Below are 144,179 nucleotides of genomic sequence, written 5' to 3' on the forward strand. Positions count from 1 at the left end.
AACTCAAAAAGGTGAACATCATGACATCAATATGGATGAAAGGATGCCTATCATGTCATCTTTTTAAAGGCTAATGATCAATATAATGGACACATTTGCTGACAATCAGAGGAACCTACACGAGTTGTGCGAGTCAAGGTTCAACAACATGGATACACGTTTTCAACTTTGGATGAACAAATTGAAGAAATCCAGAGACAGATTCTAGAACTACAGTTTGAAAGGGAGGACAATCCTTCATTTTAAATTTCTGGTTTATTATCTTAAACATTTGGCTTTATTTTAAGTTGTTTTTAATCCTACCTTTTCTCTTTTTGATGAGACAAATAGGGGGAGAAGTATTGTTGGGAGTTGTAATGTTCTTAATTGTGTTTTACTGCTTTTGAACATTGCTATTATTGACTGCGTTAACTACTTTAAACTTGAAGTTTTTAACTGCTGTTATTTCTGGTTTACAGAATTTTAACCGGTTATCTCTGTGAACTAACTGACTGTTCTTATGCATTTTTGTATAAGTGCTGGTTTTTCATTTGATTGTGGCTAATGTTCCTTCTGGAAATCACCTACTGAGAACTAATGTATGGTGTACATCTGTTTTGGATTGGATTACCCTGTGTTTGTTCAATGAATGCAGGAGTCAACAGATTCTAAACAAAGAACATTCCTAAAAGCATCCCAAGGATTTGTCTCCATCAAATAGGGGGAGATTGTTGAAGATGGGAAGCTTTGATGTATCAAATCCTCATGGAACCTGAAGTTGTGTTGTGTTTTAAGTTTGGGTTTAGTTATGGGGTTTAGAATCTTTGTAAGATCAGTCTTGATTCCTACCAAAAGCTTGTTTCAATCTGTTTTAAATAACTAAGTATTTTTTCCATGCAAAGGGAAAAACAACTGATTAAAGTTTTGAGACAATCGGTTGTTTGTCACTTATCTGGCAAAGGAGTTTTGAAACTATTTTTTGAATCAGTTGTGTAACTGCTGAAACCATTCAACCGGTTACATCGTGGTTTCAACCGATTAAAAGTAAGTTTTCATACAAATATTTTGAAAACTTGTTTTAACTGATCCAATTGTTCAAATCTGCCTTAAACAGTAGCTTTTCAAAGGTTATAAATATAGTCTTCTTTCAAATGCTTCATTAGAGAGAAAATATAGAAGTTTTACACTCTGATTTTAGATAAAAAAGGAGATTACAATCTGTTTGTGAAAAGGAGTTTTCCAAGTTTAGCAAGATTGCTTTTGAGCTTTGTTGTGATTCAAGAACTGATCATAGGGCTTCTGGTTTACTGTTATTCCTGGTGTTTTCTACCCTGTCTTAGTTTCTTGTAATTGTTCATATTACATTTTGTAAACATGTTTGTAAAATCCTGTAAAGTCAGTGTGATTCTGGCTTGAGGTGTGTGTTGTGTGCAAAGAGGGTGAGTAGGTCTTGTGGTTTCAAGATCACCTTTTTTATGGTGTTTGTAATTTGTGTTTGGTTACATAGTGGAATACTCAGTGGTTTGACTAAGGATTGGATGTAGCTCAGGGATTGAGTGAACCAGTATAAACCTTGTGTGTAAATCTCTCTCTTTCTCTCAACTCTCTAACTGATAGATATTTTCGATGCCATAAATAACCAATTAAATCGTGTTTTAACCGATTGAAATTTTGTTATCTGTTTTTGTTAGACTGTTTGATTAACTTTCTGATATGCTTATCTGAGTTGTTTGCTAAAGATTCATTCTAAAGTAAAGTAATTGCGAAAATCTTTTAGAAACAATTCACTCCTTTCTTGTTTAAGCCATCAATTCTAACAACTATTACTGTGAAACTCTGAAAGTAGTGACGAAGTCTTCCGGCTGAAAACACCACTGCCAGGGCTGCCTTCTCTATGGCCAGGTATCTCACCTCAGGCCCCTGCAAGACTTTGCTTACAAAATATATCGGCTTTTGCGCCTGATCTTGCTCTTGGACGAGGATCGAACTAATCGCCTGATTTGTGACTGTGAAGTACAAGCAAAGCGGGGTACCTAATTTTGCCTTGCATAGTACTGGTGGGGTGGCCAAGTACTCCTTCAACTTGAGGAATGATTCCTCGCACACCTTGGTCCATACGAACTTGTTTTTTTCTCTTCAAACACTGGAAATAGGGGTACCCCTTGTCCCCTCCTGCTAACACGAATCTGGACAAGGCGGCCATCCGCCCTGTCAACTGTTGTACTTCCTTCACTGAGATTGGACTCCGCGTAGCTATAATTGCAGCGCACTTCTCAAGGTTCGCATACGCTCAATGAATAGGAACCCTAAGTACTTGCCTGCCTCTACCCCAAACACACACTTTTCGGGGTTCAACTTCAATTTGTACTTGACTATCGTGGTAAACAGCTCCTCCAAATCAACGACGTGTTGATCCTTCACCTAGGGGGTGACCACCATGTCGTCCACGTACGCTTGGACGTTTCGCCCTATCATGGGCGCGAGCACTCTATCCATTAATCTCTGGTAGGTTGCCCCGACATTCTTGAGCCCAAAAGGCATCACCTTGTAACAATAACAGGAGAGCTCCGTCATGAACGTCGTCTTGCATTTGTCGCTGGGATGCATTCGAATCAAGTTATACCAAGAGAAAACATCAAGGAAGCTAAGAAGTCTGCATCCTGACGTGCTGTCTACCAGGGCGTCAATACTAGGCAACATATAAGAGTCTTTTGGGCAGGCATTGTTAAGATCCGTGAAGTCGACGCACATCCTCCACTTCCCACTAGCCTTCTTCACCAACACCACGTTTGCTAACCACTCAGGGTATTGGATCTCCTTGATGTGCCTGCACTCAGTAATTTCTAGGTCTCCTCCCTGATGACCTAACACCTATCTTCATTGAATTTTCTCCTTCTCTGGCGGACAGGTCGGACCTGCAGGTCCATGGTGAGGTGATGACACAAGAAATCAGGGTCAATGCCATGCATCTCTGAGGCAGACCATGCGAAGGCATCTAGGTGTCATGCTATGACCTCAACAATCTGGTTCTGTGCTTCTTGGCCTAAGGACTTTCCAAGTTTGAACATCTTTCCACTGATCTCTCTCTCCGTCACTTCTTCTGCGGGGTCGAGTCGTCTCTCCCGGGCGACCTCAACACGGGTGACCCCTTCTTCCCTTGAAGGTTGGGCGATGAAAGTGTACACTCCTCTCCTTGTTTTGAGGTTGTTCTCATGACACTTTTTGGCATCCTTCTGATCAGACTTGATGGTGATCACTGTTCCTTCAAGGGAAGACAACTTCATCTTCATGTGCCTCGAAGAGGATAATGCTCCTATCCTGTTCAAAGCGGGTCTGCCCAAAAGCATGTTATAGGCTAGGGGAGCATTAAAAACAAGATATCTAATGTTGACTGATAGTTGTCGTTTTGCTGTCAAATTAATATGAATCTAACGTAGACTTGTCTAACACTAGAGAGATGATAGTATAATTATGGCCAGATGACCCCAAGTCATCTCCCAACGAATCCAATAGTGATTCAGTTAACCAAATTCAAAATCTATCTACAAGCAATGAAAAGTTAGTAATAATAATAATAATAATAAAAAGGGGGTCAAGATAGTTATGCAGAAAATATAAAAGAGATTGAAATAGAAAATAAAAAGCGGTTGATCCCAAGTTCTTCCACCATTGAATTCTTCACAAGTTCTCTAAAGATTAATATTTTCTTAATCCTCCAACAGAGCTAAACCAGATTGAACATGCGCCAATCTGATTCAACTGAAACTCACCAGTAAAGCATGCGTCTACTGGTTTAATCAATACCCACTTTGATCCATGTATATACTCCATGGGAAAGCTTACCTCATCTCTCTCGAATCATGCGCCCAAGAAATTAATTAGAACAATGTGAACTTACTAAGAAACCAAAGTTTAAGATAAGGAAGACTCTCAATCATGCGTTCAAGTACAACCTCTCACAAAAACCAGTTTTCTAGGATATTAGACTATTAAAACAACTGCTATAGAGAATTAAAAATCGAAACTTTTATTGAACAAAACCTCAGAACTCAATGAGGAATTACAAAAGAATCAACCAAAAAGGTTTAGCCTTCCATGCGGAGGCAAAACAAAAGAATTATAAAGAAGAAAAAGAAACTAAGAAAACCCTATCAAGCTCCCCCCTTTCTTGTTGATGCTTGTGTCCTTTTATAGGCATTTCTACTCCAAGGATCTTGGGAAAATATTGTAGTTTATATTTTGTTAACAATTTCCAACTTTCCAACTTTCCAGAATTCTTGTATTTTACAGAAGATCTGCTTCCAAATTCTGTTTCTGAGATATTGTAAATTTTATTTTCTCTTCTCCTCAAAATTTGTTTCCCGTTTTGGTTCAAGAAGCAACTTAGACTTTTGCATATTTGGCCCATTCACAAAGGTAGATGCTTCCTTCATATAATTTACTCTAAAAACACAAAATTCCTTCAGACTGGTCAGACGCTTTCACGCTTCCCTGTGACCTCTTCCTCTGCAACGATGTGGGCTACAACTCTGTGGCAGATCTCGCTGAACGTCTTTGGGTGGCACCTTATCAGAGAATCACTGAAAGGTCCTGGTAATACCCATCGTTTGAAGGTGTGTACCATCATGTCTTCGTTTTTTGTGTGCAACTTCACCACCAGTGCCCCGAACTTGTTCAAGAAATCCTTCAAAGGCTCTCCCTGATATTGCTTTACGTCAAAAAGATCGTAAGAAACAGGAGGGGGAACCTGGTTGACGATGTATTGTTCTCTGAACAATGTTGAGAATTGGTCGAAGAAGGTAATGTGTCCATCAGAGAGGCTGATGAACCAGTCCAACGTTGTTCTTGAGAACGTACTTATGAACAGCTTACAGTGCATGGCGTCGGTGCCTCCTGAAATCATCATCTAGGTGTGGAAAGTTGTGATGTGGGTTTCTAGGTCCTCTACGCATGTGAAGGCGATCTTTGGACCCATGAAGCTAGCTGGTATCACAGTGTCCATGATCGCTTGTGAAAACAGCATGGGGCGAGCCCTAATTGGTATGAGCGGAGTTCTCTCATCAGTCGTACGCTCACCCATGCGTTCCAAATCTCTGCGCAGTTCTTCGTTGGCTCTGCGCAGTTCCTCATTGTTCGCACGTGACGCAACCAAATCGACATGGAATCGGTCCTGGTTGGTTGCTTGCTCGACTTGGACCTCAGCCAAAGTCCTATCCTGGTCAGCTTTGGACGCCGCCACCGCTTGCTGAAAAGTGTGAATGGTCTCCATGAGTTTTTGCATGGAGACGATGTCTCCTCCTTCTAGTGCAGATGCACCTTGTCTCGTATTCCTCATGTCGATGGATGGCTCTCAACACGATTGTGAATGGGACCTAGTTTCATCGTTCCCCACGGTGGACGCCAAATGTTCTCGTCGGTTGACTCAGCCGCCGTTGACTCCAAAGGCAGATGGTGGCTCCTCCTATTTCCTGGTGGTTTCTGCTCTCACTAAGGTGGTCGAGAGTGGCTCCGTTGAAACAGAGGGGACCCTACTTGTTGATTGCACTCCGACGATCAAGTCAATACTGGGCTAAGAAATAGTAAAGTATGTAAAGCAGTTTCAGTGTTAAAAACGGTGTACCTTTTCTAGGGTTCTTACCACCCTTTATATAGGTTGTATCTAGGTCCACTCTCTGTCCCACGATGATCTTTCCTTTAGTGGAATTAGGGTTACTGGTGAGGCATCCTGTGGCGCGTTGCACAAGCTTAGCACAGCCGCAACACAAGACTGCCCTCTTCTGGAGTGTAAAATCTTTAACAATATGGCTGCCAGGGTACCAACTCATGTACCAGCGCTGTGGGGCCATCTGTTCTATGGGTGCCCTAAGTATTCACGTGCCATGCATGCAATCTATCCTTGGAAAACCCTAACCTTAACGGGCCTTAAAGTCTCCAAGGATTATTTACTTGTGCTAGACCTAAGCGTACTATACACACCACATGCATTAATCCTCTCGTGACTTAGGTTCTTCTAATATATGGGTGTTAACTCATATTATTTATGGGGCCCAACTTACGTGGCATATTAATGCGTTTGAACCACCGAGGTCCGATGTTACCGGCTGATGTCGACCTCTTCGATGTCGATGTCTGAGGTTTGGCCAATACAGTATTTAACTATAACTAGAATTTTATCTTCCTACAATTTTAGGTACACATTTTTGGTCATGCATTAGCTGGTTGCATTTTTGTACATCTGAGACAGTGTTTGGTTTCTAGAATTTTGATGTTTTATTTGCAGTAATTAGTTTTTAATGTATGAACTAAATACATGTGCAAATTGGATTACGATGACATTTAATCTTTCATATTAAAAGGATGCATAACTAATTCTAACATAATTTCAATTCAAACATATTAAGAGAATTGATCTACCTAACAAGATTTTGACCTTAAAAAACTCAAATTTATTGAAATTAAATTTAGATGAAATCAATGTATTCATTAGACAATAGAAGTTACAGACTTAGACATTTTGGATTTTGAGATTTCAATAAATACATGTAATCAAAACTAAAATAAGTTATTTGTCTTGGAATATTTAATAGCCAAATGTGTTTCTTCAATTATAGTTATCTAAACCCTAAACCCTAAACCCTAATGAGAATTAAGAATAATTATATGCAGTATCTTATATGGTGTTCTTTTATTTTAACTCTTAATAAGAATAGTTGTTTTAATTTTATGTAATATTCATGTAATATAAACGTTTTGATGCTAATATATGTTTCTATTCTATAGAATAAAATCATACCCATTAAAAAAACACAACCTATTTTAAAAACACAAAAAATGAATTTAACAGATGTTTTAAAAACCCTTAAAAGCGGCGAAGGTTTAGAAAAGTCCTTGAAGTAACGGGGTTGGAAAACCCTTGAAAGTGATGAGGGTTTACAGAGTCGCCGAAAAATAATTGTCTTTTCAGGGGTTACTAAAAATTGTCGGTAATTCGTTATGAAGCTAGAACTTACAGGGGAAAAACAAACTTCGAGTAACACACTTAACGGGGGGTTAAAACTGCTGAAAACGCTAAAAATAATCCCCGTTAAAAATAGTTTTTCTTGTACTGAATTGTAATGATTTAGCTTAAATTAATTTAAATCTTAATTCTAATGACATTCTAATCATAATCTATTATTTTTCTAATTTTAATAAATATTCCAACTTTATAGATAAAAAATATTACAACAACTAATGATAATAAAAACACATTGGCTTGACAAAAACTAACAAGGTGGAGTGTGGTGGTGTTGCAATGAACTCAAGATGTAGGTGGATAGTGTCACAACAAACTTGTGACATAAAGTATGAGGAGCAATGACGCCAACAAAGAAAAATTTTAGAGAGGAAGAATGTTAGAAGAGAGGTGCGTAAGAGTGAAATCAATAAATGAGCGTTATAAAGCGACAAAAATAGAAAAGAAAACATATAAATGTGGGTTTTGAACTTTAAGGATATATTATATCGATTCTTCTAAACAACCAATGTAAAATATAGTTAAGAAAACAATTCATCAATTTGAAAAAAGAATTGATATAATATTTTAAGGGTGTACAATGTAGATAGATTAAGTGAACAACCACTTAATATCCATTATCACTTACTAGCGGAAACATAGCCTATGTGTCTGCATATTTTATTTTTATCATTAACATTTCCAAAGTTATTAACCGCGGTTGTCATTCATTCATATTTTTTTTGAAAAAAAAGAATAAAAAACTAAATAATAAGAAGAAATAATAACTATGATTTTTAAGAGAGATAAAAATATGAAAAAAAATATTATTCCACGTCGTACAAATTAATAAACTGCTCCACCTTTAAAATTTAAAATTGGTAACTTTTAAAAAAAATGATAGAATATTAGTTTTAAAAATAAATAAAAAATAGTTTCCAATTAATTATAAGAATATTTGGTTATTTATTAAATATTTAAAAAATAATGAAATGATGTCTAAAATAAAATAATAAAATAAATATTAATATAAGAGTAAAATTAAAAAGTATAAAAAAATAGTTTAAGAGAACCATCTCTTTATATATATAAATAAATAAATAATATAGGTATAGATATCATATCTATCACCCTCTTTTTTTTTTATGTTTAGAGTGATTACACTTAAACCATTTTTATATATGGATACATTTTATACTAATAACTAATAATTTATAAGAATTGCCGTATGTTAAAATTTCCTTTATAAAAGCAAAATTATTATTACAATAATATTATTTTTAATTATTAAATGGGATTGAAATACACCTCAATTCAATTTGGTTAAAAATTAGACTAAATTAAATATAATATATAGGCATTTTAGATGAAACCCAAAGTACATGACACTATTGTTTGCGTTCACCATTAGAAAATCACCGAAAGACGCATATATCCCAAGGAAGTACACAGTGTGGTGTTGAAACAGAATCAGCCGAAGAAGAGGGTGGAAAAATGGGAGAAGAGAGAGAAGATCCACAGAGGCTGAAGCGAATAGCGGCGGATTCATACGACTACGACAACGACTCTCGATGGCCTGATTACTGGAGCAACGTTCTCATCCCTCCCCACATGGCCTCTCGCAACGACGTCGTTTCCCACTTCAAGCGCAAGTTCTACCAGCGCTACGTTGTGCGTTTTTTCTTTCTTTCTACTTTTATTCTTCTTTCTCTCCGAACCCCGTATCTTTGATTCCCTAATTTCCCATAAAGTTTCGATTTTTAAGTTCTTTGGCCAATTGGGTCTTTCTCCTTTCTTCCAATGGGGGTTTTGGGGTTTCTGCAAAATAAAATACTTAGTTTTTTTTAAATTACGTTATCACTGATGAGGGGTGACCATTTATCTGGCTGTTACTGAACTATTTGTAGTTGTGATGGGTGGTTGAAGATCTCATTGACTAGTAATATGACCAAAATAGTTTATATAACTCGGCTGCCCTCATCCATGAGTTAGTTTTTGGAGTTTTAAAACCGAACTGTAATGTGTATGTCTGTGTGGGGCTGGATTGGAAGAATTTGTGTTGTTTTCGTTGACTTAGTAAGTCGGTTGTAATTGTAGGATTTTGAAGTGTGATGGAGATCTCATATTGAATATTATTCCTAATATGGGGAAAATAGTCCATATAAGGGAGGGACAATCCTTTTTGTGAGCTAATTTTGGTGATTAAGTTATATATAAATCCTCATTTTAATGTATATATATGTGTGTTCGTGCCTGCGCACGCTCATGCTGTTGTATCGGTGGAATTTTTGGTATTTTCATTAAGTAAATTGTTGTAACTGTTGGATTTTGAACAGGATTCTGATCTTGTGGTGGAACCAATGTCTCTCGGTGGCAGTTCATCCCAGCCTGCACGTTCATCTACAACCCCATCAGTGACGCCCCCAACAAATAATCAACCTCGTGCAAGAAGTTCTGGTGAATATTAGAATACCTAACAAAGTGATGCTTGTCTTGGTTTTGTATTTCATAGTTCTTTGTTGCATGCCTGCCCGAGTCTTATTGTATGTGTTGGTTTTTGTGCAGCATCAACTGATAGAACATCAGGGACGACATCTGCAACTGCAGGTGCTGCACCTTTGCGCTGGGATCGCCAGACCATTATGTTTTCTGTCAATGCTTGGGTATGCTCTCTTCATCAGTCAAGGCACTAATCCATCTTCTGGTTAACATATGCCCCCACTGCCCCCATTTTTGTATGACTGTTGACCATTGTGATACCACCTTTGACTGTTTGATTTACTTAGTTCTCTTTCTTATGTCTCTGAATAGTTTATGTTGTACTACTTCTAGACTCAAATATAAACAAAAATACCTAATTTTACACTGATTAAATTAGTTCATTTCATTAAATTTTCTTGATTTCATAAAAAGAAGTACATTTCCTAAATTACCCTTAATTATATTATTGGAGATTGACGTGATCCTAAGCATAAGTATTGTGTATTTTTCTTTTTGTTTTTTAGCCTAGCTTGAATATCCCTATTCTTAGTTTATTTCTATGCTTTGTTTGGGGGTTAGGGAAGGGAAGTGTTTGCATAATCCCTTCCCACCACACTCTCTATATAAGGAGAGCTCATGTATTCATTTTAATAACTTTGATTGAATACAAATATGTGTGAATTCTTATCTTGAGTGCGTCATATCTCAAGCGACGAGCCATTCCCTCCTTTGCATATGCTAGAGTAGTGCTTCTTGGTTTATATCTTGTGTGCTGCATTGGTGGTTAATCAAATTTCGTGAAGTAAAGTTTCCTCTTTTGTTTTTTTTTTATCTTGTGAGCTAGGTCATAAGTAATGATTCTTCATACTTATCTGGTTCTTCCTAATTCCTAGTTCTATCTTAATTTTCGTATATTCTTGAATTTTTTTTTCTTGTTTTATGGCATCCGCAAAATTCAAGATCACTTTTCATCCAAGAATCTTTCAAAGATTTGTTCTGCTTCATGGAGCGTTTTTGGGTACTCGCGTGGAGTATCATGAATCTCTTTCGATATGTATGCGTGAACTAGGTACAAATGAGTTAGGATTTTTCGATCCCCTTTTAATTAAATATTTTTTCTATTTATAGGTCTAGATTTCCCAAGTAAAACAAAATGATAAAAAATGATTTCCAAAAAGTTCGGATGATAAACTGCTAGAGGCACAAATCCAGGGAGGTGATCTCCAAAGAACCGACCTGAGGTTATCGGTAAATATTCCCCCAAATCCAACCTAGTGATATCATTCGAGATTGCCGTTTGAGCTCCACTCCATGTCGTGAGTCTCTCATTGAACCCGACTAGGGCTAGGACAACACAAGATCCAACCCAAGCAAGCCTCCCTTGGGTTCTCATCATTTGGTATTAGATCTTAGATTTGACATCTCTAACAAATCCTGATTTTTTGCAACACTGGAAATTTTCCGCAAAGCATCAAATTGGTGGTGTAAGTAGTTTTTGAGTCACATTTTTTTGATCTGTTCCATTCAATGCTACTGTGATGATTTAATTTCAGTTTTTGGTGCAATCAAACGTGATTCAACTTCTGCAAGCTGTTTTGATTGGAGTGAGGAAGCAACATACAAACTTGATGAAATCCAATTCAGTGCAAAGTTGTTGGAGCATTTGTGAAGCAAAGCAAATTGTGCTTTTGTTTGGATTGATTCAATCCAAGTGGTTCAATCAAATCATGATTCATAGATAACTGGTTCACATCATCTATGAAACATTTTCTTATAGTTGAAATGGAAAAGCAAATCCACAAATAGCTACGAGTATTGATCCAAGCAGTGGTGAAATTTGAATTTGGTTCTACGTAGAACTATATTTTAATTACAAAGCACAAGGTGTACAATTGTGGCAAGTAGTGATTCAATTTTTACCTAATTGGTGGAGTTTCTTTGGAGAATCAACTGAAGGCGTTAGCTGCTATTGAATCAAGTGTCATTTTCATTGAATCAATGCAATGTGAATCCTTGAAGGGGTTGAGAATTTAACCTGATTTGTTGTATGGTTCCTTGAAGCTTTGAATTGGATAGGAGAATCAACACCGTGTGTTTGATTCAAAGCAGCTAACTAGCACACCATTTATTTTGTTGTTCAATTCAACGTGAATTTAGTAAGGGATTTTGAATTTGGCATTGGCAATGGAAACTAATTGAAAGGTTTCATCAAACAAATTTAGGTGCCTTCTTTGAATTCACGTGAATAAAGCATAGGGGTGCAGGTTTTATTGATTGAATTTGGAGAATCCATGACGGCCTTTGAATTATAAATTGAAAGCAGATTTTATTTCCTAGCAGCTCACACTAGTGTGATAAAATTGGAGAGTTGGAAATGAGTTTTAGATGTGCAAAATTGACATGATTTAAAATCTTGTGGCAAGTTAGTGCTTGTAAGGATTTAGTAATGGATTTAATCATAAGCAACATGGTTGGTTGAAGAATTATTTTAGTTTGGTGAAACATCATTTGGCGTAATTCAAGAAGGCAAGTGAGAATGGGCGAGTAGAATTATTTTTCTGTGAAGACTTGAGGCAAGTAGCTGATTCAAAAATTGGGACAAGTTTTCTTGAGCAACATTGATGGCCTTCCTCTTCTTGATTGATGTTGTTTCTTGAGTTTTGGATGGAGTAGAATTGACGATTGATGCGGAAGCTTGGAGGAAAGTAAACAATGATCGAGAGTTTGAAGTGGAATAGGTGGAAATGCCTAGTGAAAGGTGAGGCCTATTAACTAAGAAAAAGTCTAGGGAGGCTATTAAGGAGACTACCCTAGAGAGTGAGCTTAAGCAAGTGTTTATGCTGAAAATTGGCAGCATAACACTATTATTCAAAATCTAATTTTACAAGAAGATATCACACTTATTTATAGTGCTAGGGTTAGCCTAAAAGAGAGACAAATTTAGAAAATTCTAATTCAAAATGAAAAACCCTAGATCTAGAAGAGCCAATGACAGTATGCCATGTGGCTATTCACACTCTCCATGCCTTCTCCCACGTGAAGCACATGTTAAATGAATTTTGTGTGCAACTATAGCCCTTGAACGTCTAGCCTCTCCTTTTGGACGTTTTAGGGTTTACATTGGACTTAAGGAAGCCCAAATGGAAACTATATGGTTTATGCCATCATATTCTAACTCTATTCTATAGGCCCAAATACAAGGTCCAACATCCTATGCTACTTGGTCGAAATACATGGACCAATTATTCTATGCTACTAGACCCAATATAGGGCCCATGAAATCCTAAACTACTTTATACAATTATTTAAACTAAAGCTTGGCCTTAAAATGATGTTAACTCGTCTATTCTGAAGTCAGCTAAAACTCAATCTTCTTTTGTTCTTCTGAAGTTTTGATGACTTGGAGGTCTTCTTGGATACTTTGTACTTTCCTTCATCCTAGAATTGTCCTCTTGATTGGACCTATAAAAGATAAACAAAAGCCCACTTAGGTCCATATGTGTTAGTAAACAAGGTAGTCAAAATTGTGATACAAGTTGTAAGATGATATGACTCTACAATGTGTGTCACCGTCTTCGATCACTTGAAAAGTGCGATTTCAATGGATTGCATGGATCGACGTTGCAAATCGCAACTCGCGTGGGAGCGGCAAGTTTCACAATGTTGGTAACCTCCTCTCACGTTCTCGTGGCAACAATTCTATATTGGCACCTCTCGTGGCAATTTTCGCGGCAACGCACCTCCTCTTTTCGCTGTCCTTGTAGTGGCTCCTCCTTTTGCGCGGTGGTTCTCGCGCGCTTCATGACAATGGTCACACAAGCGAAGCTTCTTATAATGTTGCGATGGCGCGACGACACTTCTTACAGCGTTGCGATGACATGACGATTCATCGTACATGTGGCATGGCAACTTTAGGCAATTCTCTCACGGCGACTCTAATTGATAGCTACTTGATTTTAGGGTTTCCAAACGTGGTTCAAGATGAGACAACACATCGGCCCAACTAAATAAAGCCCAAATTGCCACAATTATTTTTTGAAGCCACAATTTGCATGTGATGGTTACTGTTTTGAAACCAAATCAGTGACTTTTGAAACCAAATCACTCACTGGATAGAGCTATGGCAAACCTTTTCTATTTTTAAAATCAATTAGCATGTCATGTAATTGTTTTGAAACCTAATGACTCAGTCTCTTCCAACTTCACCCACGGTAGTCACTATTTAGTTGCTACCCCATAATTAATTTTTTTTGTATATAAGTTTTCATTAAATTTGTAGGATCTTATGATCCTTGTTATGATCTCCCGATTTACTATTCATATTTATCTTTTCAATCCAGAGTAAGATCTCGATTTTGACTACCTTGCTAGTAAATGCTTAAACAAACTTTAGGTCTTCATCCTCCTAATTCTGTGGTTGATTGTGGCTAGACCATTTTCATCAAACATAAAATAATGTGTATTTTTGTTTTTTTTAGCCTAATTTGAATAAGATAGTTATACCTTGTAGTAGTCTATGTTTATGCTTTGTTTCAACATAGGGCTAGGGAGGGAAGTGTTTGAGGGTTGAGGGAAGTGTTTTCTTAATTCCTACTCACCATTGTCTCTATGTAAGGAAAACTTGTGTACTCCTTTTGATAACGTTGATTGAATACTAGCATGTGAGTTCTTTTCTTGAGTGTGTCATAACTGAAGTCCCTCCTTTACTCATCCTATAGTGACATTTCTTAGCTTATCTCTCGTGTGACATTGGTGCTTAATCAAAGTTTGGGAAGTAGAGAATTTTTTCTTAGGATTTCTTATCTAGTGAGCTAGGTCACAAGTCATGATTCTCCATACTTCCTTATCTCATAGGATTGATTGGTTCAAGGTTTTTCCCAATCCCTAGCACTATCTTGATTTTTTTGTATTCCCAAATCATTTCTTTTTTTCTTTTTTATGTTTCCGCAAAATTGTAGATCACTTTCCATCCACAAGTCCTTCAAAGATTTGATTCAAGATCCAGCCAAGAGTTTCTTCCTTGAAGTGAAAATTTCCTTCAACCCAAGCAAGCCTCCCTTGGCTTCCATGTGAGATGGTGCTCAAATTTGATTATAAGGGTGTTTTTGAAGTAACAGTATTAAATAAGATTGAGTTAGTTGGAATATGCTTATATGTAAGTCCACTTAACATGAGCAGCAGTTGTTTTGCTTATATTTGATTATAGAGGAAGTGGTTATATTCTAATGGATTTTTCTTTTTAATAATTATACACAATTGTGAATTAAATTCGAATATACTAATGCTGATCAGAATTACTTTAATCACTATTTCAAATTTTGTTCTTGAGCATTTGTGAAGAAAAGACAGAAGGATATTGAATTAGGAATAGATGCATGGGAGTAGTGAACTTGCCAAGTTATACAATGGCTAACTCTTTATACCCTGAACTGCGTACTTGCGGATCTGAATCAGTTCTGTTGCTGATCCTTTAATTTATATATTTTCTCTAGGTGTTTGTGGTGGGTTTCCTTGCAGCCATTCCACTGGTACCGAAGCATCTTTCTCATAGGGCTTATCGACTTTCTTTTTTGGGCACTACATGCTCTTCTCTGTACTCATTGTATTCACAATATGGAGTAAGTTTTTGCTGTGATGTTACAGTTAACATTATCTTCTGAGTGTTCTGATTCTTCTATCTCTACTATGTTGTGACTTTGTAATCTTGCCATTGCAGAAGCCAAGAGCATGGAATATGCAGGCCTTGCAAGTTTACTTTCAGTCGATAATTGCTTCAAGCGATTTTATATACTTCATCTTCTGCCTTACGTTTGTTACATCTCATCTTTGCCTTAAATGTGTGTATTCCTTTGTCAGTTAATCCCATTTTGCACTTCTTTGCTTCTTCTTGAAGAAATTGATGTTACCATTCCTTTATGCCGCCTTCATGTCCTGCGCTTTATAATCTGCTTTTATTACGCTGCAGTTGCTTTGATACCTATCCTATGTTGGTCACTTGAACATGTTGCCAAGTTCCTTAGACGGAATTTCAGTCGCTCCACGCTGTACAGGTAAATTATCTTTGAAAAGATTTTAGTAGTAACATAGAAAGAAAATAGTGTTCCTAAATGGGACAGCATTGCTCAGTAAGCAAGGAACTGATCCTGTTCTCTATCTTGTATTTTCATTAAATTACTGTCAGAACCTAGAGCTTAAATATTTTGCCTTCTCTAGCGTGCATTGTTTAAATGAACAGTTTGGCCTTTTGCACGAAGAACCTAATTGTTACTCTTTATTGTTGTGAAACCAAGCATGAAATTTCTAATATAATTTCAATGTTATTCTACCAAGCATGGAATTTCTAATATAATTTCAATGTTATTCTGTGATATTTCTCTTGAACTGTCTTCATCATTTTTCTAGAATTAGATTTGATCTATGAAAGGCCTAAACGAGTACTTTCTTTATACCACTGTCTGAATAATTATCTTAACATCTGTATGCATAATTGTTTATTCTGTGATATTTCTCTTGAACTGTCTTCATCATTTTTCTAGAATTAGATTTGATCTATGAAAGGCCTAAACGAGTACTTTCTTTATACCACTGTCTGAATAATTATCTTAACATCTGTATGCATAATTGTTTATTGTTGATTTGCCCAAATTCCCCCGAGTCCAACACCATATAATGAATTGCTGAATTCTCACTTAAGGACTATTTTTTAATGTACTTTGACATCTAAGATATATTTTTCTCTCCCTATTTGGTTAAATAGGAAGTATTTGGAAGAGGCTTGTGTTTGGGTGGAGTCAAACAACTCTACCCTCCATATACTGACATCGCATGCTGAGATTGGACTTGGATTCCTGTTGATCATTTCATTGTTCTCGTCAGTTTCTGAAGCTTTTTCTTTCTTCCCCCAAATATTTCTGTGGCACATATTCCTTATATTATTTGACTCACTCCACTGTATTTCTTACCCACACATGCAGGTGGCAGCGGAACATAATACAAGCATTCATGTACTGGCAGGTTTGTTTTCTGTCACAGCACTGGTTCAGAATAAATGGAAAAATTGTTAAATATATTTAAGACAACACTCAAGACTCCAGCACAAATGCACAATCTCCTTTCCAATCCAAATTTGAATTACCTCACCTATTAAGTCCTGCCACACACTGTCTTAATTAATTATTTAATTAATTCTTCACCGGATCACTGTTATTAATAACTCCATGTTGCTATAATATTCTGTTACAACTTTTCCTCTTCTCGCTGTAAACTTCCGGGGCTTTCTGAAACATTGCTAGCTACACATATGGTCTTAAACATTTTTGGGGAAAATGTTAGTTTGAGCCAATGTTTTAAATCCTGGATAGTAGCTTGTAATGGAATGGAAGACTCCGTAACCCTGCAACCGCCATAGCATAACCTTTATTTTTATTTTCTTGTGTATGCTGTGCATATTAATTCTAAGAAGTGACTAAATTTTACTCCAAATTATTAACATTCATACATAACTAACAATTTAAAGTAATAGCTGTCATAAATGAAATATACAAGTACATTCCAAAAAAAATAAAATCAAATACAAGTTTGCTAAATAGGAATTATCAATCATCATCTTCTAAATCCAAGTCTTGCCAATCATTTTATCTATTTTCAATCTTAGAAATTAAAACCCTGAAAATAGCACTCCATAAAAGCCCTAATGTCTCTATTCAATGGTGTTTTTTGGAATCATGTCATAGCTCTTTTATACTGGCTGCTATTCAGCCCACCATGTAGTCCACTACAGCTGCTACCCTAAATTGCACTGCCACCAGCCTTTAGCCGGTAGGGCCCCCTCTATATCAAGGAAGGGAACTGTGTATAACCAAACACTGTTTAATGTGTTAATGATCTCAGTCAAAGGATATCTGTGATCTGATTAATGCCTAATTTACTAAAAGATAAACATAAGTTGCACAGTTAGCATTCTTTCGTCAACAGAAAAGGATTGAAAAAAGAAGAAATGGGGTTGTGGTACTTTTGAATCAATCCTCTTCTTTCTCCTGTTTTTTGTAACAATTATTGTATTGAAAGAAATCTGCAACAAGCAAATGAATGAAATAAAATGTTATTGCTGGCATGTATTAATTCTCATGTTTTTCCTTTCCTTCCGCAGCTTTTGAAACTCATGTATCATGTTCCTGTAACGGCCCCTTACCATCAGAGTGTTTGGGCTCAAATTGGGAGAACGGTAAATCCTGTCATTCAACGCCACCTGCCATTCTTGAGGACTCCTGTAACTGCAATTCAAAGATGGTGGCTAAGGTAGAAAGCTTGGCTGAAATGGTTTCATATGAAGACCAAGTAAACATTTTTTGTTCCTTTTTCTTAAAATACAGTTTGATTTCACATCAAGTGACCTGTTGGTCATATTACAAAGGACTGAAGTAGATTGAGATTGAGTTGAATAATTCATCTAATCCTGAATGTTAGCTTGATTGAGCAGTGTGTTTATTTACATTTTAGCATTTATGCCAATGTTTTAAATTCCAAATAGCGGTGTGCAGAAAATTAATGACACCCATAAACTAACAAAAGTCATAATTTAAGTGTAATAAATTGAAGTGTTCATTTTTACTATTCTTACAACTATAGATTTAAGTTTTCGAAATTAAAATTTTAAAATAGACTCTAAAGGAATCGCCTAGTGTCTGTGCAGAGGCATTTTTTGGAATCCACACAGCTATTTGGTCTGCAATGGCCCCAAAAACCTTACGAAGAAAATATATTTTTTCTGAATCAAGTTAGGATTTTTACTGATGAACTTTCTCATAAGAATTTTTAGTAGAGAAAATATGAACAAAAAGTGAAATGAATATTTTATTAAGTTCATATTAGTATAATCTATAAATTAAAGAAATTATGAGTTATTATAAGTTTATTTATGCATTAACTATAGGGAGAAGTTTATTTCATTTTAGGATGGAGATATTGGATAAACAGTTTACGACGTTGTCTTTCAATCTTCTTTGCCGGAAAAAAGATTATTTTAGATCTCCTTAAAGGAGACTTGGTAGAATTGAAAAAAGAAATTGCGACAATTAGGATAGATATTTTGCGTACTATTTAAAGGTGATCTTTCACGGGTTTTGTAATTATTTGGTATTGGTTTTTTGTTTTGTTGGAGAACCAGGAATATGGCTAAGTCTTAATATATCCTCACAAGTTAAATTTGTAATGTTGAGTTATCAAGTTAGATTTATGATGTTGTTAGACATAAATTCACTTATTAAAATGATTTTAGAGTTATTTGAAGTCTATTCCAGTCAAGTTTATTGGGAATTATAATGTAATCATTATTCAATTTCTGTTGAATCACTCACAAATATTTAATCATACGATTGAGATGTTCATTTTTCAATTAATGGGTATGTTAGAAATCTCACATTATTAGGAATGAAGTCAAGTTATAATATATAAGTGAGTGCAAACTTCATATTACAAGTGAATTTTGTAAGATTGACCGGAGCAGAACCATGTTAGAGAGAGAGGGGGAGTGGCATGTGGGATGAAGAACTCAAGCATTAATTTTTTCTTCACAAATTTTCCTCCTGAATACCAAGAGGAGGATATGTGGAGAGTGTTTCAGAGATGGGGAAGAGTGGTTGACGTGTTTATTTCTAGAAGAATGAATAACAAAAATCAGAGGTTTGGGTTTGTCAAATTTCAAGGTGTGGTGGATGTGGTAGACCTGGAAAGGAGATTGGATTCAGTTTGGATTGGTTATTGGAAAGTAAGGGCAAACCGACCAAAATTCGGCAGAGACAGGGAGCCAAGGTACGTTAGGAAGGTAGTTCCCAAACCAATAGTCAGACGCATCAAGGAAGAAATGGAACGTAGAGTCTAATGGTACTCGAAGTCTTAACGTTTGAAGGAAAAGGAAAAGTTAACGTACCCTTTTGCTGTGGAGAAAGGTGGTAAGGGGGAAAAAAGGACGAAGAATCACATAGCGTTCAAGGCAGAGGTGCATCATTCAGAGTGGTTAGACAACTGCTTCATTGGGAAAACTGTCGAACCAAATTTGGCTAGGGATATGAAGGAAAGTTTTATCTTGGGTGGTTTTAAATTTATTCAAGTGCGGTTCATGGGAGGCAATTGCGTATTGTTGTCGGGAGAAGATGTGAATTTGATTAAAAAGACCATAGAGGAAAATAAAGAGTGGTTTGAATCAATTTTCGAATCAATTACCCCTTGGGAGAAAGAATTTACGGTGTCGGAAAAATTTGTTTGGGCTAGAATTAGAGGGTTGCCCTTGAATCTGTGGAGTAGACATAGTTTGGAAAGTATTGTGGCTATGGTAGGAACTCTTGTAGAAATTGATAAGGATACATTGGAGATGGAAGAACTAGAATTTGCAAGAGTCTTAATTAAATTGCCTGTAGCAAGAGATGTTCGTTGGTCAAATTGCATGAAGATTAATGAGACTATTTGTCAAATAGCTATTGAAGAAGAACCTGTCAATAAAATTAGAAGAAGCCAATTTGGTGAACGGGGAATTAATTCTGATGACGAACTAGGTAGTTTCGCAGGGAGAGAGGGTGGTGAATCAGAAGAGTCAAAGTTCGGTAGTAATTTATTTTTCCATGGTGGTGTAGGGGAGGACACGACGGTGGAGGAAGCGGAGCTCCGCCGTAGGGAGGTACAGAACCAGTATGCGACTACAACAGCTAGGTGTGATGACGTGGAAGCTTAGGAATTAAGTGGGAAACAATATGATAAACACCTTAATGAGGTAATTAATGGGTTAGGTGGCCAAGATGGTTGCATTAATGAGGTAGAGAGGCTGTCTATAGATTATAACGTTGCACTTAATGAGGTAGGTGGGCAGAGGCAAACCCTAATTGAGATTAAAAGTCTTTTAGTTGATATTGGGCCTCTTGAGTGCGATTGGGCCCAATTTCAATCTTTAGAGAGGGGGGTGTGCCTAGCTGGATCTGGCCCAAAACTTACTGAATCAGAACTATCTGGTGTGGGAAGTAGGGCTGACGTGGCCCTAGGTCAACCTTGCAGCGTCCATCACTCACCACTGGTTGCGGCCGCCTTCGACGATGGAGCTTCGGTAGCGGCAGCGTACGCACGGTGGGGCTCGTCTACACTCACGGCAACCATGGCAATGGCTCCGTTGGTCGTGCGACGTGGTCCACGTACGGAGGACGCCTCCGCCGACCACGACGACGCGGGTTTGGCCTCCGCCAGCCACGACGACGAGGGCCTGGCCTCCGTTTGCGGTCTCAGGCGCGACACTGTTACGGAGGCTCCCCTTGCCGTTGACGCGTCTTCCTCTACCCGTGGTTCTCCAATGGCCGCTGCATGTGTTTCGAAGGTCACTCCGGATTGCTTAGCCACGCCTACTCCACATGCTGGAGACATTGATTTGGTGGTGGCGGAAACGTCATCGGAGTCTGGTAGCAACCCTGCGTATTCTTTGGTGGTCCGTAGACCGTTGTGCATGGCTGCAAATTTTTTTGGGGGCACCTCCGTGAGCCCTGTGGGGAACATGCTTCTTCACCATCAAGGTATTGTGTTACCCAATCCCAGGCAAAGGGTGATGGAAGTTGGGGAATGTAGCAACAGTAAGTTACAAGAGGTGGGACCTACACGTTCCGATGGATTCATTTCTCACAAAACGAATGTAAGGTTAGTATCTAGTTCTACTGTTTTTACTAATAATGATACTAATAACTGTTTGGTCTCGTTAAATAACGAGAAGGTAGAAGCAGATAGAATATGGAATTCAGGAAAGAAGGTAGGATACTCTCGGTTTGGAAATGAGGTTGATATTTTAAACAAGTTAAAAAGTTTGGAAGAAAGGGACAACGGGAATGAGGGTTTAGGTTGGGTTGGGCAAAATGTCGTTAATGATGAAGCTGATTAGTATGAATATTAGGGGTTTGGGTGGAATGATAAAAAGGAAGTATATTAGTAAGCTCATTAAAGAACAACAAGTTGGTTTTATCTGCTTGCAGGAAACAAAATGCGAACATTTTAGTAAGGAAAAGTGTTATCAAATGTGGGGATCAAATGAAATCGACTGGATTGAGGTTGGAGCAGTTAATAATGGTGGAGGAATAATCACAATGTGGAAGAAAAATTGTTTTGAATTAAAAGGGTTCAGATGTGGGAACAACTATTCAATTATTGAAGGAATATGAAAGGTAGGAAAGCCATTGGAAGTAATAATAGTTAATATTTACTGTGGAGGCTCTTTAAGAGAAAAGAGAAGTATTTGGGATGAGATATGTGAGATAAGGAAAAACCACCGAATAAAAATATGGTGTGTAGCTGGAGATTTTAATTCTATTAGATGTGCTGGGGAGAGAAGAGGTCAAAATTATAATGCAAATTATGGAAGTGAAATACAAAGCTTTAATAAGTTCATTGAGGAGTCTAGTCTGGTTGATATTCCTTTGGTGGGTAGAAAGTTTACCTGGTACAAACCTAATGGGACAATGAAGAGCAGAATAGACAGAGTTCTAGTCTCCCTTGAATGGTTAGAGAAGTGGTCGGGAAGTAAATTGTATGCGGAAGGGAGATCGGTTTCAAACCATTGTGCTTTAGTGTTAAAGGAGATAAATATCGACTGGGGTCCAAAACCGTTTAGATGTCTTGACGTGTGGCAAAAAGACAGCCGGTTTAAGGAATTTGTAAGGTTTAAGTGGGCAAGCTACGATATCAGGGGAAACGGTTTGTACGTTTTAAAGGAGAAATTGAAAAGGTTAAAGTTTGATATAAGGAACTAGAACAAACACGTCTTTGGAGATGTGAATAAACAAAGAGTGGAATTAGAAAAGAGAGTCCAAGATCTGGATGGAAAAGACGAGGGGGAGTTGAGTGTGGAAGATAGAGAAGAGAGGAGACAACTGTTAGCTGACCTGGGGCAAGTCCGAGTGAAACAATAGGCGATTTTACAGCAAAAAGCAAGATTCAGTTGGTTAAGTCAGGGGGATTTGAATACAAAATTTTATCATTCAAGCATTAAGTGGAGGAGGATGTTTAACGGGATTAATGGTCTTAAGGTCGGAGATCAGTGGTGCGAAGACCCAACCGAAGTAAAGGTTAGAGTGAAGGAACTTTTTGAGGGCAGATTTAGTGGGGGGGGGGGGGGGGGGAAGTCCTCTGGTTAGATTGGATAATGTTCGGTTTAAGGGGATATCTAGGGAGGACAATGTAATGTTGGTTGGAAGTATTTCTGAAGAGGAAGTTAAGGAGGCAGTATGGAATTGTGATAGCTCCAAAAGTCCTGGACCGGATGGTTTTAATTTTGGCTTTATAAAATTCTGTTGGGATTTTTTAAAAGAAGATGTTGTGAGTGCGGTACAAAGGTTTGCAGAGGGTGGAAGTTGGCCGAAAGGTTCTAATGCCTCATTTATTACCCTGGTTCCAAAGGTTGCAAATCCACAACAACTGAATGAGTTTAGACCGATCTCTTTGGTGGGTTGTGTGTATAAAATTATCTCTAAAATCCTTTCTTCAAGGTTAAAAAGGGTACTAAACAAAGTTATTGATCCCAGACAGTCTGCTTTCTTGGAAGGAAGAGGTTTGTTGGACAGTGTGTTAGTGGCTAACGAGACACTGGAGGAGGTAAAAAGGAAAAAGAAAGAATGTGTGGTGTTTAAGGTGGACTATGAAAAGGCATACGACTCAGTTAGTTGGGAGTTTCTTTACTACATGATGGGAAGATTGGGTTTTTGTGGTAAGTGGATTGATTGGATAAAAAGTTGTTTAGAATCATCCTCAATATCTGTGTTAGTAAATGGAAGCCCTACAACTGAGTTTAAACCTTTGAAGGGCCTAAGACAAGGGGATCCTTTAGCACCGTTCCTTTTTCTAATTGCGGCTGAAGGTCTTGCAGGGGTAGTTAGGCAGGCGGAAGAAAAGAAGCTAGTAGAAGGTATTGAAGTCGGGGAAAAGCGAGTAAAAGTGTGCATGTTGCAATACGCAGACGACACTCTTTTCTTCTGTAAAGCCTCAATCCAAAATGTTCTGACACTAAAGGCTATTCTGAAATGCTTTGAACTTGCTTCTGGTCTTAAGGTTAACTACTCCAAGAGTAAGGTTGGGGGAGTGGGTGTGAATATAAATCAGACAATGACTTTCGCCTCAATCCTTAATTGTGACATTATGAAGGCACCTTTCAATTACTTGGGGGTGTTGGTAGGTGGGAATCATAAGAGGTGTGTCTTTTGGGAAGGTGTGATCACTAAGTTACGAAATAGGCTGAGCGCATGGAAAGGGAAAACCCTCTCTTTGGCAGGCAGAGTATGTCTTATCAAATCGGTGCTTACGTCCCTACCGCTTTTCTATGTCTCCATTTTTTATATGCCGGTAACTGTGATGAGGGAAGTGAAAAGGTTACAAAAAAACTTTTTGTGGGAATGGGGGTCAGAGAACCGGAAAATTGCTTGGGTGGCGTGGGATAAGATTTGTCAATCGAAAGATAATGGCGGATTAGGGGTCATTGACATAGAAAAGTTTAACTTAGATCTTCTAGGGAAATGGATATGGAGACTTAAGTCTGAAGAGAGTGGGTTTTGGAAGGATATTATAGAGTCTAAGTACGGTGGGTGGAGGGGCTTAAGATCTCAAGATCAGTCTTGTAAGGAATCGATGTGGTGGAGGGACCTCAGGAAAGTTTGGCACTTAGAGGGGTGGGGATTTGATTTTGAAGATAGAGGTCGGTGGGAAGTAGGAGATGGGAAAGAAATCAGATTATGGGAGGATAAGTGGTTGGAAAACATCCCTCTAATGCATAAATTCCCTAGATTATATTTAATCTCCTTGGATACTGGTTGTACTCTGTCACAAGTTGGGAGTTGGAGTAATAATGGTTGGTCCTGGAAACTGCGGTGGAGAAGAAATCTTTTTGTGTGGGAATCCAGTCTACTTGATCTTCTAATGCGGAAGTTGGATACCAAAAGGTTAACAAGAGAAGGTGGAGTTAAACCTGATAAATGGCTATGGAGGGATGTGGATCATACGGATTTCTTTGTGAAGGTAGCATATAAGTGCCTCATGGGGGAGGAGTCAGTAGTGGGGGAGGATCTGTTCGCGAATTTCTGGACTTTAAAGACCTTACCTTCGACACATTTTTTGGCTTGGAGGGTGTTACATAATGCTATTCCTACTAAGGACAATCTTTCGAGACGCGGTATACCTTTGATGTGCGATCGGTGCCCTCTGTGTGGTGTGGAAGAAGAGTCGGTAAGACATTTATTTTTTGAGTGTAAGATTTCTTGGAGAATTTGGGGTATGTGTCTCACGTGGTTGGGTTTCCCGTTGGTGCTACATTGTGATGCACAAATGCACTTTAGGATGTTCAAACCTTTTGGTCTGAACCACGCAGTTACCAAGTGTTGGGGGGGTATTTGGGTAGGTTTTGTGAGTGAAATTTGGAATCACAGGAATAAGGTTGTGTTTGAGAATGGGCGGGTGGATCTAGTGGAGGTTTTTACCGTGGCACAAAGGAAGACTTGGTCTTGGGTCACAGTAAAAGAAAAATCGGCTGCATTCTTACTCAGACTGGTGTTTGGATCCTATTTGTTGTATGAGGTATTTGAAAGTCTGATTTTTTGTGTTTTTAACTAACGTTCTTTCCTAGTTTTGGTAGTTGTGGTGTGGTTTGTGCAGGTTCCTTCGGTAACTCCTATATGAATGGCTAGACTGAGGCTTGGAAAGCTTTAAGTGGTTGTGCAGGTTGTTTTGGTATTTCCTATCTGGCAGGGTCAGACTGATGATTCTGCTCTGTATTGCGGTTGTCTTGGACATTTTGTTTGGCAGGGCCGGACTGAGTTCTTTGCTCAGAACTGCGATTGGAAGCTGTTACGTTTTTCTTGCAAGCAATATCTGGTCTATGTACTATCCTCGAAGGATCGGTTTGTTGATGTTAGTTTTTGGATTTTTGGTACAGTTTGCTTGTTACAAAGATTTTGCTTAGTTGTTGGGTGATGTGTCTTTTATTATCGAGTTTGACACTTGGTTATGGTAATTCAGCCTGATGGCAAAAACCTCTTGTATATCTTTGTTTGAGGGTGTAACCTTTTTGGTGGGTTGATGTAACTGTGTTTGTTGGGTTCTTATATTTTGTACTGGGATTGTGTATTGTTGGATCATTAGTTGGTAGGGTACTGGATTACTTGTATTTGGGGTTTTGTATAAGGGTTGAGACACCCGTGAAGTGTCTCTTTTTTATTTTATTTATTCTTTGCTGATAAAAAAAAAAGAATTGTGCAAATCAAGATAGATATTTGATTTTAGATCCTTAGCGTTATTTATCAAATGGTAGGAAGCCTCTGAATTAGGAAACTAAGTTGAATATCAAGATATTCTCATAATGCTATTTTTAAGGCTTTCTCAAAATCTTTCTAAAAGTAAAATCTAAATTATTTACTAATTTGAATACCTCGATAGATGGAGGTTGGACCTTGAGAATTTAAATAAGTAAATATAAGATGAAATTATCTTGTAATTAACATTGTTGAAACTCATTTATCTTGACTATTCAATACTTTAGAGATCCAAGTTTTTCTAAAAACAAAAAATGTGATATATATATATATATAATGTTTTGATCATTGTAGTTTTTCTCTAAGGTGTTCTGGAAAATAGAAATCTATTCCAATTATTGTTTTGATACAATGTTTCATCCAAAATATTCAAAAAAAATGAAAAATATGATTTATTTATTTATTTATTTTATACAATTTTATTTATCTAATATATATATATATATATATATATCACTTTTGTATCTTCTTCTTTTTACATATATGAAACAAATATCAATTTAAAATATTATCAATTTAAAACAGATTGGAAGCTCCACACCTTTTCAACTCATTTACAATAGATATTCTAGCTTATTTCTCGGGAAATAGTTTGGCCACTAATGTAGCTGAAATCTTTGTCATTTTTAAAGGTATAAGACATTACCCCATTGCTCAAAATTTGGATGTTCCACTAGTGTTGGACGGTCCAATTGCGGTGCCATTTTACTTTCCACTTGCATTACACATGAATTCTTTAATTAGTTTATTAATTCATTAGTTTATTTAGTAGTATTATTATTATGTAAGGATAATGTAGTAATAGAAAAAAAAAAACTAAATGTATTTTTTTTTGTAAATATATGTATATATATATATAATTATCTTATGTAATATAAATGACTCATGATATGAAGATGTGTGCGTAGGAGGATATAGTTATTTGGTTTTATTTTAGTTAAAACATGAAAAATTTGATTAGACGTTGCAATATGTGTGTAGTAAAATATGCTATGATTTTGATTTATCTAACCACATAGTTGTTTTTAATCAAAGAATTGTCTAACTAAAGTCCGTGTAAAGTTTATTAGACGTTGTATAATAGACATTATACGCTTTCGACATGCTAAAATGTAGAATAACATTAGAACTATTTTATAGTTAATGAAAAAAATAAATGTTTACAATAAAAAGGGAGTGTCTAATGATATTATTCATGAAGTGCCTAATGATAAAAAAGAAAGGGATGTCACACTACTCATTAGGTACATGGAAATTAACACAATTTCTTCTTAATAGGTTTTACAAATAAATATCTAGAAAAGTAGGGCTTTAGGTATTTCTAGCAGATGATAAATTTTCCTTTCTACCACCTATTTTTATTATTGAGTATTTACACATGTTAGTTCTACCACCTATTTTTATTATTGAGTATTTACACATGTTAGTTCATGAATAATACTATTATGAGTTAAAATTTTGGGAAATTTATGATTCACATATTTAGTAGTATTACCATACCCATTTCATTTTATGTTTTTTTGAAATTGACTTTGGACAAGACGAAAGATATTAATAAAGATTTAAGAGACTATGTGCATGTTCATGTGCAACGAGTACTATCATTAATAAAAAGTGACATTCCATTTTAGTTTGTTGATTTTTTTATTAAATGGTTCGTTTTGTGTTTTTTCTTTAATGTATGTTATGAAATACTATATAAGAAAAACTTAGATTGTTTGAGAATAATGATTGAATCAATGAGTAATTCTTTCGGATCATATACTAATGATTGTATGGATAGAGGAAATTTTTATTAGTTTTAACAAAATAATTGTTTGTAAAATGAAATTTATTTTGGTTGTAATTAGGATTTACTCAACTTTTTCATTCCTTTTTCAAATAACAGATGTAAATAGTAATTTTTGTATTTGGACATATTAAGTCTAATAAGGCCAGAGGTGTGGATAGTAGTGTTAAGTTCACATCGTACTTCATAAATATCTATATGCTTATTCTATGTTGTTAGGAATGTTCATCTTTTACATATGACAAGAAGATTTTCTCAAGCTTATATCGCATCATAGGTTTCTTGGGAAATGAGCTACAATTATTTTGATTCAACACCTCCTTTGCACTACCATTGTCAAACTTGGAAAAACCTACCTGCTTTGTATGACTTAATGCTTTACAATATTCAAGAAAAAACACGTCCTATAAGAGATAAGTCATCTAACTATTGGGATGTTGCTTAAACACGAGAAGAACATTTAATACATGCAGGGAGCATATTGAATGCATTTTTTTACGTCAATGCTCATGAAATGCAAGGAAGAAGTTCAAGTGAGTTTAAAGCTGACTCAATTGCTAGAAAAGGATTTACATAAACTCTTTTTCTTTTGTGCCTATATAAAGTTATCCTTCAAGATAAAAAAAAGCAGAATTCGAATTGCATATTAAGACGATAATTTAGTCCAACAACAGATCACGTAAAAAGCAAGTGTTCTGTTTTAGGTCTAATAAAGCATGAACATGCTCAAATGATATGCACACACACATATATGTGTGTGTGTATCTATGTTTAATTTGTGTTATAGGAAATGTCTATTACTTTTGTTTGCCGAGAGTATTCGCTTGCAAACACAAGTCATATCAAATGATCTCTTGAATGGAAAGCTAAAGTATTTTTTTTCTTCAACAAATCCTTGATACTAGCATTGTCAACTATGGAAAAACTATCTGCTTCGTACGACTCTACACTTTAGACAAACTCAAGAAAAGTCACATTTCTCAAGAACAAATAAGTATAACCAACTATTGGGATGTTACCTATAAGAAGAAAAATGCACTTAATGCTAAAATGATTGCCTTTAATGCATATCTCATAATCAAGCTCATCGAATGAAAGAAAGACATTCAAAAGAGTTGAAACTGCTCAAATGCCAGAAATAAATTGTAATAACCACCTTTTTAGAGTTTATATAAAGTCATTCAAGAAGAAGAAGAAAGTGAGAGATTATGTTGGATAGTGCAAAAACTCAACTTAATTTTCTCCGCGCATCAAAAGCTTCAGAAAAGAACACTACTCGTGTTCATTTAGCAAACTAAAGCATAATGCATATATCTTGTATACGTCAACATACCATAATTCTCTCTAGTGACCAACCTTGTGATCTGTTGATCACTTATCAAATAAATTGTTCTATCTTAGCTAAGAGTGGAAATTAAGAAAAGAATACTTGGTTAAGTAAAAAGTGGTTTGTTGAAAGAATACTTGATTAAATCAAAAGTGACTTATTGAAAGAATAATTGATTGAGCTAAGAGTGGTTTGTGGAAATAATACTTAGTTGAGCAAAGAGTGACTTGTTGAAAGAATATTTAAAAGGGGTTAGTCATTGTGTACATCACAATATTAGTATTCTTAGTGGAACTCAACCAGTTCATTGAGAACTGGATGTACTCTGCATGTTAGATGAATTGCTATAAAAGTACCTTGTGTATTTCTCTTTTTCCTTTTCTCTTTACATTGAATTTTATTCTTATCTACACTAACTTGGAAGAAAATTTATTGTGAGAATATATATGTAAACACTATTTAAACAAGTAAATCAACTAAGCTATAAAGTTATGTTTGTTGAACTCCATCACAACTCATCACTTGTAACACAAAACATCATCTGAGTATTCATCATCCAACAATATATGTGAAAAGATTAAAAGTGAAATTAAAACACAATTCAAGCCTCTTTTCTTGTTTTTTCTTCTTCTTGTTTTCCACCCCATAAGTGTCTAAACCCTTAAATAACTTTGTAAGAACATTATTGTGTTATTTTGGCGAACTAGGAGATAGTTCTTAATCTTGTAAATGTAGAAAGATGTAATCCATCTCTAGTAAGCAACCCTTACAATCTTTGTGATCACATTGTAGGTAGTTTCTTATGTGAGTTGATTTTAGGATTTCACATTTTATGGGTTGCACTTTGTTTAAGATTTTTTTGAATTAGCAATTATGGTGAGTAACCCAAAGAAGATTCCCATTGGACACAAACTTAACCAAGTGGTTAAGTAAGTGTGAAAGTTCACTTCTAGAGGGCAAAGAGAAAAACACAATATAGGGTGATGATGATGATGAGGTGTGAGAATTAAAGAGCATAAATGGAAAGGAAAACAATATAGAAACCGAAAAGGGAAAAAGAAGAACACAAATTCATAAGAGGGAATGGAAATGGCGCATGGTGAAGAAAAGAAAAGATAAAAAGATAAGAAAAATCTTATGGATGGTGAGAAGTTGTCACGCCACTTGGAGGGGGAGGAGATTCCAAGATGAGTGGTGAAGAGTCCCTACTACACTCAAGATAAGACCCAAAGATAATAGGAGACTTAGCTCACTAAACACTTTGACATAGTTTCTTTACTTTCAAAATTCAATGTATGAAATACACGAGGTAAGAGTGTCTTGGAGCAAGATAGAGGGGTAGGGGTTTCATTTGTGAGAAACCTTCTAGAAGGTAGGTCAAAGTGGAGTGCGTTCCAAGCTAGCCTACATCTTCTAGAAACTAGGTTAAAATTCCTAATCTTAGGTACATTGTCATATAAAGTGGCTTTGGCACAAGCCCAAAACATACTAAGTGCACCTTATTCTAGCTTGTTCTTCTATTTGGACCCAAATTTATTTACATAAACTTGTCTTTTAAAAATACTAGAAAAAAAAACATTTGATGCTTTGGCCTACATCTAGTTCTTTTTCTGCTGAGGTGCCTCTAAATTTTGGTGAGGTCTTGTCTTGGATGCTGAGATGACTGACTTAATTGTGAAGTGTTTATTGTGTCATTTGTTATCTCCTTATTTAATTGGGTTGTATCATGCCCCCCGAGTTGGAAAGAATTCAACCTCGAATATAGAACTCTTGAAAATAACATAGTTAGTTTATTCACAGGATAGATAGAAACATTTCTAGTGGTGGATAGTGAATCAAACTTATGTTCATGAAGCTTTGGGAGTTCGCATGGATGAGTTATAGATACAGGCCATGTTTGTAAAGAATGTTTTGGGAGGAAATGATTTGTTTGTGAAAATCCTCTTAGAAGGTGAGAACCCCTAGGAGGTTTATAAATATCATCCCTAAACTTCTTTATCAAAGATGACAAGTATTTAGAAGGATTTGGTAATGAAAAAGATAAGAAAGAAGAATAGCTTTGAGGTGTAGTTTGTATTATTGTATGGGTCAAGATTATTGTTTTTCCTGCGTGGGGTGAGGTGATGATACCCGTTTTATCTTTTCTTTCTTCATCTTTTTCATTTTCTCTTTTGGTTTTCATTTTGACTTGGTCCTTATTAACTTCTTTGGGAGAGAGGGGTTTTAATATAATTTTATGCCCTTGGAAATTGAAAGAAATCTTATTGGTATGACCATCATGTCAAATTTTTCTATCATATTCCCAAGGCCTTCCCAATAGAATATGTGTTGCTTTCATTGGCACAACATCACATAAAACTTCATCTTTATATTTTCCTATGGCAAAAGTTATGAGAACTCGTTTATTAACCATAATTTCACTCTCTTCACTAAGCCATTGTAATTTAAAGGGCTTTGTGTGAGATATAGTGGGTAATCAAAGCTTCTCCACTACTCTTGTACTTGCCACATTTTTGCAACTACCCCCATCTACAATTAGTGAACATAATTTGTCATTAATAAGACATCTTGTATGAAAAATATTTTCCATTTGACTTTCAACAAAAGGTTTTTTAAGTTGGCCAAGCATGCGCCTTACTACTAACAAATCACCTTCACAAGGCATCTCATATTCTTCCTCACTTTGGCTTATTGAAGAGGTAGGGGAGCTAGATCTTGAAGATTGGGAACTATGTACAACCCCCCCCCCCCCCCCCCCCTCCCCCCTCCCCGCCTTTTGACCATCATTGTTCTTTTGGTGGACAATTGGAAGCTATGCGCCCAAAACCTAAACATTTGAAACATTTTCTACTTGAGGTTTTGTGACTTAGGAGTAAAGGTGGAAGGTTTTTCTTTAGAAACAAACCTAGCTATCTTTGACTCCTCATGCATATTAATCTTACTCAAAGTAGTTTCCAAGTTCCTTCATATAATGAGGAGAACAAACCGCGCGTACATGCATTCTTTCAAATCATACCAAGAGACCACGATTGGTCTCTTGTTCAAACCGATGTCCATTACAACTTGATGCAACCACTGCATGGCATAGTCTTAAAATTCTAGGGAAGCTAACTTAACTTTTTGGTCCTTTTTGACCTCATACACATTAAAAATTTGTTCTACCTTAGCTTCCCATCCTAGATACACAATAGGGTCACTTTCCCCACTAAAACTAGGTAACTTTACAAAAGTAAAAGAAGGCTTTGGTGGTTGGTGTTGGTGGCGCCTAGTTCCCATATTTTGCATTCTCCAATCTTCTTTTCTTGACTCCCATAGTGCATGTAATGTCTTGTAGCTCTTCTAGGCTCTCATCTCCGCTCTTAGTTTTGTCTCTCTTGTGTATCCTCTAGCCTTTGCTTCCTTGCGACTAATTGCCTCTTGTCTTCTTTCTTTGGTATCAAGCTCCTTTTGGCCTCCTCAAGTTCCACCAAAAGTTTTTCCTTTTGAGGAGATAGTGGTCTGGAAGATCCCTCTAAAGATAAGTGATGCATAATTGTGAAAAAAAAACAAACAATTAGTTGAAACCACAACTAATGCACTCACTCACGTGTATCACTCGACTATTTAGTAAAGGATGGAAAAAAGGGTAGAATCACTGAAGAAAGGTTTTCAAAAACACCGAAGGGTCGACACTTGGTAGCAACACTTCAAGTGAAAGAGGTCAAAGCTCTTATCACTTGCTCATACAAAGAATTCCCAACAAAACTTTAAGAAAAATTTAAAGACAAACAAGAAAAGTTTAAAGAAGAAAGCTAAACCAAAAAAAGGAATTTAGATGATGACAAAACTTAGCAAGACAAATAAGAAAAGACACGTTTAAGACTAAAAAAAACTTACTTAACTTTTAACTATGAAGTTTGATTTTCTTAGAAATTGTAAAAGTAAGAAGGATAAAATCCACAAATATGAAAAAAATTTGTCACATAAAAAGAATCCCTTTTTTAGCAATTTTGAACTTGAAAAGTGAATTGCACTAACTTTGTTTTTGTCTTTATTTTTGTTTAATGGATTCAAAATGTCTATAATCTTGGCATGCATATTTTCAATTCACGTTCAATTTTCACAAATAGATTGAGATTCAATTCATATAATTACTTGAATTCTTTGTTTGGATTTAAATCAGCTACCACTTAAACAATTTCTAATTGCTTTTAGATCTTCACAATTAAAGTTAAAATAAGTATAATGGATTTAAAGACTTCTAGAACACTAAGAACATAAGACTCAAGCAAATGAGGTAAGGTAAAAAAAATTTGACACAAAATAATTAAAAAGCAGAATTTAAAGTGCTTAATGAATAAAAAGGCGGAATTGTAAATAACAAGAATTTAAAGACTGAATTGAAAGGTTCTAAATTGAAAGCGGAATTTAAATTGCTTGAAGATGAAAGCAAAATTAAAATGTGCTAGAATTTAAAGGCAAATATCAACTCAGAAAAGATAAGCAAAATTTAAAACCATGCTCTGAATACCACGTGATGTAAGTTGATTTTAGGATTGCACATTTTATGGGTTGCACTTTGTTTATGATTTTTTTGAATTATCAATTATGGTAAGAAACCCAAAAAAGATTCCCACTGGACACGAACTTAACCAAGTGGTTAAGTAAGTGTGAAGGTTCACTTCTAGAGGGCAAAGAGAAAAACACAATATAGGGTGATGATGATGATGATGAGGTGCGAGAATTAAATAGCATAAATGGAAAGGAAAACAATATAGAAACCGAAAAGGGAAACAGAAGAACACAAATTCATAAGAGGGAATGGAAATAGTGCATGGTGAAGAAAAGAAAAGATGAAGAGAAAACTTATGGATGGTGAGAAGTTGACACACCACTTGGACTGGGAGGAGACTCCAAGATGAGTGGTGAAGAGCCGCCACTTGAGGTGCACTACACTCAAGATAAGACCCAAAGATAATAGGAGAAAGCATGAACTTAATTTAGTACCTACAAAAATTATCAAGATAAATGATAGAGAGAAAAGTATACACATAATTTATAATAGTTCATCCACAATAGACTACATCCAGTCCTCTTAAGCAACCCACTTTAGAACATTTATCAACTCAAGTATTCTCCACCTCTCCATGAACATAAGTATTCTCTACCTCTCTAGGCAAAATATTAAATATCTCTCTAGGTAGCAAGTATTGAACACCTCTATAGGAAATAAGTCTTAATATCCCTTAAGACTAACACCTCTTAATAAGTGAGCAAAACACTATCGAACAAAGAGAAAACAATGAAAACTCATAGTGTTTGATATGATTCTAAATAGAACTAACAATAGAATTAGGAATTTAGGGTTACGAAATGGAATCAATTAAAAACAGTAACAAGGAAAACCTGGATAGTGAGAGGCGCCACAAACAAGGTTTGATAAGCTTAAGGATGATCGCCACAAAAATTGGTGAATTCTTAATAAGTGTATAAATAAGGCGCCACAAGCAAGATGCAGGGAAGAACTCTAATAGAAATATATTCTCTTTATTAAATTGTCAAAACATTCATCCTCATTATGAATTCCAAAAGTGTATAAATACAAATTTAGTTATAGGTCTTGTCTCTTTTGTAAGTAAATAAAATAAAAAATACAATCCCTATATTTCAAGAAAGGATCATTTGGCCCAGTGGTTAAATTAATACTTTATAATTGGTTCTAGGTTCAAATCCTAACTCCAAGCAAAATAATAATATTATTTTATTCTAATACTCCAAGCATGTTGTGCATGTAATCAACTTAGTCTTTTTAAATTGTGGGTCATTCAACAATTGGGCCTCCAAAAGATTAGCCACCTTGTGCTGCAATGTCTCTTGGGCCTTTTTAAGCCTTCCTCTTGTTGTGGGTCCACCTATGTCTTGAATTATGTCCTCATCAGGGTTATCTTTACATAGTGAAGGATTTACAATATAGCTCACTCCTCAAACTATGAGTACTCTGTGTCTTGGACTTTAATTGTATTTAAATGGTTTCTCTTTTTAATCGAAATGTGGATGCTGATTATTTAAAATTGTAATCTCTGGGTATCCTTCATTCTCATGCATTGTTCATCATCTTCTTCATGTCAGACACTGAATATGACAACTTTTGCTTTGATTATATTCTCTGCGTCTTTGATCATATAAAACAATTTGAATTATTTCCTTTATGATCTCTAATGTGAATGTTAACCCTTTAAGGCATGTGATTGATTCTGCAATCATATCTCTGTCATAATTGCTTCACTGTAATTGCCTTGGACGCTGGATATGGAAATGATTGCTTGGTCATTTATTGTGCGTTTCTGCCATCTGTAATTGGCTTCAATGCTCTCTTAAATTATTTCAAGCTTTGTTATGGATTGGAACGTTGGATATAATTTTGAATCTCGTACTCCACTTTAGTTCCATTACATTTGATGTTGATCAAGGAAGGTTTTGACTTATGTCTTTAATGCTCTTTCTCACTTCAATTCTTCTTAATTGAGTTTCTAAGATATTCTCTTTCTCTTTGTTATTTGCAACAACTTTGAATGTCATCAATGACTTCACATGAATTTCGTTCTGCAATAACTTCATTATGCTCGTTGGACGCTTAATAAGAAAACGAAAACTTGTGCATGTCTGCATCTTGATTGTTTCTAAAATCACATTTAGAAACCTTTGTAGTGATATTAATATTTTTAATGTGTTAGAGCAAATATATCACTGAATAATAATATCTTAATATCTTAGAATTATCAATACATTCCATTATCAGATATTAATCCAAACAATATCAATATATTTAAGTTTAGAATAAATCATTCATAGTTTAATTTTTCTTGAATATATTTCAAAAAAATACGTTTCGAAAAACTTTTAAATGAATAGGACACATGTGTGCTCTGTTTTTCAAAATCCTTTTCAAACAAAAATTTGAATATTTAATTTAAAACAACTATGTTTTTGCAAAATATCTTCCATTAAAACATATCAACTTTGCTCACTATGTTTCAGATCATGTTTTCAATATGTAACCACATAATATATTTGAAGTTCACTTGAAACATTTTAAAACTTAATTAACACTGTGTTTGGTTAACCTTCTAACATTTTGTTAACCTTCTACTATGTTTAATTGTATAGTTTAAAATTGACTTTCTAAATTTAACCGTCTAATTAAAATCTGAGTGTCTAATCCATGTTAAAATCAACTTTAAGGATTGGTCTTTATTCTTTTATTTTATGATTGGAATTTATTAAATGGTCTATTGTTTTTTCAGAATGATTTAAGTTTATAACAAAAGCAAATAAAATGTTCATATATTCTCAATAGAAATTTGTACGGTCGTAAAGCATATTAAACTATCAAAACATCTAAAATCCTATTATTATTTTTAAAAATATTATTGGATGACCATCTACATGTGTTTTCTAATTTTTTTTATAAAACATTATTAAGTACTCTTTTTAGGACTAATATATTATTTTAAAAACATCATTATATAAATTACAATCTCAACCAATTTAACACCCAAAACTACATCAATAATTTGTAAATGCAAAAATGACATATAATAAATACAGAAAAAATGCGAAACAGTGAGCAGTACAATAAAATCCACTTAGCTAACAAATATTTAAAAAAAAAACATTTATATAAAATTTATATGCTTTTAAGAAAAATAAACTATTTATAAAATAGTTAGTGAAGACGAATATTTAAAACAAAAGTTGAATTTTAGTATCTTTTCTAAATATGTGGTTTTAATAAATTTAATAAATTTATGACTGCTATGCAAAATCATTTTTGGATTTCATAAATACTTTTTAGTTACATATTTTTTTTTTTGTCTTTTTATAGCCAATAATCATTTTAGCTACTTTTTAATAAATTATTTTTTTTAAGTTGGCCAAGCATGCGCCTTACTACTAACAAATCACCTTCACAAGGCATCTCATATTCTTCCTCACTTTGGCTTATTGAAGAGGTAGGGGAGCTAGATCTTGAAGATTGGGAACTATGTACAACACCCCCCCCCCCCCCCCCCCCTCCCCCCTCCCCGCCTTTTGACCATCATTGTTCTTTTGGTGGACAATTGGAAGCTATGCGCCCAAAACCTAAACATTTGAAACATTTTCTACTTGAGGTTTTGTGACTTAGGAGTAAAGGTGGAAGGTTTTTCTTTAGAAACAAACCTAGCTATCTTTGACTCCTCATGCATATTAATCTTACTCAAAGTAGTTTCCAAGTTCCTTCATATAATGAGGAGAACAAACCGCGCGTACATGCATTCTTTCAAATCATACCAAGAGACCACGATTGGTCTCTTGTTCAAACCGATGTCCATTACAACTTGATGCAACCACTGCATGGCATAGTCTTAAAATTCTAGGGAAGCTAACTTAACTTTTTGGTCCTTTTTGACCTCATACACATTAAAAATTTGTTCTACCTTAGCTTCCCATCCTAGATACACAATAGGGTCACTTTCCCCACTAAAACTAGGTAACTTTACAAAAGTAAAAGAAGGCTTTGGTGGTTGGTGTTGGTGGCGCCTAGTTCCCATATTTTGCATTCTCCAATCTTCTTTTCTTGACTCCCATAGTGCATGTAATGTCTTGTAGCTCTTCTAGGCTCTCATCTCCGCTCTTAGTTTTGTCTCTCTTGTGTATCCTCTAGCCTTTGCTTCCTTGCGACTAATTGCCTCTTGTCTTCTTTCTTTGGTATCAAGCTCCTTTTGGCCTCCTCAAGTTCCACCAAAAGTTTTTCCTTTTGAGGAGATAGTGGTCTGGAAGATCCCTCTAAAGATAAGTGATGCATAATTGTGAAAAAAAAACAAACAATTAGTTGAAACCACAACTAATGCACTCACTCACGTGTATCACTCGACTATTTAGTAAAGGATGGAAAAAAGGGTAGAATCACTGAAGAAAGGTTTTCAAAAACACCGAAGGGTCGACACTTGGTAGCAACACTTCAAGTGAAAGAGGTCAAAGCTCTTATCACTTGCTCATACAAAGAATTCCCAACAAAACTTTAAGAAAAATTTAAAGACAAACAAGAAAAGTTTAAAGAAGAAAGCTAAACCAAAAAAAGGAATTTAGATGATGACAAAACTTAGCAAGACAAATAAGAAAAGACACGTTTAAGACTAAAAAAAACTTACTTAACTTTTAACTATGAAGTTTGATTTTCTTAGAAATTGTAAAAGTAAGAAGGATAAAATCCACAAATATGAAAAAAATTTGTCACATAAAAAGAATCCCTTTTTTAGCAATTTTGAACTTGAAAAGTGAATTGCACTAACTTTGTTTTTGTCTTTATTTTTGTTTAATGGATTCAAAATGTCTATAATCTTGGCATGCATATTTTCAATTCACGTTCAATTTTCACAAATAGATTGAGATTCAATTCATATAATTACTTGAATTCTTTGTTTGGATTTAAATCAGCTACCACTTAAACAATTTCTAATTGCTTTTAGATCTTCACAATTAAAGTTAAAATAAGTATAATGGATTTAAAGACTTCTAGAACACTAAGAACATAAGACTCAAGCAAATGAGGTAAGGTAAAAAAAATTTGACACAAAATAATTAAAAAGCAGAATTTAAAGTGCTTAATGAATAAAAAGGCGGAATTGTAAATAACAAGAATTTAAAGACTGAATTGAAAGGTTCTAAATTGAAAGCGGAATTTAAATTGCTTGAAGATGAAAGCAAAATTAAAATGTGCTAGAATTTAAAGGCAAATATCAACTCAGAAAAGATAAGCAAAATTTAAAACCATGCTCTGAATACCACGTGATGTAAGTTGATTTTAGGATTGCACATTTTATGGGTTGCACTTTGTTTATGATTTTTTTGAATTATCAATTATGGTAAGAAACCCAAAAAAGATTCCCACTGGACACGAACTTAACCAAGTGGTTAAGTAAGTGTGAAGGTTCACTTCTAGAGGGCAAAGAGAAAAACACAATATAGGGTGATGATGATGATGATGAGGTGCGAGAATTAAATAGCATAAATGGAAAGGAAAACAATATAGAAACCGAAAAGGGAAACAGAAGAACACAAATTCATAAGAGGGAATGGAAATAGTGCATGGTGAAGAAAAGAAAAGATGAAGAGAAAACTTATGGATGGTGAGAAGTTGACACACCACTTGGACTGGGAGGAGACTCCAAGATGAGTGGTGAAGAGCCGCCACTTGAGGTGCACTACACTCAAGATAAGACCCAAAGATAATAGGAGAAAGCATGAACTTAATTTAGTACCTACAAAAATTATCAAGATAAATGATAGAGAGAAAAGTATACACATAATTTATAATAGTTCATCCACAATAGACTACATCCAGTCCTCTTAAGCAACCCACTTTAGAACATTTATCAACTCAAGTATTCTCCACCTCTCCATGAACATAAGTATTCTCTACCTCTCTAGGCAAAATATTAAATATCTCTCTAGGTAGCAAGTATTGAACACCTCTATAGGAAATAAGTCTTAATATCCCTTAAGACTAACACCTCTTAATAAGTGAGCAAAACACTATCGAACAAAGAGAAAACAATGAAAACTCATAGTGTTTGATATGATTCTAAATAGAACTAACAATAGAATTAGGAATTTAGGGTTACGAAATGGAATCAATTAAAAACAGTAACAAGGAAAACCTGGATAGTGAGAGGCGCCACAAACAAGGTTTGATAAGCTTAAGGATGATCGCCACAAAAATTGGTGAATTCTTAATAAGTGTATAAATAAGGCGCCACAAGCAAGATGCAGGGAAGAACTCTAATAGAAATATATTCTCTTTATTAAATTGTCAAAACATTCATCCTCATTATGAATTCCAAAAGTGTATAAATACAAATTTAGTTATAGGTCTTGTCTCTTTTGTAAGTAAATAAAATAAAAAATACAATCCCTATATTTCAAGAAAGGATCATTTGGCCCAGTGGTTAAATTAATACTTTATAATTGGTTCTAGGTTCAAATCCTAACTCCAAGCAAAATAATAATATTATTTTATTCTAATACTCCAAGCATGTTGTGCATGTAATCAACTTAGTCTTTTTAAATTGTGGGTCATTCAACAATTGGGCCTCCAAAAGATTAGCCACCTTGTGCTGCAATGTCTCTTGGGCCTTTTTAAGCCTTCCTCTTGTTGTGGGTCCACCTATGTCTTGAATTATGTCCTCATCAGGGTTATCTTTACATAGTGAAGGATTTACAATATAGCTCACTCCTCAAACTATGAGTACTCTGTGTCTTGGACTTTAATTGTATTTAAATGGTTTCTCTTTTTAATCGAAATGTGGATGCTGATTATTTAAAATTGTAATCTCTGGGTATCCTTCATTCTCATGCATTGTTCATCATCTTCTTCATGTCAGACACTGAATATGACAACTTTTGCTTTGATTATATTCTCTGCGTCTTTGATCATATAAAACAATTTGAATTATTTCCTTTATGATCTCTAATGTGAATGTTAACCCTTTAAGGCATGTGATTGATTCTGCAATCATATCTCTGTCATAATTGCTTCACTGTAATTGCCTTGGACGCTGGATATGGAAATGATTGCTTGGTCATTTATTGTGCGTTTCTGCCATCTGTAATTGGCTTCAATGCTCTCTTAAATTATTTCAAGCTTTGTTATGGATTGGAACGTTGGATATAATTTTGAATCTCGTACTCCACTTTAGTTCCATTACATTTGATGTTGATCAAGGAAGGTTTTGACTTATGTCTTTAATGCTCTTTCTCACTTCAATTCTTCTTAATTGAGTTTCTAAGATATTCTCTTTCTCTTTGTTATTTGCAACAACTTTGAATGTCATCAATGACTTCACATGAATTTCGTTCTGCAATAACTTCATTATGCTCGTTGGACGCTTAATAAGAAAACGAAAACTTGTGCATGTCTGCGTCTTGATTGTTTCTAAAATCACATTTAGAAACCTTTGTAGTGATATTAATATTTTTAATGTGTTAGAGCAAATATATCACTGAATAATAATATCTTAATATCTTAGAATTATCAATACATTCCATTATCAGATATTAATCCAAACAATATCAATATATTTAAGTTTAGAATAAATCATTCATAGTTTAATTTTTCTTGAATATATTTCAAAAAAATACGTTTCGAAAAACTTTTAAATGAATAGGACACATGTGTGCTCTGTTTTTCAAAATCCTTTTCAAACAAAAATTTGAATATTTAATTTAAAACAACTATGTTTTTGCAAAATATCTTCCATTAAAACATATCAACTTTGCTCACTATGTTTCAGATCATGTTTTCAATATGTAACCACATAATATATTTGAAGTTCACTTGAAACATTTTAAAACTTAATTAACACTGTGTTTGGTTAACCTTCTAACATTTTGTTAACCTTCTACTATGTTTAATTGTATAGTTTAAAATTGACTTTCTAAATTTAACCGTCTAATTAAAATCTGAGTGTCTAATCCATGTTAAAATCAACTTTAAGGATTGGTCTTTATTCTTTTATTTTATGATTGGAATTTATTAAATGGTCTATTGTTTTTTCAGAATGATTTAAGTTTATAACAAAAGCAAATAAAATGTTCATATATTCTCAATAGAAATTTGTACGGTCGTAAAGCATATTAAACTATCAAAACATCTAAAATCCTATTATTATTTTTAAAAATATTATTGGATGACCATCTACATGTGTTTTCTAATTTTTTTTATAAAACATTATTAAGTACTCTTTTTAGGACTAATATATTATTTTAAAAACATCATTATATAAATTACAATCTCAACCAATTTAACACCCAAAACTACATCAATAATTTGTAAATGCAAAAATGACATATAATAAATACAGAAAAAATGCGAAACAGTGAGCAGTACAATAAAATCCACTTAGCTAACAAATATTTAAAAAAAAAACATTTATATAAAATTTATATGCTTTTAAGAAAAATAAACTATTTATAAAATAGTTAGTGAAGACGAATATTTAAAACAAAAGTTGAATTTTAGTATCTTTTCTAAATATGTGGTTTTAATAAATTTAATAAATTTATGACTGCTATGCAAAATCATTTTTGGATTTCATAAATACTTTTTAGTTACATATTTTTTTTTTTGTCTTTTTATAGCCAATAATCATTTTAGGCCAAATTAATTTCAATAATTTATATTATAATCAATTATATAATTAGATATCAATGTAATACTTAAATATTTCTTTATTTAACCCGTATAAAATTTTAAACATTAATTTTGATGTATAAAATATTTTCTTTATTTTTTTCTAATATTAAAAAATCACTGATTTTATTCATAATATTATAAGAAACTCATAATTTTATTTCATTCCTAATCTAATATTATAAGTTCTAGGGTAATTGGTTTTGATTTCTCCTATTACTTTACGTTCATTAACAAAATGTTAAGTGAAAATTTTTAGTGGTTTCGTTAGTATTAGTATTGGCTTTTCGTTAGTGGTTTCGTTAGTGCTTTCCTTAGTGGTTTGGTTAGTAATGCCAACAATTATAAAATGTATAATTAGATTATTTATTTATTTTAAAATAAAATAAAAAAAATTCAAATATCAAAGAAATGAATGTAAGAAAATATTTTACATAAATTTAAATTTTCTCATTTTGTAAAAGTTTAAGTTATAAAATTAAAAGATTTTGAAAACTAAAATATAAAACAAACTAGTTTGAAAATAATATATTAAAGTCTTAAAATAGAATAATGTTTTCTGAAGTTTCACGACAGCATGGAAGAGGAGAGTACATAAAATCTGGTTCGTAGGATTTTAATCAAACTATCACAAAACAAAGTGCAAATCCAATTGCTTTGAATCCATTTCCGTATACATCATCTCCGCCTCCCGCTATAACTATATTTGCGTATGTAACTAAATCAGTATTGGCGCTTCATAACAAACAAAACGAATGCAATAATTTACTCTTTTCCGATCCGATACACTCTCCGATTCCTCAGCCTACGCCAGCAATGGCCGCCCTCACCAATCGCCGCCGCACGCTTCCGCCGGATGACGTTGGCTCCCAGGCGATAACTGCAGACTCCGTTTCCGCCAACTACCTCACGACGCACCACCTTGCTAACGGAAAAACCGGCCTCCGGCCTCCGCTCGCTCGGCAAGAATCTCTCCGCCGAAACATTGAGCACGTCGCCGCAGAAACCTACTTGATTACTCGCCTCGCCTTCACGCTTCTTCGCTACCTCGGGTAAGTGCGTCAAATTTCAGTAATCTCTTTAGTTATTTGTTTTTTCCTTCAATCTCTGATTATTATTTTGCATATAATATGACTTTTCGTTTTTTTACTGTAATTTCGCTTCCAGCTACTGTCTGTTTCACGCAATTAAAAATTGTCGTTCCTTGCAAACAACAAACATGTTTGAATTAGTTCATGAAATTATTAAGAGTTATATTTACATGCATTATTCTTAATGTAAAATATCGTGGATCAGTTAAAAATTATTTATATGCGACTTTTGAAGAAATTACTTCTTATTATAAAATTAAAGCTTCCACACAAGTATTAAAAAATATAATTAATATTTTGAATTTTATACAAAATATTATATAGTAACTTGTTTTTTTTCAGAAATTCTTAATCATTATTTTTTGTATTTTTCTTTTCTAGATGTGTTTATAAACAAGTTTGTGTAAACATATTCTAATTCTAAATGAACTCAATTGTGTACATAGATTCATATTTAGTTTGGAGTTGCTAATTTTGTCTTAGAAGTAATTAATAATATTGTTACTTCTGTTACTATGATTTACCTCAAATAATTAAGAATGAATAGATGAGATGTTAGGAATTCAAGTATGAGTTTGAGTTTCACATTCAATAAAAATGATAAAGTTGAGCAATATATAAGAAAGAAGACTCAAACTCATTGTCTTAAAATTTTGGATTAGAAGTGGTGTTGTGATTTTTTATATGGGTTGGTCATGACTCGTTGGTGTTGTAATCTCTTATATGGGTTGGTCATGACTTCTTGGTGTTGAATCTCTTGGTGAATTCCTCTTGAAGGAATCTATTAGTGGTATCAAAGCTAATGGTTCATCTCGATGACTGGCTCAAATGAGTATGTGGGTAAAAAATCTTAGGTTGTGGATTCCTTGTATCAAAAGTCTTTGTAATAAGGGTTTTAGTCAAGCGTGTCTCATTATGATAAACGAAATACATGAACGGGTCACCAAATGGTTAAAGATGCTTCTGCTTGAGGGGGAATGTGTAGAAGGAACTCTGACTTAAAGGGGTGATTGTTAGGTATCCAAGTGTTAATTTGAGTTTCACATTGAATAGAAATGAGAAAGTTGAGTGATTGTTAAGTATCCAAGTGTTAGTTTGAGTTCCACATTGAATAGAAATGAGAAAGTTTAGCAACAAGATCCATAAACTCATTGTCTTAAGGTTTTGAGTTAGAAGTGATGTCATAATGTCTTATATGAGTTTGCTTATGCCTCATTGGTGCTGAATCTCTCTTGATTCTCCCTCGAAAGACACAACATGTGATGCCTAACAAATAATTAAGAATAAATGGTTGTGATTTTATATAATTGTCTATATTGATCACTTGTCTTTGTGACAAATGACGTGGCTATTCTCGAGATGCTTGATTTGGTTGCGTTGTGTTCTGATACGACCTACGTTGTTGTTTGAAGAGCTTGTTTCCCTTTTATAGAGTTATTTCAGCAAGTAGTTTGCAGTCACTGTTATAGTAAATGCTTGCATGAATAGTTGCGATTATCTGTTGGAGAACATTCGTTGATTTTTTGTTTTTCAAAAATCTCTCGAGGTGTAGTAAAGAGTATTTTCTAAATATATAAGCTAACGGAACCAGTTTATTATCAGATAAAAAGATTTTGATCAGAATTTATTAAAAAAAGTTTTGAAAAAAATATTTATGTCTATCAATTTAATTGTTTTCAAACTTGCGTGGACACTTCGTGCTTATGCCCGAATGAAATTTTGGAGTTTATCATAATTTAGTAAAAAATAATCATAAAATCTGTTAGTGCTTAAGCTGTTTCTAAGACATTATTTTCATAAGCTTTAGCTTTTACTTATAAAAAATGATGGAAAAATAACTCGGTTTCTGAAAATGCGTTATTAGTGCTTATTATTCCAGTATAGAAGCTCATGCATAGTTACAGAGTTCTCAACCTGCTTCTAAAATGTCATGTGATAATAATATTAAAAGCCATACAACTAAGAACGTACATAATCTAAATATAAGTTCAGTCTAAATGTACTTTAAGTGCTTTGTTCACTTTGTTTTAAAGGAATAATTACTTATTTTTATTAAGTCTTTTTAAAGAACTGAAAATAATCTGTTCTCACCCACTATTGTGCTTTGTGCCTCGTGGCATGCCTGATTTTCTGTTGATACATTGTTCAGGATTGGTTACCTTTGGATTTCACAATTACTTGCCCTTGGATGTTATGCCGTGCTACTTATGCCCGGTTTTTTACAAGGTTTGCTTAATATAGTTGTGATTTTCTCTTTTCTTATCACCAATAATGAAAATGTTAAGGTCTGAATTTACTTTGGAAGCTTCCAATCATGAATAGATCATCATATATTTTCTTACGCATTCTGTTTACTTAATGCTCAATGACAATCTGATGGCCATTCCTGACACTTGGCTCTTCTACATTACATGTTGCTGTTTCTCCTTCCACTTGGGGAGGTGTGGAAAATTTCACACAAATTATGTATCCAACAATATTAATTGAAAACGGATCTTTTGATTGTTCTCTCTCTTACTGTTGACTTCTTGCAGTTGCATATGAATATTTCTCCTCAACCAAGGTAAGGCGAAGCCTTGTTTATGGAGATCAGCCCAGAAACAGGTAAATTAAAACACTGGTAATCTATCTTGTGATGTTGGTCATTTCATGTATTCGTGCCTGATAGTCATGTAAATTGTGGTTTTTCAGGTTTGATCTGTATCTACCAGCCGATATTGGTGAACCTAAGCCAGTTTTGATATTTGTAACAGGGGGAGCATGGATTATTGGGTGAGAAGTTTGAAATGTCTACATGGCTTTGCTTTCATGTTTTAATTTACTCTGTATGTATAGTGTTGATTCTTATTCAGTACATGCAACGGTAATTCCTTTTCAAGTTACAAGTAGTTTTGTCTATGGCTGAAGTCTGAACTACAAATAACTGCCTGTTGTAGATGTTGCTTTGAAAACACAACAAATCTTGGGTGTATGGGGGTATTATGATATATTGGAGTAAAGAATATAAAATATGTTCTTTTCTCTCTTTGTATTATTCCTTTACACTAGCACAATATCCCCCTTTAGTTTGCTATTTCCAGCTGTCCCTTTTAGTGATTCTGTTTTGGCGTTTTGCTCTTTTTGCTTTCAAGGGTAGCTACTATAAAGGCTCCCTTTGTATTATGCTTTACCTGTTCGAGAAATAATAAAACATTACATCCTTCATTACGGTTTTAACTTTTCTTTAAGATGGTATCTTGAGCATTCCATCCTCACGGCAACCTTTAATTGTTTTTAACCTTGGTTATTTCCTTTTGGTCATGGCTACTGCTAATCCCGCTGCTTCTGCACCTTATTCCTTTCCCATTTCCCTTGCTGAAAACCTTGATGACTCCAACTATCTTCATTGGCGTCCACGAGTTGAACCTGTTATTAAATCACATTTACTTCACTTATTCGTTGCTAGTCTACGATTCCTCCATAATATCTCTCTTATCAAGATCATGATGTTGATCGTGTGAATCCCCCATATGAAGTTTGGGAAGTTTAGGATCACAAGCTTTTTGCACGGCTTCAATACAACATTATTGAAGTCGATTCTTTTTTTTTTTTTTGCATAATCAGGAGAATTATGTTATAATAAAGTGCAGATTCCATTTTATATTTATTAGGACAGATTTGTTAGTGATTTGATTTTATTTGATTTGTACAGCTTTAAACTCTCATTATTTCTGGCTTTCATTGCCTATTATTTCTTTCTTTAATTAGGTTGTAAAAAAGTATATAAATAGAGACTGTAATCACATTTGTAAGATATCTCAGAAATATATTTCATTTATTTCTTTCCACTTGGTATAGAGCTCCTGATCTAGGAGACTCTGCTTCCGCAATTTTTTTTTCTTTTTAGCCTTCATTGCTGTAATCATTTTCCTTGACAGCCTTCATTGCTGCAATTTTTTTTTTTTTTTTGGACAGCCTTCATTGCTGCAACTTTCTATTTTCCTTATCCTTTCTCCATTGACCACCACCACCGCCTTGCACCATTGACCAATACTGCCACTGCCGTCGCTCTCCGGAAACTGCACCGCTCGCCGGAACTGCCACTGCTCGCCGGAAACCTCCGTCGGCCGCCGGAAACCGCTACCGGAAAATTTTTCCGGCGAATTTTTTTTTTTGTGTGTGAACAGGATCAAATTTTGCCAATCTGAAAAACTCAGTTGGTTTTTCATGGACTCCCTTAGTAAGCCATCTAGCTATTGTTCCTTTACTATGAGTGGTAAGAGTTCTAGTTTTTTATCCTTTAATGCTTCTAGTACTGAAAATAGACTCTGGTGCTACTGATCATATGACACCTCATTCCTCTTCTTTTTCATCCTACACTACTTTATCCGGTAAGCCATATATTACTATTGCTAATGGTTCCACTACCCCCATTAATGGTCGTGGTAACATTCACCTTCAACCTTCATTTCCTTTAAAAAATGTGTTTCATGTTCCCAAACTATCCAATAACCTCTTGTCTATTCAAAAGATTACCCAAGATTTAAATTGTGCAGTGGTATTTTTCCCTTCCCATTGTGTTTTTCAGGATCTTGCCACGGGGAAGACTATTGGAATTGCTAAAGAGCAGGGCGGGTTATATTATTTACAGCATGAAGAAAGTAAAAAGGGTGCTAGACTACAGGCACACAATTCTAATCTTCAGCAAGGTCGTGAATCTTGGTCATCCTCTCAGATATGGCTTCAACACAGATGTCTTGGTCATCCTCCATTTAGTACCCTAAAGTCCTTATTTCCTGTTTTATTTACAACAGTGTCTGCTGAGTCATTTCATTGTGATGTTTGTCAGTTTGCTAAACACCATCGGACAACTTTTCCTCCCAATGGTAATAAAAGTTCTAAACCTTTTGATCTTATTCATTCAGATGTATGGGGACCTTCACCTATTCCTAATATCTCGGGTGCAAAATGGTTTGTTTCATTTATTGATGATTGTACTCGGGTTACTTGGATATTCCTCATGAAAGATAAGTCTGAAGTTTTTCACTTGTTTGTAAAGTTTTACAGAATGATTCAAACACAATTTAAAAGTCCAATTAAGAGATTGCGTTCTGATAATGGAAGAGAATATGTGAACCAAAACCTTTCCAAGTTCCTTGAGGAAAATGGAGTTCATGAATTAACCTGTGTGGACACTCCTCAACAAAATGGGGTTTCTGAAAGGAAAAATCATCTCCTTGACGTTACTCGAGCTTTACTTTTCCAAACATCTGTTTCTAGATCTTACTGGGGGGAAGCAGTCCTAACTGCCACTTATTTGATTAATAGATTACCCTCTCGGGTTCTAGAGGGTGTTACTCCTATTCAGGTTATGACCACATTCTATCCTTCTATTCCCATGTTGAATAGTCTTCAGAATCGTGTCTTTGGTTGTCCTGCTTTTGTCCATGTTCATAGTCCTAATTGGGGTAAGTTAGATCCTCGTGCCATCAAATGTGTCTTCATCGGTTATGCCCCCAACAAAAAGGGGTACAAATGTTATCATCCTCAAAGTCGTAAAGTTTATATTTCCAAAGATGTCACCTTCCATGAAACAGAGTCTTTCTTTCCTAGTTCTCAGCTTCAGGGGGAGAGTATTCAAGAAGCTGAGGACCTTGAGTTGCCACCTTTTCCTTTGTTGCAGCATTTCGTTCTTAGGGAGGATGACAAAGACCCTGCACCAACATCATTACCAGAGAAGAATAATGAAGACAAATATTTTGGAAAACAATATCAGCGAAGGCAACAAGAACCCGTCCTGGTCGAACATCAACTTCAATTGTCTGAACCGGAGGTAAGAACTCATACCAGTGAGACTCTTGAGGACACCTTAAATACTGCTTTTGAACCTAACCTAAATGATTTACCTATTGCCTTGAGAAAAGAAAAAAGATCTTGTGCCAAATATCCTATATCCCAATTTGTGTCTACAGAAAAACTTTCTATGCAGCACCAGAGTTTTCTTTCAGCTATTGATTCTATCAAAATCCCTACATCGGTACAAGAAGCCTTAAAATATGAGAACTGGATTCGAGCCATGAATGAAGAAATGAGCGCGTTAGAAAGGAATGAGACTTGGGAGATTGTAGGGAGACCAAAAGATAAGAAAGCAGTGGGTTGTAGGTGGATATACACAGTTAAGTATAAGTCTGATGGCACACTGGATCGGTATAAAGCAAGGTTGGTTGCAAAAGGGTACACTCAAACCTATGGGATCGATTATGAGGAGACTTTTGCTCCAGTGGCAAAAATGAATACCGTCAGGATTATTCTCTCCCTGGCAGCACACTTTGGTTGGGCAATGCATCAATTTGATGTTAAAAATGCCTTCTTGCATGGAAGCTTGGAGGAAGAAGTATACATGGAGATTCCACCTGGGTATGGTATTGTTAATGAAGGGAATAAGGCGTGCAGACTTAAGAAGGCCCTATATGGTCTTAAACAATCACCTCGTGCTTGGTTTGGAAGGTTTACTCAAGCTATGGTATCTTTGGGGTACCGACAAAGCCAAGGTGACCATACTCTGTTTATAAAACATTCTCAGAATGGTAAACTCACTCTACTTTTGGTCTATGTAGATGATATGATTATTACAGGTGATGATGAGATTGAAAAACAAAATTTGAGGGAGAGACTAGCTGCTCAATTTGAAATGAAGGATCTTGGGAAGCTGAAGTACTTCCTCTGGATAGAGGTTGCTTACTCGAGACAGAGCATCTTTATTTCTCAAAGGAAATACATTCTTGATCTTCTCAAAGAGATTGGCAAGTTGGGTTGTAAGCCCACTGGAGTGCCAATAGAGCAAAATCATAGGATTGGGAATGATGAGGAAAACCCAAAAGTGGAGAAGACACAATATCAAAGACTTGTGGGAAAACTCATTTATCTTTCACACACTAGGCCAGATATAGCCTATGCAGTTAGTGTGGTTAGTCAATTTATGCATGATCCAAGAGAAAGACACTTGCAGGCAGTAGATAAAATTATTCAGTACTTAAAAGCCTCTCCAGGAAAAGGATTGCTATTCAAAAAGGGGGAAAACTTATCCATGAAAGTATATACTGATGCTGACTATGCAGGATCGATTGTTGATAGGAGATCCACCACAGGCTACTGTATGTTCTTGGGTGGAAATCTGGTGACATGGAGGCGCAAGAAGCAAAATGTAGTTGCAAGATCAAGTGCAGAGGCAGAATTTAGAGCCATGGCTCAAGGGGTGTGTGAACTCTTATGGATGAAGATCATACTTGATGACCTAAAAATAAAATATGAAGCTCCTATGGGTTTGGCATGTGATAATAAGTCCGCTATCAGTATTGCACACAATCCGGTTCAACATGATCGAACAAAGCATGTAGAGATAGACCGACACTTTATTAAAGAGAAGTTGGATGATGGTCTTATAGCCACTGAGTACATCCCTTCAAGACTCCAATTGGCAGATATGTTTACTAAGGGACTTCCCACAAAACAATTCGAAGATCTTACTTGCAAGTTAGGAATGATAGATATACATTCACCAACTTGAGGGGGAGTGTTGCATAATCAGGAGAATTATGTTATAATTAAGTGCAAATTCCATTTTATATTTATTAGGACAGATTTGTTAGTGATTTGATTTTATTTGATTTGTACAGCTTTAAACACTCATTATTTCTGGCTTTCATTGCCTATTATTTCTTTCTTTAATTAGGTTGTAAAACAGTCTATAAATAGAGACTGTAATCACATTTGTAAGATATCTCAGAAATATATTTCATTTATTTCTTTCCACTCTTTTGCGTTATTAGTTCAACACAATCCTACTAGGTTTACATGATTCATGAGTATTTTCATCTTTAGACAAAAACATGTGCTGAACTACTTCATCTTGATACTACGTATCTCTCGATGGCAAGAAGATGCGAGATTTTCACATCAAAACCATTGTAATGAACTTGCGGGTGTAGGTAACCCTATTCCGCTTGAAGAGAATGTTGATAACATCCTTGGAGATTTACCACCACCCCTCATTTCTATTACTAAAAGCAAGTTCTTCTTTGGTATCAAAAGCATCGGGTTAGGTTTCAATTTTTTTGGTGAACCCACTGTTCACTAGTATTTTCCAACCGCCGCCCCCACCGCCTCCTTGAGGTCGGAGCTGCCGTTAGAGTCTCGTTAGAGCCGTCGTCGTCGCTGCTACCACCAATTGGTTGGTGACTGGATTTGTCCTTGTCATCTATGGATTCTTACACTGCCACTATGCCTAAATTGTCTATTTATACTAATTATGTCAATATTTATCTCTCTCTTGACAAATTGGATGGAACCAATTATGTCACTTGGGCCTTAGATATTAAATTTTGGCTTAAGAGTCAAGGTTACGTTGATCATCTTACTCGTCCCAGTGTTGCTGAAAATGAGGTTTCCCGTTGGTTGAAAATTGATGTTCAATTATTCATTGTTATCAAATCTACCATTCACTCATCTTTAAAACAAATTTTTCGTACCTATGAGACATGTTTAGAAATTTGGGAACATGAAAAATTATTATACACCCATGATACTCAACGTCTTTATGGTGTGTGTCAAAATCTTCTCACAGTTGTTGCTCCCAAACGTTTTGATGGTATAATGGCGGAATAACTGGGTAAACTTCATGCTCTTCTTCATGATTTTAATGAGTTATTGCCTCCTTCCTCCGCTCCTTCTCAAGAACTAGAGCAAAGATCCCTGTTCTTCATGTCATTGGGCTTACATGGCCTTCCTGATGATTATTCTCATGTCCGTGATCAAATTTTGTGATCTCCTATCATGCCCAAATTTACTTCCACTTGTTCTACTCTTCTGCGTGTGGTAGGTAAACACACCACTGATATAACGCCTTCGGTTCGTGATCAAATGTTGATCTTTTGTTGGCCTCACTCACTCTACTTCCTTTGGTCCTTGGGTTCTAGATTCAGGTGCAACCAATTATATTACATGTAGATTTGATAACAATACATAATTGAGCATCAATTTTCAACCAACGGGGAACCTCATATTCTGCAGATGTCACCTTTAGTGAGTCTTCCCTTTACTTTAAATCTTCTCTTTCTCCTTATGTGTCTTCATCTAATATTCTTGTTGTTTGTAATCATCTTGTTCTGCATAATGCACCAAAAGATTCACCACCTCCACCTACTCGTCGGGTGTATAGTTGCCGTCAGACTGTCCATCGTCCATCAGATGACTCTCTTCTAGTACCAACACCTCCACCCCTTCGGCTTCGACAATTGAACTTGATCTTCCCATTGCCATGTGTAAGGTATACGTTCTACCTGTAATACCTCTCCACATTATACTGTTTTGAGTTACCATAGACTATCTAACCTTTTTATACCTGCCTTTCATCTATTTCTTCTATATCCATTCCAAAATCTGTAGGTGATGCCTTAGCCCATCCTGGTTGGCGTCAGGCCATGCTTGATGAAATGAATACACTTCAGAATAATGGAACTTGTTCCTTTACCTTCTAGGAAATTTGTTGTTGGTTGCAGGTGGATTTTTGCTATCAAAGTTGGTTCTGATGGTACTATTGATCGTCTCAAAGCTCGCTTTGTGGCTAGGGGTGATTCCCAAATTTTTGGTTTAGACTTACATTTCTCCAATGGCAAAGATGACTTATGTTCGTTTATTCATAGCCATGATTGCTCTTCAATGATGACCAGTGTTATCACTTATCGGCCATGGCGTCGCTATGGCGAATTTTGGTGGTGGTTTTCCTGACCACCGCCTCAACAAGGCGGTGGCAAATCGGATTTTGCATGGCGGCCGCTATGGCCATGTCGGAGTGCTAACAGATTGTGTTCACTCCTATGTTTTACAAACACAAGGTTTGGGTCATTAACAAATCACAAGGTTAGCTCATTAGAAAGGGTAGCATCTTTTGATGTGTACAAGGTTAGACTCTCTCACTAGTATGCTGAAAATGAACACAATAGTGTTCTTTACAAAACTTTTAGGGTGCATAATATTTTGGCAGAGTTTCAGCACTTGCAAAATTATGACTAACTTCCTTGTTCTTCTCTTTGAAGCATGCCTTCTTATGGGCTTGAAAAAAGTAGTCGTTGCATTCCCTTTTTTTGTCATTGAGTAGCTTTGAACTCTCTTCATTGTCTTCTTTCTTCTTTTGTTATCGTCTGATGAGTGCTTATGTTGAGAAGCATTAAATTCATGATATGTAGCATTAATTTCTCTTTTTTTTTTTCATGCAAACTATCTAATAGCTGACAGTACTTCCTCGATAACAGATCCTTTTACTCTAAACAATGGTTAAAAGTGTACACCATACAGGATAGACAACTGAGCCAAATTTGAAAATAGCTATGTCAGAGGAGTTGGTGGTAATTGCACCTTTAGCTCATATCCTAAGAGGTTTTTTAATATTGTTGTTTGATTCAGATCTTGGGACAAACTTAGAAGACATTCTCTGTTTCTTCAAACTCAAGTTTGGTAATACTCTTCATTTGTTAACTTGTAGTCTTGGTTTGTACTTATCATCTAATTGATCTTCAATTAACTTATCAGACAAAGTTGAACGTGGCATAGTTCTCTATTGTCTATCATGTGAAACATATGCATTTGTGATCTAATCAGTGTTTTTCAGAAGCAATTGCTTTATGTCTTTCAAGCTCTCAACTTGTTGTGTTTAAGCACACAATCAAAACATTTAAGATGTTGTATTTTTTCTCTAACAATCCCTGATTATAACTTCTTAAAAACTTTTGGGTGTGTGTGCTTGTTTTCTTTCTTTAAAGAAATCTTATAATACTCACAAACTTAATTTCAGGTCACAAGCTGTCATTTTCATTGAACAACAGTTTCCCTAATGTGATATTTCTCAGCAAAGTCCTTCAAGAATAGTTCTTAATCTGACTATTTTCATTATACTCCAAATTTATCATCTCTTGTTCCTCCTGTTGCACCTTCACAACAGCCTTTTTTTTCTTATGTTAGTCACCATCTTGATGAGCATCCTCCTCCTCTCCTTCTTGACTTGTTAATGTTCATCCCATGCAAACCAAGTCCAAGTTTGGACTACATAATCCATGTCTTCATCCCTCATTGTTTCTAGCTCACAGTGAACAAAAGGAGTTAAACTAGGTCTAGCTGATCCAAATTGGTTATATGCCATGCATCATGAATATTTGCACTTATGAAGAATCAAACCAGGGATTTAGTTCCCCTGTCTTGTAATAGAAAGTCAGTCTGCTGTAAAGGGCTTTTCACATAAAAGAAAATGCAGATGGGTCAATCAATAAGTATAAGATACGTCTTGAGGCTAAGGGTTTTCATCAAAGCTCTTGGTTTTGATTTTCATGACACATTTACTCTTGTTGTTAAAACCATCACTATTCGTCTTATTACTACAATTGCGCTTACCTCTAACTGGGAATTATTTCAGCTGGATGTCAATATTGCTTTCCTTAATGGTCTTTTGGAAGAGACAATTTAAATGCTGCAGTCCCAAGGTTTTGAAAATCCAGACAAGTCTCTTGTCTACAAGGTGAACAAGGTTATTTATGGTCTCTGACAGGCACCCAGGCAGTGGTTTGATTAACTCAAATCTACCTTTCTTCAGTTTGGGTTTGCAACAAGTAAATGTGATCCTTCTTTGTTTATCTAGAGGCATCAATCTCACTATTTTTATTCTAGTGTATGTGGATGTTTATCTACACCTCACCTTAATTCTGTATGTGGGATGCTTTCTCTCTCAAATAGCTTGGCCACTTGGACTATTTCTTGGGCATTGAAATCAAACATTTACGCAATAAATCTCTTCTCATGAATCAAAGCAAGTACATTCATGATCTGCTTCACAAAACCAATGTTGTTGAAGCTCACTCTTATTCTTCTCCTTTGGCTTCTTCCTACAAATTGTCTAAAACATGTGGTGATTTATTTTCAGATCCTACACTTTATGGATCTGTAATTTGTGCCTTATAGTATGCTCCTCCTACTCAAGCTGAAATTAGCTTTGTAGTCAACAAAGTGTGCCAATTCATGGAAACTCCTATTGATACTCACTAGGTGGAAGTTAAGACAATTCTACGGCATCTTAAAAGGAACTGTCTCTCATGGTCTTCTCATGAAATCTGCTGCAGTAGGAAGACCTCTTTCTGTCACTGCACCGTGTGATGCTGATTGGGCCTCTAACATTGATGACCGTAGATCCACCACTGCTTCTGCAACATCTACTTTAATCTCTTGGTGATCCTGTACACAACAAGTTGTAGCCAGTTCTAGCATGGAGGCTGAATATGGCGGCATTGCTCAAACCATAGCTGAATTAACTTGGATTCAAGCTTTGCTACAAGAAACTGCATGTTCCCTTTTCTACTCCTATCTTACTCTGTGACAATCAAAGTACAGCGGTAATGATCACAACCATGTTTTTCACAGTCACGCTAAGCATATGAATGTTGATGTCCTCCTTGTTCTTGATAAAGTTCTCACCAAACAACTTCAGATTTATCATATTCTAGTTAGATCATTGGGCAGATTTTCTGATGAAGCTTCTTTCTCCAATCAGATTTACTTTGCTCAAAGACAAACTCAATCTGATGGATATTTCTCATGCAATTGCACCTTGAGTTTGAGGGGGGCTATTAAGAGTAAAAAATATAAAAGATATTATTTTCTCTCTCCGTATCTTTCCATTACACTGGCACAATATTTTAGTTTCTTATTTCCTGTCCCTTTTAGTGATTCTTTTTTGGCTTTTTGGTCCTTTTGCTTTCAAGGGTACTAGCTACTATAAATGCTCCCTCCTCTGTATTCTGCTTTACGTGTTACATAAATAATAAAATATTACATCCTTTTATTATGGTTTTATCCTTTCTCTAAGAGGGTGGACAACAAAATACTACAAGTGCTTATGATGAATTGTTGGTTCAATTAAAGAGTATAGCAGATATTCAAAATTGAATTTAAAAAATTTCTGACTTGAAGGATTTGGTTCGTGTCACACTTTGTGATGCCAAAATATTGCTGGTCTCCTGCACCATGGCATGGCTAGAATTTTAGTTTATGTGTGTATATAGACCTATTCATCAATCTTTTATCTTTCAAAACTTGAAATAATTGCAGTTGGGTTTTGTTTTAGGTATAAAGCATGGGGTTCCCTTTTAGGACTACAGTTGGCAGAAAGAGGCATTATAGTGGCATGCTTAGATTACAGGTACCTGGTCTCAGTTCAAGCAGTGCAAGATTGAGTCTTCAATTTACATTTGGTCTGACTTGCTCTATGTTTGAGGTATTTTGATGGACGAATTGGGTTCTTTTTATGTCTATTTCTAGGACATTTAGTCCGGGAAATTCACAATCATAAATAACTACCAGGATGCTTGCATCACACTATCTCCCGAACATAACAGTTTCCAATCGTGCATATTTTAATTCAGAATTTGTTTCTAAGCTAGAAATATAGTACATCACATTTAGTATTAACATTTCTGTAATTGAAATCTTAATCTTAAAGTTGTTCCAAATTACGAGATTTCTTTTATGAAATGTTATAACTTAGTTATATACTAAAGGGTACAGACAACATATTTTATTACATCTAGTTTCCAAATAAAATGCTATGTTTAGCATTTAATAAATTTGTGTTTATTTGTGAGTGTAGAAATTTTCCTCAAGGGACTATCAGTGACATGGTAAATGATACTTCTCAGGGAATTTCCTTTATCATCAACAACATAGCTAACTACGGAGGTGACCCTAACAGGTGGCGTGCTACTAAGATACAAGATTCCTTTTCATCATATATTTAGAAATTCAACTATGAGATTGATCTATTCATTTTTTTTGTAAATAACTATATAGCAGGGTTTATCTAATGGGACAATCTGCCGGTGCTCATATTTCCTCTTGCGCTTTACTGGAGCAAGCAGCCAGAGAATCAGAAAAAGGAGAGAATGTTTCTTGGAGCATTTCCCAGATCAAAGCTTATTTTGGTTTATCTGGAGGGTAAGACACTGGTTAGAGTTTCATATATGTCTTGAATTTTGTGGAAATGGTGAGTTTCAATAATATATAAGTGTAACCATGTTCATTCTAGATTGTCTAGAAAACATCGATGCAGTTCCTTCATAGAATTTTTTTGTCCTTTACGTTTGAAGTTATTTGTTGTACAAAGATGCGCCTTAAGCTAAATGGAAAACTTAACTTCTCTTTCACATGATCACTGTTGCTTCATGGTGCTGAATATTAGGCAACAAAGGGCTAAGAAGAGCAGACATGTTGCACGATGAAAATGTTGCATGCATTGGATGAGTGGTCAGACCAGAAAAGATAAGAACACCCCTATGTAATTCTTACTATTTACATATGTTCTTCAGTTCTGGTAATTGAAAAACAACAGGATTATATCACATAAATCTATACCATTTCTCTCTTCATGGTATCTAGAGCCTAATAGTCTGAATCCATACCATTTTGGAAATCATGTCTCTTTCCGAATTCCCGGTACCCCTTTTCACATGCATTTTTTCCGCCTGTTTTCCTCTGCTACCGCTGTTGTCACCGCCATTTGCCACTGTCACCATTTCCGATCACGACACCACCACCGCTGCCATGTCACCAAGATGCACACAATGTTGTCAGTTGCGCGTCAATTAGAGCAGTGACACACCCCGATACAAACCACCTTGACAAGCAGATGACTAAGGACACAACAGACACTACCAGGTCCCACCAAACCTCAATAGAGCCTCAGCAGAAGAAGAACCAAACATAAATGTTGTGGCGAAATCTAGTGCAGAAGCATAACGTAGAATTATGGCTTCAACTACTTGTGAACTTATTTGGCTTGAAACAACTATTTAAAAAGACACAATTTGCAAAGGTCACTCAAATGACACTTATATGTAACAATCAGGTTGCTCTTCATATTAGCTCTAATCCCTTCTTTTATGAAAGGATCAAGCATATTGAGATTGATTTTCATTTTATTTGCGAAAAAATGGTATCTAAAGACATCAAGATTGAGTTTGTTAATTCAAATGATCAATTATACTATTGAAATATTGAATTAGTATGTTACTTGTATAAATTATTTTTTTCCTTATGGTGACGTGAAATTTGTGGTTTTCTTGGTGTAATGTTTGATCCCTTCCATGTTTCGATGGTATATTTTCATTTTAGTTATGTGAAAATAGTGAATAAGATTTCTGGTTATTTTTGTGTGAAAAGATCATTTATGACTGCGTCTGAATTATGCACCCCGATAAATTGGTTTAGACTGGTTAAGGATAGCCTATTAACCGTTTCAACACATGCAGATACAACTTATTGGATTTAGTGGATCACTTCCACAAACGTGGGTTGTATCGTCGGATCTTTTTAAGGTATGTCCTGAAAAACCGAGTTTCGTTAAAACTAAGGCTATGTTTTTCCCGTGTTATAACTGATTACCATTTCAGCATAATGGAAGGCGAAGAGTCTTTGAAGGTATTTTCACCTGAAATTAAAATTCAAGAACCATGTCTCAAAAGTGTCATTCCTCACTTCCCACCTGTATATCTGGTCCATGGAACTGCAGATTATTCCATACCATCAGTAGCCAGGTTAGACTCTCGAATTGAAATTCACTGGTTATTATATTATGTTCATAAACAAAATTGGTTATTATATTTATTTTATTCTGTTGAAGGAAACTTCTGAAGGTTTCAATTATAAATACGACCTGATCACTGTTATACCGTAAAGATTGAAAGGGTTATGTTGACTGTCATCTACCTAACTCAACTCTCTTTAAATCTGGGCATGTACTAAGTACAGCATAGGAAGAGTTGGATGATCTCTGGTTATCATGAAGTTAAATAACATCTATGACTTTGTGGGTTGTTCTTTCTTTTCTACAGTACTTGTGTTATCCGTATGTATTATTAAAGATAAAGATGACATGGTAAAAGTATTGTTTACTCTAATAAATGAAAAATCCACTGTTGTAATTTTCTTTGCTAGACTTACAAATATTTGTCAAAAAGGCGGTTGCGTGTGTTACACTTTTAGATATTAATAAGTGATTTTTGCAGTGAACGGTTTGCTGATGCTCTTCAGAAGGCAGGGGCAAGAGCTGAGTTGATTTTGTGTGAGGGGAAGACTCATACAGATTTGTTTCTACAAGTAAGTTAAACGTGAAGCGATTTCAAATTTTTGGACACTTGATAAAATATAAAAAACTTTATATTATGCAACAGTTTTTAATTTATCATTTTGACTATCTCTGTAAGCAATAGAGCTGAAAAAGGAAATCATATGCCATATACGTAGCGGTATAAAAGTTTTGTCTGGTAAACTTTAATCGATTCCCTTTCAACCTCTCAGAGGCAGATTCAGTTTCTTAACGCTTAAACATGAACTCCCAACTTCTCCTTTGCTGATGATCTCTTCTAGTTTTGGCTTCACGGCACAATTAACTATTTTGTCAGAGCTCATAAAATTAAAATGAGGGCTGGTTGATAAATCATTTTTGGTGCTTAGCCCTTGGAGAGACATTAGAAACATGTGTTGATTAGTTTATGTCCCTTTTGTTTTTATTGTATTGCGTAAAACATGTTATTTTCTTTCTTCTCCTTAGTGTAGGTTTTTTTTATATTAGAATAAAAAAAAATCAATGAACTGCTAAGGGGGTAATTGTTTCTAATTCTGAACAAAGTAAGTCATACACTATTCATCCTTTTTCTTACGAAAAAAAGTAATACACTATTCATACCCTTTATCTCTTATAATTCAATCAAACCAATCAATTCTCTGAAGATAAAAACACTATAGAGCTACGTATGTGTTTGCAAATTAGTTGAGTTCTCTTATGATAATAAAATAAAGATTTGATCTATGAATTCAACAATAACTAATTATATATGTATCATTAAGAATATTTTTATTTATTTTCGTATCATATCTTTATCATGATATCAAATCTCCTGTATTTATTGTATTTACTCATTCTTCTCCATATAAATAATGTATTTGTGTTTTCTTAGAAACACACATATTCAATTCATGTTTCTCTCTTCCATAGAGTATAACATGATATCTAAACCATTTTCCAAAACTGTGTTGACTTGGTATACCCACTGACTCGGTAAACACACGGTTTGCTTTCACTGTTCTAAGACCACCTTCGAAGAGGTTTTTGGCGACATTCTAGCAACCACCATTTTCTTCAACTATCCCTTTCCCCCTCTCCTTAGTTTTTTTATTATGTTTTTCTTACAACTTCAAAAAAAATGTCTTCGATGTAAACCAACAAAACATATTCTCCCATCTTTTCTAACCACATGGTTAGTATTGAAAAGATGGACAAGTCTAAGAATTTCGCTTGGGCATTTAAAATCAAGTCATGGTTAAGTGGTTTAGACTACAAATCCCATCTCTTTACAACTGTTAAATCCATTCCTACAGAAAATCGAGAACAATGGATAAAGATTGATGTTTAACTCTGTACTGTTCTCAAATCCACTATTCACACTTAACTCAAACCTATTTATCGTCTCAGCTTAAAATGCGCACTAGCTTTGAGATGTGTTCACCAACTTTGAGTGGGCTCACGTCTTTTATACCATTGACACATGCAAGATCCTTATGGTCTGTGCAAAGACCTCTTTATACTAGTGACCCACAACATCTCCACTACATTTTGGGCAGTTTCATTCTGTCTTACATGATTTTAATGGGCTCCTTCCACCTGCAAATGTGAAGAAAGAACTTGAGAATCACAACACGTTCTTTATGACCTTGGGTTTGTACAGCTAGCCCAAATTGTCCAAAATGCAAACATTGTTACCGCATTGGACATATAATTAATAGGTCTTAGAAGCTGCATGGAAAACTCCATCATCCACACCCATCTTTATGACATCTATTGTTAAGTCACCTGTTTCTCCTACATTATTGACTGATTCATCTTCAAGACTTTATCAAATGGTGTGTATTAAGAAATAGACTGTGAGGTTTACACTTACTTATATACTATGATATGGGATATCCAACAATGTACAACACACTAATACATAAGTAAACACACTAATACATAAGTAACACTATCAAACACACTAATACATAAGTAACACTATCTTGTTGGTTGGCATGCGCCGTTGATACTATCCAACCCCTCTCATCCCTTATAGTTCATTATGTTCTTTATATCCTTAATTTCCCATTAAATTTATTGTCTGTTACCCGATTGACCCAATCCCGAGATATTATCCTTACCTTCACTGAAAGAGTTGATGCAGTCACATGATGTTAAGTTGTTAAGATCCACAACTTTCCATCCATAAACTAATAACCAGACTGAGAACCTCGACAAGTTTGTAGAGGCTTACTTGTGATGTGATATAGGGAGTATGCCCAAATGGTGGACAGATCACTTAGCTATGACAGAACTATGGTATAATACAAAGTTTCATACAACCCAAATGACACCTTTTGAGGATTTATATGGATATGTCCCTACAGTGGAGAAACTTTAATTGAGGTAGTTGATTACACGGTGCGGACTACAGAGCAGATTGGAAGACTGCTGCAGGAAAATCTATGTGAAGCAGAATGAGGATATATGCAGAAAGGAAGTGGGGAGACAGAGAATTTAACTGTGGTGATTTTGTGCTTGAAGATTCAACCATAGAAGCAACATTCTTTGGCAAACACATCCCTTCCATAAGCTATCAGGGAGGTGTTATGGTCCCTACAAGATTATTGAAAAAATTGGGACAGTAGCATACAGATTGCACCTTCCTGAAGACCACAGAATTCACAATGTATTCTGTGTCACTATTAAAAAAGCATCATGGCAGCCATGCCGTTTCAGAACAATTACCCAGATTCATTGAAGGAGACATAGTGATCAGACCTAAGGCCATATTGGATAGAAGAGTGAAAAAGAAGAACAACAAAATCATTACTGAAGTATTAGTGCAATGGGAACAAATCAACCCCGTGGATGCAACATGGGAGGAATTACAGGAGTTGCAAATCCAATATCTAGATTTTTAGTGGAGAGCAGTATAAAGGACTTGGGGACATGTCCTCCTTTGAAGGGGGGAATTTGTAGTAACAGTTAGTGAACAAAATTAAAAAATAGGTTTAATTCTGTTATTAGTTGCTTAGAAAATAAGTAATTCTAATTCTGGCTTAAGAAAATAGTTATTTCTGTTGGAAGCTAGAATTATATATAGAGCTTTTGTACAGAATTTTGGCAGTTAATAAGAATTTTCACGTTTCAGTTTCCTCCTCTTCAAATTTTGAGAATTGTGAGTGAGTGCAATCAAAGTTGGAACTGGACAACTTTGAAGAGTAACAGAGCGTCAATATTTGATAGACACCTCGCATTTAGATCATTACTTTTCTGTTGTGATTTCCAAGTTGCATGTTATTCTGAAGTCAATCGTATCATAATGTGATTTGCTATTCCTTAGTAATTTTTGGAAGGCGCTCTTTCGCTTTACCTACTCAAATTTAGTATTCGCATACCATCTCCAAACGAACGACCAATCACATCACAGGTGATTAACAGAAGTTTAGAGGTTTACCTAAGTTGTTTTGCAAGACAACCTTTCACAAATGTTAAAGTTCCTTCATCTGGCCAAGTTTGGGTATAACTCTTCTTACCATTTTGTCATCAACATCACCCTGTTCCAAGCTTTCTATGTCAACGATACCACTAAGTCCCGTCCTTGGCCACCTCCCTCCAAGAACGAACCCAAATGCTCTAACAACGACGACAAAACTTGAACTCCACTCGTCAACGAATGACCATTGTGACCTCCAAAACATGCCACCATCATGTGTTTCACCCTGGGGACAACGCCATTCGTCTCAGCAGTCATATCACCAAGGCTCTGTTTCTCCATGTCCCTCCAACAAGCTTGCCAGAAAATTTTATGGACCTTTCGTGGTGACCCACCGGATCGACAAAGTTGCCTACGAACTAGCTCTGCCTCCTTCCTCACGAATCCACCCCCATCTTTTACATCTCTCTTCTTCGATCCTATCACGCATTCTCTTCCCCTACCTTCATACATACATCAGCCATCTGAGCTAACCTCTCAAACCAACCAACCCACTAAACTTGAACCTCACTCTCTTCCCCAACTCCACACTCATTTCCTCTCTACTTTCCCAAACCACTTTAATTAAGAGAACACGAGGTATTCACCAACTTTGTCCTCATCTAATCAACCCACACCACCCTTAATTGTGCCAACATTATCCCCTCAGGTAACACCGAACCCTTTAACCAATGCCACTCGCACCACATGTTCTCCTTGAACTCAACAACCTCCCAACATTAACACCTCCAACTGGCATCTATTCATCAATGCACGTGGGAACCTTTTCTAACATTCTGCTTATACCATTTCAACAGCACCTAACCCACCGCCAGATACGACCCAATTCGTAAACCCAAACCTTTTCCCCTCGCTCACAATGCACACCAATCCAACTTTTCCAGCCTTGATATCAGGGCTCTTTTTTCATGCACCTCCTTCATTTCTTCCTGCACCTTCATAAGGTGTTCGAAATGTCAATACAGTTTCGTCCGCCTGAAATTATTAAGGACTCATTGTTTCTGAAAGTTTTTAAATTATATAATCTGGTTGAGTTTTGTATTTCAAATTTATTAACTTAAAATTATTTTTATTAATATTATTTAACATTTTGAATTTTGTATTCTAAAATATTTTTTCAAATTGCAAAATCTTAAAATATATATTGTAAAATTTGGACATACCTTTCAAAATATAGAATCTAAGATTAATATTTTTTACTTTTAGATTACGTAATGTAAATTAATTTTGTCACTTTTAAATTAGCGAGTCCTTTTTATTTTTGGCTTTTAGATTGGCCAATTTGGAAGTGTGTTTTTTATCACTAGAACAAGACCATGCATAAAGACAGTGGATGAATCATTTGCCACCCGTTGGATCATTTGATGATTTGATAAAACAACTTTCTAATAATACAATGTCTTTTGAACGATGACATATCAATTAGAGCTGAAGGGAGTGACTTTGGACCTGTTATGCAAACGTGTTCCAAAACATGATCGTAGTGAAAAGTACGTCCTCTCCACTGCACCATGTATGTCGTACTGGAAAGAGAATATTTTACATTTACATTTCCATCCATTTTTTTCTATATTTTTTATTACATCATTTGTTTTTCTTTCATTGTCTCTTTTTTTCTCTTATTCTAAATTTAATTGTTTTTTAAAAACCATACTTAACCCGCTTTTCTATATACCCACCCACATCCCAACTCACTTCCACTATTCAAGCCCTTGCCTCTTTTATAGTAAAATGTTCCAGACTTCCGTTCTGTGGAAAGATAGAAAACCGTGACAATTGCAATTGTAGTTTCAAGAACGCTATTGAATGAACGAAGAATGGTGATGTCCCAATTAATTTTGTTTGGTTCAATTCGAACCCGAAGTGTTCTAGAATTGTTATTTGCCCTGGTTAGATTTAGATTTGGTGAAGCTCTGATTCGTTGAAGTTGGTAGTTGTGTAGGAATCCATTGTTTGTAGTTGAACTGCATGAGGTGATGAAACGTCAAAAGTACTTTGGATTCAGATTTATAAAACAACCTTATTCTTTTTCTTGGATGATGACTGGATTCTGAAATTTTGTGTTTATTTGGAATCATTTTAGAATGTATTTCTAACATTTAGAAATGCATTTTAAAATGTGTATCTCAAATACGTTTGGATTATATATTTCAGAATGTTTGGAAATACATATTTTTGAAAGATAACATATAAATTTATTGAATGCAACATCAATACGCAGAATACAGTGGCCTATTTTTTTTCTTTTTTTAGAATAAGAATCTCTCTGGTTGAAAATTAGTAGTCTTTTTGTTAGAATACGTAGAAATGGGATGTTTGGATTAAACTTCTAATATACCTAGATCTTTGTACCATTATGGTAATGAAATAAAGAGAAAAGTTGGTTTTGTTGTAATTTTGTGTTTTCTTTCTTTTTTCCTCTGATCTGAACTTCTGAACTAGGATCACGCATGAGAGTTCCAGTATGTGCTGCCTTTTGTTTTTCCTGTGGAACTTCTAATTCTGAACCATGCTGTGCAGGATCCACTCCGAGGAGGTAATGATTACCTATTCGATCATGCTGTTGCCATTATACATTCCAATGATAGTGATGCTCTTACAAAGGACGTCTTTGCACCCCGAAGAAAACGGTTTGTTCCTGAGATTTTATTAAAGTTGGCTAGCAAGATAAGTCCTTTCTAAGTATAAGCTTGTGATCATAGTGATTACAAACTCACTGTTTGCTATTCCATGCCACAATTCCATAGTATTAGGCTACCTACTGATTCATATTTTAAGATGAATCTCATGATACATAAATGAACGGCTCTGTAAAATTTCATACCATCAATACAAATCACGTAATTTCCTACATATAATCTCTTTTTATTTTGGTAAATATAATTCGATACACTGTTCAAAAAAATATCTTTTTTTTAATAAAATAATAATTTGTAAGCTGAAAAGTGAATGTAGAAACTGAAAGAGGAGTGTCAATCATATAATCACTCTTTTTATTTTCACCGATACTCATGAAAAGAATTTAAATAAGATTAAATGATCAATGAAAGAATAATTAGAAGAACTTTTTTAAACTTTTCCTATTTGGTTATTACACTATTTCATTTGTTAGTAGCTTATTGACATGCATTTTTTTATATATACTATATCTTGCTATTTCATTGTTTCTCATTTTTTTTAAATTAAAGGCTTCAGTGATATATAGCTAATTATTTTATTTTATAAGACTTACGGTTGGATTGTTTTATCTATTTTTAGTTTAAAATTATTATATTTATATATCATGATATATTTGATGTATTATTGTCAATGAATTTTATGATTCAGATTCCAAATTTAGTTCGGTTATTTACAATTTGATTTTTTTATTGGATATCTGTAGTAATCACAAACTTCTGGTTATAATTTATGACATTATCCATGCATGAAATCGGAGTAATTCATTAAAAATGCATAACTTAACATTTTTATTTTAAAATTGGGTTAATAGAAGGAAAATGGTGTGACGGTAACTTGAGATGATCCAAGCTTTTTTTAAAAAAAGTGCATCAATTCACCCATATTTCTTCCGAAAAATAAGCTGATATTCCTCATAAATGTAGACTCTTTTAGGACTTGGATGTGAGGAGTTGTTTATTAATTTATCTTATTATTTTTATTTGAATACGGTGTATTCATTTTTCTTGACACTGTTTTCCTTTCCTGACGATCTAATATTTTAATTTATTTTCAGTTTTATTTTTATCCACTTCATATTTTTAAAGATAATGTTAAATTTACAATCCAAATTTTTTATATAATCACATTACAACTCTTAATATTATTATTTTAATATTTTTATATTATTTAATTATAAATTTATCCTTTATATTATATATATTTATTTTTAAATACATCAGTTTAAGAGTTGTATACAACTTTAAAGGTCGTCAAGTATCATTTTCATATTTTTAACATCGAACTCTTTAAGGATTGTCAAAAGTATCAATTTTTTTATTTTTAAAATGAATTGTATTGCTAATAAATTGCAAAAGTTAAATTTATCAATATTACCTACTGTTTATAGAGAAAGAATTTAGCATTCGCATAAACCCAACGATATAGATTACTAACCAATTTTGTGTGTTTTAGGAAAAAACAAAATAAAATGGTGTGGAATTAAATTTATTCCGATATATAAATTAGTATCGACATTCTTCAAAAGAAAAAAAAAATAGAAACATGTCACTTTTAAAATAATAATATGCATACTAGTCAACAAAATCAGAAAATAAGAACCTTTCCTAACTCTTTTCCGTCTTAAATCGTGATTTTTTTAGTAGTGAAAGAGTTTGGTTAAGTCATTTTAATTATTATTTTATTGGTTAAGAAGTCATTTTAAACTTAGTGTGATTATTTTATACAATAAAAATAGTTGTTTAATTTATTTTAGGCAAATATTCATTCAGTATTATAAGTATTGACATATTTTATTTTTACGATAACAAAAAGAAAATAATATTTTAGTAAAAAAAAAAAATTCTACCTTAAATCGTGCTTTTGTATTATTTTTCTTTAATTGGTGTGAACAATCTTAATGGTGAAAGAGTTTGGATAACATATGTTAAGTCATTCTAATCTTAATGTGGTTATTTTACACAATGAAAATAGTGGTGTAATTATTTTAGAGTAAATAGTCATTCGGCTAAGTATTAACATATTTCTTTTTATTATAAGGAAAAGAAAATAACGATTTTACTACTTATTAAGAAAAAAAATTAATATTAATATGTAATTAAACTTGAAGGAAACCATTAAAAAATTTAAATTTATAAAGAAAAAAACAAAGTTGATGAGGACAGTTCTTAGTCTCAATGAATTTTAAACTTGACTAAGATGTGCATGTAACTCGTACTACCAAAACAAATTAGATAAATTAGATGAACAAAAATGAAATGTGTAAGATGATGATGAATCCTAAATTTGTAAAATTGAAAAATAGAATTTTTGGCATGTAGAATTGCAATTATACAAAAATAGGACATAAAAATAGGTGTCACAATCAACGAGATTTATAAGCCTTGAGGATCACCACAAAAATCAGGAAATTCTGGATAAAATCAAATTATTTAAAGGAGAACCCTAGTAGAGAAGTTTTCTCACCTCAAATGATAGCTAAACATTTTGTTTATTACATTCATTCCCAAATTATTTATTTGCACTTGGGAGTATATAAAGGAAAAAAAATATAATCTTGGCATTACATAAGCATAACTAATATGCCTTAGTAGTTCTAAGAAGAGTAGAAAGAGTTTTATCCATTGTCTAAGCTTTTCCTTTTATTTGGGAGTGACAAGTTGTTGAAAACAATTTAGTTCTAATCTTACTCCATAAGTTTCTCAAAAAGTGATTAAGAAATTTGGAATCTCAATCAGTTACAATACTTTTAAGCAATCCATGTAATCTTACCACTTCCTTGAAAAATAAATCAATAATATGACATGCATCATCTACTTTATTGCAAGGTATAAAATATGTCATCTTAGGAAACTTGCCAACCACCACAAAAATTGAATCCTTTCTTCCCTTGGACCGAGGCAAACCTAAGACAAAATCCATAGAAATATTAATCCAAGGATGTTTTGAAATAGGTAATGGAGTATACAAAAACACTTAGATTTAGCTTTCTTGCAAACAATACACTTATGTCATAAAATGTATGTTCATCATGTTTCATATGAGGCCAGTAAAAATGCTCATGAAAGATGTCAGATGTCTTTTGCAACCCAAAGTGACCTTCATGTGCCTTTTTAACAGGAATTTTCCTAATTGAACTCTTAGGAATGCAAAGTATCTTGTCCTTAACCATATATCAATTATGTTTAAAATACCCCTAAAATGTAGTATGAAAACATGTATGATAGATATGAGAAAAATCAGCATAATTTTAATATAATTCCTTAATGCACTCAAATCCAAGAAATTTAGTTTCAATAGTGAACCATAATGGACAATCAAAGTACAAGAATGATTGACAAGCCCATAGTAGAAGAACGTGTTAAAATGCTACATCATTTAAAGGAAATATAAGAGAAACAAGAGAAGATGTTTGAAATAATGTTTACCTCCTTATTTGCACACATTCAAGCCATCGTTAGTGAAGTCCTTGAAAAGCTTAAAAACCAGTTTGGGCCCTCAACACAAAATTAAAAGTGTTTTCTTTCTGTTTTATCTTATGTTTGACTAAATAACTATTTGTGTTTTATTTCACTCTATGTGATTGAGTGAACAAGTATAAAACTATGTGCATATTTCTCTGTATCCCTTTCATGTTTTAGTTTGTGATTGATTGTGTTTTAAATAAGTGATTTGATTTTAGGCTCCATTCAAACCCCCCTTCTAGAACCAATTGTACCTACAAAAAGAACAAAAGTGACTTTGTGGTCTTGATGAACAAATGTGGATTTGTTGGTGTGACTATCCTATTGAGTCTTTTTATCAAACTGTCATGGTCTTCCAAGCAACATATGACTAGCCTCCATAGGAACTACATCTCAAATTAAATTGTCTTTATACTTTCCAATGGAGAATACAATCTCTACTTGCATCTCCAACTCTCCTTCCTCACTTAACTATTGCAATTTATATGGTCTGGGATGAGGTATAGTCTTTAAGTTCATTTTGGTCACCAATCTAGTGCCAACCACATTTGTGCAACTCCCTCCATCTTTGATCAATGAACACACCTTTCCTCCAATACAACACTTATTCTTATGTATTTCACCTTTTTTCATAACTTTTTTATAAAACTAAAATAAAATATTATTATTTTAAATTAATGAGTTCTAACCAATAGTGATTTTTTTTTTTAATTTAGTAAGGGGTTAATTGATGGAAACTTCCTTGAATTTGAGCGGTTTGGATCGAAAGAAGGTGGCTAGTGGAAGAAGGATTGTTTGAGAAGCAGGAGTGGAAGTAGATGACGAAAGTAGCTCAAGAGAGAACTATAAGATCCTAACTCACAAGAAAGGTCATTGTGGAAGAACCTAAAGGAGAGTACTCTTTAAAGACAACTTTGGGAATAAGAGACTTGAAAACAGTTTTTGCTTAATCCTCATATATGATCAAAAGTGTTTATATGTGCCTTTTACATGGTTATTTATAGAAAGAGTTAACTCTAGTATGCTTGTACCAAAATTTGAAATTCAAGTTTCAAATTTCAAATACATCCTACCGTGTGTAATTAGATATAACATATTCAACATATGCTAAATGTGTAACTTCCCCTCCATATGTGACACATGAGTTATAAAGAGTCTATTAAGTGGGCATACAAGTACATCTAGTTCCAATTTACACATATTTTGTCTTAAGTTTTTGCTTTGTGCACCTAATGAATTTGAACCTGCACCTAATGCCTTATGTGAAATGACAAAAAGTTTTTTATTATGTTTTAAATAAAACTAGGTTTTGGTTGTTCTCCTTTTGCAGGAGTGAGGATATTGTTCCAACAATGTTTGTGTGCGAGTTGAGCTCGTTTTAACTAGTTCCTAGGAATCTTTAGTGGTTTGTGGCAATTTGTGCTCATTTTTAGTGGTTTCTGGTGCTTTTTCTTAGTGCTTTCAAGTGTTGTTTGTTGGAGAAGAGAGGTTAGTTTTATTTTCTTTTTCTTCCATATTTCACATTCTGTAATATTTGTTGAAACTAGATCCCGAAATAAACGTGGAGGGGGGCAGGGTTGTATTCCAAATTTTGGTATTTTCGGATATACTTCACGATTATGTTTTCTAGAAAAGATTTATGGAATCGCCTTTCTAGAATATGTTGTTGGATTTTGTGTTCCGAAATCATAATCTAAAAAGGTTATTCCATAAATTTGTTCCAAAAAGCATAATTCAGAAGTATTTTTCTTTAAAGAATTTTTGTATTTGGCTAGTTTATATTGTTTTGTATTAATTGTATTGATGCATATGCACGGGAAGATTATCAGAAATAGAGGAACAGGTTCCTAATAGTAATTTGTATTTTGAATTCTAGAATTTAGAAGACATGTTCTATACACAAAACAACCTTCCAAATTGTAGAATCCATAATACAAATTTGTATTATGAATTTTACAATTCAGAAGTCATGTTCTATATAGATAAAAACTTTCCGAATTTAATGTGTATAGGCAGTGTAAGGGAAAATGTACATGTTATTTGGGATTGTGTAGGAACTCAAGACAGTATTATCTCAAACACAATCTAGACTGTTTGCAAGATAGTTTACACAATCTACACACTCCCTTAAACTATCTAGACAATGTAAATAGTCCCAAACACAATCTAGACGATCCATTCTTTTATTTGAATGTGTGTTTACTTGAAGTTGGTCAAAATTTTGCACTACCAAACATAACCCTCGTATAAAAATGTAACACATTTAACTAAAAATGTAACACATTTAACTAAAAATGTAACAATGTTTACATTAAATGTCTGCAAGATTTACATTGCAAAATCATTTGTCTAAAATTACAAAAATTTGTAGATTAATTGTTTGCAAGGTTTACATGTTGTACTAACTTCTATTAAGTTTATAAATATTTGCATCATACTAATATAAAAGGATACCATATCTTAGCTTTCCGGCAACAATGAGTTAATCACAACATGTCTACTATAGGTATGAGAGACCCATCATGCAATTTCACCTACAAAATAATCATAAATTACAATGTCGGTAATTAAGGAATCAAACCTAACAAAGAAATTATTGACATACATGGAGAAAATGTGAGTCATATATATGGCCTATACATAGTAGTTGATGTATACTGACATCATGGTGAGGTTTACTTTGCAATGCGAGTATGGTGATATTTTGCTTCAATGAAAAGTACACTAATACCACATTGTACCTACTAGCAATCATGTAACCCATATCGATATAGTCATCCAGTTCTCTACACTAGCCTGCGAATACATGATATTCAATTGTAGGGGCAATGTGTTAAACTTGTAAATAACATTGTATGGGATTCTAAAATAACTTACCGCTAACAACTCATCCACAAGTAATGACCTCTTTAGTCCGTCTACCCATTCATATCCACTTAATAATGTTGCATATTCATCACGCCACTAGGATAGTTCTGTAAATAAATCCATTCACACTAGTGTACATGATTATGACGAGCCCATATTATCTTCAACATCCAACCTTGTCCATTACTAATAAGTTTACGCCACAATTTAAATGGACAATCACATTTACGTGTGCTTGTTACACCAACATTCATCTCATGTTTGTCTTTTCTATACTTATCCCCCTTTTCACAATCTAATAAGACAAAGGTTTTTCTACATTGTTTTCCATTTGCAGTGTGAGACCTGATAATCACTATCACAAAACCAATTCCAAAGGTCACCATACACACTCATTGAATGAATTCATCTAGAGTAGGGAAAATCTGCACAAATATGTTACAACATAATTACATCACTCCTCAAACTTATAACACTTTATGAATTCGATTTTCTTTACCTTGTATGTTGTAAAATGCCTAAACACATAATTCATTAACTGGTGGTCCATTTAGGACATTTTATCCACTTCATTTGATATTTTTCTCCAAAGTTCTTATTCCTTCTCCATAATTAAGGTATCACTTAGATAACAAATATAACTTTATTATAATTTTATGAACTACAAAAATAATACACATTGCAATTGGACAGAGGCAATTCAAAAGGTTTTTTTGTGTCCAAAGAATGCATTCCAAATTGTAGAATTCATAATACAAATTTGTGTTCTGAATTCTACAATTCAAAAGGTTTTTTTGTGTCTAGAGAATGACTTCCGAATTGTAGAATTTGAAATATAAATTTGTCTTCATAATTCTATAATTCAGAAGCTTTTTATGAATACGACTTTCGATTTATAGAATTCAAAATACAAACTTATATTCTAAATTCAGAAGAAGTCATTCTCTGGACATAGAAAAACCTTATGAATTGTAGAATATAGAAGAACAAATTATATTCAAAATTCTACAATTCAAAAGGTTTTCCTAGTCCATAAATTTATTTCTGAATAGTAAAATTTGAAACATAATTAAGTATTCCAAATTCTATAATTTGGAAGTCCTTTTATGACTCCAGGACATAACTTTCGAATTCTACGATTTGGAATATAACATTACAATCAGAATTCTCCAAACCTGGGCCCATTCAGCTCGTCGAGTCCAACTGTTTTCATATTTGCCTCCTATGTTTTCATATTCACACACATTTGCTAAATTGCCTTGGCCCATTCGGCTGGTTGAGAACTTTTGGAAATTTCCACCCATGTTTTCATATTTACACAACCTTTGATAGGCAATTGCTTCTTGCACCCCACCTTTTTCTTCCTGCACCCCCACACTCTTATGCAAAGACTAAATCGTCCTTAATAGTTTTTAAAAATCCAAAAATACCCTTCACCTAAAAAAACCCTAAAAGGTGCAGGCAACGATTCTCTCAGTGCACAGCCGTGAGTTTCATTTTCTAGCAGCAGCCACAGCTACAAATCACTATCCTTACAATCTCAGACATTTTATGTTGCTGATATAGAGTGCTTTTAATCAATGTAAGTTAATTTCTTTGCTTTTGGATATGCACATCCGGTTTTTTTATGGATTTTTGTTTCCGTAAGTGTTTTCTTGCATTCCAGATCATAGAATCCGGTAGAATCCCGAGTTTATGCCTGCGGTAAAATCCTGGATTTATAGTTCTGGGAAAGTTCCGAAATTTTGGATCCGGGAAAGTTTCGAAATTTTGGATCCAGGAAAGTTCTGAATTTTTGAATCCCCTGCTCATCAAATCCATATAAATTAGTTGAAATAATATGAATATTTGATGCTAACTGGCAAAACAAATTATTAGAACTCCCTATTTATAAATCTTTTTCAAACTTCACAATTATCATAATGTTTTCCAATGCTAAGTGCAGTACCAAAAACAGTCAAAGATCAAATCAGTTTCTATTTGAGCTGAAAAGGGAATGTAACAATATTTTATGCAAAACTTCTTTGCCACCCTTCTACTGTGCAAGTTCTTACTTGTTCTCTTATTTTATGCAATATGATATGATTAAACCAAAAGTTAAGTATATAGCATGCAAAGTGTGTACTTGGAACCCAACATGGGAGATCTTTATGGGACCCACTCAAACACCAAGTTCGTCTAAAGCTTGTATTTTATTTATTTTAATCCCCGGAACATACTCCATTGTCAGAATCTGCATTTGAAAAATCGTTAAATTACATAGATGAATAAGAAATACATCATAAGTAAAATGGGAAAGATGTATAACTGCAATGTTTTATCTATGATACAGTAAATCCCAGTATATTGCAGGGACTTTCACATAATCCAATTGCTTAAAGTTACTCGCAAATAATTCAGCATTAATAGCTTCCTTGGTGTAATCAATCTCCTGAAAATATTTAACTCGTGTTACATTAACAAGGATCAGACAAAGTCACATATATAATAAAAGGAAGATCCGGACCTGTGTTTTTATGATCTTAGATAACAATGTTTGTTTAGTAGAAATGATACAATGCTTTTTTTTTTATCTCTTTTGGTTTCAATAGAATTATATATTTGTTGTTTTGTGTTTGTATTGGTTCAACATCTTATTCATTAGTTTGTAATTTGGTTTAACTGGAATGGTGTAATTGAATAGAAATGGTGAAGACTAGGGGAGGAGGTTCACAAGGTGATCGTGTACGTCCCACAACCTCTTTTAGAAGAAGAAGAAGAAGAAGAAGAAGACATATTAATGGAGATGAATAACATGTTGAACTTGAAGAAGCTGAACCCCAAATGGAGGTGGAGGACGAAGACGCACCTAAAGTAGAAGGTGAAGGTTATCCTAGAGGTCCACGAGATGGGACATTATTGACAAGTTATGAAGACCATGTGGCCATACAATTATGGAATGATGTGGTAAGTAAATATGTTGTATTATGATACTTGTTCATTGTTAATTTGATATGATTTTTGTTCATTAAATTGTATATTTTATATGATTTTGGTTGGTTAAATTAGGATTGAGGAGAGTTAAAAATTGGTGTCTCATGGCCGAAAAATGAATAAGATGGGTGCTCCTCATCCTCGGATACTACCTGCAGTGGAGTTGTCAGGTTTAGTTGGACTTGTTGGGGCAAGCTATGACACAATAGACAAAGGATTGTTGTGTGCCTTTGAAGAAAGGTGGCACCCAGAGACAAATTCTTTTCATCTTCATGTAGAGTAAGAAGGAATTCGCTTCGTTGATCTACCAAATTTACTCTGACGTTCTTTTTGTGCACCTTTTGTTTTGACTTTCTCCGTTGGTGGACATAAAGATGTCTTATCTGGATAGGCAATCTCACGTAATTTGGCTTTGATGTTAATCTTACCAGCCATGTCAACCTCATTGAACCGATTCATGATGACAACCCACTCTTGTTGGATGGACAACTCTGTTAAAGTATCATCATTTGAAATATCTAAAAAGCTTAATCGTGTCCAAATGAAATGCACTTAATGCAATGGTATGCTACCAACACCAAAGGAAGTCAATTCACAAGCACAAGGAAGGCCATGAGTAGATCTAATGGTGCACCCACAACGAGATTTATCTAAACCAACATATTCAACTCGATCACTCTCTTCTGCAATATACTGCAAGGCATATTTTGAAACGAAGCCAACCAATTTCTTATATCTTGTTACATTGAAGACATGACTCACTACATGCAAACTCTTTTCAAATGAAGATTTAATTGCATTATGTTGCAAGATTATCATCTTATTAATGGAATTCCAACAAAAGCATAAGTCCCCCATTGACGTCTCAAGGATCCTTTTTAAACTCCAATGTGCAACCTTAACCCTGTTACTTGTCGTGTTGCCTAAGTGCATGACTTTATCCGTCCAAGCCTTAACAAACTTCTCTTTATGTGAATTTAACCAAGTACTAATCACATATTCAGTAAATATAGGTCATGGTGAACAAAAAACATTAAAGGCCTCCACACGATGTTCATAGGACTCTACATTTTCACAATCAACAATTGCTCCCCAAGATTCCATCACTTGATCCCATGCCTCTTTTGGATAAACAATCATTTTACATTTTGCTTTAACATTTTTATCAATGTGAAAACGACATAACAAATTAGCAGCTTCGGGAAACACAACATTTATTGCATTCATTAAAGCAATATCTCTATCACTAACCACAACCTTTGGGTATGAATCAACTCTCAAAAACAAACCTTTTAACTTCTCGAGGGCCCATACAAAGTTATGATGTTCTGATGCGAGTAACATAAATGCAGCACTGAAGGTCAATCCCGTTGAGGTTACACCAACAACTTCAAACAAGGGCATCCTATACCTATTAGTTGTATACGTACTGTCCATCATCAATACAATGTTAAAGGCATTCAATAACTTCACTGAATCAGGGTGTGCCAAAATAAATCTTGCACAACATTTGTCCCTTCTTCAAACCTAGACCAATAGATATACATATCTCGCTCAAGTAACATCATCAATTGTTGCATTTCAGTTCTATCACCTCGTACTGATCTTTTGTACATATATCATGCATTATAAACTTGTTTTATTGTGCTCACATTTTTCTCATTATGCTCTTTCATTGGTAGCAAAATATTTCTAGGCTTTACCGAACTCTTTGTCATGTCCATAAGCATTGACTTCTCACTGCATGTGAACCTACCAGCATATGGATGACCAACCAATGTATTTGTCAACTCATGATTATGAGACCCACAAATTAATTTCAATATCCATCCTTGACCACTCTTTATTGGATACCCTCGTAATCTGAAAGGACAACCACATTTCCTAGTTCCACTCTCAGTAACCTTTAAATCCTTCTTATATCGTCTGTATTTACCACCTCTCTCACAACCTAATAATACAAATGTCTTCCTTTCTCGTTGGCCAGTTGAAGTATCCGATCTCAATATCACAATAACAAAACCAAAGTGAAATGCAACTTTTCTAACCCACTTTAGGAGCTCATCCCGAGTACGAAATATCTACAAATGTTATCATAACAAATTATTTCATTTACTAATTAACAAACAACTTAAACATACTTTACAAACTTAACCTTACCTCATCTGTAGTAAACACATTTATACATTCATCATCATCCCACACATCAACCTCATCATATAATTCTTGTTCAATTTCTTGACTACTGTCCGTGCTTCTACAAAAAAAACAAAAAAACTAAATCATTTCATTTCGGATCCATGAATCCATAAGTCAAAAAAATCATTCCAGATCCATCAATCCATAATTCAAAAAAACCATTCTGGATTCAAGAATCCATAACAGAAAAAAACCATTCCGAATTCAGGAATCCATAACACAAAAAAACAATTTCGGATTCAGAAATCCATAATGCAATTTAAGCTTCCGGATCCACCAATCCGTAATACAATTCAGGCTTCCGGATTCAGCAATTCGGAAAACAACAATCTATGATAATTTTACTTCCAGAACACCCCCTCATCCGGAAAACACAATGTAATTAATTTCAGATTCTTAAATTCGGAATATATTACCGGATCCCAATATCCGGTAACCTCGAAGTCCCCATAACCACCATGCCTTTAAAAAAAACTGTAGTCTTACCTCTAACACCCAAACAATACTTCGACAACGTTCTGTATTGCTCCACCTTGGTCCGAAGAATTGCAAAGACTCCCAACAGTAGTTGATATTTCAGTGATGAAGATGAACTGCTACAATGCAAGTCCAGGAGAGTGCCCTTTCAAATTATAGGTCAAGGGTACTTTAGGAATATTTAGAATTATGGGGGTACAGGAAGAAAAACGTGGGGGTGCAGGAAGCGAAAACCCCTTTGCTAAAAAACGTAGCCCATCATGCAGACACAGTAGTTTTGCTATTAGTCACCATTGTTTTCAGTCTGCACCACCTTTGCTAAAAATCATGGGCCCATTCGGTTGGCCTAGTCGAATGAAAAATCAAAACAACTTTCATTCATTGAACAACAAAGTAAATAAAAAATTTATAATACTTCCAACTCCAAATGTAGCAAGATAAAAATGTAGTTAATTTTCAAGATAAACGATTATAAGAATGAAATGACAAATTCATTAAAGAATTTTTTCTCATGTTCTCACATATGAGTGTTTTCTCTCAATTTTTATCGAATCTTAACAAATCAAAGTTGCCTTTCATTTTGGTTTCATATCATAAACATGAATTTTAAGGGTTTTTTTTACAGGATTGTAACAAGATTGAGTTCCAACAAAATAATGGTTTTTCATTTAACAAAGTGCACATTTAATAGAAAGAGAACATACCTACCATTTAAGTACAATTTTATTTTTTCTATCCATCACCAATTTTCTGAATTTAACAATTAATCCATTTTCTTTTCTTTCTTTTTATTTTCCATATTTTTCAGCAAAATGATTCACTTAACCCCTTTTCTATTTATTTTTTCAATTAAATCAACACCAAAGATTTCCATCTCTTTTTTATGTATATTGCACCTATGTTCCTCTTCCCTAAATATGCCAACATGTTAGAAGATATATCTGTTTAAGATTCAGGTACATTAAAAATTCTTGGCTCAGAAAGGTTATCACAATAAAATGTTGTCAATTTGAACAAATGTTGACTATTTGGTCATGAATTTTCTACTTTATACAAATGCCTAATTATTTCCATGTTCTTCTATAATGCAACAAAAATAAAAAATCAAACAAAAATAACTTTCAATTCATCAATGAAACACTATTTGAAGTTCAGATACTTACTTGTTTTAATTAGTCTATTTTCTTACTTGCTTGTCATTCATTGATCCAACTAATCATCATATTTTTTTTTTCTATAAACAATCTCAACTAAATTGGATATGAATTTAACACAATTTCTTTTCTAAATTAATTGAAACAGATTGATTCTAAATTAATTAAAAATATACAAAAATATAGTCTATAATTTAAAACATTATTTGTTTTTATTTTTTTTTAATATTGGGAACTGTTTGAGAAAATAAGAAAATTTATCACTTTATGAAAGTATTTTTTTCATTCATTCCACAATTTTATGTATTATTTTATGAAATAATATAACTAAAGTAACTGATACAACAGAAGAATCATGTTCTTAGAATTATGATTTCTGTTTTTTTTTCAAAACCTGAAGTTGGGTTTTAAGTATTACTTTTTTTAATTAATATATTATAAAAAAATTGAATTAAAAAACTATTTTAAGACAAAATACCTATTTTTTTTAGTTTATAAAATTTATCTAAAACAATATAATTTTAAATATAATCAATCATATTGATTGATTTGTTTTTTTTTTTATATTTCTAGAAACTTCCTAATATAATGACAAATTTTATTATTAAAAAAAAGAAGAAATAAGGAAAGCAGAGTCAATTAACAATGTCTTGTTACTTTTTTTTTTTTTTTTTCTGCACTCTATCTTTTCAGCATGGCTCCCTTCTCATTCAGTGTTCTCCATCAAATGTAACGGATAAAATGGTAAATTTCATTTACTACAAGGCCTATCTATTCTTCAAGAGATTATTATTTAAGATATATATATATATATATATATATATATATATATATAATTTTCTCTATATATATAAATTATGATAATATATATACACTTTATTTTTTTATTATTAGTTTGAGGTTAGTATTTCATTATTATTTAAGACATATACATATTACACTTTATTTTTATTCTATAAATTACATTTCTTCGAACTCAATAAAAGGTGATCCATGTAAAGAAAGACTTGAACCTACTATCATCACCAGAAACTCAATCTTTATGTTTATTTTTATATCATGACTCAAATGTTAGATAGTTCATAACTAAGAGAATTATTGAAACAAAAACTTTAACAAAACAAAATAAAAGACTATTAAGAAGACCCATTCACTACTATTAATAGATAAAGATACTTTCAATAATAAAAAAAAAACAAAAAACTATCATTTTAAATTAGCGCGGAATTTCCTTTTTCTGAATTTTATTAAAGCCTATGAGAATTGAATAAAAAAACTTTAGCAAAACGTAAGATATTTGTTAATTTATTTATGAAAAATGACAGTTTAACCATTTTTATACAATGATATAATAAGTTTAAAAATAAATATATATAATAAAAAATAAATTTATAATTAAATAATATAAAAATATTTAAAATAAAAATATTAGAAAATGTAATGTGATTGTATAAAAAATTAGATTTGTGAATATATCATTATCCATTTTAACGTGGAAGGTGCGGCGTTTCCCCTCCTCATCACATCCATTTCTGCTGCTTAGCTGAATGGTTGTTCTGTTGGTGCTGTGAAGTGAGGCCGTGAGCCATGTCGACGATGCTCTCTCTATCAGCTTCTTATTACTCTTGTTCTTCTTCTCGTTTCTTCTGCCCCTTCTCCTCTCTCTTCTTCTTCCCTCGTGCTCCTCGCATTCCTCTCTCTCGCACTCGCCGTAATCTTTCAGGTTCTCTTTGCCTAATTCCCTTTCCTCTTTCCAACTGCATTATCTCTTCCGTTCTAACTTTCTGTATTACACTTTTTTTTTTCTTGCATTACAACGAAGAGGTATTGGTTTAACGTAGTTGGGTTTAGCACAGTGAAATTCGTTTCTGTGTTGTGTTTCAGTTGTCGCCTCAGACCGAGAAAATGGTGTCTTTAGATCTCCCGAGATTGCCAAATCCTTCGACTTTGCTGCGGAGGAACGCATATACAATTGGTATGTGTGCTTTTGAAATTAGTGATATGTTATTTTGGCACAACAAAAAGTTGTTTAGATGTTATTTCTGCCGCGGAAGAACTTTGCCAGATATAAGTTTGTTCTTTGAAGTTGTTTAATTCTTATCCCTTGCTGTTTTGTATTGATACAAAATTTGGTTCTGGCTGTTTTGGTGCATTTTCGAGTCTTGGTAATTTCATTATTGGTTTCCGTTTTTTTATGTTGGTTTTAAGTTGTAAGGGTTTAAACTTTGAAGGATGTGTGTTTTTTCTAGTTTATTTGGTCTGTGGTTGAATGTCAAAGTGCACTACAACATGTCTTAATTTTGAATGTTTTTATTTTTAGCTATGTTTTGATTGTGATTATTGGATACTAGGTGGGAGTCTCAAGGGTATTTTAAGCCGAACTTTGACAGGGGAAGTGATCCTTTTGTGATACCGATGCCGCCGCCTAATGTTACTGGTTCTCTGCACATGGGTCATGCCATGTTTGTGACACTTGAGGTTTCAATTTTTTATTTTATTTCTAGTCCATGCATGTTATTTATGTACACTATGACAAACAGTAATGCAGTTAAGCGTATTTTCTGTATGTTGGTACTTAAGGTTCCATCTTTTTTCTAAGTAGTAAGGTAATTATAACAATGAATTTCCGATTCAATTCATTCAACATTTTTAAGCCGTGTACTTTTTTGGTTGGTTTCTTGTTATTTGTGCGCATAGGGTGTTTAATATCAAATTGGAAAAAAATGAAACTGTTATTTCTTCCCTTTTTATGTTTCTCTCTTGTCTTAGTTGGCTAAGTGAGACCAAGTTGTGGATGCTCTGAATTTTTTGCATGTGTAATATATGTATGTTTTTCTTATCATGCTTATCCATATATCCATGCAGGATATTATGATTAGGTACAACCGCATGAAGGGAAAGCCAACGCTTTGGCTTCCGGGGACTGATCATGCTGGAATTGCAACTCAGGTTTGTTAATTGTTATGCTGATTTTTGTTATTCCTTATACTTGTCTTTTTTCTCTCTGTGTGTATACAGCAGTACCTCATAAGATGTAACACGTTTTTTCTTTCTAGGCTTGACTCTGTCCATTATTTTTCGATAGACTTCGGAGTTGATTTAGGGAATTTGCGGCAGATAGTTAGTTTTCCATGTAGTTTGGATGTGTTCTACTGACGACGATAGACTTCGGAGTTGATTTAGGGAATTTGCGGCAGATAGTTAGTTTTCCATGTAGTTTGGATGTGTTCTACTGACGACTTCACGTTTTTTCTTTCTAGGCTTGACTTTGTCCATTATTTTCGATAGACTTTGGAGTTGATTTAGGGAATTTGCGGCAGATAGTTAGTTTTCCATGTAATTTGGATGTGTTCTACTGACGACGATAGACTTCGGAGTTGATTTAGGGAATTTGCGGCAGATAGTTAGTTTTCCATGTAGTTTGGATGTGTTCTACTGACGACTTGTTGCAGTTGTGAATTATTTGTAAATTGTAAAGGCCGAGTGTTTAAATGGAAATAATGGGCCCCTTCTTAAATTGTACAACTTTGGGTAGGAAAATGGAAGACAAGATTTTGTAGGAAGAGAGTTGAAAAAAACTACTGTTATTAATCAAATGAATTCACATATTTACAAAACAGTTAAAGAAGACACTATATAGAGTTGGGGATGCTATCACAGTGACAGCTGTGTAACTAACTGAACAGAAAAGCAACTAATTGAACAATTTTAAGGTGATAACTGTCTAACTGAACTGCAGCACCCAAGAGTCAGTAAGGGTGCTGCACTTTTGCTACAATTATTAAGGAAAATTAATACTGTTCTGTTTATTCTGAGTTAATATTTTAATGAGCCTTCTAAAGAATGTACATGACAATAGTGGAAAGAGATAAATGAAATATATTTCTGAGATATCTTACAAATGTGATTACAGTCTCTATTTATAGACTGTTTTACAACTTAATTAAGAAAAGAAATAATAGGTAATGAAAGCCAGAAATAATGGGTGTTTAAAGCTGTACAAATAAAATAAAATAAAATCACTAACAAATCTGTCCTAATAAATATAAAATGGAATTTGCACTTAATTATAACATAATTCTATTGATTATGCAACACTCCCCTTAAGTTGGTAAATGTATATATCATTCCCAACTTGCAAGTAAGATCTTCGAATTGTTTTGTGGGAAGTCCCTTAGTAAACATATCTGCCAATTGGAGTCTTGAAGGGATGTACTCAGTGGCTATAAGACCATCATCCAACTTCTCTTTAATAAACTGTTGATCTATCTCTACGTGCTTTGTTCGATCATGTTGAACCGAATTGTGTGCAATACTGATAGCGGACTTATTATCACACGCCAAGCCCATAGGAGCTTCATATTTTATTTTTAGGTCATCAAGTATGATCTTCATCCATAAGAGTTCACACACCCCTTGAGCCATGGCTCTAAATTCTCCCTCTGCACTTGATCTTGCAACTACATTTTGCTTCTTGCTCCTCCATGTCACCAGATTTCCACCCAAGAACATGCAGTAGCCTGTGGTGGATCTCCTATCAACAATCGATCCTGCATAGTCAGCATCAGTATATACTTTCATGGATAAGTTTTCCCCTTTTTTGAATAGCAATCCTTTTCCTGGAGAGGCTTTTAAGTACTGAATAATTTTATCTACAGCCTGCAAGTGTCTTTCTCTTGGATCATGCATAAATTGGCTAACCACACTAACTGCATAGGCTATGTCTGGCCTAGTGTGTGATAGATAAATGAGTTTTCCCACAAGTCTTTGATATTGTGTCTTCTCCACTTTTGGGTTTTCCTCATCATTCCTAATCCTATGATTTTGCTCTATTGGCACTCCAGTGGGCTTACAACCCAACTTACCAGTCCGTTTGAGAAGATCAAGGATGTATTTCCTTTGAGAAATAAAGATGCCCTGTCTCGAGTAAGCAACCTCTATCCCAAGGAAGTACTTCAACTTCCCAAGATCTTTCATTTCAAATTGAGCAAATAGTCTCTCCCTCAAATTTTGTTTTTCAATCTCATCATCACCTGTAATAATCATATCATCTACATAGACCAAAAGTAGAGTGAGTTTACCATAATGAGAATGTTTTATAAACAGAGTATGATCACCTTGGCTTTGTCGGTACCCCAAAGATACCATAGCTTGAGTAAACCTTCCAAACCAAGCACGAGGTAATTGTTTAAGACCATATAGGACCTTCTTAAGTCTGCACGCCTTATTCCCTTCATTAACAACACCATAACCAGGTGGAATCTCCATGTATACTTCTTCCTCCAAGCTTCCATGCAAGAAGGCATTTTTAACATCAAATTGATGCATTGCCCAACCAAAGTGTGCTGCCAGGGAGAGAATAATCCTGATTGTATTCATTTTTGCCACTGGAGCAAAAGTCTCCTCATAATCGATCCCATAGGTTTGAGTGTACCCTTTTGCAACCAACCTTGCTTTATACCGATCCAGTGTGCCATCAGACTTATACTGAACTGTGTATATCCACCTACAACCCACTGCTTTCTTATCTTTTGGTCTCTCTACAATCTCCCAAGTCTCATTCCTTTCTAATGCGCTCATTTCTTCATTCATGGCTCGAATCCAGTTCTCATCTTTTAAGGCTTCTTGTACCGATGTAAGGATTTTGATAGAATCAATAGCTGAAAGAAAACTCTGGTGCTGCATAGAATGTTTTTCTGTAGATACAAATTGGGATATAGGATATTTGACACAAGATCTTTTTTCTTTTCTCAAGGCAATAGGTAAATCATCTAGGTTAGTTTCATTTAATGTGTCCTCAAAAGTCTCATAGGTATGAGTTCTTACCTCCGGTTCGGACAATTGAAGTTGTTGTTCTATCAGGACGGGTTCTTGTTGCCTTCGTTGATATTGTTTCCCAAAGTATTTGTCCTCATTATTCTTCTCTGGTAATGATGTTGGCATAGGGTCTTTGTCATTCTCCTTAAGAACGAAATCCTGCAACAAAGGAAAAGGTGGCAACTAAAGGTCCTCAACTTCTTGAATACTCTCCCCCCTAAGCTGAGAACTGGGAAAGAAAGACTCTGTTTCATGGAAGGTGACATCTTTGGAAATATAAACTTTACGACTTTGAGGATGATAACATTTGTACCCCTTTTTGTTGGGGGCATAACCGATGACGACACATTTGATAGCGCGAGGATCTAACTTACCCCGATAAGGACTATGAACATGGACAAAAGTAGGACAACCAAAGATACGATTCTGAAGACTATTAAACATGGGAATAGAAGGATAGAATGTGGTCATAACCTGAATAGGAGTAACACCCTCTAGAACCCGAGAGGGTAATCTATTAATCAAATAAGCGGCAGTCAGGACTGCTTCCCCCTAGTAAGATCTAGGAACAGATGTTTGGAAAAGTAAAGCTCGAGTAACCTCAAGGAGATGACGATTTTTCCTTTCAGCAACCCCATTTTGTTGAGGAGTGTTCACACAGGTTAATTCATGAACAACTCCATTTTCCTGAAGGAACTTGGAAAGGTTTTGGTTCACATATTCTCTTCCATTATCAGAACGCAATCTCTTAATTGGACTTTCAAATTGTGTTTGAATCATTCTGTAAAACTTTACAAATAAGTGAAAAACTTCAGACTTATCTTTCATGAGGAATATCCAAGTAACCCGAGTACAATCATCAATAAATGAAACAAACCCTTTGAACCCGAGATATTAGGAATAGGTGAAGGTCCCCATACATCTGAATGAATAAGATCAAAAGGTTTAGAACTTTTATTACCATTGGGAGGAAAAGTTGTCCGATGGTGTTTAGCAAACTGACAAACATCACAATGAAATGACTCAGCAGACACTTTTGTAAATAAAACAGGAAATAAGGACTTTAGGGTACTAAATGGAGGATGACCAAGACGTCTCTGTTGAAGCCATATCTGAGAGGATGACCAAGATTCACAACCTTGTTGAAGATTAGAAGTGTGTGCCTGTAGTCTAGCACACTTTTTACTTTCTTCATGCTGTAAATAATATAACTCGCCCTGCTCTTTAGCAATTCCAATAGTCTTCCCCGTGGCAAGATCCTGAAAAACACAATGGGAAGGGAAAAATACCACTGCACAATTTAAATCTTGGGTAATCTTTTGAATAGACAAGAGGTTATTGGATAGTTTGGGAACATGAAGCACATTTTTTAAAGGAAATGAAGGTTGAAGGTGAATGTTATGTTACCCACGACCATTAATGAGGGTAGTGGAACCATTAGCAACAGTAATATATGGGTTGCCGGAGTGTAGGATGAAAAAGAAGAGGAATGAGGTGTCATATGATCAGTAGCACCAGAATCTATAATCTAGATTTTTTCAGTACTAGAAGCATTAAAGGATAAAACACTAGAACTCTTACCACTCATAGTAAAGGAACAATAGCTAGATGGCTTACTAAGGGCGTCCGTGAGAGCTCAAAACCAACTGAGTTTTTCAGATTGGCAAAATTTGATCCTGTTCACAAAAAAAAAAATCCGCCGAAAATTTTTTCCAGTGGCGGTTTCCGGCAGCCGGCGGCAGTTTTCGGCGAGCAGTGGCAGGTCCGGCGAGCGGTGCAGTTTATAGCGAGCAACGACGGTGGTGGTGGTCGGCGGCGGTCAATGGTGGTGGCAATAACGGTCAATGGTGCAAGGTGGTGGTGGTGGTCAATGGAGAAAAGATAAGGAAAATAGAAAGTTGCAGCAATGAAGACTGTCCAAAAAAAAAAAAAATTGCAGCAATGAAGGCTGCCAAGGAAAATGATTACAGTAATGAAGGCTGCCAAGGACAATGATTACAACAATGAAGGCCGCTAAAAAAAAATTGCAGAAGTAGAGTCTCCCAGACCCAGATCAGGAGCTCTGATACCAAGTGGAAAGAAATAGATGAAATATATTTCTAAGATATCTTACAAATGTGATTACAGTCTCTATTTATAAACTGTTTTACAACCTAATTAAGGAAAGAAATAATAGGTAATGAAAGCCAGAAATAATGGATGTTGAAAGCTGTACAAATAAAATAAAATAAAATCACTAACAAATCTGTCCTAATAAATATAAAATGGAATATGCACTTAATTATAACATAATTCTCCTGATTATGCAAAACAATGATAGTTTGATAAGTTCTCTAGTGTATCCGCTTGGGTTTTTTTTTTATTGGATTCCTTTTGCTTCTTTTATGCTCTTATTATCAATGTTTTTATTGAAGAAAAGAAACCTAGAAAATGTGTAATGTTAACAATTATTTATTTTGGCTATTGTTGGATTATTGTGAATTTTATGGCCATATTTATTGTAGGATATCTTTGTCTATATGAATTTCTTCTTCAGCTCTTTTTTTTGAATTTTTTAAATGCCTTCTATTCTTTCAAAGGTCCACCTTGACAATTATTTCATTCAAGATTCAATTGCTTTGCAGTCTCTTACTACACAGTTTTATATAGAAGTCTCTTACTACACAGTTTTATATTGTCAGACAGAATTTTATTCCCCATGGTTGTTTTCTTATATCATTCAGTTGAATATCTTAGTTTCCCACTCAATTTTGTTTTCTTTCTCCCAGTTGGTTGTTGAAAGAATGCTTGCTTCCGAAGGAATAAAAAGGACTGAAATGAATAGAGATGAATTCACAAAAAGGGTTTGGCAGTGGAAAGAGAAGTATATCTTCATATCCTTGCTTGTTTTTCTTCCACCTGCATTTTTTGATTTTGAGCAGTCAGCCAATAAATTGCCCATATCAAAAGAAGGGACAAAATCTCATCATTTCCCATCACAAGAGATGAGAATCTGGAATATTGTAAAATCTTTGGTGTATGAACAATGTAAAAAAAGGATAAATGTTAAGAGATAAGAATCTGATCTAAAAAAAATATTTTGATTGCCATTTTTCTATATTTAATGTCTAAACTATAATTTTCCCTAATACCCTATTTCAACTTCCGTAATAATATAGTCTTACTGGAATGTTATGCAGATCACTTATTGGGATAATCACATCTCTTCATTTATTTCAGTTTCTCTTGTTTATCTTTTCCTATCTTAATAAGATCTTGATATCAAAATCTTGACTGTAGATCCTTATTTTATTAAGAGAGTTTTTGGATATGGTCCTTATTTTAGGCTTAATTGTACCCCCCCAAAGTTCCACAATTTTGAGAATTTTTCCTCCAAAGATTTTTTGTTTGTATTTTAATCTCCAATTTTTTTTTTTAAATTGTGATGTGCCTTATTTGTAGAAGTTTGAAGGAAAAACTGCCACAAAATTGTTGTGATTGTTATTGTTTTTCCATGTGAGGACGAGATTTAGGACATTTTGTAAATATGGTTAATTAGAAGTTGTCTTTATTTTAAACTTTGGTGGTAAAAGGTGCAATTAATTCTTTATTTTATCAATTAGGATAAATTCTTATGATTAATTAGGAATCTCTTTATTTATTTTATAAATTTGGGTAATTGTGTTAGGTTAGTATTTAGCCTTTTTAAAGGGCAAACTTGATTGAAATATTATCAATGAAATATGTTGGAAAGTTGCCTCAATTGTGGTTACCACTACCTTGCTTGAGTTGTAGATTTTTTAGGAGTTTCCTTCATTGCAACCTCAAGGCTGGTGGTTTAGTTTCATATTAACTAGTGACCGTGACTAAAAAAAAGCATATAAATAGGATGCAAACTTCATTTTACTTACCAGTTTTGTATGGTTGGGTTGAACTCAATCTAACTTTTTAAGATGGTGTTAGTCTATCTTAGTTCCATTTTTGGACCATCTGCATTTGTTACATTCCATGTTGCAAGTCCTAAATGTGAGCGGAAGTGTTGGAAAGTCATCTTAATTGCTGTCACTCCTAGTTTGCGTTAGTTGCAATCTCTTTGGAGGTTGCCTAATTGAAACCTCAGGTGGTAGGTTAGTCCTACATCAACTAGTGATATGACTAAAATAGATTACATAGGTAGGGGGTGTAAACCTCATCTTTCAAGCTGATTTTGTACGGTTGAGTTAGGTCCTAAATCCAATTTTTAAGAAAATAATTTTCAAAAATAAAAAACTTGTATTAGTCTTGGAGGGGCTCGGTCAAGTACATGTTTGCTTCTTGCTTTCAGCATAGGTTGCTAGAAAAATTTATTGCTACATAATCTTCTTGTATAGCTAAGTTTGTGAATTTTGGAATGGAAACTGGGGACAAATTCCAAACTGAGAGAATTGTAGAATGTCCATTTTGCTTACAGATTAAATGGACAAAATTATCTTAAATGGCCTAAACTCATTAAGACTATCCTAAAAGGATAAGGTAAGATCAGTCACTTGATTGATAATGTACATAATGAAAAGGATGTCAAGTTCAAATGTTGGGATGAAGAAGATTCCATGATCATGGTGTGGTTGTGGAATTCAATGGTTCCAAAAATCAGTGATACCTAGATGTTCCTTAGTTCAACATAAGAAATTTGGGAGGTAGTAGAACAAAACTATTCTAAGGCCAAGAATGCTACCCAAATTTATGATGTAAAGGTGAAAATTGTGGTTGCCAAACAGGGAAGTAAATCAATTATAGAGTATGCCAATCAACTAAAGTCCCTATGGATGAAATTGGATCACTATAGAGTTGGTTGTACCATGAAGGTTCTGCATTTTGTAGAAATAGATATTGCCTATGATTAACTTACTATCAGTCAAATATTATTTATTGATATATTTTTATTCTCTCTCTCCATCCTTCTCAATCTCATAATATTTGCTTTTTTCATTCAGATATGGTGGAACTATCGCAAACCAGATCAAGAGACTTGGTGCTTCTTGTGATTGGTCTAGAGAGCACTTTACTCTTGATGAGCAGCTAAGTCGTAAGACAATTTTCTACTCGTTAGAACTCTCACTAAGAAGCACATATTGGAAAAATTATGCTCTCTTAACATACAATTATAGATAGTTGGTCCAAATTTGAATTTTGATAACTTTTTATTTAGTGGTATTCTTCCAATGTTAGTTAAATTTACCTGATTTTTCTCATCAGTATAAATCCAACTTGTATTGTTAGCATTTGTTTATTCATGCCGTAATATATACTGATACCTTGGCTTATAATTTATGCAGAAGCTGTAGTTGAGGCATTTGTTAGACTTCATGAGAAAGGTTTGATTTATCAAGGTATAAAAATGAAGTTACAATATAGTATATCTTTCATTTACACTTTTGTTTTGGTGTTTGTTTGATTTAGCTTATTTATAAGAAATAGTTGCTTGTGTTGGGGTGAGATTGAAGGAGTAAATGTCACTTATTAATAAAGTGTTTCCTTGAGTAGGCTCAGTTGATTGAATTGTGGGATTTGAATGGTGAGTGTCAATATCATGTAGAATGATCTAGCCCTTTCGTATTTACCTGTCCTCCTTCCCTTCTAAGGTATATTAGGAGCCATCAACCTTCAATGTTTATGGAAGCCAATTGATATTTTTTAATAATTGGCTAAATTATTGTCATGTTAACTTCTTTGAACCAAATTAATGTTAACTTAGGTTTTTAGAATTAAGTCATGTTTCCTTTTAAATAATTTGATGAGAAAATTCTACGCACTTCCATAATTGAATATAAATACTTCCAAAATTTGAACTACATGGTAAATTGTTTTCTACAATCTCAATTAACCAGCTTCTTTTAAAAGGTTCCTTTTATAAAATTTGTGCAACTTATTTTTTGAGAGTTACTTAGAGAATGTGTTTGATTCAGCTTCTCCCTTTTAAAGAAAAACTCAAAAGTTGAGTTAAACACTTAGTGTTCTAGAATGTTTTGAACTTGTCAAATCTTGGAAGCATTGTTGTCAAAATTGCAATAATACTTATATGATCATATGATCCTATGAGTTTCTTGTCATTTATAGTCCTGTTTGCACCTAGCATTGAATTCTGGGGGTTGGAGCAGGTTTACCCTGATTTGCGGTTGGGTTGTGTGACTTGGATGAGAAATTGCACTGTTTTTTTAAACATATATCCGCTATTTCCAATTTTGTATTCACACAAGACATTCCCAACCATTATTTTATATACTCAAAACTTATCTTTTCCACAAATTTAAGTGAGTGATGTTGGTTATTCTTAGAGAAGTTGAATGAGAGAAATTTTATTAGTTGAACAACTCAGTTAAATGAATATTACAAGTATTTATAGTGTTTGCACCGTTCAGTAGTTGCGTGTTACCGCCTAGCACCTACTGTTAGCTAATATGAATATTACTATGGACAACTGTACATTAACATACTAGTAAACAGTTAGACACCTGTACACTAACATACAAGCAAACACACTAACATACAAACAAACAGTTGGACAGCTGTACACTAAAAAATAAACAAACAGTTGGATAGCTGTACACTAACAATTCTTACTAACATCCCCCCTCAAACTCAAGTAGAAGATTTTTCAGATGAACAATTCTTCACATTTAGTTTGTTTCAAAGAAACGTAAATCCAGCTGAAGATAGCGACTTTGTTAGAACGTCTACCCACTAATAAAGAAGGAATATGATAGATACAGAGCTGCTTGGCTAGAACATCCTCTCGCACCAAAAAAAAAACCTAAATCTTCATGTGTTTAGTACGATTATGAAAGACTAGATTGTGAGCAATGGCTACAACACTTTGATTGTCACATTAAAGGACTGGAGTACCGTAGGAAATCTTCAGTTCTGTGAGCAGAGTAGAAATCCATGATGATTTGTTATCTGATCCAACTTTGTATCGCTCAGTGGTGGGTGCTTTGCAGTATGCCATGCTAACTAGACCAGAAATAAGTTTTGCTGTGAACAAAGTTTGTCAATTCATGGCTAAACCTTTTGATTCTCACTGGGTGGTGGTGAAATGCATATTACAGTACCTTAAAGGAACTTTGTCTCATGGATTGCATTTTCAACATGCATATCTTGATCATTCGTTATCGTTAAAAGCTTTTTGTGATGGTGATTGGACATCAGATGCTGATGATAGACGTTCTACTCCAGGAGCAGCCATTTTTTCTTGGTCCTAATTTAATATCTTGGTGGTCTCGAAAACAAGAAGTTATTGCTTGTTCCAGTACTGAGGCAGAATATAGAAGTTTGGCTCAAACATCTACTGAACTATCATGAATTTATACTCTGCTCACAGAACTGCAAATTTCCTACACCACTCAGTCCTTTTATGTGACAATCATATTGCTGTATCCATTGCTCACAATCCAGTTTTTCATAATCGTACTAAATACATGGAGATTAATGCTTTTTTTTTTTTCTTTTTTCGAGAGAAGGTTCTGGCCAACCAACTCTATATTTATCATGTTCCTGCTCTTGATCAGTGGGTAGACGTGCTAACAAAGAGGGTGCTGTAAGTCTATAACTATGCTAAAAGTCCAGTTTTTTTTTTTGTATCCACTCCTTCAATGTTAAACTTCCTCTATTTATTATAATCAAAACATTTGAAAAAGGAAATCAAAATATGTTGAAATGGATAAGAAGATTCTGAAGAGATTTTTTTCCTAATTATTTTGGAGATATTGAGAATATATTTTATCCTAACAATCTGCTATTTACAAGAGGGTTTTTTTAGGCATAACATATAACATGCTCCATTGGATATGATAAAAGGGTTCTGTAAATCTATAACTGTGCTAAAAGTTCAGTATTTTTTGTATCAACTCCCTGAATGTTAAACTTCTTTCTATTCTCAAAGAAGCTTGACTTTATTTTCTCGTAATGATGTTAACTTGGTTTTTGAAGTGATTTTCAATTCGGCAGGTTCTATTCGCACTTTAAATTTTAGCTAGAGTTGTATGATACAGATATTTTAAGTTTCTGTTTGCTTCAGGTTCATATATGGTAAACTGGTCACCTACTCTACAAACTGCTGTTTCTGACTTGGTAAGCAACTTTTCTTTTAGATTGTATTGTCCTGTTGTTAATATTTACTACTTAATTGGTTCTTGAATTCTCAGATTGAACCTTTGCTTTTATGGTTAGGAAGTTGAATATTCTGAAGAGTCTGGATTTCTGTATTATATCAAGTACCGGGTTGCCGGAAGGTACGTTGTGGATGCTCCGATAAATTATTTAAAGTTTATATATATATATATAATATAATATATATATATAATATAATATATATATATATATAATATAATATATATATATATATATATATTATATTTTATAAACGCAAGTTCATGTTTTCATAAGGTTTTTATTCAAATGTCAGAGTTGTCAATAGCGTGCTTCCAATATTTAGGGTTTTTATTCAAATGTAAGGTTTTTATGGTGTCCCAAATAACATTAGAGGTTCCAATTTTTTAACATTAGAGGGGCATTTTTGGAGGTAGTTTTCAGTAAAAAAATGGGTTGGAGTTTGTAGAAAACCCTGTCAAAGTTCTTAACTATCATGTTTCTCTTGTTTGCTCTCTTACATCATAAGTTATTTTTTACTTCTCTGGTTCTCGTTCTTATTCTCATTTTTTTCTCCTGCAATCTTGTTCTCATTGCTCTCTTATTCTCATAAATCTATATTTTCTGTGTTTTTGTCTCTTTACTAATTTTTTTTTCCTTTTTTCTGTTCTCGTTATTCCATTGGCTTATGTTCTCTGTCTATTGTCTCTACAGATTTTGAGGTCTTATTTTTGGTCATCTATCTCCCAAGATTTAAATGCATTCATTCCTTTTCTCTCTTTCGCTTTTGCTTGTCATAAAATCCTTTTGATAGTCCTGAAAACCCATTAATCCACAGGATCTGCCTTTGGGCACAGTAGTCATTGTTGGTGCTGATAGGCGTTGGAGGAGAAAGAAAGGGAAAACAAATTGAACTCTAGCAAAGGGATTTGATAGAAAAACAATAAACAATGCTTTCTATTTATTCTGGGAAGTGAAAATTACGTTGTACAGAGATGTCACTATCTGTCCAGCTGAAACTATATTTGTTTAGTTGCATGTACTGAAAAGAAAAAGATACAATGACGTAAGGTGCATGCTGGATAATAGTATACCTGAAAGTATGCTGCTGTAATAGACTCCAATTAATGGATTAATTACCCCATATCCCTACATTATACTCCACCAGCTCTATAACATCCAGTATTCTCTTTCCTTCTCCATAACTAATTCTCCTCTAATCCATGGATGCACAACTTCTAAAGTGGGCCATAGATCTTGGGCCCTAGAGTATAGACCTTAATGGAATCATTGAGAACAGTTCCCTATCACCATTAGCCATTGTCTTATTTCTTTGTTTGCTTGAAAATTCAGATTATTGACATAGAAATATGCCTTAGTCTTACTTATGTCTGCTTGTGTTTGAAATGTTTATTGATCATCACACCAGAACATATGAATTAGAAATATTTAATCTTCAATGTCTATTTTAGTGACTACAGAAAGCTGGTATCATCATCTTTCCATTTTCTTTTATTTTCATACTCTATGGATGCACCTTTTTGGATTTTCAATTACTGTTAGCATTGATGGTTTAGAGATTACTTGTTTTGTAGGAGTGACTTCTTGACTGTGGCTACAACACGACCAGAGACTTTATTTGGTGATGTGGCACTAGCAGTTCATCCGGAGGTAGGATAGATTTCTTGCTGGAAGGGTTGAGTCTAGTTAAGCATGAGCAGTAAATTATGTTGTGTCATTGGTGGAACAAAATTGACCATTCATATTTCCTTTCCCTCTATGAGAAATAGAACTTTAAATTGGAATTATTTTTAACCGTCTCAGCTTGTTAATTGTTCATGAGAACGGGTGCTTGAGAGAGTAAGGTCTCAGCAGATTTTAACTGCCTTTATCTACTTGTGACATTAGCTCAAGGTGACTGAGTGGTAGAGTCACCTTCTCTCATCCATACAAATTGGGTCATCCTAGCCTTAACAACTTTCGAGACCTTATACCACTTTTGTCTAATTTGTCTACTTTGTCCTCGAAATCATGTGAATTAGGAAAACCTAGTTGTAGTTTGTTTCCTCAGAGTATCCCCAAATGAGTTGTCTCCTTTTGCTTTAGTTCACTTAGAGATTTGAGGACCGAGTTGTGTTAGATCTACTTAGGATTTCAACATTTTGTAGCTTTCATTGATGATTATTCTCTATGTACTTGGTTGTTCTTGAAGAAAAGTTGTTTTGAGTTGTTTTTCATATTTTCAATCCTTTTATAATGAAATCAAAATCAATTTTATGTTTATATTCATACTTTCTGTATTGATAAAGCTCATGAGTACCCTTCCCATTCCTTTTAGATTTTCATGTCTTCCCATGGGATTCTTCATCTGATTTCTTGTGCATATATCCCTCAACAAAATGAGGTGGCAGAGGGTAAGAATTGACACCTTATTGAAACAACTCAAACTCTTTTACTTCATGATCATGTTGCTCAACAATTTTTGGGCGATATTGTTCTCACCTTAAGCTATCTCATCTATCGCATCTCTTCTTAGGTCCTCAACAATGAAATTCCTCCCTCTATTTTATTCTCTCATCAATCTCTCCACCCCTTAACTACTCTAGTCTTTGGATCTACCCATTTTGTTCACAACCTTAGTCCTAGACTTGATTAGCTGTCAGCTTAGTCTCAAATGTGTGTCTTTTTAGACTACCCTAGGTCTCAAAAAGGGTATAAATGTTTCTCACCCTCCCAACTTTGATAGCAAAAATCCACCTGCAACCAACAACAAATTTCTGAGAAGGTAGAGGAATGAGTTCCCAAGTTCCATTATTCTGAATTGCACTCATTTCATCAAGCAAAACTTGATGGCAACCAGAATGGGCTAAAGCATCACCTACAGATTTTGGAATGGATACAAAAGAAATAGACGAAAGACAAGTATAAAAGGTTGAGACAGTTTATGGTTACTCAAATTAGTATAATGTACGTAAACCTTTATGAATGACAATGGGAAAATTAGGTTCAACTGTCAGAGTAGGAGGGAGTGGGGGGTGGTGGTTTTGGCACTATAAGAGTCATCTAGTTGATGATGGGAAGTCTGACGACGACTGTACACCTGAAGAGTTGGTGAAGGTGGTGAATCTTTAAGTGCACTGGGCACAACAAGAGGATCTCAAACAACATGAATATTAACTTGATTAGGTGGAGATACAAAGGAGAAGAAGAAGACATAAAGTAAAGGGAAGAGTCACTGTAAGTGACATTTGCTGAAATAAAATAACGGTTAAGAAAAGGTGAGAAACATTTATATCCTCTTTGTGATTGAGTGATCCCTAAAAAGTTTGACCTAGAAGATAATTTATCATGGCTAGGACTAAAATTATGAACAAAGCACGTGGATCCAAAAACTTTGGGAGGTAAGGGGTGGAGAGGGTTATGAGAAAATAAAATGGAATGGGGAATTTTGTTATCTAATATTGAAGATTACATGTAGTTAATGAGATAACGTGCACTAAGAACAACCTCACCCCAAATGCCCTGAGGAACCTCACCATGGATTAAAAGAGTATAAGTTGTTTCAACAAGATGTCTATTCTTGCGCTCAGCCACCCCATTTTGTTGAGGTGTATAAGCACATGAAGTTTGATAAAGAATATCATGAGAAACCATAAATTTTTTAAAAGAATGAGAAAGGTACTTACGTCCATTATCACTATGCAAAATTCGAATAGAAATTTCAAATTGATTTTTAATTTCATTGTAAAAGTTTTGAAATATAGAAAACAACTCAATGATTTTTCATTAAAATCACCCAAGTGCATCTTGAATAATCATTAATAAAAGTGACAATACTGAAATCCTGTATTAGACTTAATATGACTTGGTCCCCAAATGTTAGAGTGAACTAAGGAAAAGGGGAATGGAACACATTGTGAGACACTACTAGGAAAAGAACCACGAATGTGTTTTCCTAACTGACACGACTCACACGTTAAACTTCATGAATTAGACAAACTTGGAACTAGCTGCCACATTTTGGCAAGACTAGGATGACCCAACCGAGCATGAATGAGAGATGAAGAATCTATAATCGTACCAACATGTGCTGAAGTCTGTAGGTGATAAAGACCATGAGACTCACATTCGGTGCCATTTATCCATCTTGAACTTCGGTCCTATAAATAAACTGAATCTTTGGTAAAAGAAATAATACAATCAAGGGAACGAGTGAGACGACTAATGGATAATAAGCTAAATGGAGACCAGGGACATAAAGAACATTATCAATAGTTAAAGAAGGAAAAAAATTAATGGTACCAAGACCATGCAATGAGACCCTAGATCTATTATCCATGGTAAGTGATACCCGTAGTAGACAGGGAAGAGAAAAAATATTTATTAACAATTATATGATCTATGACACTTGAGTCTAAAACACAAGGGCCAAGAGAAGTAGAGTGAGTGAGGCCAGCAAAAGATGTACATGTGAGTGCAACAGAAGGAGTAGAACTAAAGATCTGATGATCCTCATACCATTTGAGAAATTCATTGAAAATAGCATGTTGTCTTGATGTATCATATGAAGAAGGACCCACAATAGACGTTTGTGTGGTGGCAGTGGAAGAAACCATAGATGACAAGGGCAGATCATGTCGCCTATCAATTGGTGGCAATGATGACAATTGCGACGGAAAAATCATCTCCAACGGCGGCTCTATCAAGTCTTCGACGGCAGCTCCGACAAGATTCTTGCGACGGCTGCGACGAGGAGGTGGTGGGGCGGCTGCTAGAAAACACTGATGAACAATGGGTTCACAAAAAAATTGAATCCTCTGATACCATATTAAAAATAAAGAAAAAGAAAAATAAGATAAATTCCCTTATGTATATTGTACACATAGGGGTTATGTTTGTATAGATAAAAACATACAAAAAAATATGGGCTAAGCCCTTTACATAAATAAAATTATCTAACAATATATATAATATCTAACAATATTTAATAATATCTAATAATATCTAACAGATTTCAACAATGCCTTCCTACATGGTGATTTTTCGAAGGAAATTTATATGGGGCAACCTCCTGAATTTGTTGCTGAGAGGGAGTCTTCTCATTGGCCACTCATCTTGACATCTCTTTTGCAATCAGTGTGGTAAGTCAAATTCTGAATTCTCCATGTGTAGGTTATTAGAAAGCTTTCATTTTACATCCTTAAGTACATTAAAGGAATCCAAGAAAAGGTTTATTGTATGAACAATAACCATACTTGCGGTAGCGGTGTGGGATACTTAGATCCACTTTTGAATATTATGTCTTATTGGTAACAACTTAATATCTTGGAAAAGCAAAACATTGAATGTGGTAGCAAGATTTAGTGTAGAAGCAGAATATAGAGTTATGGTTTCTGCCACTTGTGAACTTATTTGGCTCAAACAACATATAGAATTGAGATTTGGAGACGTTACGCAAATGTCTCTCATTTGTGATAATCAAGTTGCCCTTCATATTGTCTCTATTATAATGTCTTTAGTCATTAGCTGTTACAAATTTGATAGTCATTAGCGGTTATAGATTCTAGGAAATTAGGATCATTGATCCTTGATTATTAGGCTTGAATTTATTGTATTTGATTCTGTAAATTGGTATAAATACATACTTTGTGGTCTACATTAGACACAACATTCAAATAGTTCATGAGAAGACTAAACCTATTAAAATAAATTGTCACTTTATTCATGAAAAGATTATATATGGAGACATTACTACTCAATTTGTTAATCCCTATGATTAGTTGGTAGATGTCTTCACCAAATCATTGCAAGGTCCTAAAATTGATTATATTTGTAACAAACTTGGTTTATATGATTTATATGCATCAGCTTGAGGGGGAGTGTTAAATGTATTTTCAATTTATGGTTCGAGGTGCATCTCTTTGTTATATATTGTACAATCTATATAATAATGTGGTCCTTGGTTGTGCTCAAATACACAAGGATTCATTCATATGAATATCGATCATATATTCTTACAATAACAAGATGCAAACCAAAACTTAATAAATGAAGAAAATTATAAAGAGTATCACTCTATACACTAATACATATCAATACTAAATGCATTAATGTGATGCATGAACTTCATGTGGTTATTCTAATAGGATACATCAAATTCCAATTCCCCCATTTAATGGATTAATTGAAACCAGGGGATTTTAATTTTTAATATGTTGAAAAAAGAAGTATATTCAATACCCTAACTTATAATCTAATTTCTTTGTACAACTTGCATAAAAAGTAATGTTTATAATTTTGTCCTTTCTAATCCTAAAATCTTGTAGTTTGCACTAAATTGCAGGATGATCGATATTCCAAGTATATTGGTATGATGGCAATTGTACCTCAAACATTTGGCCGGCATGTTCCTATCATTGATAATAAGGTATAAAAGTTGTAATTTGTTCAACCAAAGAAGTTTTAAATTATTCTTTTAGTGCTTCATTATTGTTTGTTCTAATACAACTAGTACAATCGCAACCTGATAACAGTTTGTGTTCTAATAGCTACTTTTCAATTCTAACTTGTATTTTGTGAATAATATTTTCTTGTTACAACTTTAATATTTTTCATATAATTTCTAAATATGGCTTTTTTTGCCATAAATGATTTTGCAACCAACAATATTTTAGGGACAATACTAATGTAAAATCCATGTCATTATTAATCTATATTGATTGATATTGTGTCTCAGCATGTTGATAAAGATTTTGGAACTGGAGTGTTGAAAATTAGTCCAGGACATGACCACGATGACTATTTGCTTGCTCGAAAACTTGGTCTTCCTATTCTTAATGTGATGAATAAGGATGGAACACTAAATGATGTTACTGGGTTGTACAGGTATTCCAAGAGCTATTATCTTGAAGTTATTATTTACCATAAGTTGTTTTGACTAACATGGAAATCATATTTATAATACTACTAGTGGCCTTGATCGTTTTGAGGGTCGGAAAAAGTTATGGGCAGAGCTTGAGGAGACAGGATTAGCTGTGAAAAAGGAACCCCACACATTACGAGTTCCCAGATCTCAACGCGGTGGAGAAGTAAGAAAGCATGCTCTTAGTTGATAATTTGCATTGTATTTTCTCTTATTTGTTTCTTGTTTAAGTTTTCTAATTGGGAACTTTTTTCATTGTTGAATTAGGTGATAGAGCCACTTGTTAGTAAGCAGTGGTTTGTGAGTATGGAGCCTCTTGCTGAGAAAGCACTTCAAGCAGTTGAAAAGAGAGAACTGATTATAGTTCCAGAAAGATTTGAGAAGGTTTGCTCATTCATTGTTTTGGATGTTAAACTATAGAGAAGAGAGATACATAGAGCTGAAACCATGTGTTTTGTTTATAATACAAGTGTTTTAGTAATATCTAGAAAACACAATCTATGCAATAAAGAGAGATTTGATATACTTTTATAATGAAGATAAGATATGAGAATAAATAAAAATGTTCCTATTGTAAATAACAAACTATTAGGATAAAAAATATTCTCGATATCTCTCCTTAGTAGGAAACAATATTTTTAGAATCTTCATATTTATTTCAGTGCATTCTCAATAGAGAAATAAAGATGATGAGAATGTAATTGGTGTGATTAATATCAATAAAATAATTCTATAGTTTTCAAGTTGGTATTAGAGTCTACCCTAGCAAGGTTTGTTGGGCATATCATGCTACTTCTCGGTCCAGTGTTCGACCACCCACGAATATCTAGTTCCACGCATTAGATGTCCATTCCCTGGCGTGGAGGGTTGTGTTTGAATCCCACATTGACTAGAGATAAGGTCAATATATAGTATATGAGTGGCAACAAACTTCACCTTACAAGTTGGTTTTGTGAGGATGAGTTGGGTATAAACTCACTTCCTAGTATGGTATCTAAGCTTCTGCACTAGAACAAGATACTCTATCCTGATTTTTGCTTCTCCAAGTCACTAGATTTTCTCCAAGAAACATACAATACGATGTAGGTTTTCTATCAATAACATAACCTGCATAGTTTGCATCAGTATAAAAATGACTCTTATCCTTAAGAATAACCCCTTTCTTGGGGTTGACTTCAAGAACTGAAGAATTTTGTGAATTGCTTGCATATCTCTTTTTCTAGGATCATGCATAAACTGACTTACTACACTGACTATGTAAGCAATGTCTAGTCTTGTGTGTGATAAACAAATAAGTTTTCCTACCAATCTCTGATATTGGGTTTTTTCATGCTCAAAATGTTCATTCCTCGGTGTGAGAGGTGTGTTCGGAATCCCACATCTACTAGGAATAAGGTTAGGTTATAATATATTAGTGTGGTGCAATCCTCATGTTAAAGCCAATTTTGTACGATTGAGTTAAGCGTGAACTACTTACTACAATGGTATCAAAATCATTCATAGCTATCCTAAGTCAATTTTTTTGGTGCTATTGTCTCACTGCTATTCAGTTTCTATTAAACCACCCATAAATATATAATCCCATGTTTAAGATGTTCATTCCTCGGTGAGTATTGTGTTGGAGATCCCACATCAATTAGGATAGATTGTATTTCTGAGATGTGTTTACAATTGAGATTACAATATGAATTTATAGATTATTTAAAAACTAATTAAGAAAAGAAATAATAGGTAATTAAAGCTATACACATCAAATCAAATCACTAAAGAATATCAAATTTGTCCTAATAAATAGAAAATGAAATCTGCACTTAATTACGAAATAATTCTCCTAATTATGCAACATTCCCCCTCAAGCTAGTGAATGTATATCTATCATTCCCAGCTTGCTAGTAAGATCATTGAACTGTTTTGTGGGAAGTCCCTTAGTAAACATATCTGCCAATTGGAGTTTTGAAGGGATGTACTCGGTGGCTATAAGACCATTATCCAACTTCTCAATGAAATGTCGGTCTATCTCTACATGCTTTGTTCGATCATGTTGATCTGGATTGTGTGCAATATTGATGGCGGACTTGTTATCACACACCAAACCCAAAGGAGCTTCATATTTTATTTTGAGGTCATCAAGCATGATCTTCATTCATAATAGTTCACAAACCCCTTGAGCCATGACTCTAAATTCCGCCTCTGCATTTGATCTTGCAACTACATTTTGTTTCTTGCTCCTCCATGTCACCAAATTTCAACCAAGAACATGCAATTGCCTGTGGTGGATCTCCTATCAACAATTGATCTTGCATAATCTGCATCAGTATATACTTTCATGGATAAGTTTCTCCATTTTTTGAATAGCAATCCTTTTCTGGAGAGGCTTTTAAGTACTGAATAACTCTATTTACTGCCTGCACGTGTCTTTCTCTTGGATCATGCATAAATTGGCTAACCACACTAACTAATAGGCTATATGTGGCCTAGTGTGTGATATATAGATAAGTTTTCCCACAAGTCTTTGATATTGTGTCTTCTCCACCTTTAAATTTTCCTCATCATTCCCAATCCTATGATTTTGCTCTATTGGCACTCCTGTGGTCTTACAACCCAACTTACCAGTCTCATTGAGAAGATCAAGTATGTATTTCCTTTGAGAAATAAAGATGCCCTGTCTCGAGTTAGCAACCTATATTCCAATGAAGTACTTCAGCTTCCCAAGATCCTTCATCTCAATTGAGCAGCTAGTCTCTCCCTTAAATTTTGTTTTTCAATCTCATCATCATCTGTAATAATCATATCATCTACATAGACCAAAAGTAGAGTGAGTTTACCATTCTGAGAATGTTTTATAAACAGAGTATGGTCACCTTAGCTTTGTTGCTACCCCAAAGAAACCATAGCTTGAGTAAACCTTCCACACCAAACACTAGGTGACTGTATAAGACCATATAAGGCCTTCTTAAGTCTGCACACCTTATCCCCTTCATTGATAGCATCATAACCAGGTGGAATCTCCATGTATACTTCTTCCTCCAAGCTTCCATGTAAGAAGGCATTCTTAACATCAAATTGATGCATCTCCCAACCAAAGTGCGCTGCCAAGGAGAGAATAATTATGACTGTACTCATTTTTGCCACTGGAGCAAAAGTATCGTCATAATTGATCCCATAGGTTTGAGTGTACCCTTTTGTAACCAACCATGCCTTATATTGATTCAATGTTTCATTAGACTAATACTTAACCATGTATATCCACCAACAACCCACTGCCTTCCTATCCTTTGGTCTCTCTACAATCTCACAAGTCTCATTCTTTACTAATGCCCTCATTTCTTCATTCATGGCTCGAACAAATTCTTATCTTTTAAGGCTTCTTGTACTAATGTAGGGATTCTGATAGAATCAATAGCTGAAAAAAACTCTGGTGCTACATACAAAGTTTTTCTGTAGACACAAATTGGGATATAGGATATGTGGCACAAGATCTTTTTTCTTTTCTCAAGGCAATAGGTATATCATCTAGGTTAGTTTCATTTAAGGTGTCCTCAAGAGTCTCACAGGTATGAGTTCTTACCTCCGGTTCGGACAATTGAAGTTGTTGTTCGACCCTGCCACTTATTTGATCAATAGATTACCTTCTCAAGTTCTAGAGGGTATTAGCCTTGTTCAACTTATGACCGTATTCTATCCTTCTATTCCTATTATGACTAGTCTGCAGACTCGTGTCTTTGGTTGTCCTGCTTTTGTCCATGTTCATAGTCCTTATCGGGGTATGTTAGATCTTCGAACCATCAAATGTGTATTCGTCGGTTATGCCCCTCACAAAAAGGGGTACACATGTTATAATCCTCAGAGTCGTAAAGTTTATATTTCCAAGGATGTCACCTTCCATGAAACAGAGTCTTTCACCTATTCTAGAAGAAGCTGATGACAATTGAAGTTTCTGTTCGACCAAGACGGGTTCTTGTTGTCTTCGTTGCTGATATTGTTTCCCGAAGTATTTGTCCTCATTATTCTTCTCTGGCGTAGGGTCTCCCAGATCAGGAGCTCTAACACCAAGTTGAAAGAAATAAATGAAATGTATTTCTGATGTGATTTATAAATGTGATTACAGGCTCAATTTATAGATTGTTTACAACCTAATCAAGGAAGGAAATAATAGGTAACGAAAGCAATAAATAATGGGTGATTAAAGCCGTACTAATCAAATCAAATTACTAACAAATCTATCATAATAAATAGAGAATAAAATCGACTCTTAATTATAGAATAATTCTCCTGATTATGCAATAGCACAAATATCTTTTATACATTTTTACTATAATATTGTTATTATTATCATTGTGCATTATATTATATATTATCTTTAAGTAGATTTTTACATTTTTCTAATGCTATTATACTTTTATCATTATTCTAGTTGATTATATTTTATATTATGTTTCAAATAAGAAAAAAAAGATGTTGGACTTAATGGGAGGACCAACAATCCGAAATAGCAAGAGAGGAGTAAAAAAACTAAAGGAGTAATCTGACTCAACCCACTAATTTCTATCTTGCGTTGCCCAATCTATTTAATGGACAAGAGAAAGGAAATGGGAAGATGGTGATATTAGGACTACAAGAAAGAATTCTTGGAGGAGAGGGGACTCTCGTATTTGTTGTTCCTTTCATTTTATTCAATAAAAACCTTTTATTACTTCTCTTTTGCAAAAAAATTGGTTCCTAACTGTACTTTACTCTTCAATAGACATTTCATGGATAGGTAAATTAGCCTATTCCATTAATTGGTGTACAAAATCTTACAATTGCGCCAGACAGCCGAACTCACTTGGATTCAAACAACGATAAGATGCATTTTGACTTGGTGGAGTCTTAGAAATAGTCCTTGACACATAAGATTATGTATGTTTCCACCTTCACTGAAATTCATCAGGCATGAGAATTTGGTACACTTGGTACACTGTGTCATCTAATCACATGGACTGGCCAGTCCATGCCCTAGTTTTATCAGAATAAGTGTCGCTTCGTGTAACATGTTGTTTGTTCCTATGATTGTCACATGAAGATCATGATCCAGCTGTTCTGGCGGAGGCTGATCAAATTGCTCAAAACCCAATGCTCACCCTGTGTACAGATCCTTCTCTTTTCATGACACTTATATCTAAACCAAGGTTTAGCCTTGACAATAGCGGTTTTCTTTGATGTCAACCAGCCACTCAGATTTATGTGTAGCCTCATTCCCTCTTGTGCACCTCTTTCATTTTGGTATTACAATTTAGACAGTACTATACCCTCTTCCCTGTGTACTTTGTCTTGTTATAAATTGTTTCTGAACAAATAAATAATACAGAGTAATTATGTTCATGGCAGATTTACAACCATTGGCTCTCCAACATTAAGGATTGGTGTATAAGCAGACAACTATGGTGGGGACACAGGATACCTGTATGGTACATTGCTGGAAAAGACAATGAAGAGGAATATATAGTTGCTAGAAATGCTAAGGAAGCACTTGAGAAAGCTAACAAGAGATATGGGAAGGATGTAGAAATATATCAAGATCCTGATGTTCTTGATACTTGGTTTTCTAGGTAGTTTATTTCATATTTCTCTTTCAATTTTAGATGCATCTGCGTGACTTTCTTTTTGTACATAGTAGAAATGAGAATGCTGTCATGTATCTAACTTGTGTTTGTAAATGTATCTAGGCATCCATTTAGCAGTATATAATGTGTTGGGATTGACTGTATGGCATGCCATTTTTTATTTATGCTGCTAAACATGTTTTGTCCTGTATTTGGTAGATAGATTCTCACATTTCTTTTGTATTTTCCTCTTTGTTCTTTTTTGTGCTCCATATTTGTGCCTTTTATCCTCTCCCCCACACTCACACACACACCACATGCATTGAATTTTTTCCATTTCCTCACCAATTACAGATAGCTTCAGTCTACGGAGTCCTCTCTTTCTTCATTCCTTCTTTGGAAATGGCAATTTTTCTGATAAGAAAAAAAGCAACAAACAGAAATAGAGTGCAGAAAAGATAAAAGGCACAGGAAAAAAGAGAGCAAAATACTCTCACATAGTTAGAGCATGACACTATGGACTTCCATTTCTATTTCCAAATTCTCCATAAGATCTCCCCCATTTCCTCTTTTCTCCATATAACAAATTTCAAACAGCGTGTTCCCTATTTCCTCTTTAGTAATTTCAGTAATGTTTTTAATGGTGTTTCTAAATATCCATGTTGAGGGATTGCGCATCTTTGCACCTTTTATTTCTTCTTTTTCTTTGTTTATTCCAAATATGCTCCCATCTCTTTGTAAACTTTTCTTTTCATGTTTGTATATTATTAAAAAAATCTTCATGTCTTTGTAAATTTTTCCTTTTGGGGTAAAGTTGTTCTAGAATTATGTATTCATGTGGTCTGTTCTAAGCTTTGAAGTTGGACATTACTTGTGCTCATGAGATTACGGACTTTGAAACGGGTGAAAAAACAAATGCTCTGTTTCTTTTTGGAAGAATTACTGAAAACTTTTGGAAGGATTTTTTATATAGGCACTCATAACCTAGATATTAAAGTATAAAATAAATAATATTTTTTATGTTCTTTGAGATTTTTCATCATGACAATCATTGGTCTTCTATGAAGCATTTCGCTTGGTATTTTTTCCTTTGAGTTCCAATTTTCTAAGCTATCATGTGTTAGCTAATTGTGTTGTAGTTGCTCAAATCGTTTGATGAATTTATTTTTATTTTATCTTACTTTTGGGCAAATCTTAAACCTGATTTTACTGGACGTTGATTTCTTGTGATTTTTCTGTCAATTGTTTGAACTGACTATAAACTCATTTTATCAGCGCGCTTTGGCCTTTTAGTACCCTTGGATGGCCAGATATATGTGCAGAGGATTTTAAGCGATTCTATCCTACTACAATGCTTGAAACTGGGTATGTGCTTCTGATTCTTAATGACAGTAAAGATTTTATTAGACTCAGAAAAATTGAAGAACAAACAGTGTGTTCCCCTCTGCAGAATATAGTGATGATACAATTTAGCCTGGAAACCGGCTATTATGCAATAAATACTATCTTGCAGCTGGGCTAAGTATTTATGCATAAGATAGTTTTAATTACTCTAAAAGATTATTTTTAACTATACATAATCTAATTTTAAGGTAATCAAATTTGCATCTTGAGCTTAAGATCATGTGTCAACAATCTCCCTCTCGGTATGTAATCTTGCATTGCATCAAGGACATGATTTTGGTTTCTTGCATCAGATTGCCATTTTAGATCGCAACTTCCGTGGGAGCAACATTCCACGTGGCGGTCCTCACGAACCTCTTGTGGCTTTCCTCCAATTATTTTATTGGGTTGGGTTACATGATGCAATTTTATAACCTGAAACATAAGCCCGAGTTTTTATTGCTTCAAAGCCCAATTACATAACCGCACACACCCCATTTCCAATCTTACTCAATTATGAGTTTCAAGTTAGATATAATGATTTTGTGTGCATATATGAATTCCATAAGTTTTTGGAGGATCTTACTTTCTGTCTTACGATCTCATGATTTATGATCTATACTTGAGTAAGGTTTTGACTACCTGGATTTTAGCTTATGAAGAAGTTTATTTCATTTTTCTTCTCATAAAAGCACTTCGGAAAAACTAGCGAGGCAGACCTTATTATAATCTAGGTATTGCAATGGTCATAAGGATGTGGCAGACCTTATATATATTATAGGTATTGCATTTGTTTTGCAAATCTTCAAATTTGGTATGAATCTAGTTTGATTCACAACACATTAAAGTTCCATGATATTTCGATATAAAGAGAGAAGTATGTTAGTGTTAAACACCCTATTCCCACTAAAATCCTTCTTCATGGAAAAGGGTTATTTAAGTCATCCATTTCTCTTTAGTAGAGGAATATAGTTTCGACTTTTCTTAGGAAAAAGGAATGCCACATCAAGGTAATGATCACTAAATCTTCATTATCCATAATACACAAAATTTAGAGTCATCTGACCTTATCCTTCCACCATCAATGTGGTTTTATCCTTACTGTCCCTTCAAAATCCTCCAAATGTACTGAATCCACTACATATAGTCGCGGCCATCAACCTGATAGGGGCCCACTACATTTGGAAGATCATTAAGATTCAAAGGAATAAATATCACCACAAACATTTGGTCTTGAGAGTCAATGATCACGAATTTGATCCTTGTTGAGTCAAGACGTGTTGGCTACACAAGTTGATACTAGTGGTGGTGCATGATGATGTAGACAAACAATTCTAGGAAGAAGAGGGAATGCCAATCTGAATGTATTGAATTATGAGAAAGATACAAGGAATTACAAATTGAGTATGATCTAAAAAACAACCTTACAACATCCTTTTTAACATAGAAAACTACAACTGTTCAACAAAAAAGCAGAAAAAACAGAGTGACTAGCTATAAGGTTTTGTCCTGTAACACATGACAGCATGTAGTGACTCACCGGTTTGGGGCATACCTTTATGGTCCACCATTGACGTCAAATGGCAATAGTGGCAGAATGGACAGTGGCGGTGGGGGATGTTGATGTGGAAGTGGAAATAGAGATCTCAAGGTCGAGAGCTCAAATACCAACTTGAACTATATAAAAAAGTAAATAATTATTTTATTGATTACAATCACTTCACTTACATCCTCGTCACCTCCATTTGTAACTATTAAGAATGAAGAAAATACACTCATAGGGGTGTTTATTTATAGATGAAAATAATAACAGAACAATATAAGCTATGGGCTAAGCCCGTTACATTCAACAATATCAATTAAACTCTCTAAATAGGAAACAAAAGTATGCTTTAATGAATAGGAAAATTGTTAAGATATTGTTCTCCTAATTACTAAGGAGATTTTCAGAATATATGAATTATAATAATCCTCTATTTACAATAGTGACTCGTGCTTGTATGAAATTTCTATTACAACCTTGTGCGTAATGTTTTACTCTACTTCATTTTATATTTAATTATGATTTTTGTCTTAGAAATTCATGATAATTATGATTTTGGTTCCCAAAATTTTAAAAAGAATCTTTTTAGGTCCTTAAAATTGAAAAAATATATGGTTTTAGTCCCTAAACAAAAGATTTGGAAGACTAAAATAACATTTTTAGGATTTTTAAGATTTAGGGTTTGTAAAATTGTTAGTGCTTAGGGATTAATTTTATTTTTTTAAAATTTGAACCAAAACAAAATTACTCCAAATTTCAAGGTCTAAAAGCATAATTAAATCTATAGTCTATTTCCCTACTATTTATTTCCTTGTGTAATTTTGTGAAGTGATGCTACTTTTTACATATTGACAGGCATGACATATTGTTCTTTTGGGTGGCAAGAATGGTGATGATGGGGATTGAATTCACCGGAAAGGTTCCATTTTCTTATGTTTATTTGCATGGACTCATCAGGGATTCACAGGTGATTTCAAGTTATACATGTATTTTAGGTTCAAACTTTTTCCACCCTACAATTGCTTGAGCAATTCCATAACATTGCAGAACACCATGCATTTTGGAACAAGTTGTTCCATAATCAGGAGAATTATGCTGTAATTAAGTGCAGATTCCATTCTATATTTATTAGGACAGATTTGTTAGGGATTTGATTTTATTTTATTTGTACAGGTTTAAACACCCATTATTTCTGGCTTTCATTATTATTTCTTTCCTGAATTAGGTTATAAAAGAATTTATAAATAGAGACTGTAATCACATTTGTAAGATACATCAGAAATACATTTCATCTATTTCTTTCAACTCAAGCTTTCCAGAAGGCTTCCCAAAAAAAGGAAAATAATTACAGAAGTAGAGTCTTCCAGATCGAGAGCTCTAATACCAAGTTGAAAGAAATAGATGAAATGTATTTCTGAGATATATTTACAATTGTGATTACAGTCTGAATTTATAGACTATTTACGACCTAATTAAGGAAAGAAATAATAGGTAATTAAAACTATACAAATCAAATCAAATCACTAAAAGATATTAAATTTATCCTAATAAATAGAGAACGAAATCTGCACTTAATTATGGAATAATTCTCCTGATTATGCAACAATATATAAGTTGGAAATTATTACTTTCTTAACTGCATTTGGAAGTAAAATAAGGAAGCCCAAGCATACAAACCTTTCTTAATTGCATATCATCATATCTATGTATTATTCTAATATAGAAATCTAGCCCATGCGATAGCTAGAAAGTCTATTAGAGCATGAAAAATTAGAAATTGATAATTCTTATTTTTTTTTCAAAGAACATAACTAGTGACATACTCAGTTATGTAAGTGTTAGGTCTTTTAAATATTTTCTACTAAATCATTCTGTAAACATAGATGGGTTTTGAACTTATGAAATTTAAGGTGTATAAAAAAATTTAGCTTTTACATTTTTTGATTTAGGGCTTGTACTTGTATTGGTGATTTACACTGCTTCTAACCTATGCATGTGTATAAACTGATTAGGTAACGATTGTATTATTTTCAGGGCAGAAAAATGTCTAAAACATTGGGAAATGTAGTGGACCCCCTTGACACTATCAAAGAATTTGGGACAGATGCTTTACGTTTCACACTAGCTTTAGGCACAGCTGGCCAGGTTTCTTTTGCTGTATTCTAATTGTAAACCATTGTTTATTCCCTGAAAAATTTGACTATCTTAGATGCAGACTGGATGCTGTTTTTCTCTTCTAGGACCTTAATTTGTCGACTGAGCGGTTGACCTCCAACAAAGCCTTCACAAACAAATTGTGGAATGCTGGCAAATTTATATTGCAGAACCTGCCTAATGAGAATGATGCTTCTGCTTGGGAAAAAATATTGTCTTATAAGGTAGGGACAGTTACCCCTCTCCCCTCTTTTTAATGACTTGTACATGTTTAGAAGGAATGCACCCCATTTAGCACTTTGTAAATTCCCTCTTTCTTATTTCATTACTTTTTATCAAAATCTTATGTTCAACTTTTTTTCTTTTTAGATAAAAGAAATTAAGATGGGGAGAAAATTACAAAGGGAAAGGAAGATAAGGAATACTCCAAAGCACAAAAAAAAAGAGAAAAATGAATGTAAAATCAACTAGTTGCATCAAACTTTTGCATATGTTGAACATTGTAACAAAAGTTAGCCTCTTCTACCTAAAATTAAGAATTGAATCAGAGACCTTGGACACCCAACATTCAACAAAATTTTTTAATAAGGAATTTGACAAGGAGTCTGCTGGGTTTCGAGCTTTCACTACTATGTTACACACATTAAGGAAAAAGTCTGATGGATCTTACAAACTTGAAAAATGCCATTGGTAATTAATTTATTAAGCACCATGGCCAAATAAAAGATGTGTGACCTATGACAAACCTTCTGATATCCATACCAAGAAGAAAACCTGAATAACTAATGTGAATTGTGGATTAAAAGTTTTGCTCAAAAGCACTTTAGGAATTTCGTATTGTTTAAGTTGCGAAAAAAGTTATAGTTATACCGAGCAACATTATCTTGCATGCTAAAAACTTATGTGGGAAAAAAAGATGCGTAGATATCATAAGGGTACAAGGGAAACTTGTGGTCCTCTTGGAAGTAGACATAAGAATTGTTTCCTAGCTTCGAACAAAGCAAGACTTAAATGATATTGTAAATACTAGATTATTAGAATAGCAGACATTTACACTAAAGAGTTTCCTTAAGGAAAATTTCATGATCTTGTAGGCAAGTTGAGAATGATTGATATTCATTTAACGACTTGAGGGAGAGTGTTGTAAACAACAAATTATAATATATCCATAGTGATTAGGAAAAATATCTATAGAATTTTTCAATTTAGTTCAAATACTTTTTATTTCCTTATTTTAAAGAATTTGAGTATTTCAAATAGGAATGATGAAAATGTAATTAGTGTGATTGTTATCAATAAAATGATTCTTTCTTTCCTTACATAGTTCAAGTAATGGTGTATATCTTTTGAAAACCGTGAAGTGAATACTTAAGAACTAGAATAGGTTGCTAGAAACCTTTTGGAAAAACAATCATCAAACCCTTCATTTATATAAATCATAAATCAATACAAAGGGAGAGAATCCCTTGATTATAGGGATGTTGCAATCTAATGTTAAATGAAAATATAAAGGTAATGATATTGTAAGAGTAATGTTAAATCAAATATCACAAAACTCTGCAAATTTTGGTCGAATCTCATTCAATCGGTCATGGTGCCACTGTGTGAGGAGACTCTTTTCTGTACCTTAGGATTCAACCACAGTATCACTGTTAGAGATTCCATATTGACTAGAGATAAGGTCAATTCATAGTATATAAATGGGTGCAAACCTCTCCTTAGAAGCCGGTTTTGTAAGATTGAGTTAGGCTTAAAGTCCACTTTTAAATATGGTATCATAGTCATTTATAGCTTATCCTAGCGAGAATTTGTTGGACTTATCGTGCCACCCACTATCGGGTCATTATCGAAATATCCATGAATATATAGTTTCATGCACGAGTTAGTGGATCTTAGAGTGAGGGGAGTGTGTTGGAGACCCACATTGACTAGAGATAAGGTTAATTCATGGTATATAAATGGGTGCAAACCTCACATCACAAACCGGTTTTGTAAGGTTGAGTTAGGCTTAAAGTCCCCTTCTTAAAATTAGAACTATATTTGAATTTAGAATTAAGTAATTAACTCATGAACCTTATTGCAAATGATATGTCAAGTCTAGTTATGGTAAGGTAATTCAGCTTTTTCAGGAGTGTTTGGTATTCTTGGATCTAAGAATGGCTTCCCTTCTAATCTGGAACAAGTTTGGTGTGGCTAGCTTAAGAATTATACTTGTTGCTGAAAAGCTTGAATAAGAATTGTCTTCAAGCCCTTTATTTATATAAACAAAAGGAGAGAATCCCTTGATTATGATACAACCGAACATTAAATGAAAAGATAAAAAGGGTAATATTGTAAGAATAATACTAAATCAAATCCCAAACAAATCTTCATTGACTCTCAACATGAATATAAGTAGCTCTCTAGGCGTGTGAAAGCAAAGCAAATCATAAATTACCACAGTTAGTATGATCAATAGTTTGCGTGACACTTATCATTTTAATACAAGATGTTTATTTATATTGGTATTGCAGTTACTTCTAGTTTGGTGATGTTTACTTAACACTCAACATATTGTCTTACTAGGACTCTTTTTTGTTGTGTTCAGTTTGACAATGAAGACACTGTGGTTAATCTTCCTTTACCTGAGTGTTGGGTGGTAAGGAGGTTTTGTTTTTACATTTTATATGTTGATAATGTTGCTTGGTTGTGATAATCTTGATTCAATTTTTAGGTGTCAAAACTTCACTTGCTCATTGAATCTGTCACTGCAAGCTATGACAAATTTTACTTTGGAGAAGTGGGACGAGAAACATATGACTTCTTTTGGGCTGATTTTGCTGATTGGTATGTTGCTTTCATACTAGTAGTACTATGTATTTTTGTTTCTATTGGTCATAGTTGTGGGTCTTTGTATTAATTTTGAGTAATAATGCTCTTTGATCTTTTAGGTACATTGAGGCTAGTAAAGGGCGTCTTTACCACTCTGGAGTTGGAGACAACTCTGTTGCTTCAGTGGCACAGGCTGTTCTGTTATATACTTTTGAGAACATACTCAAAGTTTTGCATCCTTTCATGCCATTTGTAACTGAGGAGTTGTGGCAGGTAAAGTTGATGCATTAGTTGAATCCCCTAATTGTGTATTGAGGACATAGGGTTATGCATTTATAAATAAGAAAAAAATAGAGATATGAGTAAGCTCCTTACGTCTAACACTCTCACTCAAGTTGGTGCATATAAATGTACCAAACTTGTTACAAATATAATCAATTCTACGTTCCCATAATAATTTACTAAAAACATCTATTTCGAATTAAAAAACTCATTCTTTATATCTCTAGATACAATATTTTCTCAATTAAAATGACAATCAATCTCAATATGTTTGGTCATTTAATGAGATAGACAAGATTTGAGCTAATATGAAAAGCAAATTGATTGTCACATAAAAGTTGAAAGCAAAAGTTGGAATGCAATTTCTGAGTATCTCTACAAATGAGATTATAGTATAAATGTATAGACTATTTACAACCTAATTAAGGAAATAAATAATAGGTAATTAAAGTGATACAAATCAAATTTCCAAAAGATATCAAATTTGTCCTATTAAATAGAGAATGTAGAATAGCTATTCTTTCCTTGGAGAGGCTTTTAAGTACTGAATAATTCTATTTACTGCTTGCAAGTGTCTTTCTCTTGGATAATGGATGAATTGGCTAACCACACTAACTGCATAGGCTATGTCTGGCTTAATGTGTGATAGGTAGATGAGCTTTCCCACAAATCTTTGATATTGTGTCTTCTCCACCCTTGGGCTTTTCTCATCATTCCCAATCTTATGATTTTGCTCTATTGGCACTCTAGTGGTCTTACAATCCAACTTACCAGTCTCTTAGAGGAGATCAAGGATGTATTTCCTTTGAGAAATAAAGATTCCCGGTCTAGAGTAAGCAACCTCTATCCCAAGGAAAAACTTCAACTTCCAAATCAAACACGAGGTGACTGTTTCAGACTATACTTAAGTCTACACACCTTTTTCCCTTAATCAGTGACACCATAACCAGGTGGAATCTCTGTGTACACTTCTTCCTCCAAGCTTCCATTCAAGAAGGCATTTTTAACCTCCTGACTGTATTCATTTTTGCCTCTGGAGCAAAAGTCTCCTCTGTAAAAGTTCAGTTTGCTAGAAGTTTGGTTCCTAATTACCTCAACTTTTGATTAATAAATAAAGATAATAGTGATATAACACACACTCAGCAAATATAAGGAAAACATATTTGTGAGAGTATCCATGGGGTTTGTGTATCATATGTTAAATGCATATGGTATCTAGGAAGCAGTACTCACTAATTCTTTGCCTATATGGAGACTCAGCATAAGAAAGAAAGCAATTTCTACTCCTGCAATTCCATCCAATCTCCGTATTTTCTTTCTCTTTGTGTACCTGCCTTAAATTCAGCAGTATTCTATCTCAATATTTATTCAAGTGATTATAAGATGGAAATTTTATCATGTTTTTTTTTCTTTTTGTCAATAGGCACTCCCTAACCGGAAACATGCTCTTATTGTATCACCTTGGCCAGAGACTCAACTTCCAAGAGACACCAGCTCTATAAAAAAGTTTGAAAATTTGCAGGCTTTGGTTAGTTGATATCTTTTTATTCTTCTCTTATCCTTTTCATATTTCTTTGGAACATGATTCATTTACATAGTCATATTTTTGGTGAGTTCATATCTTTTTATCGGTTTTTTTTTTTTTTTTTTTAGGTTAGAGCTATCAGGAATGCTCGGGCAGAATATGTTGTTGAGCCGGCAAAACGTATATCAGCATCTGTAGTTGCAAACAATGAAGTTATAGACTATATTGCTGTAAGTGTGATTAATCCTCATTTCTCTACCTCCAATATTTAAGAAAATGAATACGAATTGCAATTTTATTTATCATCATCTGATTCTTTTCTTTATTTTAATGTATAAATCATAAGTATGCGTTTGATTTAGATTTTGTTATGATATAAGGAGAAGGAGAAATCAAGATTGGTAGAATATTAATGAGTTAATTAGTTGCCTATGTTAGATATAAATAGGTCTTAGAGAAAAAAATTAAATGTAAAGAGGTTTTCATTATTTCAAGCCAGTGAAAACAGTGAGCAAATGGAGCAGGTTTTAGAAGCTGCATTTTGGATACAAGTGTGCCCATACATATAACAAATTAACAAAAAGGACAGCTGGAACAACAAACGATAGAATAAAAGAAAAAGTAATATTTTTCCTATTATACGGTATTATTCTCTAATAATAAGGAAGAAAGATAGGAGATGGGATGTTCATTTTATAGATTGAGCATTAGCTCTTTGTGAAAGGAGAAATCCTTAGTGAAGAGGAAACCCTTAGAGGAGAGAGTTTTCTCCTTTTTTTCATTGTGTTCAATAAAATTCTTTCTTTTCTAACTCTTTCCAATTCTTGGTTCCTAACCTTTTTGTCTTGACCTTTTCTTCTTTCCATCTATCTGCTTAAAAACTGACCTGCCCCATATTTGGAGGAAACATTTCATTCCTGGGCAACATGGGAACTGTCATCTTGATGAGTTCATAGATTTTCTCCTCTGCTCTTGTTCTTGAGATATACTAATGTGATGTATCTTATTTTCATCAGGAAGAACGAGAGGTTCTAGCTCTTCTCTCTCGGCTAGATTTACAAAATCTGGAATTCACAGATTCTTCTCCAGGCATGATACTGAACTTTGCACTCCATAGTTGAAAATTGAATTTGTATAATTTTTTCATGTCAATTGTTTATTGTCTCTAAATAAGTACTGGTGGCTGAAGCAATGTCATGTAATAATATTTTTCAGGAAATGCAGATCAGTCAGTTCATGTTGTGGCTGGAGAGGGACTAGAGGCGTATCTCCCTCTGGCCGATATGGTTGATATTTCTGCAGAAGTTGAACGACTTTCAAAGCGTCTTTCCAAGATGCAGAAGGAGTACGATGCGTTAAAATCTAAACTCAATTCTCCTCAAGTATGAAACAATATATTTCTTTCCCTCATTATTTTAATGTGCACAAACCCTTGTTTCATGACCTATTTATGCTGTTCAAGTATCAAAATCAGATGATATAGGTAGTTACGAAATGATTCTAAACAAAGTGAGCATAGGGAGCAAATTAGTGTTCCAAATTTTGTAACACTATTTTTTAAGTATTCCAGATTTTTTTAACACTATTTTTAAGATAATATAAAATCTAAGATCAAGTGTTTGGATATCAGAAAAGAACTTGGAGTATTTTGAAGTATCCAAATCTCACATTGAGTAATACAATAAAGTATAAGGATGACTTTTTCAATATTAGTTAAAATAAACTACTGAAGTGTTTGTATAAAATTATTCTGACATGTATGCACAAAAGTACACGAGTGTTTGCCAAATTTCTTATTGCTGTGTCTTGCTACAGTTTGTAAAGAAGGCACCGGAAGACGTGGTCCTCGGGGTGCAAGAAAAAGCCACAGAAGCAGAAGAGAAGATCAATTTAACAAAGAAACGACTTGAATTCCTGAGAACTAACGTTGTAGTGTCACAATAGAACGTTACAGCCATCGATTAATGTCCTTCATGTCCAATTTCATGCCTTGTTATGGACAATCAACATCTCATCATCTGTCTTATGTTGCATTACACGCTAATCTTAGCAACAAAAGTCGCAGTCTCTCTACTTGGCATCTAGAATCTATGAAGCTCGGATACTGCAAAAATGGTGCCGTTTGCTAGATGTGGATCTTCTTTAACAAAAACAATCCACAAAGAATTCTGTCACCACCAGATGAGCTGATGTAAATGTAAGGTATTGGCGGTTGCCAAATATCCATTGACCTCAAATATTTGATTATAAGTTGGATACTAGAAAGAAAGCATCTTTTCAAAGTGCAGGGCTCATACATACTATATTGTTAATGAACAGCTTCTTGGAATTTTTCAACAGTTTTGTGAGAAAGTAATACCTTTTAGTGCAAACATTTATGTTCAGATTACCTCAGATACAAAATTCAATATATGCTGCTCCGTTGAGCTGTCGCTTTCAGATTTGGTTTTTGTTCTTAGAAATTTTAGAGTTTATATGGGAGTAACTGAGCAACTTCGTCGTCAATTCAGCAGAGGACAAAAATACAATTTTGTTCAGGAAACTTGGACATTAATTAGCCAGACAGAAGAAAAGAAACAACTGAACGCAAAGATATTTCTTTTAGTATCTTCTTCGTAAAAAATGTTCGTAATCTTAAGATATATTTAAAATAAACTTAAAAATGTGTTAATTATAATTAGTTAGATATTCTATGATTAACACATTTTTTTAATTTCTTTTAAATATATCTTAAAGGTTAATGCACATAAATTTACTTAATCTTAAGGTATATTTGAAATAAACTTAAAAAGTATGTTAATTATAAAATTTGACGTATGTACAAAAAGTTCTAAGTATTTATAGCTAAGAAACAATTTGACATTTTGGATATGAAAATCTATTTTGAATTATGTAATAAAAAATTATTGCATACATCTTGTTAGTTTATAATTTAAGTGATTTTGTTAGTTTATAAAAATGTTATTTCATTTATTATTACTATTTTTTATGCATTTATTCAACCAAACCATCAAAATATTTCAATTTATTTACGTTACTATTTCATAATCTCAACAAGTAAACCTAAAGCAAAAACCAGCAATAAGCCATTGGACAGACATTGGCATATGTGGCATTTTCATCATTCATGGCTCACCACAAACAATGTCCAGTGAGGGGAGTTTACCAACTCGAATAGATTGGAACATCAAATATCGCACAGCTAAGAGTAGATGTTAATTTAGACTCCAAGGAGCATTTCAAACCTAATGGCACATACAATTGTAGTATGATTATGTGATTGGAGCTTGTGTTAACCTTGCCAATGTCATAAGCAAAAGATAACATAAATATTTTTGGGAGATGGAGGGATAAATTCCCTTACAATGACAAGGAGGCAATGTAATCTTTTATAACCAAAATTATCACAACTTTTCAAGGTTGGATTTATTTATCTTTTAAAACTATTTTGAGTGTAAGATAGGTTCTTGTTTTTAATTTACTCTAGTGCTTTTGGTAGGTTTTTTTTTTGTGTCATCTATTTTTTTTTGTACTTTAATTCTTGTCTGACACTTCTTGAATTTCATTTTAGTCATGTTTATGTATATTTTTGAACTTTGAGTTTTTCCTTTTCAAATTAGTTTTTTTATGATTTTATTTCTTGAAATCTTGAAGAAGGATGTGAACATTCTTTGAAGAAAGTTGAGGCAACTTTCAGCTGCATTTTTTATGCTTTATTATGACTTTTAGAGTGTCATCAAAGGAGAAGAAGAGACTCCAAAGGGAGCTTGGTTGAAATTCAAAACACACCAAAGATTGCACAAAAATATCAAGAAGAGTGAAAGATTTGAGTTGGTTATACCATAAAACATTTGAGTTATTTTTGGGCATTTAATTTTCTATCTTGTAAAGTGTCCGTTAAAATGTCTCTTAGGCAATCCCATTGAACAATTTCTTAGTTTTCCCATTTATTCTATAAGTTGTCAATTGGCTCTAAATGTCAAATGCACTTCTATTAAAAAAAACATTTAGTTTCATTTCACTTGTATTTAATTGCTTTTACTATTTTTATTGTTTTCTTTATTAATTGTTGTTGTTTTTAGGTCTCCGTGGTATCTAAGGTAAACTTGGACTAGGAAAGACTTGGTACTTAACCAATTGTTGTGATTCACCTTTCTTTCCTGGGAGTCTACTTAGAGCTAGTCTCTCTTAGAACCTTTAGGTGACAACCACCAAAAATATTTGTTTTTGTAAACTTCTTGTTTCCTTTTTGAAAACATTATAAAAATATCTTTGTGAAAACTAGTTCATAGGGGAGTTGGGAAAGAGGAAAAAGATGAGCTTAGAGAAGAGATTCAGAATACAAAGAAAGAGATTATTGAGCTGAAAGAGATGTTTTCTCAATTTTTTATTTCCCAAGAGAGAAAAAAGAGAAAGGTCTAGGAGTAGGCGTGGGGAGGGTTCTTATAGAAGAAGGAGCAACACTCATTATCTTCTAGAGAATACGAGAATAATAGCCACCATAACTTAGACAACTATCAACAACAACCTAGACAACATAGACCTAGAACTCATCATTCACATAGAGAGCCTAGGGTTGACCTTCCTCCTTCTATGGCAGGTAGAAGAGTATCTCAATTGGGAGATGAAGGTGGAGCAACTTTTTGAATGCCACCAAATTGATCAAGAAAGGAGAGTGTCCCTAGCTACCTTGAGCTTTCAGGGACCAACCATGTATTGGTGGACTTTCTTAGTAAAGACCTTAGGTTTCATAATAACCCTCTTATCCAATACTGGAATGAGTTTAGATTTGTCTTGAGAAAAAGACATATCTTCTCTTATTATGATAGGGAGTTGATGTATAGACTCCAAAATCTACAACAGAAAAATATGATTATGGAAGAGTATAGACAAATAATGGAGTTGTTGATGATGAGGGTGGGTATCAAGAAAGAACTTAGGATAATTATGGCTAGATTCCATAGTGGTCTTAACTTGGAGATTGGGGATAGAGTTGAACTTCTGACTTATAATGAATTGAATGATCTTGTTCAATTATACATTAGGGTAGAGGAATAACTTAAAAGAAAATCTTTTTTTTAAAAAGAGAATATCCTAACTATCCCAAGAAAGAGTTGAAGAGGGAGGGTCAACCTTCCAAATTTAGGGAAGAAGGACCACTAGAAAGGAAAGGTTGAAAATTGATTTTAAAGAAAAAGAAAAATTTGGTTTTGAAGATTCTTCTAAGGAAACTAAGACCAAGAGTATTTGCTTCAAATGTCTTGAGAAAGAGCATTATTCTTTTGAATGTTTCCAAAGAATAATTTTTTTTTAAAAGATCAAGACACTAAGAATACATCTATTCAACTTCTTCATCCAGTGAAGAAGAGGTTGAAGTCTCTGAAGAAGAAATCCAGTCATTCAAGGGTGAGTTTTTTTTGGTGAAGAGGTTACTTCAAAACCATCCTCGGGAATTGATCAATCTCAAAGAAAAACTTTTTCATACCCATTGTCAAGTTTTGGGAAAACTTGTTCTTTAATAGTTGATAGTGGGTCATGTTGTAATTGTTGTAGTTTCAAGATGGTAGGGAAAAACTTGATTTTATAATGAATTTATGTCAATTTAGTATTAAAATTTCTCTCAAGTCTCACTTTTCTTTTTCTCTCACTTTGTGAGTGTAGAAGCCTTAAAAATTGTTAGAAAGATAATTGACCTAACCTCTTTTCTAGCATCATTCTCTAATTCTCATGCCCAAACGTGTTCACTTTTACCCATTTCTATTCAATTCTCTGTCATGTCTTCTCCAATTATCCAAACCATCCAAAACCGAAGAACTTATGGAATGAGCAAGGAGAACTTATCCAAACCATCCAAAACCGAAGAACTTATGGAATGAGCAAGGAGAACTTGAAGAAGATAAATCTTCCAGTCTTCATCCTTGAGAATTGGGAGACTACGTTCAAGGATTTCTTTGTCAGAAGAGGAGCAAGATATCCATTCCTTATTTCATCCTCTTCACAAGGATCATTTGTCTATTTGGTATCTTCACCTACGAGTTTGCCAATGACAAAGAAGGAGAATGGAGCGTCTCCACCAAAAGAATAGAGATGATCGATGCACAGACGACGATGATCACTTCATCAACAATTACAAAGTGTTGATATATAATCAGAGATTGAAGAAGACGTATATTCTACCAGGCACCCTCTGAAGACTCACCATTCAGAGAAGATTGGTTACCCATCTTCCATAATCCTAACTATATACTAGTTGATGAATCTATGTGGGTGACACCATACTGGATGGTGTTTTCAAACAATCATGCCACAATCTTTGGAAGATTGCAAGCAAGCAGAAGAGTCCAACCCCTATGATAAAGTCTGACATTGAGTTTCATATGGAAAATGAAGACATTGTGAAGCTTTCTTGCAAAGGAGTTTGAGGTTTATCTTTTAGCTTTGATGAAGAAGGTGATGATGATAGACAAGCCTTTTCACAACTCAATCCTATCCATTTAGAAGAAATTGAAAGTAAACTGATCAAAACAAGAAACTAATATGGAAACATATTTGAGTAATAAAAAACAACCAGAATATGATTCAGTAAATGCGAATACAGAAACTAAAAAAGAAACAATGCAGAAAATTTAACAATGATCAAAGTAAATTGAATGGCTGAAATTGATTGATAAAAACAGAAAACTAAATTAACTAAAATTAGAAAACAGAATTAACTAATGAACATATGAGAAAACAATTGAAATTGAATCGGAGAAACATTTGATAATTTAAGGACAGGAATTGTAAAAGAACAGAAAACTGGAATGTATTAAACTGGAGAAACTAAAATCAACAAAAACGATATTGACTAAAATACCTAAAAACGGTATTACTTAACTAATTAGAAAACTGGAAATTCTAATCAAAATTGAAATGAAATTGTGAAAGTAAATTACTGTCAGTTAAAGAATTGCAAATCAAAAACAAGAATTTGAACTATTATATTTTAATTTGTTAAAATAGTTGTCTAATTCATTAATTTCACAAGTAAGTGAAATTTAAAATTTATATAACGCTCTAATTTAACAATTTAAAATTTATATAACTCTCTAATTTTGAACCAATTTTACACAGAATTTCAACATAACTTTCTAATATCATTTTCAATATTGAGAGATGATTATTATTGAGCTAAAACACTTTCTTGAAGTTTTCAATGATTGCTGTTGGGAAAAACGGGTAATTTTCCCACTAAAACAGAACCCTAACAGAGCTACCCGACAAATAATATTGAATAAACATAGCGGAATAATAAAAGAGATAAAGAGAAAAAACACACCCGAAAATTGTTAACGGAGTTTGGCCAATTTAGCCTAATCTCCGAGCACAGCAAAAACAATTCACTTTTATTATTATGGGAGAAAATATTACAAATTGGATATATAACAGTGAAGGAGGAGCGTTTTATTTATAACCCTCAAACCTCCTTCCCAAACAATGAACCCACCGATGTGGGACTCGGGATTAAGCCAAAATCAACAAATCTCCACCTTGGTTTAATTTCAAGTCCCACCTAAAACAAATCTTCTCAAAACATAACAAAAACAAACTTTACAGTGCTTCAGATTTGCGCCTCCGGGCGCCAACTTCAAATGTGCAAAATATTAACCAAGTCTAAACAATGTTCAAACTTGGCCCTTGTAACCACCTTGCCTTGTAGCGAACATCTTCTTTATTAGAAAATTCTTCTTTCTTTGCAAATACCCATTTGCACCCAATTGCCTTCTTACCTTTTGGTAATTGTGTCAGCTTCCACGTCTTGTTCTTCTTCAAAGACTGCATCTCCTCTTCCATCGCACCTGCCCAATTACCACTCTCTGAACTCAGAATGGCTTCTGGGTAAGTGGATGGAATGTCATCAACAACTGGAAGTGCATAGGCAACCATATCCATGAAACTAGCAGGCTTCTGAATATCCCGTCTCTGTCTTCTAACTGCAATTGGCGTTGATTGCTGTTGAGATTCTTAGGTAGGAACCTCTTCCTCATCTGACTCTTCTTCTGCCATAGGAGAGTCACTTGTGGTATTTCGTGTTGGGATCACCACTGTCGGCTCAAACTCCACCTGCTTCCGGGCACACTCCACCTGTTGTGGAGTACTATCAACTTCTTCTGGATTTACCTTCTTTAACATGGAAGATTCATCAAAGGTAACATTTCTGCTAATAATCGTCTTCTTTGCCTCTAGACACCACAAACGGTATCCCTTCACTCCAGGACTAAAGCCCATGAAAAGAGCTTTCTTTGCCCGTGGATCCAACTTTGATTCAATCACATGATAATATGCAATAGAACCAAAAACATGCAAAGAATCATAATCAGTTGCAGGTTTTCCAGACCATACCTCTAACGGGGTTTTGCCATCTATAGCAGATGATGGCAAACGATTGACGAGATGTTGAGCGTATGTCACAGCCTCAGCCCAAAACTCTCTGCCTAACTCAGCATTAGACAACATACAACGAACTTTCTCCACAAGTGTCTTGTTCATACGCTCCGACACCCCATTTTGCTGTGGTGTTTTTCTAACAGTGAAGTGTCGAACTATGCCACAATCTTGACATACCTTCAGGAACGGATCACTCTTGTATTCTCCTCCATTGTCTGTTCAGAGAACCTTAATCTTCCTTCCTGTCTGGTTTTCAACTTGAGCTTTCCACTTAAGGAAAATTTCAAGCACATCATTTTTGTTCTTCATAGTAAACACCCAAACTCTCCTGGAAAAATCATCCACAAAAGTGACAAAATAATGCCTACTTCCGATTGACGAAGTCTTGGCAGGTCCCCACACATCTGAATGCACATAATCCAGAATACCCTTGGTATTGTGAATTGCAGTGCCAAACTTCACTCTTCGTTGTTTTCCCAGAACACAATGCTCGCAAAATTCAAGTTTGCAAGCCTTCGTACCTTTCAACAATCCCTGCTTGGTAAGAATTTGCAAGGATTTCTCTCCAGCATGTCCCAACCTCATATGCCACAACTTCGTTGCCTCGTCATCCTTCTTAGTGCTAGAAGTTGTTGTCGTTACTGTCCCCACCACTGTACTACCTTGATAGTAATACAGATTGTTCTTCCTCACGCCTTTCAACATCACCAGTGCTCCTGAAGTTGCTTTAAGAATTCCATCTCGCATCGTCACAACTAGGCCTTTAGATTCTAAAGCCCCCAATGAGATAAGATTCTTCTTCAACTTTGGAACGTACCGTACATCCCGCAAAATTCTGGTGGATCCATCATGATTCCGCAACTTGATTGAACCTATCCCAGCTGTCTTACATGGATTATCATTACCCATGTAAACAACCCCGCCATCGATTTCCTGAAATTCAAAGAACCAATCCCGAATGGGACACATATGATAGGTACAACCTGAATCCAATATCCACTCATCTAGATACGATGATGCTGAAAGCGAGACAATTAAAGAGATATCTGATTCCACATCACTTTTGCATTCTGCAACATTTGCATCTTGTGGAGCCTTCCCTTTCTTTTGCAGTTTTGGACAGTCTTTCTTCCAGTGTCCTTTCTCATGACAGAAAGCACACTCATCTTTGGTAACGGCTCGACCTTTAGACTTAGACCTCCCTCTTCTCCCATTTGTTTGGCTTTGCTGATGACCTCTTGCCACCAATGCTTCTTCTGATGTCGTTGATTTGGTTTTCATCTTATCATGCTTTCTCAATTCATTACTATATAAAGCAGAACAAACAGCATCTAACGACACATTCTCCTTCCCGTGAAGGAGCGTAGTCTCCAAATGTTCAAATTCATCAGGAAGAGATGATAACAACATCAAAGCCAAATCCTCATCCTCAAACTTCACATCTAAATTCAACAGGTCTGCTACTAATTGATTAAACATAGTGATGTGTGCATTCATAGTAGTACCTTGTTGGTAGTCAAATCGGAACAACCTTTTCTTCATCAGGAGCTTGTTCTGACCACTCTTCTTCATAAACTTGTCCTCCAATGCCTTCCACAGTTTGTGTGCAGAAGTCTCGTTTTTTACAGCATACTTCTGCTCTCTGGACAGGCAGGATCGAATAGTTTCGCATGCCAACCAGTTGATGATGCTCCAGTATTTCTCCTCTACCTCTTTTGGTTTCTCTCCTTCAATAGAAATATCAAGACCCTACTGAAAAAGAGAGTCCAAGACCTCTCCTTGCCACATGCCAAAATGTCCAGTGCCATCAAATATTTCCACCGCCAATTTCAAAGTGGACACCGGGAACCTTGACCATGATGACGAGGAGCCCGACACTCTGGATACATCCTTCGCTTCTTCTTCTTGATTTGCCATTACAAACTCAAAATATAATATTCAATATTACAAATAATTTCAAACAACCCAAGGGCGAACCTTCGGCTCTTGATACCACTTGTTGGGAAAAACGGGTAATTTTCCCACTAAAACAGAACCCTAACAGAGCTACCCGACAAATAATATTGAATAAACAGAGCGGAATAATAAAAGAGATAAAGAGAAAAAAACACACCCGAAAATTGTTAACGGAGTTTGGCCAATTTAGCCTAATCTCCGAGCACAGCAAAAACAACTCACTTTTATTATTATGGGAGAAGATATTACAAATTGGGATATATAACAGTGAAGGAGGAGCGTTTAATTTATAACCCTCAAACCTCCTTCCCAAACAATGAACCCACCGATGTGAGACTCGGGATTAAGCCAAAATCAACAATTGCAACATCATTCTCTTGGTATAGTATAGGAGAAACATAGTCTTTCACCTATTTTCTTCTTTTGTTGTGAATGTTGTGTTTCAGGTGAATTCATTCCATGTTTTATTTTGTTTGTTGTGTTGTGTGGCTATTTATGGATAAGGTTTCGAGATTCAGTGTATTAATAAGATGTTACTAGGTTAGAAATCCAATCTTGTAGAATTCAAGAGTTGGTTTCTTGCTCAAATTATATTCGTTCGTTTGTAAGACATTGTTTTAATGCAAGCTTGGTGGTATGACTGGACAACTAGATGTAGCTTTTTGATAAAGTGATCCAATATAAAAATATTTGTGCATTTCTCTTTTTTCTCCCATTTTAATGTTGTATTTGCGTATTATACTTGTTCTTGAGTATTTTTGGTTCTGAAAAAGTCTTGTAAAAATAAGTGTATCCTAAAATTGATTGGACTAATAAAGTTTGATTCTAAGTTTAAGATTACATATGTAGTTTATTTCAAATCTTATGTTCCTTAAGACCAAACCAAGTTAATCACTTAATTATGATTATCTAGAAATCAAACCAACATAATGAATCCCTTAAGTTATATCAGTTTGTTTATGCATTATGTTAGAAGAGTAAATCCAATCATTACAACTATGTTCCTAGTACTTGAAATTCTTGGTTGATTTGATTAGTTATGAAAATGAACGTATTCCTCAATGCCATTCACAATCTAAAGGCAATGATAGTGATCCCTCACTTATCAAGCATTTCATATAGGAATGAAATACATTGATATATAAATCAACAAAGTACAGATGAGTACATTATATATCCTTCAATCTCAACAAGAAGGAGTTTAACTAATCATAATGAGTGAAATACAATGAGATCTTAAGTACCTAGCAACTAAATACAATTATTGTTTCAATGATAAACTTTACTACCTTTTTCTCCTCCCATTTTCCATGTAGCTTCCTCTTTATTTATAAGGTTGGAGCACAAAACATTGTTTCATTAAGATCTATTTAGCGCCAACTAATTCACTTATCGAATTAGGTCCTTTAGGTGAAGGAAAACAATTCACTCAACTTCTCTTTGTCTATGCTCAACACTAGATCTTTCTTCATCTCCAAGTTTCCTTTATGTTCAATGCTTCTCTGGATCACTTCATAGATAAACTCTCTAAATTGTCTACTTTTTGTAGCTTTTCCACTTAGTGCAAGTTCTAATTAAGTGCTGCACATGGAGGAAATTCTTGTGGGCCTATTTTGCTCTGAATATGCTAAGCACTTCCACCCTACGCTCGTGGATTAGGTGTTTTCTGCCATTCCTATTCAGTTTCCACTTTTCCTAGGAATTATGCAAAATAACTCAAGGTTCTTATGAGATCAAATAATTTCAATCACAATAACAGTTCAAAGTGGGATAGAACAGTATTTCTAGATTTATCAAGTCAATTCATTTGATTTTAAGTACACAATTTAGTATTTTAACAATTAAAATATGCATTTATCAAACTCACCTCAGCTTAGCTCTTTACTTATCCTCAAGTAAAGGTTTTTTGTTGAATTTTCACAAATCAAAAGTATCTCATTTGATTATTGGTTGGCTTAAGAACTAGTTTGAATTGGCTCAACTCAATCTTTTCACTCTTTCAAGAAACTGATTTTCCAAAGTTAAACAATCTTATGTATTTCAAATGCAGGATACAGATGCACTTCATCACACCTTATCTGATTTAAGCACAAGTATGTCACTTCTTTTCCAAATAAGTGTCTAGAATCTATTTTCCTCCCCCATCTAAGTATTTCACTCAAGTGACCATATCAGTACTCAAAACGACTTTTTATATCATTTTTAACCTCTATTTACACACCTTCAACCTGAATCGCTAAGGTCTTTCCAAAGCTTGTAACATGGCTAGGCTAACCAGAAATATGATTTTCTTTTCTTGGATTACAAATGCACTCACTCATATGGGAGAGAAAGCATAGTATGCACAAAATTCTTGTCTTCATTTATTTCACAATTCACCTTAGCAAGCCTTAACATGGATTTTCTCATTGTGATTGTGTCAACCTTTTCACTTAGTTATTTAACTACATCTTTTCTCATTTTCTTAATCAACTTTTCTTTTCTTAACACCAATTTTCAAATGCAATTCTCTTTTTTATCACAACCTAACCATGCCTTGCCATTCAACTAATTTTCTACACATACTACTACTCTTTCCTTGATGGTAAGGAAGGGTACAATTTCATCTTTTGTGGTTTAGATATGCATAACATATCATTTGGTTAAGGTTCAATAAAGGATAATTCATTGATTTTTCAATTAGGGTTGTCTTTTTTGCTCTGCAAGTTCACAAATTTACACAGAAAAATATGTCTTGATCCTTTCCAAACCTCTTGTGCTTAATAACAATTCAAAATTCAACACAAAACCATATGAGATTACATTATATTTGTCATTGTCACTTTTTTCTAGGGGTGGCAATGCGGCTGGCCCGCCTTGCATAGGCCCGCCCCGCACTTGGTCCACAAAAAGCGGGTCGGGTTGGCCCGCCCTGCATAAAATTTGCGAGCTGATTTTTCTAACCCGTCCCGCATAAGGGTTGGCCCGCGGGTCTGCGGGCTAGCCCGCATAAGAAATATTTATTAAAAAATTAACTTTTTAAATAAAAAAATTGAATTTTTTTTATTTAAATGCATTAGGTAAGTGGTCTCATAATATTATTTTCATGAAACATGCGTAATAAGATGTTATTAAAAATTTCGGAATGTAAAATATGAGACTACATGAAGAAAATATAGGGGTGTAGAAAAAAAATTATACATTTTAAAGTTATGCGGGTTATGCGGGCCAACCCGCCCCGCCCCGCACTTGGCCCACGCGGGCTACGGGTTATGCGGGGCGGGCCTAAGTGGGCTAGCGGGTTGAAATAAGAAACTCGCCCCGCATTTTTTGCAGCGGGCCACAGGCCAACCCGCACGGTCCGTCCCACTTTGCCACCCCTACTTTTTTCTCATTTTGATATAAGCTTTTAAATACTCCCATCTCACTGGGAAGAGCCTTTCCTTATGCTTTCTTTATTGTGTGAATCCATGCTATCCTAACTTTCTCAACACAGTTTTCTAATTTTCTTGGTTACAACCTCCTACAGGTGAATTCACTGAATTTTTCTATTTCATTTTAATCCTGATTCTTACTCCAACCAATCTTTTAAAAATAAATCCCAACTAGTTCCAAAAATTTATTATATACAACTTGGGACAACATTGCAAATTGGAATCTAAAATAAACATAACATAAATATAACTTAAAATACAATTAAAACACATAACAAAAACGAAAATAAAAATAGTAATTTAAATACAAAATTTAAACAAAAACTTATTCAAGCATCCTCCTCGATCTCTTCTTTCAATTCATCCTGAAACTAACTCCTAAATCAGATCATCTTATCAAAGAATTCTCCATTCTCGACCTCTAAAGATTCAGCTTCCTCCACTCCTTGTTTAGGTTCACCTGTTTGAGATGGTACAACTCCTTCATGTTGCTCTTATTCAAATTCAGCAGCTTGAGATGGACTCACACCATTTGGTTGTACATTTGCTTCAGGTCCAACAACGTCTTCACCCCTTTTAGTGCTTGGACCATATCAAAGTCATGCTATAAATCGTCTAAATTCATCAAGTGACATAAGTGGAAAAGGGTCATATGAATGTTGGTGTTGATGCAAACTATACATATAAAATGTACCAAATAAGGTGGTGTATGCTCTATGGTTTGCTGCCAATTGTTGTTGCACATGAGACAATTGTGTTCTCATTTCTTCAAGTTGTGGAGTAGTTTGATACTACTCAAAAATTCTTTGTGTTCTAGGAGTAGGTGTTGCTTTTGGTACTGACCCTTGAACTGCATCCAAGAGATTTGTACAATGTGCCATAATATAGGACTTGTTTAGTGGAAATCTCAACCTCTTCATCGGGTGATTGCACATCTCTTTCCTTTTTGCCCTACACAACCCATTTATTAGACTATGGAAACTTAGGGGATTTGTAGTAGGTAGACTGAAATAGCACAAACTTGTGGATTTCTTCATAAATGATCTCTGCTACATCCACCAGTACTCCTTGAACAAACAATGTAGCAACTGAGCCTTGTCCAAGTTGACATTAGAAACATGTGTGCAGGGAAAAATACTAGCAAAGAGAAATGTGCCCTATATTTGAGGAAGCGTCTTCGTGTTTGATTTGAGTATCCTTTGGGAGTTCCCTATTTTACCCAACTCAAAAGTTTTTCCACCTATTTTGAGTATCTTTTGCCACTCTTCTAGGAAGAAGATTTTTCTTAACTCTTTTATACTCTCCAACATCTTCCTCTATCAATTGCAGTCCAATTTGCAGGTACACATTTATAGCCTATTTGTCATATGGAATTTTGTTCCCTCTAACCCAATAAATTCTTGTAGCATCATTCACTCTTAGTGGAAAGCATTTGCATAAAATTATTTCACAATTGTCTCATTGAAAGTGGTAGTTGGTGATGGAAAACAATTTTCTTCTAGTACTCATCTTTTTTATTTCTTCTTTGAATAGACAATGAAGGAGATTTGAGGAGCTGAAACATTCAAGAAACTCAAAGAGGAGTTTTAATGGATTGAAGTGGAGTTAGAAATTTGTGAGAGTGAGAGATGATGCCAACTCACTAGAAAAGAGTTTAGGCTAAGTCTTGAAGAAGACTAACCTAGGGAAAACTTAGGGACAAATAAAATGGCAAAAAATGGGTAGCATTTTATTACTAATTCCAAGGTTATTTTACAAGAGACTTGACACGCTTATTTATAGTGTCATGGTTATCATAAATTCAGAAAAATAACCTAAAAACTCTCTACTGACAAGGTGACAAGTGACACTCACATTTTCCATGTTACTTGATCCTCTCAAATGAGAGGTTGACAAGTGTCTTCCTCTCGTTGGCACAAAAATCTTTTCCATTGAGGAGGTGTCATGTTGACTAGTGCCTATCATGTGTAGCCGAGGCTTACCTTTCCAAAAACTCTCCATTTATGGAATACCATGTGGATGTCATGTTTTCCTTACTTCACGGTGAGTCACGCCTCTCCAACCGTAGATAGTTTAGGGTTACATTGGGCTCAAGGAAGTCCAATTGTAACCTTAACTAGACACTCTTATTTAAGGCAATTGCTTCCTGCATCCCCATTTTTTTCTTCCTGCACCCCCACACTCTTATGTAAAGACAAAATTTACCCTTATTAATTTTTAAAATCCCAAAATTACCCTTAACCTAATAAAACCCTAAAAACTGGAAATGGGTGTCGTTTGTACGTGCAGGCAGCGTCGTCTTCCTTGGATTGTTGATAGCAGCGGTGCAACACTTTCAAAGGTCATTCTCCTTCCAAATCTCACACATCTCTCTTGTGATTTAGAGTGTTGTTCATAAAGGTAAGCAAAGTTTCATGTGTTTCGGATTTTCACATCCGTTTTTGTCATGGATTCTTGTTTCCGTAAATCTTTATTCACATTCTGAATCACAAAATCCGGTAGAATTTCGAATTTGTGGATCCGGTAGTGTCCCGGATTTGTGGATCCGGTAGTGTTTCGGATTTGTTGATCCGGTAGTATTCCAGATTTGTGGATCCAGTAGTGTTTATACTTTATGATTTATGTAGCAAAAGCTTTAATTCGAAGATGATTATTGAAGTAGGAAAACCATTAGACCTATGTCTCCTATTCCTCTATTATTTTTGCTTCGTTTAAATTGCATGGGCAAAAAGTTACGCTTTCCCTCTCTATTTTTATATTTTCATAATTCCCGAATTGAGTTATCTGGGCTATCTAGAGTGTTGCTTGGAACTTCTCCTTTACCTCTAAACATTTAAAGGGAGTGGTTCATGTAATAACCTCTAATCTTTTATGGAGTATATATGAACATTTGATGAACCTTTCCTTGGCTGTCGAAAATGCTTAGCTATTTTTAGAGGTTCACTACCGGATCCACAAATCCGGAATACTACTGGATCAACAAATCCAGAACACTGCCGGATCCACAAATCCGGGACACTATCGGATCCACAAATCCGGGACACTACCGGATCCACAAATTCAAAATTCTACCGGATTTTGTGAGTCGGAATGTGAAAAAAGATTTACAGTAACAAGAATCCATGACAAAAACGGATGTGAAAATCCGAAACACTCTAAATCACAAGAGAGATGTGTGAGATTTGGAAGGAGAATGATATTTGAAAGTGTTGCACCGCTGCTATCAACAATCCAAGGAAGACGACGCTGCCTGCACGCACAAACGGCACCTATTTCCAGTTTTTAGGGTTTTATTAGGTTAAGGGTAATTTTGGAATTTTAAAAATTAATAAGGGTAATTTTGTCTTTGCACAAGAGTGTGGGGTGCAGGAAGAAAAAAGTGGGGGTGCAAGAAGAAACCACCTTATTTAAACCTAACCTTAGTCTATTTAGCCTAAATACATGGCCCAAATTGTTTTATGCTATTAGGCCTAATACATGACCCATGAAATCTTAAACTACTTTATACAATTATTTAAACTAAAGTTTGACCCAAAAGATATTGACTTGATTTTGCTACAACCAGTTGAGTTTCAGTCTTCTTGTAATCCTCTAACAAAGACTCTAGTATTCTTTCATGGTGTGGAGGTCTTCTTTGAGATGTTTTGTAAATTCTTTCATCCTAGAGTTGTGCTCTTTATTGGGCCTTCAAAAGATAGAAAAAAGTCCAATTAGACTCATATGTACTAATGTAATAAGTCTTTGAACAAAACTTTAGGTATTCATCCTCTTTATTATGTGGATGTTGTGGCAGGATGGATTCCATCATCCCCTCTCCCTTGAAAAGGATTTATCCCCAAATCTGCATTGTTGTTTTAGGAAATCAACTTTATTATTGTTGGAGGTTCATGTTTTTCCTCTAGGATCAAACACCCGTCTAAAATAAACATCAAACAAATCAAGTGGCTTATGTACAAAAAAATCAAGAAGAATAAGGTTCTTTAAGAGAAAATTTTATCTTTCTAATTTTATTTTTGGTTCTTTACCACTGGTGAAAATGACAAAAAAACTAAGTAAAAACTTATTTTTATGAATGAAAGTTATTTTATTAGTACAACTTTATTAATGAATTATTTCAGAACTAATTTATTTAGGTCGTTTTAACAAAAATATCACAAACTTCTACCTCACTACATAAAACTTTTTCTTCGTAATTCTCTTTGAAATATTTTTCTTTCAATTGTTGTTTTACTACCATATTCTTATCTTTAAAAATTTAATAAAATTTAAGAGAAGAAATGATAATTAAGTTCATCATTTTAGTCAATCTGGTACTAAAAAATTGTAGCTTGGTCACAACGTGAAATAAATCTAAACGAAAAAAGTTATAGATATTCAAACACTTTTTAATATTTAATTATATTTTATTTTTAACACAGTATCACTTTAGTATTAAATATACTAATTTACAATTTTTTATTTTATCCTATAAATTAATTTACTAACAATTTTTTCACATTTTGATTAATTTTACTTTCCAACCTCCTTTTTCAATGCAGAGAGAAAGAATGTGACTTTCGTTTCTATTTCATTTTTTTTATATCGAATTCCCATGTCCCACTCAAAAGTACCATATTTAATATAAAATTATTATTATTATTATTATTATTATTATATATATATATTATAAACAATAAAAAAGTTATATTATTATACATTTAAAACAATTCATTATCCCAACAAATTAATAATAATAGTAATAATATAACACATTACGGTGTATAATAGAATTTAATTATAATTTATAAATTGATTTAATTTATATAAAATTTAAGTTTAAAAGTACAAATTAATGTATAATTTTTTATAAATAAGAAAATATTTATCTGTTAATAACAAGTAACTTTATAAATTAGTCTTTATTTTTATAATTTATAATTTATATATGTAATTCACTAACATTTGAGTCACCCAGTTAAACTCTTGAGCAAGTAAAGCCCTCTTTATATTCGTTGGCGAGTTCCTCTGGGGTGTGCAGCACTGAGAGAAGAATCACAGAAAAAGTAAAATCAGCTCTTGAAAAAGATGAGTAGCATCGGAACCGGTTACGATCTATCGGTCACCACTTTCTCCCCTGATGGCCGCGTTTTCCAGATCGAGTACGCTGCCAAAGCCGTCGACAACAGCGGGTACCTTTTCAAATTAAATTTAGTATGTTAATAATTATGATTCTGCTTTTATCATTATGTTTTTGTTGCTGATCTTAGATTTGAAACTTTCTCGCAGAACTGTCATTGGTATCAAATGCAAAGACGGAGTTGTGTTGGTAGGTTTTTGTTTGAATTTCTGCTACATTAGGGTTTTTGTAATTTTTTTTTGAGTTTGGTTTTTGGGTTTAGGGTGTAGAGAAGCTTATTCCGTCGAAAATGATGCTTCCGGGTTCAAACAGAAGAATACACTCGGTTCATCGTCACTCTGGGATGGTACTTTGTCTATAACCTCTTTCTTGTTATTTTACTTTATTTGTTGCTTGTTGCTTATGATATTTGTTTTGATTGTATGATAACCGCAAAGCGATTTGCATAAGAGAGTCGTGGTTTGACTTGCTTTTGTTTGCAAGCTTGACCGTGACTCTTGAAATGCTACTGATGAAGTGATGATTCGGGGCTTTAATAAATGTCCTGTGAGGCAATTGCAGTTGCAATGTCAAGGATTTTTTGTGCTCTCTGCGGTCGCATCAGCTTCATTTGTCCACAATTTTCTGAGTTCATAGTACAACCTTAGTTGCTGCTGTGACCGCTAATTTAAAACTTTGGTTTTAGTGACGTAGGTTAAGAGTGTTATGAGCACTGTCATTTTATATATAGTCAGTAGCTCGAATTGGAAGTGAAATTTGTTTTTGGTTTATGGAAATTCTGATGCATTTATTTCATGCCTTGGTAAGCATAGGAAATCATAGAGTATGACTAGCCAAATGTTAAACAGTGACCATGTTTCAGGAATGTTTCTTATTTATTTATTGATGGGGGATATTAGAGAAGTCATGGAAATCATGATGTTATCAATAAAATACAGTTCAGATTGTTGTGTGCGTATGGTGCCATTTACTAAAGCAAGCATTATACTGTAATCAAGTTAAAGCATTACTTACAGTGATCATACTATGGGGCCCCATGTGTGTCACATCCTGGTTGATTTGGTGTTTTGAACTTCTTTTGATGTGTGCTTTAATCTTCTTCCAATTTTAGGCTGTAGCAGGATTAGCAGCTGATGGCAGGCAAATTGTTGCCCGGGCCAAGTCTGAAGCAACTAACTATGACAGGTTTGCTTCCTTCTCTTGCAACATATACATCTAAAGATGCTTCCTCCCCTCACCCTTTTTATTTATCTAAATATATTGTGAGTACTGTATTGTGTTTTTTATTGTTAAACAAATGTAAATTTTAAGTACGTTTCATTAAGACATTTTCCTGATGGAGAAAAAGTAGTAAGTAGAAAATGTCACAAACTATTAGTTTAGATAGACCAATTGAAGCCCTGTATAATTTGACTTTTTTTAACTTTTCAAGTCAGACTTTAAACCCTTTTCTTGCTCTTTCTCCCACAAAAAAAGTGAGCTTGCAACTTCCATGAAAATTAAGATATCTATATATACTTTTTAGTATGACTAAGTATCTCTTAACTGTGTGATTTATATGTTTGCTTTTATCTTTTGAGAGGAAAACTGTTTATTCTTGCTTGTATATCTTTTCAGCGTTTATGGTGAACCAATTCCTGTTAAGGAACTTGCTGACCGTGTGGCTAGTTATGTGCACCTATGTACACTATATTGGTGGCTCAGGTACAATGACACCTCATCTCTCGTAGTCAATTCAGATCTGTATTTTGTTGTATTTCATATTAATAAGAGATATATTATGGTGCTGCAGACCTTTTGGATGTGGTGTCATACTAGGAGGTTATGACAGGGATGGGCCACAGTTGTACATGGTTGAACCTTCCGGTGTTTCCTATGTAAGCTATTGCTATTCGCTCTTGGATGTTCCATTTTCCCTTTTTGTATTAATTTGTATTTTTGGTATTTGTTCTAGAGATATTTTGGTGCTGCAATCGGAAAGGGCAGGCAAGCTGCTAAAACGTAAGTGTATATTTTGTAGTAACTATGTTTTTGTTTTTACTAAGTCAGTGTATCAAATTTGTGGGGTAGAAAACCAAATGATAATGTGTTCAATTTTTCCCACTTGTTTTCATTTTGATATATGCTTCTAATTACTTGCAATGAATAGACAAAATCAACGAGGCTTAATGTAAATCAGAATCCAATCCAGAATCATTTACCCTTTCACCCCAATTCGAAATACCTTGCACTCTGTTGTATACCTTGGGCCATTTTGATTTGGACAAGAAAAAGAAATTAATGGATTTCTGAATCCTAACAAAATTTAACATTAACTCAGACCTAGTTATTTGGTTGCCAAACTTTGAACTATGGACTGGACCAGCCAGTTCAACCAGGAAACCAATTATCAGTTCAGTATTTAGTTTGTTTGAACCAAAGAACTGCCTAAACTGGTGGACTTGGTTAACTGTGACTCAAATGAGTTCTTGAGATATTAGACTTGTACTCAATATGATATTAAACAATCTTGTTAATTTCTTGGCAGAGAGATTGAGAAGTTGAAGGTTGCTGATATGACTTGTCGACAAGGGGTTATTGAAGTGGCTAAGATGTAAGTAGTATGATTATGATTATTGGCTACAGTATTTGTAGTTGCTTTATTTTTAATATTTTTTATTGGAGACTTGCCCAATTTTTTATTTGGATGCATTGTTGTTTTTCTTTATATATCAACTATTGCTAATTTTGATTAGAGTATCAATGATAATAACTTTGTGTCAAGCAGTATATATGGAGTTCATGATGACGCAAAGGACAAAGATTTTGAACTAGAAATGAGCTGGGTATGCGATGAATCAAACCGTCAACATGAAAAGGTATGCTTGGGTGTGCTTTCAGTTACTTCTATACAGGCAATTTGTTTCAGTTTATGACAATGACAAATATGCCTCGATTGTGACTAGTTGTGGTTTTTACATCTATTTATTTTGCTATCTCATCTAGTATATTATTTTTTAAGTTATACTTTCTAGCCGAGGATAAAAAAATGCAGAAAAATGTTTTTGGAAGGTAAGTTACCGGAAGTGGAAATATTGGCCTGTCAAGTTGGGGGGAAGGGGGCATCTATTTCTTTTGCTATCTCATCTAGTATATTATTTTTTAAGTTATACTTTCTAGCCGAGGATAAAAAAATGCAGAAAAATGTTTTTGGAAGGTAAGTTACTGGAAGTGGAAATATTGGCCTGTCAAGTTGGGGGAAAGGGGGGAGAGCATTGAAGAAGTTGCTAGCTTGGGCTGGCCATTTAAATTATATGGTTGTAGGAAGTACAAGTTCAGTTTACATTTCCTATGCTATTTTGAACTCCCATGGTATTGCATTCAGAGTGGATTTTACTTTAACTATTTGTGTGGGGTAAAAAGATTATCACAGTACAAAGCATCATTAGTCTAGTATGACTGTTGTTCAGATACTGCGTAGCTTTATGCATGTGTGCATGCGCTACCTTTTACATCTTTTTGGTTTCTGACTCATGAAATTTATCCAAGGAATGTTTCTGGACTGTCCCTGTTTCATTGTCATAATCTTCTATGGCTCAGGACTCCCATAATATAGATTTTTTTTCTGCACTTTTGTTTTGTTATTTTGACTTCTGTTTGCAATTTCTTCCTCCCTGTGAAGTGGAGCAAGCTAAACCTCTAGCATCCTTGTCCTTTGGATCCTCTCAGGTGATAACTAAAATATCAGTGGGCAGTTTTTATCCTCTAATAGCTTTTTGTATCTCTTTTGATGAGGAATTCATCTAATTCGCATAAAATGACCTAAATTTATTTTAACGAGTACCCTTGGAAATCTCTGCCAACTAGGTCCAACACAGTTGATGGATAATTGAGTTTTATTAGCACGTTGCCTAGGGTTTGATTCCTTGTCATGTAACTGGAGAAAACTTGGGAGAAACAAAACCCAGTGTGGTCTCTACATCTAGAAAGGAATTAGTGTGTTCAGTCATTCTCTCAAAAGAGGCTAGCCTTTGAGTTAGAATGTTGATGTTGTTGTTGCTGTGACTTTTTTGGGTTAGAAATTGTTTGCCTGGAATTATAGTTTTTTTCTTTTAGTTTTTGAGATTTGTTATTCATATGGTACTGTATACTGGGCAGGTCCCAGACGAGCTTCTAGAAGAGGCTAAAGCAGCCGCCAAAGCAGCTCTTGAAGAAATGGATGCAGATTAATAGACTATAAATGTTTATTCCAAAGTTGTATGACGTAACTTTGTAATTGAGCATTTGGAACATCTATAGGAAATGCAAAGGCTTCACTACTTGGATTTTGTATGCTTCCTTAATGCCCTTGATTTCATGTTTCTGGATAATTTGAGAATTGAAGTTCAAAGTGTTGAATTTTATCTATCAAATTCGATTTCTCCACACCATTGACTTTAGTTTATGTCATCTATCTTCATGTCTTTATGCTTTCGTAGGATTAGAACCACATCTTTATATTCCGTTAAGCTAATGTTTTTTATGGGTCTTGTTAATCGTTAAACTCTAGGAAGAGACAAATCATGCAATGAAATCGTGTCTTATATTGAGAAAAGGAAGCCAACATAATAAATAGAGAAGATTTTATGAAGGTGTAATACGGGAATAAATAGAAGGGTCATAATAATATGTAATTTAAATATTCTTGATTCTAGAAGATCTTTTTTATATATATAATTTAAATATTCTTGATTATATAAGATACATTTTTTGATTTTATAATTATATCGCTCTTTTTCAACCTAAAGCATACAAGTCATGTTTGCCTGATTTGCTCGAAGTATAATTGATTATTGGTCTTTTTGTTAGTCAATTGTTAATTAGAGTTAACAAATTTAGAGGTGATGTTCTCTCATAACAATTCATTTCAATATAATGCTTCATTCATAATTTTAATCCTAATCCTGATCTTGATATAGACCACACAAATATGTCTTTTTTAGGGTTCACTTGATCACAAAAGGATATAAATATTTCTCACATTTTCTTAATTGCTATTTTATACATTTTCTTAATTGCTATTTTATCACAAAGATGTTTCTTTGAAGTGTTTTAGGATCTCAAACGATTGCACCTTCAATAATTTGAAGGAAAAAGTGCATTTTTTTGGGTCTTCCTAATGATAGAGGATTCAAGAAGTTTTCCCATCATTAACCTAAAGTCACATGTGATGTGATGATTTAATTATGTATGGTTTAGATATTAATTGATTCTCAATTTCCTTTCAATATTTTGATTGTATGATATATTTATAACATCTATTAGATAAATTATTATGTTTCTAAACTCACCTAGGACAAACTCTTCTACAAACTTTAAGTTCGTTATTTCCACCGAATAATAACTTACTTCGATGGCATTATTTTATGTGCTACCACCATATAAGTTCTAGAGTATTAATTACAAATATTGTAACCCTAAAATGATGGTCATTCAACAGATCGACTTTCACTCAACTTTTTGGTAAAGTATTTGAAATCAACTATTAGTATCTAATTCAAGTAGTAAATCAAAAAACTTATTCACAACTCAATAAAAATGAAAACTAACACTTGATGGTAAATAAAAATCAAGTGTTGAAAAAAGATACAAGCTCCAAGATTCTAAGTGTTCAATATGAAAAAATATGTAGCAAAATTGAATTGTTTATTTAAATAAAAGATTTGTGAAGAGGTTATGACTTAAAAAATTTATAAAATTCTAATAATTTTATTAAATATAATATTATTATTACTGAATGTATAAATAAATTAAGACATTATTTTATAATACATGATATTAATATATTTAATAGTTATTTTTTAAAATAATCTATTATTAATGTATTTTATATGTAAAAATCACTAATTTTTTTTATCTGATTTTAGATAATTAAAAAAAGTACATAATAACTTTATTAATAATTCAATTATTGATTTTCTTGATAAAATTTAATTAAATGTTAAAAAGTTGTTCTTTTACTCCTATTATTTAAACTAAAAACCTTAAATAGAAATGAAATAATTAAATTAATTAACATATTTGTATATATTGAAAAATTAATTAGTAATATTAAAATATCTATACATATTAAATAGAAATTAAATAATTAAATTAATTATAAATATTAAAATATTTGCAGTTATCCAGGAAAAAAAGTATTTAGATTAATATAAAATATTAAGAAAATATTTTTTTAAAATTTATTTAAGGGTACGTTGTTTCAGAAAAAAAATTAAAAATATGATCTTTAAAAAAAATCTAAAATGAAATTAAAATTAAAAAATAATTAATTCTTACCGATTCTAAATCTGCAATTTAGAAAAAAAATGAGATTGATGATGCTGAGGAATCGATTTTAAGTAATCCATTTCTCACCTTGAGACTATATGTGTCACTTTTGTAAATTAAAGGTTATTGTCAGCAAATAAAATTAAAATACAAGATATTTTTTCTTAAAAGAATCTCCATTAAAGCATTACTAAATAAACACGATAATTAAGAATTTAAAATGAAAAAATAAACAATAATTAAGAATTTAAAATGAAAAAATAAACGATAATTAACTCTTCTCCACTTAGTTTTAGATATACTTGTTGAGTACTGATATTTTGACACCTCCATTTGTGTTGCTCCATAATACATCCGCCTGACGTGGGACTTTTAATACTAAACAAATAGTGTGTGGGTCCCAGTTGTTGAGGTGAAAAATTTGAAAAGAAAAGTTTCTGAAATGAAGAACGTTTGAAAGGTGTGTTTCAAAGGTAGGATTCGGAAGGTGCGTTTCAAAGGGAGATCATTTGCGTTTGAGGGTTGTTGGTTGCGAACGAAGATGTGCGATTTTGTGTGTGCCGTTCAGCGAAAGCAAGAGCGGGATTTGGAAGGATTAGCGTTTTCGATTGCGGCGACTTTCGTTTAAGAGTGTGATTTTCATTGAGATATGTATTTTGCTTCGTTTGATACGAGATTATTTGATTATTGCTTTGCTTTCCATTCTTTAGCGTTGAGTGTAGTGTAATTTCGTTTGTTTGTTTGGTGTGTGGTTTAAACAAGCAAGAAAGCATGATATCGATAACCCTTGCCTCCCCCCTATAAAAAATAGACTAACAGGGTGGTGGAAGTTATTAAGGGTTCAAAACCAATGGATGGGTGTGTGAGACACTAATGTAACAAACAACTATAGGGTCGACCATCCAATTTAAATTATCACGGTTTACTGGTTGATGGGGGTTATATGACATGCGTGTTATTTTGATAATCACGACCACTTAGTTGTAGAAGTCTTCAAATTCTTTTTGTCCTCCTTCGTTATAAAAGTATAGTACTTTTTCTTAATAGTATCCTTTTTCATGTTAGTTATTGAAGAAATTCTTGGACAGTATTCTTTTATCTTCCTCTAAATTCCTTTCTACTTGCTAATGATGTGCCACCTAGTGCCACCTAGTGGTGGAAAAGACAAGTGTGGCCGCTTCTTCTTCTTTAGGAAGAAGTCACGGGAGGAGAGGTTATTTTCTGTTTCTAGATTTTGTTTCAGTTTTTTGAAGAAGAAATTTACTTCATGTAAGTTTTTCTGTTAAGTATTTTTTTTTTCAGAATTATATGCCTTTTTTCTTAAATGAAAGGTAGTCTGGTTAAAAGGATAAATCAAAACCTAAGAAAATATTTCTATTTGAGAGATGAACTGTGTCAATAATCCGTGTCTCAAAACCTTGTCTATTGGGATTTTTTTTATTGGCTTGATTGCTCCCATTTCTAAGTGTATGTTGCCCTGTTTGATGAGCTGAAGACAAGTGTCAATTGATGCCACTTTTATGATGATACTGCTTACTAATTGCTTGGAATTAAATTCTAGTGTATACTAATTCTGATCCTTAACTCTTCTTCCATGGCATACCCTGTATTCAATATTTAAAATTGATAAAAACTATTAGGATAGATCTAACACTACATCTCGGAAATACATGATTGATCTGTTGTCCTTCATGGATTAACCCTTGTTTGTTAGAGATAATTGCAGCATGGATCAGCTGGAGTTTATCCTGTTTTATAGTTCATCGAAAAGATGAAATAAGGATTCAAGAAATAACCAAAAGAATGAAAACTACTACTAATAAAATATTTGATAGCATTTGAAAAGAAGATCAGCAAAAGTCCTAAACTATTTGTTTTGCATCCATCTCTATAGTATCAGTTTATGGCTTAAATCATTCTGAAGATCCTGGCAGAAGGACGATACCTATTGTTCGTTGAGGTCAATATACAAACTACAAACATGTTTATTGAAGTCTGGTTTGAGGAATAAAAGCTAACATGCATTCTGTAATGATCTCCTGACAAGCTTTTACAAATAATTTCTTAATAGCGAGATTAAAATAGAGATATGATTGCTCTTTGTATGGAGAAAACTTTATTAGAAGAAGTGTATGTTGGTTTGGTTCTGAAAAGGAAACATTCACACAAATTATTTTTTCTTAATTTTAAATCAACGAAGATTAAATAAAAAGGAAGATTTACCTCAAAGTTAGGATTATTATAGTCATTTTTGTGTTGTTTGCAAAGTCCTAAAGGGGGAATTGTTTGGGGTATCATATCTACCCACACATAAATGAAGACCTCCTATGAAAGCTACTATATTTCTTTTATTGTGACATGTATGCGCATCTACAATGACTGTGTTCTCACGATGGGTATAGATTGTTCCAGCTTCCTAACAATCAAGTATAAAGCAAAAAGTAAGTCATCTTTAAACACAATTACAATATACTACATAGGTTACATGGAATAAATATGTACACACTTGTGAGCATTTAAGTTTCCCATATGACTTTTACATGTCTTGTGTTTGTGTGTGTTATGAGTTGTTGGCTTTGAATTTAATGTGAATGTTTGCAACGTTGTCTGTCTATGAAGGAATTTTTGCACTGTGATTTTGTCTAGCAATGTTGTTCCCAAAATAAAGGTTGTAACCTTGTACACTTTAAATCATTAAAGAAACTTGTTTCAGGATATAATGTCAATTAGCGGATGTTCAGATGAGGAGGTTCTTACGATTGATCGTCATCCTGAGGGTCAAGCCAAGGTTTCTTTGAAATGATGTTTTTTTGTTTTAAAGTAGACATGATATTTATATTTATTTATCTTTAATTTTAATTATTATAGTTTATTTGTATTTGATTTGATATACAGGTGTTTAGGCATAATTTCAGATCAAAGCGTTTGGTTGTTGTGAACATGGTTTTAAATTTGCATCAAAAGAGCATTATACAGTCCACCCCATTTGGATGGCTTTTGTTTGTTCGTGAGGAAATCAAATTGAGCCGTGGACTTTTAAGTAAGTTATGTAGTCCTTGGGTGGAGAGGAAGCAAAGTTTTTCAATTCAGTATAAATTTGTGTTGTTTAATTTGATAGATGTGTGTTTAGGTGTAGGTCTTAGAGTAGGTGGTAGAAAAAATGATTTAAGGAAAAGTAGTATTATATCTCGCATTAGGAGTTTTTTGTTAAGAAGTGTTGAAGATGAATGAAGCTTAGTCTCTACCTAGCCTTAGTGTGTTTGATGTAGAATTTAGCTAGTTTGCTTTGAAGGTTGCAATGTGTCTTAGATGATCTTGTACTTTAGGTTTGTGTATGTTCAAGGTTGCCTTTTGCTACATGACCCATCCTAGATGCCAAATCAAGGTAGTAAGATCAAGCACATGATGTGGTTAAATGGTTTTGGAAAAGTTTTTTTAAAGTTTTCTTAAAAGGTTTTTCAGTAGGAAAATAGATGTGTGCTTGTTCTTGAAGAACCTTGTGCTGGATGAAGGTGTTGGTACTGTCTTGAAGCAAATAGAACAACTGGTTTATGTTCTTGCATCACATTTTCAGGTGTAATCTTTCCCTTATTCGTTCTTGTAATAGGTGTAAGTGTTAGTCACTCTTGATAGGATTTCTTGGAGTGCAAGGTGTGCTGAAATAGTGTTTTTCAGCCTTGTTTGTTGAAGTTCTTGTAGGGTTCAAGAACTGTTGTGTATGCTGTAATTGATTGTATCTGTTTTAGTGGATTCCACCTTGGAGTAAGGTGAATTGGACGTAGCTCTTGATGAGTGAACCAGTATAAAAATTCTCTTGTGTTTCTCTTCTCATCCCTGCACTTATTTCTGAGTTTTCATATAATCTGTCAAGAAAGGAATCTGTTCTTTTGAATCTAAATCTGTTAACTCTGGACCTGATAAAATCTGTCATTCTAGTTTGTTAATCAATCTTCTAAACATAAATCAAGCTGCTGTGTGAATCTGTAATATGGCTAAAGTGTGAATTGTTTTCCTTGACTGAACTGTGACATTTGTTCATTCTCCTAGATGCTTTGTGTTAAGTAAAATTGATTAATCTTGTGATATAATCTGCAACTTTGTAAGCTGTAAAAGTTAATCGATTTGTTTCTGTTATTCTTGCTGGTTGATCTAAACCTTGTTGATGAAGTTCTGTTTGTGCTAAAGTCATTTGGAAAATCAATCTGTTTCATTTAAAATCAATATGTTCTTTTCATCTCTG

General features: G+C 34.2%; 5 protein-coding genes across 10 annotated transcripts; 4 read left to right on the forward strand and 1 right to left on the reverse strand.

The window, feature by feature from the left end:
- The first annotated feature begins 8,351 nt into the window (after nt 1-8,351).
- Nucleotides 8,352-17,929, forward strand: LOC137837288 (uncharacterized). Its single transcript, XM_068646249.1, has 9 exons — nt 8,352-8,644; nt 9,310-9,430; nt 9,539-9,636; nt 14,947-15,072; nt 15,171-15,291; nt 15,420-15,504; nt 16,212-16,325; nt 16,429-16,468; nt 17,604-17,929. Exons 1-9 carry the CDS (start codon nt 8,468-8,470, stop codon nt 17,754-17,756), a joined length of 1,035 nt encoding a protein of 344 aa, XP_068502350.1. The 5' UTR covers nt 8,352-8,467; the 3' UTR covers nt 17,757-17,929.
- Nucleotides 17,930-42,676: 24,747 nt separating this feature from the next.
- On the forward strand, nt 42,677-65,664 carry LOC137837289 (isoprenylcysteine alpha-carbonyl methylesterase ICME). Of its 5 annotated transcripts, XR_011085408.1 has the most exons (12): nt 42,725-43,148; nt 45,337-45,413; nt 45,722-45,791; nt 45,879-45,959; nt 56,332-56,406; nt 56,854-56,955; nt 57,057-57,197; nt 58,511-58,576; nt 58,652-58,795; nt 59,267-59,357; nt 64,233-64,319; nt 65,327-65,664. XR_011085408.1 is itself a non-coding variant. In XM_068646251.1 (11 exons), the coding sequence occupies exons 1-11, from the start codon at nt 42,913-42,915 to the stop codon at nt 65,486-65,488; spliced, it is 1,245 nt and encodes a 414-aa protein (XP_068502352.1). In that variant the 5' UTR covers nt 42,677-42,912; the 3' UTR covers nt 65,489-65,664. The 5 variants fall into 5 exon arrangements, 4 of the variants coding, with proteins under 4 accessions (XP_068502352.1, XP_068502351.1, XP_068502353.1 ...); XM_068646251.1 differs by lacking the exon at nt 64,233-64,319 and having other exon boundaries at nt 42,677-43,148; XM_068646250.1 differs by lacking the exon at nt 64,233-64,319 and having other exon boundaries at nt 57,054-57,197.
- A 10,742-nt stretch (nt 65,665-76,406) lies between these two features.
- LOC137838295 (uncharacterized) lies at nt 76,407-77,446 on the reverse strand. Its single transcript, XM_068647545.1, has 3 exons — nt 77,403-77,446; nt 76,948-77,044; nt 76,407-76,868 (listed from the first exon to the last, which is right to left on the reverse strand). Exons 1-3 carry the CDS (start codon nt 77,444-77,446, stop codon nt 76,407-76,409), a joined length of 603 nt encoding a protein of 200 aa, XP_068503646.1.
- Nucleotides 77,447-80,065: 2,619 nt separating this feature from the next.
- Nucleotides 80,066-117,178, forward strand: LOC137837291 (valine--tRNA ligase, chloroplastic/mitochondrial 2). 2 transcript variants are annotated; one of them, XM_068646254.1, is made up of 27 exons: nt 80,066-80,340; nt 80,502-80,592; nt 80,969-81,095; nt 81,483-81,566; nt 87,203-87,297; nt 89,387-89,478; nt 89,729-89,782; nt 92,467-92,519; nt 92,619-92,680; nt 94,133-94,208; nt 98,881-98,964; nt 99,274-99,422; nt 99,508-99,625; nt 99,727-99,843; nt 104,827-105,047; nt 106,317-106,406; nt 108,823-108,934; nt 110,002-110,112; nt 110,208-110,345; nt 112,709-112,759; nt 112,835-112,947; nt 113,052-113,205; nt 114,638-114,742; nt 114,868-114,969; nt 115,756-115,828; nt 115,955-116,121; nt 116,555-117,178. In XM_068646254.1, the coding sequence occupies exons 1-27, from the start codon at nt 80,205-80,207 to the stop codon at nt 116,681-116,683; spliced, it is 2,904 nt and encodes a 967-aa protein (XP_068502355.1). In that variant the 5' UTR covers nt 80,066-80,204; the 3' UTR covers nt 116,684-117,178. The 2 variants fall into 2 exon arrangements, with proteins under 2 accessions (XP_068502355.1, XP_068502357.1); XM_068646256.1 differs by lacking the exon at nt 87,203-87,297 and having other exon boundaries at nt 80,098-80,340.
- Nucleotides 117,179-133,459: 16,281 nt separating this feature from the next.
- On the forward strand, nt 133,460-138,055 carry LOC137837292 (proteasome subunit alpha type-3). The gene is made up of 10 exons (XM_068646257.1): nt 133,460-133,703; nt 133,801-133,840; nt 133,914-133,997; nt 134,763-134,836; nt 135,269-135,355; nt 135,444-135,528; nt 135,606-135,652; nt 136,179-136,244; nt 136,419-136,509; nt 137,789-138,055. Exons 1-10 carry the CDS (start codon nt 133,600-133,602, stop codon nt 137,858-137,860), a joined length of 750 nt encoding a protein of 249 aa, XP_068502358.1. The 5' UTR covers nt 133,460-133,599; the 3' UTR covers nt 137,861-138,055.
- The last annotated feature ends 6,124 nt before the right edge of the window (nt 138,056-144,179 follow it).

This window comes from Phaseolus vulgaris, chromosome 4 (assembly GCF_000499845.2).
Source record: "Phaseolus vulgaris cultivar G19833 chromosome 4, P. vulgaris v2.0, whole genome shotgun sequence".
In the NCBI taxonomy this organism is placed as follows: domain Eukaryota; kingdom Viridiplantae; phylum Streptophyta; class Magnoliopsida; order Fabales; family Fabaceae; genus Phaseolus; species Phaseolus vulgaris.

Excerpts from the sequence above, each read along its gene's own strand:
- LOC137837288 (XM_068646249.1), top strand. The coding sequence starts at position 8,468 with ATGGGAGAAGAGAGAGAAGATCCACAGAGGCTGAAGCGAATAGCGGCG. Across the intron at positions 9,637-14,946 it reads TGTTTTCTGTCAATGCTTGG|GTGTTTGTGGTGGGTTTCCT; the intron begins GTATGCTCTCTT and ends TATTTTCTCTAG. Across the intron at positions 16,326-16,428 it reads TTGATCATTTCATTGTTCTC|GTGGCAGCGGAACATAATAC; the intron begins GTCAGTTTCTGA and ends CCACACATGCAG.
- LOC137837289 (XM_068646250.1), top strand. The coding sequence starts at position 42,913 with ATGGCCGCCCTCACCAATCGCCGCCGCACGCTTCCGCCGGATGACGTT. Across the intron at positions 43,149-45,336 it reads ACGCTTCTTCGCTACCTCGG|GATTGGTTACCTTTGGATTT; the intron begins GTAAGTGCGTCA and ends TACATTGTTCAG. Across the intron at positions 57,198-58,510 it reads TATTTTGGTTTATCTGGAGG|ATACAACTTATTGGATTTAG; the intron begins GTAAGACACTGG and ends CAACACATGCAG.
- LOC137838295 (XM_068647545.1), bottom strand. The coding sequence starts at position 77,446 with ATGGTGGTTATGGGGACTTCGAGGTTACCGGATATTGGGATCCG. Across the intron at positions 77,045-77,402 it reads TTACCGGATATTGGGATCCG|AAGCACGGACAGTAGTCAAG; the intron begins GTAATATATTCC and ends TTTTTTTTGTAG. Across the intron at positions 76,869-76,947 it reads ATGTGTTTACTACAGATGAG|ATATTTCGTACTCGGGATGA; the intron begins GTAAGGTTAAGT and ends TAACATTTGTAG.
- LOC137837291 (XM_068646254.1), top strand. The coding sequence starts at position 80,205 with ATGTCGACGATGCTCTCTCTATCAGCTTCTTATTACTCTTGTTCTTCT. Across the intron at positions 92,681-94,132 it reads AAGTACCGGGTTGCCGGAAG|GAGTGACTTCTTGACTGTGG; the intron begins GTACGTTGTGGA and ends CTTGTTTTGTAG. Across the intron at positions 115,829-115,954 it reads ATTCACAGATTCTTCTCCAG|GAAATGCAGATCAGTCAGTT; the intron begins GCATGATACTGA and ends AATATTTTTCAG.
- LOC137837292 (XM_068646257.1), top strand. The coding sequence starts at position 133,600 with ATGAGTAGCATCGGAACCGGTTACGATCTATCGGTCACCACTTTCTCC. Across the intron at positions 133,841-133,913 it reads GCAAAGACGGAGTTGTGTTG|GGTGTAGAGAAGCTTATTCC; the intron begins GTAGGTTTTTGT and ends TTTTGGGTTTAG. Across the intron at positions 135,356-135,443 it reads ACACTATATTGGTGGCTCAG|ACCTTTTGGATGTGGTGTCA; the intron begins GTACAATGACAC and ends ATGGTGCTGCAG.